This window comes from Heliconius melpomene, chromosome 9, assembly GCF_056956725.1.
Source record: "Heliconius melpomene rosina isolate 202511_hmr_F chromosome 9, ASM5695672v1, whole genome shotgun sequence".
Lineage (NCBI taxonomy): Eukaryota > Metazoa > Arthropoda > Insecta > Lepidoptera > Nymphalidae > Heliconius > Heliconius melpomene.
In genome coordinates, this window is record NC_140397.1 from 149,233 (window position 1) to 278,134 (window position 128,902).

The 128,902-nt window shown below is 35.8% G+C and overlaps 9 protein-coding genes across 12 annotated transcripts; 6 read left to right on the forward strand and 3 right to left on the reverse strand.

The window, feature by feature from the left end:
• The first annotated feature begins 6,634 nt into the window (after positions 1-6,634).
• Positions 6,635-28,391, forward strand: LOC146536069 (uncharacterized). Of its 3 annotated transcripts, none has more exons than XM_085190017.1 (8): positions 6,635-6,719; positions 23,058-23,251; positions 24,724-24,828; positions 25,457-25,675; positions 25,873-26,063; positions 26,440-26,512; positions 26,759-26,884; positions 27,297-28,391. In XM_085190017.1, exons 2-8 carry the CDS (start codon positions 23,117-23,119, stop codon positions 27,531-27,533), a joined length of 1,086 nt encoding a protein of 361 aa, XP_085046143.1. In that variant the 5' UTR covers positions 6,635-6,719; positions 23,058-23,116; the 3' UTR covers positions 27,534-28,391. The 3 variants fall into 3 exon arrangements, with proteins under 3 accessions (XP_085046143.1, XP_085046145.1, XP_085046144.1); XM_085190018.1 differs by lacking the exon at positions 6,635-6,719 and adding an exon at positions 6,811-6,960; XM_085190019.1 differs by lacking the exon at positions 26,759-26,884.
• A 772-nt stretch (positions 28,392-29,163) lies between these two features.
• Positions 29,164-36,173, forward strand: Arp10 (Actin-related protein 10). The gene is made up of 6 exons (XM_085190015.1): positions 29,164-29,695; positions 29,907-30,059; positions 30,595-30,703; positions 31,042-31,150; positions 34,665-34,808; positions 35,523-36,173. The coding sequence occupies exons 1-6, from the start codon at positions 29,619-29,621 to the stop codon at positions 36,074-36,076; spliced, it is 1,146 nt and encodes a 381-aa protein (XP_085046141.1). The 5' UTR covers positions 29,164-29,618; the 3' UTR covers positions 36,077-36,173.
• A 6,394-nt stretch (positions 36,174-42,567) lies between these two features.
• LOC146536071 (small glutamine-rich tetratricopeptide repeat-containing protein beta-like) lies at positions 42,568-44,082 on the forward strand. Its single transcript, XM_085190021.1, has one exon. It carries the CDS (start codon positions 42,693-42,695, stop codon positions 43,608-43,610), a length of 918 nt encoding a protein of 305 aa, XP_085046147.1. The 5' UTR covers positions 42,568-42,692; the 3' UTR covers positions 43,611-44,082.
• Positions 44,083-44,196: 114 nt separating this feature from the next.
• On the reverse strand, positions 44,197-65,258 carry Past1 (putative achaete scute target 1). 2 transcript variants are annotated; one of them, XM_085190011.1, is made up of 4 exons: positions 63,880-65,251; positions 58,986-59,051; positions 47,428-47,598; positions 44,197-45,925 (listed from the first exon to the last, which is right to left on the reverse strand). In XM_085190011.1, the coding sequence occupies exons 1-4, from the start codon at positions 65,102-65,104 to the stop codon at positions 45,723-45,725; spliced, it is 1,665 nt and encodes a 554-aa protein (XP_085046137.1). In that variant the 5' UTR covers positions 65,105-65,251; the 3' UTR covers positions 44,197-45,722. The 2 variants fall into 2 exon arrangements, with proteins under 2 accessions (XP_085046137.1, XP_085046138.1); XM_085190012.1 differs by lacking the exon at positions 58,986-59,051 and having other exon boundaries at positions 63,880-65,258.
• Positions 65,259-65,663: 405 nt separating this feature from the next.
• On the forward strand, positions 65,664-66,449 carry Dph3 (Diphthamide biosynthesis 3). Its single transcript, XM_085190024.1, has 3 exons — positions 65,664-65,917; positions 65,991-66,065; positions 66,239-66,449. Exons 1-3 carry the CDS (start codon positions 65,810-65,812, stop codon positions 66,305-66,307), a joined length of 252 nt encoding a protein of 83 aa, XP_085046150.1. The 5' UTR covers positions 65,664-65,809; the 3' UTR covers positions 66,308-66,449.
• Positions 66,445-72,402, reverse strand: Arfip (ADP ribosylation factor interacting protein arfaptin). The gene is made up of 4 exons (XM_085190020.1): positions 72,222-72,402; positions 71,941-72,071; positions 71,183-71,347; positions 66,445-69,655 (listed from the first exon to the last, which is right to left on the reverse strand). The coding sequence occupies exons 1-4, from the start codon at positions 72,230-72,232 to the stop codon at positions 68,961-68,963; spliced, it is 1,002 nt and encodes a 333-aa protein (XP_085046146.1). The 5' UTR covers positions 72,233-72,402; the 3' UTR covers positions 66,445-68,960.
• Positions 72,403-72,846: 444 nt separating this feature from the next.
• On the reverse strand, positions 72,847-98,154 carry LOC146536075 (prostaglandin E2 receptor EP3 subtype). The gene is made up of 7 exons (XM_085190014.1): positions 97,916-98,154; positions 90,765-91,162; positions 89,662-89,838; positions 82,032-82,215; positions 80,901-81,169; positions 75,785-75,973; positions 72,847-74,692 (listed from the first exon to the last, which is right to left on the reverse strand). The coding sequence occupies exons 2-7, from the start codon at positions 91,050-91,052 to the stop codon at positions 74,531-74,533; spliced, it is 1,269 nt and encodes a 422-aa protein (XP_085046140.1). The 5' UTR covers positions 91,053-91,162; positions 97,916-98,154; the 3' UTR covers positions 72,847-74,530.
• A 9,779-nt stretch (positions 98,155-107,933) lies between these two features.
• Positions 107,934-113,621, forward strand: sll (adenosine 3'-phospho 5'-phosphosulfate transporter 1). Its single transcript, XM_085190013.1, has 9 exons — positions 107,934-108,113; positions 108,504-108,614; positions 108,991-109,094; positions 109,844-110,034; positions 110,382-110,606; positions 110,930-111,113; positions 111,623-111,804; positions 112,293-112,418; positions 112,965-113,621. The coding sequence occupies exons 1-9, from the start codon at positions 108,088-108,090 to the stop codon at positions 113,100-113,102; spliced, it is 1,287 nt and encodes a 428-aa protein (XP_085046139.1). The 5' UTR covers positions 107,934-108,087; the 3' UTR covers positions 113,103-113,621.
• A 3,998-nt stretch (positions 113,622-117,619) lies between these two features.
• Positions 117,620-119,288, forward strand: LOC146536077 (uncharacterized). Its single transcript, XM_085190023.1, has 4 exons — positions 117,620-117,878; positions 118,033-118,059; positions 118,318-118,563; positions 118,962-119,288. Exons 1-4 carry the CDS (start codon positions 117,825-117,827, stop codon positions 119,103-119,105), a joined length of 471 nt encoding a protein of 156 aa, XP_085046149.1. The 5' UTR covers positions 117,620-117,824; the 3' UTR covers positions 119,106-119,288.
• Positions 119,289-128,902: the final 9,614 nt, after the last annotated feature.

A 128,902-nucleotide genomic window follows, 5' to 3' on the forward strand; every position in this document is an offset into this window, starting at 1 on the left:
CTCCTCCTCCTCTCTACTTGTAAACGCGATAGGTTATAGATTCAATTTCCACCAGAGGAAATCAAATAATTTCCCTCGCTCTAGTAATAAGGCAAAGCGTGCCATTGTGTTCTACCACTTAACCTGCAATGCCTCCAGAAATCGACGGAAATGGGGAGCAGAGTGTCTCAAAACTAGGATCTCTCTTCCTACCCTCCTATATAGAGAATACAGCGGGAAATTTTAAAAAATATTGTGACGTGCTATTTTTAAAATGTTTACAATGTTTGTAAGTGGCTTAAGTAAAAGTAGAACATCTTTGTATGTAACACAAGATACGAAGTTGTAATTGTAAGTAACCGACTTTGTTGGAACCTTAACAATACAGAACGGTCCTCGTCTTCTCCTGCTTCCTCCGGCCTCCTCTATGGCGACTGACGGTTATCACCAAATTAACACTAACTTTATCTTTTTATATGCACCGTGTCCTAGTTCAATATGTATATCTATATCTACTAATATGATAACAATTTAAACTATTAACTGTTTAGGTATTGTGTCATGTGTCATGTGTCATGCGTCATACACCGTCATATGTATGTGAGCACGTGGGCGATGCAGCAAGGAATCTTGTTGTCTCTATAGTTCAGTACACAATATTGAACCTCTTACGTTTGTATGTAAAAAGGGTCAATTCTGTTTAATAAATAATGGGTTCTTTTAAAGAAACGTACTTGACAAATGTTCATATCAATCAATTGTCATTTGTAATCTCTCTTTCTTCTTAATGTTTAATTTTTTTTAATATAGTCTTGTCGACTATAGACTAATTGAATGTAGACTAGTTACTTACAATACGAGCTCACACTCGTGTGTTACTAATATGAGCTTACCAAGTGGTGTTTGTTAGGTAAGCATGTATAAACTTGCGATGAGAAATAAACTTACATTCACTGGAGATTGATTTATTATGACGTGAAATTTATAGTAAATCTTTTAGCGTATGTTACGTTAGTTTGTTAACAGATGAGGCGAAATGATGTTGCAATGTGGCCTTTACTGGTATTAATGCTAATTAACATTTTAATTTTTTATTAATTATTTGGTATTAAACCGTGACAGCCCGTTAGTTGCTCCTGGTCTGATGTAACACCTGTAAGCGCGACTACTGCACAAAATTACAACAGACATAATAACAAAAATACATACCATTAGAGTTAACCGCGTCGCTGGCGGATGACGAAAAGCTGAGACATCGATATAGAGATAGAGTTATATAAAGTTTACGCAACGGCGAATATAAATGTAATGTTAATTATTGACCTCGTAAAGTTACTCCATTACGCCGCTAGGGGCGCTCGGGTCGCGCTAGTGCTGTCCCTCCCCTATACCTCACAATTACTTCCTCCACAAAATTATATATTTTGACCTGTAGAGGTTAAACTAAATGATTGTCTAGAAATGATCATTGTTAAACGGTGATCATTATAAAGTAAATGGAATTAAATAAAAACTAAAGCACTTTTTTAAGGAGGTTTGCCTTATCCAATGAACAGGTGTGCGTCAGATTCAGTATCATAAAATTTCTTGTTGTTGGGTCATCAGCACCGTAGCTCGAGCACTTCCTACACGTTGCGTTGACGCGACTACTAGCGCTTTACTCTGACATTTGCCATTTGGTATTTGTAAAGTTATTTTAAAGTTTACAAATATCAAAGAGATTTGATAATCCAGGAGTTATCACATGCGTGCATCCCTCGCTACACTGCTCATAACATATAGCGTAGTGCCGACACAGTGGGCGACTCGCTTTACTCCTAAAGTCAAATAGGAGTACCTTCATGTATTAATAATAATTTATTGTTGCAATTAATTTACATTACCGTTCAATTACACAATTATGAAAGGCTTTTCAAGGATATTTTTGTTAACTTTAGTAAGGAATTCAATTTTTTAACCTCTTACCTTTTGCTCGACATTGACGCCTGCCGTTTCGTGCGGACGCGCTAAGTGCATGTGAGACAATACTTCACACATTCTGCCATATCTCGGTAAATGTATAATGATAATTACTTAAGAGTAAAGTAAATACCCTACGTACTCTTTAAATGTAATCATTTAAAGAGTATTTAAGCATCATAACATTCAATGTATACTCGTACCTGTGTATGAGGACATGAATGTGAATGACCACATAGTTTATTGATGCAATTAAATGCTTGGATGAAGTACAGGAATCTATCAGCCGGGCGCGTTCATACTGTAACATTGCAATATTAGCTTATGTAAAGTAGCAAGTTTACATTCACCGGCCGCGGGAAAACCAAGTGGATCCGATCAAGTACTCTCACACATCCCCTCGTTTCTCATAGTTGGTCTTAAAGTGGGTTAACGCACACAACTTAGGTGCATGTTCAGTGTTTTTAATAATATCACAAAGAAACAAAATAGATGCATCAATGTTGGCATACATATTTTGATTGCGTGACTTAACAAGTTTAATTTTTTCTGTGCTGTACGGTCTCGTAGACTTGCATATTAGATGTTAATTTCAGTTTAACGCGATCTCGAGATAAATGATGTGCACAGACGAACAGGTAGACGGACGAACCCTAAAAAGCAACAATTAGATAAAAATGTAATTTCACTCTCACAGTTAGTAGAGTTAGCTGGAAATCTAAAATCGTTTAGATGTAAGAGAAGTAGGGCGAGACCTTCGATAACACGATATCAAAGATACTGGAGGAAGCATGACGACCCCCCGGAGGACATGTACAAAAAGGTTGATGACATGTCCACTACATGTGGATGCGAAAGACGTATGCAGAGACCGTAGTGTTTGGCGCTCTGTCCTCCCTGACTACCCCTCCCCGGCTCGGGGTACATGTACACTCCACTCCCAATTTATTCTGGTGCTATTGTGTATTGTGTCCGTCACCCAACGCCGCGTTTGTTTTTACGGGTGTATGGAAGGATTACATCTTCAAATGTATACCTATAAGTGGGATTCGACAACCAATCATAATTTCCTTCCAATGGCACGTCGCTGACGCCCCACATAAACCACTTTCTATATACATATATGTGTATTGCTTGTTACTTATGTGTCTTAAATACTATAATTAAACGTTAAATATTATATAATTGTTATATTACAGTACAAAAATCGACCGCATTCATGAAACTGCATTACCGTGCAGGAGCTCAGACGTCGGCGCTTGAACAAGCTTCGTACTTGCACAGCCGCGCGCACAGCCGGCGCGCGCTTTACTGAGAGGTTACTCTTAGCTTGTTACATGCCGTTTAAAGCACATTATATACCAAACTTACGATGATATGTAAGTAGTAATGAGTTTTTTATCCTGATATATTTAGGACTGTATTTAAAAGCCGTTAAATCTAAGGTTTGAACATATTTCCTTTATATCGTGTGCAATTTTAGTCTATAGCCTATATTATGTAAACGTTTATTCCTATACAATACAATCCAGGAGACCAGTCGTGGTGTTCGAACCCCACTTCGCTTTGGTGTCGAGGTAAAGCGCTGTGTTGAGACCCGCCACTCAACACGCCAAATTCGTCGGAGAGCAGGGAGCGGAGTGTCTTAATACATTCGATTCTTGAATATTTCTTAACGTTATGTAAAATTAATGGTAATTATGATACTTCTGTGAAATTCCATACTTAAGCAATGTAAGTTACGCACACGGGGCGGGCGCGTGCTCGTACATGCCAATTATGAAAATATATATAGTATATTAAATAGGTAGGTATATAATACGTAAAGTAAGTCTGTACTGTATTAATAAGCAATCACTTGTTCTTTAATGTTGTTGTGAGTGTCATTCATAATTTAAACTTATTAATCATAAAGAGGTCACATTTTTATCCAATTACATATAATTGTTGTTGAAAGTTATATCCGATTCCCTCTTTAAATTGTTTTTTTTTTAAGTTTCACATTGTATCTCGCATATAGCTAGTTAGGTAGAGGGACCCTAGTGTTAGACATGTGGCGTGGCGTGTGGAGCGGTGGAACTCAATGATGATGCCAGAGCGAAGATGTATATTCACAAATTCGCCATGTGTTCCCGGCTTAGAATAAGATCACCCTGGTACTGGTGTCGTGAGAGGCGACTGCAGCACGAGTGGGAGAGGCAGCATACATTGCCAGAAAAAATCCTTCCCTCGGTGTAGATCGAACCCACAACCTTACCTTCCTCACAGTCACACGCACGTGCCCCGCAGACACGGTCACCTTACTGTCTGACGACATTTACTTTTGGAAGAGAAATTTAAATGTTTGTTACATAACTATTATTATATAAATATTCTATGTTAATACCGCATTAATATAGCATTCACAAAACAATATTGGGAAATATGATAATCATATAAGTGGTTCTTTACTAAAACTAAAATGATAATACCAAATACAGGTATTTTATTTTCATGTGATGTTGCAAAGCGAAGAGTATCGACTGATCTATGAGGAGCTCCTATATACCGACGGTGGCGGGCGGTGCTGCAACCTCATCTTAATTACGCTGCTATATATACGAGTAGTAGCGAGACTATGACAAATTTGAATACTACTTTTTACAAGTGAAACGGAGCCAAGGCTCGTGGAGAAACTCGTAAACAATCATAATATTGATTGCAATTAGCGCCGCCTCGACCTCGCACCTCACGCGACCCCTGCCCCACCGACCCCACGACGACTCTGCCGCTGCCACGACCCCACCACGACCCCGATGTGACCACCCCTTTCCTGCTCATTTTAACAATTCCTTTCTAATAGCACTTTCCCAAATATAAAAAAAACTAAAGATACGTAAAAACAAAAAAATGATCTTATAAGGATACAAAGGAGCGAGTCGTGGTGCAGGAGTACAAAGTGTGACTTAACAGGTTATGGGTTCGATCCCACTGAGGAAGTGAAATATTTTATATTTTTATTCGACCACTCAATGCAATGCATTCTGAATTCAGCGGAAAAATGGGAACGGAGGGGAAATATACAAAAGTTTACAATCTATTTATATATTCGTGTAAATTATATGTTGCGAAGTTGATAATAATTGAAGCTATACTACTACTATACTGCCACTTCACCCCCACTGTATGGACTCATGCTTATACTAGTGGTTATAGACTCAAGTCCCAGAGCCAGCTTGCGTACGTCACTAATGTTGATAATAAACTATTTTCTGTTCACTATACATTTTCATGTAGTTATTTTAATAAAACATCTCTTATATCATGTCACTAGCACGATACGACTGCGCGCCAGCAGCAACGCCTGATGAACCTTCGGACCTGGAAGTAAACTACACACAGGTACAGATCTGTGAGGCCACATTGATGTTCCGAACTACGGGTGATATATACAGTCAGTCACAAAGTACCTAATCAATAATGAAACGAAAATGTGTGCAGAGTACAGACTAAATTATGATAACATAATATTAGGATGAAATAAAGAGAATCTAAATTAAAAAATGACAGTGTTTCCGACGCAGAGTTTTGCCTGTTTCCTGTAATTTCCTCATTTATAACATACTTTCCTTTCCATTCACAATACGTTTAAAGTTACCAACACGCACGGACACACTCTCTCGGCGCGTGTTGAGTAATGCGTGGACATACTTATATGACACGTGTTATAGATTCACAATTAATCACAAACCGCGTTGCGCAACGTGCAGGCAGGCAGGATGGCAGGATGGCAGGAACGCAGGCGCGGGCCGCAGGATGCTTCGTAGATGAGATAAAACTCTAGTGAAATCTCGGTCGTTCTGTAATTACCTACTTTGTTCTAACTAGAATATTACCTATAATTCACAAGATAAGACAATAATATGTACTTACAAAGATCATTAGGATGTGATAAGATTTAAAACTGGGCCACCCAGCTGGGCAAGTCATATTATGAAAATTTATAATTATTATAACTTTGTATGTAGATAAAATGTGTAATCTGAAATAATATATTAAAAATATGTAAAAAATATTATCGTATAATTTAAATAAACGTTTAAATATATACTACCGAATGAGAATGTAGAAAAATTTAATAGTTTTAGTACATATGTCAAGTTGCGACATGTTAATGTCAATACTACTGCCCCTCGAAAGTAACAACAGTTAATAAGACTTTCGTTAAGCGAACAAACTAGGTAGACCTGCTCAAACTACCCTTCAAGTGTATCTTTTCCAATAAAATAAAGAATCATTGAAATCGGTTGGCGTGATATTTAGTTATTCATGCATTTATCGCGCGCGTACTAATTGCCAATTTAAGATTTATTAATTTTGTCATAGATAACATTGTCAGAAATAGACCAAATTGAAATGGGGCCACACGGGAAGCATCAGCTTTTAAATAAGAAAAAGAATCGTCAAAATTGATTCACTCAGACTATAGTTCTGAGGTAGATCTTAACAGATTGTTTTTTTTTACAAATACAGTCGAATTGATAACGTCCGTTTCTTACAGAAGTCAGTTAAAAAGAGTGTTTAAAGCTAATATTTATATTGAGATACACGATCAGGCACATCTCGTTGTGTATTTTCAGGCTGTGGAGGGTGGAGGGCGGCGGTGAGGGTAGAGGGCGGCGGAGGGCGGTGGAGGGGCGGCGAGGCGCCAGGCGGTGAGGCGGCGGCGCCCGCGCACGGCACTGCCACTCCGCGCCTCGCGCCCGCTCCGACAGCACGCGCCGCCCGCCCCGCGCCGCCCGGTACGTACCGCCCGCGCTGCTTGCGTAACCGCCGCCGCTCTCGCCGACCGCCGTTGCTCCACATTATAACGTTTCAACACCAATTTCGATAGTTCAATTAGCCGGCGTCCAGCGGCGAGAGCCTCGGCGGAACTTGCGCCAGTGGCCACCACCTTTGTGTTTTGCTTGTGATTAACCCAACTCGGGAGCCGGGGAAGTGTTTCCGAGGAAACGACACTGAAGGTCACCGCAACCCTTTCACGTGAGCATGGTTGCCTTACAGGTCACATATCTCGTTTTTAATTGCAACGGTAAAACGCGTTGATTGCACTGATCTCATTTTTTCAACTATGTGTACTATCTTTTTTGTATAAGTAATTTTTTTGTGTCCTAATCTAAATAAATTTAAGCCATGTCTATTTAGATGTAGCTTAAATATATTACATATATTGACATCCAAGGTTGACTCCGAGTGACCTATCAGTGTCGAAGGTGATCCTCCTTATACTATTAATTTTTGACTTAAACTTATTTTGTTTTTTTGTCATTTGTAAAAATCGATGTAAATATTAGTTGTACGTTTTACTTTATTTAGTATTTGGTAACGATCGATGATTGTTTTCGCGGTCGACTTGCAAGTAGGTGCAATTGTATCCAAATCAATTTGCCTCTTGAGCTGCAACCACTCCGCAGCAAATTTATGATCTGAGACGGTGGTCAAGGACGATATGAAATTAGTTGTGGACGAAATATTTAATTGTTTTATTACTTAATAATCGTCCGTTTGTCCGTCCGTCGCCGGCTTCACTGGCTAACCTTGAGATGTGTCGCACGCGACATCTCTAAAGCAAAACAAAACAATACGAATCTAGTCCCATTCATTTCCTCCAACGTGCGGAACTTGTAATATGTATGCATGAAAGTATACTTTATTTCGGCAAACATGTTTAAAAATTCGAATAAAACATATAATTTTTTTGACTAATAACCTTAATTGTATATATTTAACTTCGTGTCAATAGCAGCAAGTAATGCCGCCACTATTTGTTTTTATTTCTCTCAATGTTCATTTATTTCTAAAAATATATAATATTTGGATCTAAAATTGCTTATTAAACATTTAAGAAATACATTGAAGACAAAAGTAAAAAACGATGTTAGTAATAACGATTAAACCAGTAGGCATTTACTACTTATGTGATATAAAAGGACAAGTTGTACGGAGATGGGCTGTGGCGGACAATAGCGATACAATTGCGACATCACTCACAAAGCGAGCAACCGTCGCTCGTTAGACATGTCACGTCAAGAGGAAAAACGTGTCACGAGACATGTGTGCGGCTACAGGTGTCGCCGTGAGCGCAGTGAGTGAGGTCTCCTCGTAGCGTTATGTAAACATACGCGGCGCTTGCGACAGCTCCCATAGTAGCCTTGTTACGTGCTCGTAGCATTATCATGATAAACAAATAAACGTCAAAATGTATGTATCTGTGTATTTCACTGATAAAATACTGAAAATTACGAGCCCATTTTTGAAACATTGTACGAGTATAGACGTTTTTTACGTAAAGATTAGCCAGAGCGTCACTGTGTACTTACGTTGTGTGTACTGGAGACGTGGTTAAAAACACGTTAGTGCTTAAATATCCGCGATTTATACTGCATTAGAGTATTCTTTTCGTTTCGTTTCAGCGGAAGTACTCGTAGCTCCGGTTGTTTATTTTGTTTTGCGTGACATAATCGTCCGAACGACGTGTAAACTGATTGTTACTTTAAATAACTTAAATGTAGAGCGAGAGGTGTAACCTCTAATAATTACAAACTTTTTAAAATGATTTGCTAAAAAACTTATGTAATAAATAATAAACGAATCTTTTAAGCTTGCTCTGGGACAATTGTTGATTGCTTAAAGTAGTTTCAACGGGAACTCAACCAGTCTTTTTCATTCAATATCATATTATGCCCTCTCGCTTCTTGCGATCGTTAGTCGCTACTCGCAATATAAACTATCATTCTATTTACTATTACTTGTATTGTAGTATTCATCTCAATCATATAAAATAATTGGCAATTTTAGTAGAGATTGTATTTATGTAAGACACGCGCTGCACATTACACTGTACGAGCTGCACAGCTGCGTAAGTAGGAGTGGTTTGAGCAATAGCAAATTGTTGTGTTATAGCGACATTAATAAATTATTATATAAAACTTACTTAATTACTATTTACAAGAATAGCGTCGTATTGTAACGGTCGTTTGCTGCTGAGCGAGCCGAGAGTGACTCTGTCAGCGAGGACGCGCTCTTGACCCGGTCTCAGACCTTCGACGCGACCCTCATTCCGCAGACAACCTAAAAAATTGTATTATATATAAATAATTCTATTTTAGTTTTCACTCATTTTTTAATAATTGACCGGAATGAAAGCAAAGCTTGTCCATTCTAATTGTTCGATTCTGGTAAAGTAGCCCGAACTGTAGTGACGACGACGACGACGACGCTGCAGGTGCTCGCTGTTACGTCCTTTTATTAATTAAGTGTCTATTAGCGTCACGTCGCTCATTTAAGAAAATTGTAGGTACTACATGTTGGCATTATAATAAAAACAGCGATTTTTTAAATATATTTTATAATTGTACTGAAATTATATGAATGACAAAGATGACAAATGTTTAAGTTCTCTCTCAATTAAATTCCTACAAATTGCAGGCAATTAAGTAAACTGGCTAGTTTATGACGTCACAGCAGAACGTTACAACAAATGTTTGTTTAATATGTAATAATTCAAAGTGCCGCATTAAAGTTGGCACAGAGTGTCGACACAGGCGGCAGCGAGCGCGCCGGCTCTTTGACCTGTCGCCTTATGGAACACTCGGTGACCTTTCACAGGTCTGTTATATAATGTTCCATAATAGTTCACTTTAAGCGTACAATCTCGTTTCATATGCCGCATCATGTATAATGTAGGCTAATATATGAGAACGTAAACGTCGAGTGTGTCATTGTTCATTAGAAGTGGTCTCGTTAATCTTGAACTTGTAAACAATGGAGGAGGAAGTGCAGCCTCAGCTCGCACGTGTGACGTGTGACGTGTGACGTGTGACGTGTGACGTGTGACCGGCCGCGAATAAAGGTAATTATGGAAAAACCGTATCATAGGACGCATTATGTCATTGTTTGCATACATATTAGCGGCAACACGTCGCCTTCACGCGACCGCCGCGCCGCTCGCAGCGATGTATAAAACATAATGTAATACTGACTACATAAAAGTCTAATAGTTCGAATGTTAACAATGCAACCCTCAGTAATATATAAAAATATGTCATTAAATATTTAATATCAAATTGTAAACCCTCTAATAAATCATGTTAAGCCGGTACTACTGTGTGCTATAATTTGGCCAACGTTTCCACATAGTTCCATGATCGGTGTAATACACAATTCACAAATGAAGCCGTCAGAAGTGCCCTCAGTGCCTCAGGTGTTACAATATATGAGCTAGTATGAAGTGACTCGCGCTCGCAGGTCGCAGATCCCAGCTGAGATCAGCTGCTTGTGACGTAACTGCATAAAACCAACACTCGTTGTGTTGTGAGCTTTGTATATTAGTGCTATATCTGCCGATATCTATAGAAATATATTAAAGTAGAAAATGTTGCTTATTTTGCGATAAATATCTTAGATAATTTGAATACTACTGTACTGCGTTGTGACGTAAGCTAGTCAAGTTTGTAGTTTAACAGATCATTTATGTGAAGTCAACGGATATCACAGACCTAGAAAAATATGGTTAAGGTTATATGTTTAAACTTTAAAAGTACAATTTAAATAGATTAAAAATAAAAAACTTTACGTACGTTCAATATTGCTTGGAATTGTAGTAATTGTATTAAATATATATATTTTATTTTAATTACTTCTCTTTGGAACTAGTTATTAAATGTTAACATAAAGGAGTAGTAAACCGCGCCAGTACCAAATAGATGTAGTACGAGTACGTTTCGTTACGTGACGCTTGCATCACGAGCACTTTCGCGCGCTCGCCGCCGACACACCGACACGCCGACACACCGACACGCCGACACGCCGACATACAAACCTGCTAATTAATCGCATGATAATGCATATTACTTATTATAAATAACGTCCGTTGCACACGGTTAACGACACTTCTGTCTTGTGAACGGAAACAAGTGTAACACTTAATCTGGTACATTACAACTCTAAGGAGTACTTCAATACAAGTACTTTACAAAAGTGCATATAAAATAGGTTGAAAATTGTAATGGAAAGATTTTCATTAGATTACGCAAGAGTTAGGTGCGCTTACGTCACAGCCAACACTGAATATAATGAGTTATAAGTATGCACTGCGAGGTGTCCTTAAATTGTTTAACTTCCGCATTCTTTAAATCGTTTTTCTTTATCTCTGTAGGGTTTATTTTTACAGTAATTATAAATTACTACATAGAACTTCAAGTACATATATGTATATAATATGTTTTCCTATCTGTACACCTCAAGGACACGTGTCAACGATTACATAGAGTGCACAGTGAGGGTCTGTACAAGCTTCACACGATTAGAGAAGGAGAGAGAAGACTAGATATCTCCTATCCTTTGTACTCCATCCAGCCAACGCAACGCCAAATCTTTTCCAATATATTTTCTTACATAACATAATTTTACGACCGCTTTTATCGTTCGTTTCATAAACTTGTAATATATAGTACTCTCGAGGTCGCTCGTTATTATTCTTAGAATTCCGCAATAGGCAACGACTCTACCATATCAAACTGAGCATTACACATATGTAATAAGTAATTTCTATGCATGTAGTATTTTTTAATGAATTTTCATTCCATTAAATAATTATATAAGATTCTTTCATTCCCATTTTTTTTCTTTATTGTTTTATTCATTTCTGAATATTTCTGGTAGGCCCTGGTGGAGGAGCTGACAAGATGATTCCATACCCCACCTCCCCATTGTCAGCTTACGTTGTCAACTAACGCGTTAGTTACGGGGGAATCCAGTAATCTCTTTGACGGCTTCAGTCCATGGACGAGGTAATCGGCCTCTAGGTCTTCCATTCGGTCGTTTATGAGATTGCCTTCACCGTTTTAGCACAACATGAATCAATGAAAAACAGTTAAATTAATAATAATTTAAAATTTTGTTCATTTTATCAAAAAAACGTGTTACTTACATTTTTTTACATAATTATTTTACGTAATTTTATTATATTTTCTGAAATCTAGTCATATTTATGAACAATGCAGTTAATAGCGCTAAAAACAATTTATTTGCAAGTAAACAATGAATTGCTTTCTATATTAATCGACTTAACCTCGAACCTATTTCAATAAGAATAAAAATATCTGTTGCACAACTAAACCCCTCCCTCGCGCTCCCTCCTCCGTCGCCGCTGTCGCCTTCTTGTAGATCTACGCTCTCCTAGAAGTTGCTAAAGAAGCTGTCAATATCTTCTGAATATATAATATTAAGCATAAATTACTCAAATCCTTTTTATAACTGGCTGAAAGTATTTTTAGCAAGTCTTGACATACTTGGCAACTGAACTCGTTTCTCGCTCGTTTCGGACGCCTTAGTGAGAGTGAGAATATATTATAATATTGTACTCAATAAGCACTAAGGTTATCAAATTAAATAAGTAACTGGCTTTTTATATGCACTGACCTTGACGCAGCGCGCGCGAAATCAGCGCGCTCTTAAATTGACAATAATATCGTGTTATAAAGTAATATCGATAATAAGCGTGAAAACATGATTTAAAAAAGTTCAAGGCAGTGAGTGGAGCGACTATCCTGTGGTCTTTCTTTAGACTTTGACCACAAGTTGCTCCATATCTCTATATGTATAATAAAATACTGATACAAAATAATGTTGTTTTATCTTTTAATTATTATTTTTATCTATAAAGTAGAAAAATGAGAATTACTGATAAAAATAACTAATGAATCAGCTACACGCTGTATCCCGCACACAGCAAGCAGGGTAAGCAGAGGGAACCTACTATTAAGACACTCCGTTCCCCACTTTCTGCCGAATTCTAGAGGCATTGCATGTTGCTTAAAAATAACTAATCGTCTTATCTATTGGTCAATCGACAGTTTAAAATAGTCAATAACACTGAATGCGCCGAAATCTTGTTTATTTATTCAAATGAAATGTAAAGTAAAGCAGTAGTTCACCAATCCACAACAATAATGACATACTGTGACATAACGACGAGCCCGATGTGGGGCGAGTAGCGGTCTCGTACGTCGCGCGGCCACTGACGCGGCCTCATGTGCAAACTGTTGTTGTCATAATGCGGTGCTCGGTGAGTGTGCGGAAGGCGGCCTGCACTCTCGGCGAGAGGGAAAGGGGTGTTGGATAACACGCGGCTTCCCGCACGCCCGCACGCCCGCACGTCGTGACCATTACGGTCAACTTTGTATTGAGAACACTCTTGATTTCATTATTTAACATCTATTTGTTTTTGTTATACATATTTTTGTATCACGTTTTTTTTACAATCTTACAAAAGCCATTACTTTTTAATAACATAATATCTTAATAACTTCATATTTTTGTAGATAACGTGATTAAAGATTAAAATGAAGAAGCCAATTATATGATCAATTACACGTCATTTATGAAGCTCCTCACGTGATGGCGTACTATTTATTGTGACACTGACACGATTTTTTATGTTATATAAAACAATTACAGTTAACTAATACTCTCTTCATATATTTAACCTATATGTTGTAATCGAAATTGTAACTGATTAAATAAAGCAAAATATATTATTATATATACACTCAATAACAAATTGTAATACATAATAATATATGAATAAATAACGACATTATAATACCGTTTTCATTTCATTATATTAAATAATCAAAAATGTTGAAATTACGAAAGTAAAAGGTCAGTGTACCGGATTGAGGAAAACAACTTTTTTCAACGTAGTTGTGGCTCAGTTCCACCGTTGCGTCAGGAGGCGAGCGCTCGTGGCATGTGACATACGCGGGCTCACTGGGTCACGGCCACGTCGCGGGAAACTCTAAACTATTACACGGATACTTTACAGTGTATATTGGCAACCTCTTATTATATTACTTATAAATATATTCTATTAACAATAATAGATCCCACTCTGTTTCCCATACTCAGTTCCCCACTCTCCGTTGAGTTTTGGAGGCATTGCGTGTTGAGTGTCGGAACTCAATGCCGCGCTTTTGACACCAAAGCGAAGAAATAAAAATATAAATTTAAATAAATATTTCGAGTAAATAAATAATTTTAACAAATATCATTCTAGAGTAGGCGCTGGATCGAAGTCATGTGTTACGTTTGTATAATGTACATAATCATATATATATATATATATATATATATATATATATATATATATATATATACTACATATATATACTAAGTGTAGTATGTATGTATGTATTTAATAAGTACAGAAGGAAACGTTGTATATTTTATAATGAAGGCGCGGTCCGGCGTAGAGCGGCAATCTATTTTTACTTTTCATATAATAGACATCAACGAGCGTTGCGCGTTGATGTCTAAGGTATAGAAATTAGTATGAATATTAAAATAATACATTTGTTTAGTATCTGGTATAAGTCGTTCAGATATATTGACTAAAATTTATTATTAATGTGAATTATTACTTCATATATTTTTAAATAACAATCATTTAGAACAATGGCATTTGAAAATATTTTTATCTTAATACAACCATAATTGAAGTGTAGAATTCTTATTACCAATATAATTTGCATAATAGAGAGATTAATAGAGAGATATTGTACATAAATGTGTTTTAACTATTCAATACGAGTTGTGCAAACGTTGTATAAAATAGACAAGTGTCTAAAACACAAATGTACTCTCTCACAGTTCAGTCGTTATATAAATTTAGATGTTCATAAAGTATGAACTTGTAAATATATGAATATTTACATGTAATCTTTAACTGTTTTACACATAATAATTTATAATGTATTTTTATAAATTTAGATTGTGACATTAAGGCCATTGTGGCGCAGTGGGTCAGCACGTTTGACTGTACATCTGATGGTAGTGTGTTCACGCGCACGCCGGGAGACACCACTGTATGCTTAGTCACAACTATTGTCTTAATGTTATTTATCTGGAAATCATAACATATCTACAATATTTTTGCAGTTTTAAGATAAAAATTATAAAACTATTACTTTTTTATACTCGTATTTGTTAAGCTTGATGCATTCACTAATAATAATAGATAAAAATATAATCGTTATAGAAGTACTTTAACATTATGTTATAAAAGAGCGCAAGACAGCTATAGTTCTAGAAGTTACTGAACATGACTCAATAATAGTAAAAAATAGCAAATTTATTATTAATATTATACTGTCCAATGCTTTTACCGTAATTCATTTAAATTTTATCCCGGTGATATAGCTTGAAAAACAGAAACAGAAGAAGAAGAAAACAGAAGATTTTATCAATTTTCGATCAATTAATCTATATATATAAAATCGAAAGGTCACTCACTCATCACGAAATCTCAGAAACTACATGTGCATGTGGAGTTTCAAATTTTGCATAGGAGTTACTTATAGAACGTAGGTGTTCGCTAAGACGGGAATTTGCAATATTCGACTAATAAAGGGTTGTTTTTGGGGTCGAAAGTTTGTATGAAACTTCGTTACTACAAATGCTAGGAATCCCAAATTTTGGATAGACGTCACTAGGACGTAGTCATGGAGACAGAAATTAATAATAACATACTTCACGCGGATGAAACCGCGAGCGGGCCGCTAGTATTCTATATAATTAAAGAAAGTAACTTCATTCATTATAACCGGTATTAGATTAAAGAGGGTGTGTTTTCAAGTACTTAAGCAAGAGTCGGCTACGGCGGGCGCGCTTATTGAAAACGGCTCCTTCACTTCACTCGCCTAAGTGAGGTTGCACTATATTTAAGAAAATTTGAATTTAAATATAGCGTTATGTTGGTTGAGCGAGTGCTCGAGTGCTGTCGTAAGCACGATGTCTACTTGAATATATATTAATGAGGACAGTGCGTTTTGAACTTTGTCACCCATTACGACTATCATTACCCTATAGAGCTTGAAAAAGTTTCGATTTATTTCCTCAGTGAGTGTGTATAATTCCCAAGGGCGAGAGAAGACAAGCGTCGGTGTCATGTGGCACGACGCGAGCGCTTCCTGCTGTCACACGTAACACGGCGGACGCTCACTACTAATATGTGAAGTGCAAACTGGGCCACAGGCCACAGGCCACAGACACATTCACGTTTTACACTCAGTAATTATATTTATAATTATTTATATGCAACTTAAAAATATCTAAATTCCATGTAAGTAGTCTTACAATATTTCTGTGACGTAATAAACGTTCTTAAGAACAAAAAATATGTTTCATATATAATTGTATACAGATTAATTGTCAAGTAAATCCTAAAGAAAGCACAGGCTAATAAACGAGACGAACGAGCGAGCAACGTTAAGTAACAACTGAACCATAAGAAAGAGACTCACAAGTAATACGAATAAAATAGTACAAATAAAATAAATTTTTGAAACAAAATTTAAGTATACCTAAATAAAGTGAATAGATAAAATAATTCCATCGAAGGCGGAGCTGTTTGTTACAAGTTTTTTAACTTATTATAAAACTTGTTCACAAAAATAGATTGTTTTTTTTTGCACATTTGCTGGTAACTAAACTAAAGGTTTCGCTTATTTTCGTTTTGTATATTAAAGTAATTGAAAAGCGACGCGGCCTTGGTGCAGGCTCCATAGCGCTCGTTCGGTACGTTCATATCACAGTAACTAGTTCAGGTAATTATTAATCAGTAGTAAGTCACCTCTCTAAGTGACCTTTCGCTACTAACGGTATGATTGCGTTCAAATAAACGTTGTTAAAACATCAATCATGAAATTTAAATATTACTTAATATTTATATATCACGATTTGTATACAATTGAAGATAAAAATATGCTTAAGCATTGGATTATACGTAATCTACAAGTAAATCGTAACATTTAATAAACATGGTCGTGGACGACCCGACGAGGCCAGCCCGCGTGCGACTGACACCGGTGTTATGTGACATTCCAATCGTTTAACATATTCATCATTGACAAATTTGAAATAACTTTAAATACAATTAGCTACGAGTACGTACTCGCGGGGGACAGCTGGCTCGCCGCGCAACTACACAAGTATCTTTTGTGATATCGTACAAATTAAATTTCTCAACCATTTCAATGTCTTAATCACTTCTATTATTTCGTCTACGAAACGACTACGACGAATTGTAACGAAACTGCTTGCAAATACCGCTCTGCTCGAATTGTACTGAATAATATTTCAAAGTTTGCAATTTGTGTTTCATATTCTACTTACTGACGTTAGCAAACATGCGCCGCCGTCAGTATAAACATAAATAAAGTAATACATGAAGCACTAAACCCTCGGCAATTACAGCATCTTGATGATTATTATAGGTTTATAGTAAACATTATTTCTATGGATTTGCAATATTATATTCAAAAGATACTCAATTAAACCTGTCGAGGCCGACTCGACGCAGGCCGCAGCCGGCGGAGTGCGGCTGTACACGCCACCGGTGTGGGTTCGTACGTTCCCTCTGCCTACCCTGTGCTGTGCTGTGCTGTGCTGTGTGCGGGTCGCTAGTAGGTTAACTAATATGCTCCGTGTCGACAGCGCGCCAGCTTTACGAGCCATCAGCGCGAGTCGCGACACCTGCCATCTGACCTCACGTTACTGGCGTGTTTCTTAACGCCGTCGATCATTTATATATTACACACTCAAACGGTCCATAGTGATACTTCACTTTTATACCGTATAATTTATATTCACAAATATTATTTTATATACTTTTTGAATGTGCTATACTTTTTAAAATAACTTAAATAAAATAAAATTGAAATGAAATATTGTTAAAAACATTACTTTTAAGTACAAAATTGGGAAATTGTGAAACCCGTCGCGTTGCATCGGCGCAGCGCGCGCGGCGGTCAGTGCTCGTCGTTATTAGATTATACAATACAAATGGTACAAATGTTGGCGTAATGTAGCAAAGAACAACAGCGACATCAAATAAGATACGGGTTAATTGATTACAAGATCTGATCCGCCTTCGCGAGCCAGATACCTCGAGCTCGCAGACCGCGACTGACACCAGGGCTGGCACCAGGCGCAAGCAGGGGCCGGGACCACGCGGATGTACACGAAGTAATGACGACCATTTTATATGACAAGTTAAGATCAACCACTGCCAGGAAGTGCGCCGTCGCGCGTCGCTCTAATTGGACTGCGACAGTCACCTTATTGTGTCGTCGCTCGAACAAATGCCAGGAAGTGCACGGCGTCCCAAATACTCGTATCTACATATTAAATTAATATAAATGATGTACTGTCTGTAACTGTAGTACCTGTACCACTACAGGCAGTAGTGTACGACCCGCCTACACTACCAGCAATGTACTGATTGCTTTTTTATTTCCCACAATAATTATTACTGACGGTTTTTTCTTTATTGACTATATGGCATTAGTTGAATGATAAAGATCTTTATTATACATTTATCCTAATATTTCCGACTAGCGGCCCGCCCACGGCTTCGCCTGCGTGAACTACATGATAATTCATTTATTGAATTGAATTGAATTCTTGATATATGGCGTTTCGAGCGTGCCAGTTGAGCACAATTCATTTCGCCAATGTCACGCTGTACGGAAAACACACGAAGGAAATTGACCGGTAATAAAATAAATAAATATACACAATTATAGAATACATATAAAATAATTCACTAAATAAACAGAATTGACTGACAGTCAAATGTCAACACATTTGACAGACATCAACATGTCAATGAATAGTTTAATTTAATCGTATAGTTACAGCCTTAAATGGTAAGTTATTGCTTTGTGTACGGGTTTATAACATTGTTTGTAAAATAACTGTAATTATATTACAAAACATACCCAAATCGAATCGAATAATCCAATATCGAAATCGAATCGAAAATACTGAGAACCTCCTCCTTGTTTTGAAAGCCGGTTAAAAATACAGATTTATCACAAACAAATACAGATTTGTTATAAGTATAGATATGGATTGCTACATGTTTGCAGGCAAACACATGCCTTGAGTTCATTCAAATGCCGATATTTTTTTTAATGAACAGATTTTGATGAAACAAACTTAAGATGTTAAGTTGAGTTAAAACAAAGCAATTCGTGAAAGGTTTAAGTAAATCAGTTCAGTACTTTCGGAGATTAGCGTGATCAGACAGACAGATAGACAAAAAATTCAAAAATAATAATTTTGTTTCTATTATTCTTTTTAAGTGTCCCTCTATCCATTTCAGTTAAAAATACTAAATATACAGACAAAATATTTGTATAGTTTTATTATATATAGAGAGATAATAATCAAATTCGTAAAAGTTATTAGAGTTATTCCCTTATAGCATCAGTTTGCTGTTCGGCTGCCAAGACCACTGATCTAGAGAGTGCGTGGAGATATGACGCTGACATTAATATCAAATATTTAAGTCTACGGTCTTAAAGATGACAGAAAAAAATCAAAATTCTTAGTCAATAGTAATAACATACATACAACCCAGAAAACGGAACCGGAACCTTTGGAGGGCGAGTCTGAGTAATAGAATAAATACATAATTATAATGTCATAAACCAGTTTTCGGATATGAAATAGAACAATAGCAGCGCTTCCGCGGCGGATTCACGGCGCGTGCGCGGCGCCCTTGGCGCCCCTGGCCCCCCTGGCCCCCCTGGCCCCCGGATCTGAGCAATGTCACTCGGAAGACACTCGTCCAGGCACATGCACACCGACATATAAACATTTTCTATATATTGCTCGTAAAATTTTTACGGTCGCGTTTTAATACGTAAAATCAATGGCAGAGTTAAGTATTCAGCATGTTTCCTCAGTATTTAATATCCTTATCGTTTTTTTACGTTCTCAAATGTTTATTTATGAACATCACTTTATTTTACACTCAATTAAAATTTTATTATTATGAACAAATATCCGCTCTTTTATATTTACTTCATTCACACAATTTCTTATGATAACATTATTTGCAAGTAGGTACTTTACAACAAAATAAAAACGTCAAAGAAATTGAATTCTATTAAAATTTTAAAATTTTAATAGAATTCAATTTCTTTGACGCTGCATACTAAGCTTATAAGCTCATAACACTCAGGCTCGTAGCGCCGTGCACGTGTTTGATTCTAGAATAAAAAGTTCGTTTAATAATCAACCGCATTTACTCTATATTGCGAGACTTTCCATAAATGTGTAAATGTTAATATAATAATGTTTGATACAATATTACTTTATTTAAAGGGTTTCGGCGTCTTGAGCGAGGTCGGTGTCGACATTATACACCAGCTTACATTTACGTGGCCCCGGATTTGTTGAAACTAATAACTATACTTAACCGTATGATACAATCAAGGAAAGGTGTTTTAATTAGTTAACAACATCACTAGCAAATGTAACTAGCGACGTCTGGGCGGCGTCGGCGGCGTCGTGCGCCGTCCACGGGATGTCCTGTTGTCATTTTATTATAAAAATAGTTGACTATGAAATTACTTTATTGATAAGTGGAATTTAAATAATTCATATATTTTAGTGGTTCATAAATTGTATTCACTTACATTGTTATATATCTATTAACAAAGCGGCGCCAGGCGCGAGGCGCGAGGCGGACGCTTGCAGCTCTGCTTAACTATCGGCATATTTACAAATATTTACGTAACGTTAACGCAACTGAGTGGAGCAGTAGTTTAGTGCGCTGTGTATATTACTTAGCGGCCGTTAAATTAATAATGACGCGGCACTGAACGCGGCACTCGCACTCAACTAAAAGTAAAGTTGCTATTTAAAGAGCAGAAAGCGATTCCACATGTTGAAATAATACCAAGAATGAGCATTCACGTTTGAGACGAGAGTAAAGTAATGTACACAAACTGTAAAGGGAAAATGTATCTTGTGAGCAAAATCCTTGTTGTCATCCGCTGTTGATGTGGAACCTGTCGCACGACTGACGCCTGCTCGTAGGGACCTCAACGTGACATGACGTGCCGTACCGTGACATGCATGCTGTGGGCATGAGGGCACGAGGCGTGCATGCTGCTCTCTCGTGCTCAGTAAAACGTCTATTGTATGATTTCAAAAGTACTTTTAATTAATAATGTTATATAAATTGTTTATAAGTTAATAGAGATGTCGGAGCAACATTTATTATAATAATGGACGCGCAACATAAAATAAATTCTACTTTAATCATCTATATACTAAAATATATGAACAAATATATATATATATATATATATATATATATATATATATATATTAGTATATGCTCTACATGCGAAGAGTGTACTTTACACATTTCGTGACAGTTTTTATTGAACTTGCAAGTTTGAAATATGTCCAAATACCAAACATGTACTGAAGTATACTTGTACAAGACCCCTCCCCCCCAAATGAGAGGACCCGACGTGTAATTTTGTTTTTGATCAGTTTGGGGAATTTGTAGTCAAATCGACGTGAATCGTGATCCATCGCGAGGACTAGTTCTATTATTTCAGACTAATATGTACAATAAGGATATAGAACACCTGTAATATTTTAATGGACAACGAAAAATAAAGAAACACCTTTAAGTTTACGGAAGCAGTCGGCTCACAGCGCTTTACTTAACGCTCAAGGCAAGGTTGCGATATTCAAATAATATCACTTCACTCAATATTGGTCCTAAATCGACTTCATTGTAAGTCATTTAATGAACCATTGAAAAGTTATCAAACAACTAGTAGAAACTCGTACGCGCCGGAATACCGGAGTGCCAGAGTGCCGGTGGAGTCACCAATAACCATGTTCATGTGTGTGCTGTGTGCAGGATACAGTGTGACCGCTGGCCCCGAACTGCACCATCGCGACACGCATCAATTAGCATATTAAAAGCTTATGCAGTAACTACATTATTCCGCAAGGTGTTACTCCATGTTTAGGTTTCCATGTTTACCTTTATAGGTATACATTCGACAACATTTGGTAATAATTAATAAATGCTAAATGCTCTTGAAACATCACATGTATTGGGTTGCACTAAACCAAAATAATAAACAACTAAAACACATTATTTTTTTTTAAATTATGATTGAAGCACTGACCAGCTGGTAACCTGTTACATTTATTTGGTTTTTGTATGTAATGCTTAAAGGACAAGGACGTCATTAATTACAACTTCGCAATGTTGTCCAATTTTTATTTGAAAGCTCAAGATCATCTCGAGTTAACATTTGCCCCGCGGCACCGGCTACATTCTCTACAACTTCGTAATATTTCGTTACGTTGTTGTAAATCTCCTTAATGTTATATTCCACTTATTGACCTCAGTATTTCATAATTAAATATTTAAACGGTTATGACTGTGAAACAGTAAATTAATAAAAGCAACGCGAAGGCGGCGAAGGTTGTCCGCTTTACTTTCATATTTAACGAGTTCAAAGTCATATCACCAATAATCATATATATGTAGACTACATTTTATTTTGGGGAATTTACAAATAATAATATATTTTTATTATAACATTAACTCAACAAGTAAAAGCATTTTATTACACAAATGTTTGTGACTAACATTATTAATTGTAAACGTATCTACAACGATGTGAACTGAAACATTGTGTTTGAAAGTCCGGAAATTGAAAGCTTTGCGGCAAATACATTTGGATCATCATCATCACCATCATCGACAGCCATCGATTGTCCACTGTTGGACATAGGCCTTCCCCAATTCTCGCCACCACACTCGATCTTCAGCTCTTCGGACCCATCCGCTTCCCGCCAATTTCTTTTGGTCGTCGGTCCATCTCGCGTGGGGTCGTCCCACCGGACGTTTCTTACGGGGTCTCCAGTCTAAGACACGTCTGCCCCAGCGACCTTCGGCTCTACGACAAATATGCCCCGCCCATTGCCACTTCAGCTTACCAATTCTTTGAGCTATGTCGGTAACTCTGGTTCGCCTCCGAATTTCCTCATTTCGGATACTATCCTTTAGAGATACACCGAGCATAGCCCGCTTGTGGACGAGGCCTTTCGTTAGGGTCCATGTCTCCGCCCCGTAAGCCATGTCCAGAAGAATGCACTGCTTGCCAAGATTTCAGGCATTGGCATTGCATAGTGGCGAATCGAAGATACATTTGGATCGCAAAGAATAATTATTTTATTTTGTTTTGCAGATAATCACAACTTTAAGAAGAAGAACAAAGTTTGACCGCAAGCCCCATACCAAATCAAAATGAGAAGTGCAGTGTACCTACTGGCCGTCCTGGCGCTGACGAGAGCGGCGCCCGCGCCCGCCGCGCAGCCCGACCCCGCCGACGACAACAGGCCAGAGATCATTGAGATCATCGCCCCCGCCGCCAGCGCACAGGTACTGTACCTACTGCATCTGCTCCTAAAACGTGTTTGTTTTATTGTAGTAATTAGTTATTCCATTAATACTTAATAAAATAACAAGGTAGAATCTAAGGTCTACCAGCATCAGTGGCGTAGCTAGGGTATTTGCTGCCCGGTGCGGCTTAGGGGACTTGATGCTCCTTTCCTGATGATGAGTTCTAAAAAAAAAAACAAAGTGACTGTCGACTTTGATGCCCCTTTCCTTTTGATGCCCGGTGCGGCTTAGAGGACTTGATGCCCTTTAAAATGGTCTAAAGTCTAAAAAAACAAAGAAAAACAAACTAATCGTCGACTTTGATGCCCCTTTTCCTTTTGATGCCCGGTGCGACCGCCCCGCTCGCACCCCCCTAGCTACGCCACTGACCAGCATTGAACAGCTGCCGAAGCTGAGCTCGGGCATATTTTGTGGAACATAACGAGGCTAAAGCGGTGTCGATTTTCTTGGTTCGCTGTCACGAAATAATTTCATTTGTATGAATTTTCACTTCGTTTTAAAACTTTGCATCTTATTATAATGAAATATGATGGAAAATATATAAGAGAGAAACTCCCTGTCTGGTTGTGGTTTCCGGTCACTGATTTGTACATCATCAAACGAAGCATGGTGGGTAATCAAATATTTCATATTAGTTCATATCCTATGTAATTTTGGCAGCATTTATAAGATACCTAAGACTCATGACGAAATTTCTATTTCATTAATTCAATTTGATAGATTATAAGTATTATTCATTCACTGAAAAATATTAAAGAAATATTCGTAACGACGTGAACATATTCCCATTTCTGCAATCATCTATCATATTCGTAGGTCAAAGTATACACTTTTATAACAAACTTCCAAACGACGTGGTAAATTTATCACTGAACAAATTTAAAAAAGTGGTAAAGCACAGGCTCTGCCAAAAAGCTTATTACTCTGTTAAAGATTATGTTCGCGATAAAGATGTTTGGAAATGAGTTGCTCTATTTCTAAGTTAAAATTGTTAATTATAATTTGTAACAAATGTTGGCATTTAAAAAGAGTGGCCATGAGTTTCTTTGCCTGTATCTTCTCATGAGCTCAACCATTTGAACGGGCTTTTTTCAAGTCAAAATTGCACATTTTTTTTTGTTATTTTTAATTTGCATTTTTTTTTCTACTTTATGACATGTCCAAGTAAATGTTAAGCATTTTTATGGAATAAAGATATTTTGACTTTGACTTTTGACTTTATTGTAGGTAAAGAGTGAAGCGTGCGTGCCTCGCCTCGCGAGTGGGACGCGCGGGTCGCCACGGGCCAACGCGTCGCATAAATTATTGTTTTCCATGTCCCAGTAACGCAACACCTTCCTATATAAAAATAACATTTACAACGTAAATGGATGCTAGCCGTGGGAAGATGACGGCTTATTGTTCTTCGCGGTGACGTTGTCTTAGGGACTTATAATAATTGTAATCTACAGGAGACCCTCTCGACGCTGAACCTCGGCGCGCCCGGCTCCGAGCTCAGCGAGCGCAACAAGCGGACCATCGGCATCCTGCGACAGCTGTTCCCGACCCTCACGCAGGTAATACAGACTACGGTACTAAAGTATTAACAAATATTTATATACTTAAATATAATCTTAATTCTTCCTTCCTCCTGGCATTAATCCCGGCTAATTCCAGGGTCTGCCTTCCTACTGAACCCACTCCACTTTGCACGGTCTTTTTATACTTAAATATAATGTCTAATATAACATATTTTTACTCATTTATTTTAACACTTTAATAAAATAAAATTAATTAACTAAAACACAAAACGAAGAACAAACATAAATTAACTTAAACAAAAAAAACATATTTCTATTCGTACCACATACGAAAGTTAAAATATAATTCATAAAGTATGGAGGAACCTGAGTATTTCTGGTGCGCAAGTGGCACCAGTCGTATCCGCTGTATATTGAATGTTAGCCTACGAGTACTTTCTCTCATGTGCTATGCTTTGTAACTAACTCTATTTTATTTATATTTTCTTATATGTACATATATTTATTAAAACTTTTAGGAAATATTTTAAAAAGATTAAACACTAACCCAATAAAAGTAAAAACACGTCATATCCTCAAAAGCTACTCGCTTGCACTAGATGCTTCGCACAGTCTAATAATGTAGTAGGCGATAAAGGTTTGCTAAGGGCGGTGTATGTTCTAGATAATCGAACAGAAGGTACAGGAGATCACAAGCATGGTGTTCAAAATATTCGGGCCTGTGGTGCTTCGCGCCTTCCTAGGCAACAACAATAGCGGCCGCAGCAACTCCGGCAGTGGCACCGTGGAGCTGGACGACGACGACGACGACGACGATGAGGACGCGCCCTCGACCACGACGGCGGCGCCCGCGAGGCGGAAGCGGGCGCTGCACTTCCTGCCGGTATGAGCGACGCATATAGCGCACTATCAGCCTGCCTCGGAACGGCAGTGCGGGCGCGCGCAGACCGCACGCCTTCATCGTCATCATCACGTCACGTCACTCCATCGTAACCGCAACCCCCATCTGCAACCCCCATCTCATAGTCATTACACGAATGTACGTAGGTACACATTCTCAGTCGCATGTTATGTTTGCAGAACGCCATCGCGGATGAGAACCAGCTACTATCGGGAGCTGAGTCTCAACAGGCTGAGGTACGAGTCGCGTTCGGTGACAACCAGGCGGCTGCCAGCGACGACCAGCAGACTGCGGCGCAAACTAACGCTGCGTCCATCGACGAGATCACACTGGACGACGCTGATGACAGCGAAGAAAACAGAAATAAGAGGTTTATGTTTTAATAACTAGTAGTCTTTATTAGGAACATTAAGCACCTAATGGAAGTTGATTAATATAAAATGATGTAATTCTGTTAATTATATTTTATAAAATAAGTGTGCTCATAGTTTTATACTTATATTTTAATGTATCGGTTATTACTTTTTTACTGATATTGTAATTACGACAATGTTCGAATGCAGTTCACCAGTTCTTGTGCACTTTTATATTCACATGAAATTCTTTTTATTGAATCACAATCCACGTAATGCCTATTGTTCATTTATAGGTCTCTGATTATACACATTACGAGTATACAGACTTATATTTTAGTTAACAGAAAGATTTTAAAAAATATATTCTAATAAATAAATACCTGATCACAGGTTCCTTAACTTCGGAGGATCAGCTTCAGCATCAGGGGGCGGCTCTGGCAACTTCTTATTTGACATCGTGCGAGTATGTATACAATAAACCTACAATTCACTATATTGTTTAACTTTATGACCTCATCTCTTCATATACCTATTATCTACTATATATACATCGTATTCATCTCAATAAACATACGTCTGATCGGTCTTCACTACACGTATCCGTCACCACCACCACTGCCACCACCACCACCGACTTTGCCGTTCAGCGCGAGTAACGACGTATGAGAGATGTAAGAATGCTTGCGAGTGTGAAGGATTGGTGTTGCAGCGTCCCGCAGAGGCGGTCGCGCGGGCAGCTGGCGGCGCCTTCCGTCTGTTCGCCGGCACCGACTCCCTGAACCTGGGGCTGACCGCCTCCCACTCCGCCACCCTGGACCCCAGCGGCGTGCCACAAGTACACCACTTACTCTGCACACTGTAGACTTAGACACTTACACTTAGATGTTGGTAGACGGAGTCGCCGAGACGTCGCCGGACGTTGTGTAGCTTACGTAGTCCGTCGTAGAGTATTCTAGTCATACGCATATTGTCATCCTCATATTCGTTCTGTTCATGTATTTTTATATTTGTTTATTATTGCTTCAATTTCTAACTTCACTCAATATATTTTATGTAGAATTGCACTATTTTTAATAACTTGATTTGATCCCAATAACAAGTACTTATTTAGAAAAAAATATTAACATTTATATTACTGTATAAAGGCATATTTTAAATAGCAAAGTAAAATGTAGTAATGTATGATAAATTTTGACCAATGTAGCCACTAATAAAATATATTAAATAACTTATCTCCGCGATTGCAGCTTGTAGCGGGATCCTCGTCCGGAGGCTCGAGCGACGGCGGCGCGGCCGAGGGCGAGGACAACGGTGCCGCGAAGGGCGACAACCTGACGGAGGGCGTGCCCGGCCCCATCACGCGCCTCTTCATCATCGCCAACCGCGGCATCGCCAACCTCATCCAGGACCTGATCCTGCGCATCGCGCAGACCTCCGAGAGGATAGTCAACTTCAAAGCACGACTGATCACCTCTATCATTTAATGCGTTCGCGCTTAGAATAATAACGAGAGGCTTCGGTCCTCGCGCCCTCGTATCCCGACTCGGACATTCAAAAACTAAAAAGGCGCCCTATTTTAAGCAAAATTTGATCCGAGTCGAGATTCGAGCACAGTGCTACCGCGGCGAGCACTTCCGCTACTTGAGTGAGGTGCCTTCGGTCGTTACGACAGTATCGATTGAAAGATAAATATATTTCTGTTATCACCTCCACGTGGTACTTGCAGAGTTACCATAATATATCTAGCGCTGTCAATATTTCACATTTGGTGTTGTGTTCAAAATGTATATTCGTATTTAAGTCATGAATGTTTCACAATTATTTATTTAAGAAGTCTCTCTTCTAATAAACGAATATATTCATTATCATTTTGTTCGCTACTTTTCATTGACGCACACACAACTCTGTCATCTCGGAGCCACACTCACCGCAGAACCTGCAATAGCTGTATTTTACTTTTAGAATGTGGTAGAGGGTAGTTTAATTTAGAAGCTTTATTGAATCACTGCTCGCCCCTGGCGACCGCTGCGGAACCAACTGTATTTATTTATGAGGGCGGGCGGTCCTGAGGGCGGGATTGGTTCGCCGTCCCTGCGCTTGCATGTGACTGTTGCGGGTCTGCAGAGAGCAGAGAGCAGAGAGCAGAGAGCCCCGCTGTGGGCCAGGCACTTAAGTGGAGAGTGCGCCGCGTCTCGTAGTACTACTAGTAGTGTAGGCCCTTGAGGCGGCAGTGCCGCCTTGCTCAAGCTTTTTATATGTGACAATAATTTCGGTTCGTTTATACGTTTGTAAATATGTATTATAGCGGAATTTATGTAAAATAAATGATTAGTAAATAGTTATATTTGTTTTTCATATTATTGTTTTCTTAACTCCTGTATATAATGGCTAACTTTGACCCCGCTAATGGTAGAACGGTTTCATGGAAAAATTACAACAACGGGTAGGTATAGCATTAAAAATGCTTGATGTACATTTAATATACTGTTATTTATATTTTCTATTAAAAAGACAAAACAATGAATCATTAAATGTCCTTTTTTGACTTATAGTATAAAATTGTAAAAACCTACTGTATCAGCTACAGTATATAAGAAATTTTAGAAACAGAATTTACAATACAGAAACCTCTATTTTAATAAAATATTTTTTATTTAGCTAACACATCGTTATTGTCAATTTACATTAGTTTACAATTATTTAGAATATAAAACAATCAAGAATAATTATTAAAGAAGGAATCAACAAGCTTCGCTACACAGCCCACACAGCAGTGTCGCTTGGAAGACTTGGTAGACACTCGGGGGAGACGTAGGCGTGAGTTCTGTCTGATTAAAACACCAATTTCCTCGTTATTCTTCACAGATATACGTTTTATTTCACTTAGAGGATGATCTAATTTAGAAGCGCGCGCAATTTGATAAGTCCGCAGGGTAAATTTCATTTCCAAACACAAGACATGTATTCCTGACGTCTAAACAAAATATTTCTGAGTACAATTATATTCCAAAACCAATAAATTAAGGTGAATTATTTTTACATTTTTGAAAGATAACAGATTACATTACTATCATACTGTCATTAATTTGTCAGCGTTAAAAAGTTTTTATATTAGTTTACAATAACAACGGAACTATATGGTACAGTACGGCCAAAGTACAGCTTAAAATTTTTTAATTGAACACGTGTTTCATCATTTTTTAGAATTCATCCCCTAAGGGAGCAAACAAGGGGTTGAAAGTTTGTATAGTGTAAATCTTTATATCTAACTATATATATCTAACTTTTTCTTCATAAATTTAAAGACTGCAAGGTCGGTACACCGGTAATGTTACGTAGAATGGATAGCTGTTGTTCTGAGTTCTGACGTCTGTCAAAACTTATTCGACGATTGACAATGACATTAATGACAAATAGGACTTAATCATACGGCGAATAGCAAACTTTATATTTATAATTTATATCATATATATGAAACTTAAGTCGGATAATATAAATTATTCTAATACGCACCCATTTGTAGTTTATAAAAGAAATGTAATATAAGTTTATTAATAATAAGCAACAAAATGGCATTATACGAAGGTATTGCTTTAATTCAAGAAAAACAGGCGGTAGTTTTGGATCTTGGCACTGATTACACCAAGTAAGTTTATATCAATCTAAAATGTCACAAATGTGTAATGCAGAATGAATATTTATATTTAGATGATTCACCCATTTTTGCATTAAGATATACAATGAAAAAAAATGCATTTATCACAGCTGTAAATGCTTACAGCTGCATAATGTATCTATTATTGTTATTTTAAAAAATATATGGTTTATTTAACGTTAAATTTTATAAACATTTACAGATTTGGTTTCACGGGTGAAGCTGCACCCCGTTGTATTATCCCTTCCCAATACTGGTGCACCACTGAGAAAAGATTTAAAAGAGTTTATGATTATAAAACTGAAGAGGAGCTCTATGAAAACCTTGTTCATATGTTGCATTTACTATACTTCAGGTTGGTGTTTTAAATAATGTGTACAGAAATATAGATATAAAGGGAGTCTACCTCCCTTCTCTCTCTCTTGGATCTTAGTGAGATATTAATCAATTCATTTACTTATTTACTATTATGATTTGAATGCTTTAGTTCTTTTATATCAATCAATTTGCAACATTATTTAACTAACAGCTATCCCACAGATAGCCGGGTAGACAGAGGGATCCCTGGAACCTAGTATTAAGACACTATGTTCCACACCTGCTGTATGCTGAGCTCTGGAGGCATTCCATGTTGAGCCCTGTAATTCAACACACACTCAATAGTATGAACCAAAAAAAAGCAACTCTAAGAGCATGAGGGGAAAAATTATACAAATATAGTTCAAACTAATTAAAGAAAAAAGGCTGCTACTTTGAAATGGCCTCAAGCCATATTGTGTGATATAAAACATATTTTGTACATCATGATTGCTCCTATATACATCTTACTTTTGGTATATCTCATTTGGTCTTGTGGCAATTCCCCCTTAAGAAAAATATTTTTATTATAGACATGTTCTTGTAAATCCAAAGGAAAGGAAAGTAGTAGTTGTGGAGTCTCTTCTCACACCAACATTGTTCCGAGAAACACTAGCTAAGGTGCTCTTCTTACATTATGAGGTGAGGATGATGATTCAAAAACATTTTATTAATTCAGCAGGGTAGACCATTTCCCACATTTTTACCAATCTTAAAGACATTAAGTTTTGAGTGGAAGATCTCAGTGCCGCATCTTGTCTTACTAAATTAAGAAAATAAAAACAATTTGGTTTAGTTTCTATTCTATATGTAGCATAACACTTCATACTCAATAATGACAATATAACATCATTTTTTATTCCACGTAAAGTGGGGAACAGAAGTGTATTAATGGGAATGAAGTATCTTAACATAAAGTTCCCAGGTTCTCTCTGCTTACCCTTGTTATTTGCGGGATATGGCATACTTGTTTTTTGTAGGTGTCAGGAGTGATGTGGGCAGACAGTCCCCGTATGTGCGCGCTGACACTGGGTGCGCCGATAGTTCTCGTGGTCTCCATAGGAGCACTCGAGACTGAAGTTGTTGCTGGTAAGTGCCCAGTCTTTTTATTAAGAGAAATAATTAGCCTTTACATAAATAACTATAATCGATCAGATTAAATTAACTACACCACTGAATAAAGTTTTAATTAATTAAGTATACATCTATTAGAGTTTAACTTAATAGCAGAAAAGAATAGAAATGACAAATTTTAACTAATTAAAACGCCAAGTTCTTTTACAAACAGAACTGGCGAGCAGCACCGTGTGTTATTTTACACGAACCATTAGAAGCCACTTTTTACCTATTCGTAACTCAAAAACTATTCCACCTAAACCTGTCATATTTGGCTCAAATATTTAGACCCCCCACTTGTATACGTGCATTAAATTTCATAAACCCAGCTCAAACAGTTATTTAGATAATGACGTTCAAAAATCGTTAATTTTTAAGGGGGTGACTGACCTATAGACCTTAATGTTAACTAAGTTCTAGATGACCTAGAATGGTGAAATTTAGCATCCGGTTAAGTAATTGGGTGTATGTAAAGGGAAAAATCCGAAACTAGTATTTTTTTAAAATTTTCATATAATTTTTCAATAAATAGATTCAATTAGGAACATTTACTTATAGTGCCTGGCATAATATAAGAGCAATGCATTATTTATATATGTTGCTTTTATTTATGTCACACGTTAGTAAATATTTTATTTGTTTTGTAGACTAACTTCACTATTATTTACGTAAGCCATCTAAAACAACACAACAATTTATCCTTTATTTCGCCCCTTTAGGGTTATAATTTTTTAAAATTCCTTCTTAGTGGATGTCCAGATTACGAAAGTAAACATCTGTCCAAATTTCACGTTTCTACGCACAGCGGTTACGGCTGTGCGTGCGTCTTACCTCAGTCAGTGAGGACAAGTCCTTTTATATATATATATATATATATATATATATATAGATAATAAATGGATTAACATCCTTCATTATTATTTATTATAATTTATACATATGTTTTAGTACTTATTATACTAAGAGTATTTGCATAGTCGATTAACGTATTTGATATTAAATTATTATTACAATATTTAAGTACTAAGTCCTATATAAGATCCTATGAGGATTTTGTTTTATTGCTTTCGAGGTACAGAACCCTAAAACAGAAAAAAAAACACTAATATATAAAAATAAAAAAAATAATTATATTGATAGAAATATATATAAAATTTAATAATAATATACTATCTGTAAGGTCAGTCGTGGCACAGGGGCACAAAGTGTGTCTGTAAAACCGACTGGTTGTGAGTTCGATCCCACTCGAGGAATTGAAATAATTATTTAAAATTATATTTCCACCAAGGCAAAGCGCGGCATTGAGTTCCGCCACTCAACACGCAATGCCTCCAGAATTCGATGGAAAGTGGAGTTACTGAGTGTCTTAGCACTAGGTTCTCTCTGTCTACTCTGCTGTGTGCGGGATACAGAGTGAAGCTGATTTGATTTTTAATTTGATATATTGTCAGCCTACCAGCTATCTTAACAGAAGTAATTATAAAGTAATTATTAACAGTAAAAATTTAAGTAATTGTTAATAAAAAAATAAGAGAATAAAATTGAAAATTACTTAAACAAAATAATAAAAAATAAATAAATCCGCTTTACGATGTATCCCACACATAGCAGAGTAGACAGAGGGAACTTAGTGTTAAGACACTTAGTAACTCCACTTTCCATTGAATTCTGGAGGCATTGCGTATTGAGTTATTCCAACAACAAAAAAATAATAATAAATATAACAGATTTCTAAACGCAGCATACATTAATTACTTTCTAATCTGACAACTGTCATTTAATCAACAAAATAAAAACTATAGTCGAGATTCATAGATAAATATAATCTATTTTCATATATAATTAAATATCGTCTTAAGAGTAATAAAACATAATATTATTGACCATAATAAAAAGTAAATACCTAATTATATTAGATATATTTTATTGTACGAAGGCGCTTATATTTTAATGGTTTTTTTGGCCTGGGTTTCATGATTTTACTGGTTATAGGAACACTTGTGAAAACGGCAGAGAACGAAGTCGACCTTGGGATCATATCAATTCAGATTGGTACCATCAGCACTTAATAAACTTATTGTTTATATTTTTTCCAAGACATGTTGAACAATGAGTCGTTCAATAGAATTGCTTGTGGTTAAAACAAGAACTTACACCGAATTGTTCCAATGCCTCCCGACGGGAGCTGTCTCTTCCATGCTTTTGCATATTCTTCGTTTGAGCGTATTGATATACAACAAACTAATAAATTGCGCGAGACTATAGTAGAGTACGTATGTCGTAACTGGAATGATTTAAGTATCTACACTAGCGCTTGAAACGGGAATCCTTACTCTTCTAAAGAAGAAATGCTTTGCTTAACTACGTACGGAGCTACTTCCGAAATAAAGGCTGCAGTAGATTTGTACAATATTAAGATAGAAGTGTATTATCACAATGGTGTCCTACTTGGTTTATTCGGCGAAGAGAAATGTCCTATGAAGCGCTTACTCTAAACTATGTTTTAAAAAGAGCAACTCTTGAGTTTCTTGCCGTAATAGATTCCTATAGGAAAAGTACTTGTAAGGGCCAAATTGAATAAAGAATATACTACTTATAATTTCTGTACAAAAAGTAATGATATCCCATCAAAAACATAAATGTAAAATGAAAGCCAAGTTCTGTAATAAAACGTATGCTTTCAGCGATAAAAGAAGTGAGATGTAAATGTATGCCAAGTTCAATGGTCAGTCCTGAAATTTATTTTTAACAATATAAAATATTTTATAACAACTGAAAATGCCCATTCTTCTTACAACTTGGAGACTTTATTTATGTGTAATATCTGACTTGGCTAGTTTTCATATGAATTTACAATAGAATCTGAATAGAATACAATTTGAATACATTCATTTATATCGATGTAAATTAATTTGAAAACTAGCCAAGTCAGATATTAGATATACTAGAGATACTAGTATATAGTATACTTATTTGGATCCTATATAAGTATATGTAGAGAAAAATTGTAAGTAAGTAGAACTTGTTGCAAATTTATGGATTTTGTGGAAAATTACAATAATTAAGGATAACACATAATTGGTGACTTCAGGGACAGAGTACCCTCTTCCCTACCCAACTGGTGTCGCTGTAAAAGCCAATAGGGCTAACAGCATTATCCACATGTTCAACTCGTCGTTGCGATAGTAAAAAAAATAATTGGTGATTGTTAGGTATCCACTGATTTTGTTTTTTATAATGAATAAGTGGCTTTATAACAAGGATGCTACAGATGTGACATCTTCACTATGATGATATTTTTAAAGATTTTATTATTGATAGATATGTTTTACAATTTTTTAACAATATCATCTGTTTTCGATGTTACCACCACCGATATATTTAATCAATTATTTTTTAATGGAAAACACCATCAATTCAATGAAAAACCTATCTGAAAAAATGAAACTTAGACTCCGCCAATACTCGCCACTATGATCGGTTACAGTGGTGCACGGCGCGCCGGTGCTGCAAGCCATGCAGGCGGTGCCGCTGGGCGCTCGTGCCGTGCTGGCCGAGCTGGCGCGCCTGCTGGACGCCCACCACGGCGAGGAGCTGCACCTGCCGCACCACGTGCTCGAGGATATTGCAGGTGATGACTCTTATCTCCAGATTGCTAAACTTTGTAAATTTTGGATTAATTTAAAAAATATATCTAAGCTAATAAAAGCTAATGTTACATATGTGGTAAAGCCTCTTACCTCTCACCTAGGAATTGTTGATCGCCCTCCCGGTTGAGGGCTCCCCCTCTCTTCAGATAACCCAATGACATTCCAGTGTAACTATTAATATGTTTCTCCGACTCTGCTAATTTCACGTCAGTCCTCAGTGTACGCTTGTTATAAGTTGCCAGGTCGAGTCATTTGTGGTAGCCGGATCGTACCCGGTGATTCTTGGCACCCCTTGCCTCGCTGTTACCATAGCCGCTACCGTAGCTAAGAATAGCAGGGCTGCCGGGGACTGGGGGCCGTTTTTGTGTGCCTTTTTCTATGGAGGAAATTTGCTATAATCGACACGATTGTTAGGCGGGTTGGCCATCGCAGTAGGCCTGGGTTTTTAGATGCTGCTGCCCATTTCCTTTAGGCTGAATTACGACACCAACGAAACGAGATGGGAAGGTGCTATTTTAAGCCGACACCACACAGAATGCTAAAGGAGACAGTGGATACTTAGTGGTAGAACATTCCATTTCTCAAGCACTGCCCGTACTTAATTTTTGGGAAAAAAATATTATTTCCCCTAGTGAGGATTGAGGCCACCAACTGTTGCGTTTGATTGTAAATGGCGTTGTATTATTCTATTACAGTTCGGGCCTGCTTCGTCCCAAGCCGCGAGCGCGCGCTGCAGCTTGCGTCGGGCGCACGCGTGGAGGCGGCGCGCGGCACCACCTACGCGCGGCCCGACCGCACGCTGACTGTGGGCGGAGCCGCACGCGAGCTGTCCGCGGAGCCCCTGTTCGCGCGCGACCTCGAGCTGGCGTCGCTGCCCGACGCCGTGCTGCAGTGCCTGCTCAGCTGCCCGCTGGACGCGCGCCGCGCGCTCGCGGCCAATGTGCTGGTGGCGGGTGGCGGCGCCGCGCTACCGGGCCTCAAGGCCCGCCTGGCGCATGAGTTGCGCCACCTGGTCGCGACGCCGCCCTACGCGGAGCGCCTGGGCGCGCTGCAGTTCCGCTTCCACGGCGCGCCGGCGCACGAGGGCAGCGTGGCGTGGGCGGGCGGCGCGCTGTGCGGCGCAGCGGACGGCGGCGCGCGCTCTCTGGCGCGGGACGTATTCGCGCGCGCGCGGCGCCTGCGCGACTGGCCGTGCCTGCTGCACCGCACGCCACCCGCGCACCCCCACTGGGCGCTGGCCGCCGAGTGACCGCACTTCTAGTTATACATCTCTTCTATATACTATTTCGCTTATCCCAAGCGCGTCACTAATCTCTTCGCTGATATCGCGTTATGTGAAAAATACACTTTTGTATATTGTGCATATTGTGTTCTTTTTATAAAACCCAAATGTAAGAAGATAATTAAAGCGTTTTTAATTAAATAATTAGATAAACTATTAAAAAATGACAATTTTACATAAAAAATAGATCAATCGAGTAGATCACGCTTTATCCCTAGTAAGGTAGTCAGAAAAAAAAGAGGGTGTTACACGGGGTCGTGGGCAGCGGTGATCACTTGCCATCAGGTGACCCGTACGCTCATTTGCCTTGTCTTATTCCATTAAAAACAAATCTCCGATACTGTGTTTTCGATGGTAAACCGAGGTATCTTATATCTTAGTTAAATTCGAAAGTAACAACAACACGTAATAACATTCTTAGAGAACGTACCAAAAATCTTCATAAAATTTTGTAAACAATCAAAAGCAGAAAATATTATATGACTAGTCCATATTTACGGAACTTACTGTACATGTTATAATTTACACTTGAGTGTTTCTCAGATATTTTATTTGTACTGAATTTTCACTAATAGGGACATGTAAAGTATACCTTTTATTTCCACGTGTTATATGTTATATAAAATATAGAACCAGGCTTAAAATTTGTCAACTAAATAAAAAGCTTAACTCATTTATTTAAAAATTATATAATAAAAAATCCAAAAAAAAGGGAACAAATTAATATTATTTATTTTTATATTACTTTTTTATTAAATTACCTTGCCTGTAGCACGAAAAACTTAATATACTTAAAATACCCTGGGATCCGGCCGTTGAATCCTGCATAAACGAGTTTTCTTAATTAAACCTATATTAATGAATAATACATGATTAGTAGAACAGATTACACCTGGGTTGCCTGGAAGAATCCTGCCGCAATCACCTTTAATTTCATTTTTTCGTAACTCGTTTTTGGAGATAATTGCACCAATACGTTTTTTATATGAATCGCACATCATTTGAAAGATAATCGCATAAGGAATTGGAAAATTAAGGGTTGCCAGCTCTCAGTCTGCCGCAAGTCTAGGGTTGCCTGGTTTAAAGATGTCACTAAATGTTAATAATTTGCACTCATGTGTTTTTTTAATGAATTATATATCAAATTAAAGCTTATTTTTTTCTGAACACTATAAAACAGGGTTGCCTGGAAAATTCCTGCCGCAAACTGGGGTTGCCAGCGTTTGAAATATTTTATTCCGGTTCCGTTTGACTATGAGAATAGACGATGAAATGCGCGGTCTGCCCCATGTTTTAAAGTAAAATATTATATAATAGAAGGTCAATCTTAAAATCAATGTTTATTCTAATTGTTCACCTGTTAAATGATGATTTTAATCATATTAAGTACACGTAGAAAACTATTTAAAGATGAAATCATCCTTATTTTTCAAGTAAAATAATGAATGTATAATATTGAGTCTTTGCAAAATCTATTTTCTAAATACTAATATTTATTTAAATTACCATTTTGAAACAACTAAAATATCTAATTAAATAAATGTTTACAAATATCGATCTACTATAAGCTATTAATATACATACATATACATCATGTTTCCTTAATATAATGAAGGGTGACCATTATTGCGGATATTTTTTAAATTAATTATATTGAAAAATATATTTCAATGAACTCTCTGTCTCTCTCTCTCTCTCTCTCTCTTCATCCTCTACTTGTTTGATTTGACAACGCTTGCCGCAACTTTTTTTTTCTCACGCAACTTTTAATAATTTGCATAGGAAAAAAAAAAATATATAATAGAATTATAATAAACAAAACTAAGTTAGCAAAGATTAATTCCAAGAAAAACTATTCAACTAATAATAACTATTAAAAAATTATAAATAAAAAATTTCACTAGCAAGAACTTGTCCGTTTATGCTGATAGTTTTTAAGGCATTTAGGTCTGAAAGAATTGTTCTTATAATTATAATAAAGCACAATCACTCCTAACGTCCCTAACTTAGTGTAATCAAAACTGAGGCAACTATCCCACTGCCACAATTGTCTAGATTTTATTCTGTATTAGAAGTTATTTACATAGATAAAAATATATAATATTAAACATTAAAGTATACTTACGTTTTGCATTAGAAAATAATTAAAAAATACTTCTTTATATTTTTGTTTTAAAACAATGAACTTTTTGTAACACTGTAAATGATAACCGTGCATTGTGTCACTATTAAAAAAAATGTCACTGTATTTAAAATTCATTTTTTGGCGAAACAATAGCATAATTTTACACTTACTTTTACATTTACTTACAATGTGATAGAATTTAACGAGAGATTCCTCGTTAAATTCTATCACATTTTCACTCCGGCCGCACAAAAAACACATCTTCATTTTTGTCAAGTAAAAACGTCTTTACTCTAAAACGAAAGGTAAGTAACTAAGTAATATGCTCAAAAACAACTCATTTGGCCATCTGCCCTTTTATTGCATTTAGAAACAATACATCTTCGAAAATAATTTTATTGCATGTGGTTTGCTTTGTTTCGCGCTGCAAAATGTTTATCTATAGTAAAAAATAGCGAACTAACTAATTGATATTTGCCGACTCCTGGTCATAAATCGTAAATAGCGTTTATTAGTTATTAGTTATTTAGTATTACTGCCGAATTTTCTTGGAATTAATCTTTGCTAACTTAGTTTTGTTTATTATAATTCTATTATATATATATTTTTTTTTCCTATGCAAATTATTAAAAGTTGCGTGAGAAAAAAAAAGTTGCGGCAAGCGTTGTCAAATCAAACAAGTAGAGGATGAAGAGAGAGAGAGAGAGAGAGAGAGACAGAGAGTTCATTGAAATATATTTTTCAATATAATTAATTTAAAAAATATCCGCAATAATGGTCACCCTTCATTATATTAAGGAAACATGATGTATATGTATGTATATTAATAGCTTATAGTAGATCGATATTTGTAAACATTTATTTAATTAGATATTTTAGTTGTTTCAAAATGGTAATTTAAATAAATATTAGTATTTAGAAAATAGATTTTGCAAAGACTCAATATTATACATTCATTATTTTACTTGAAAAATAAGGATGATTTCATCTTTAAATAGTTTTCTACGTGTACTTAATATGATTAAAATCATCATTTAACAGGTGAACAATTAGAATAAACATTGATTTTAAGATTGACCTTCTATTATATAATATTTTACTTTAAAACATGGGGCAGACCGCGCATTTCATCGTCTATTCTCATAGTCAAACGGAACCGGAATAAAATATTTCAAACGCTGGCAACCCCAGTTTGCGGCAGGAATTTTCCAGGCAACCCTGTTTTATAGTGTTCAGAAAAAAATAAGCTTTAATTTGATATATAATTCATTAAAAAAACACATGAGTGCAAATTATTAACATTTAGTGACATCTTTAAACCAGGCAACCCTAGACTTGCGGCAGACTGAGAGCTGGCAACCCTTAATTTTCCAATTCCTTATGCGATTATCTTTCAAATGATGTGCGATTCATATAAAAAACGTATTGGTGCAATTATCTCCAAAAACGAGTTACGAAAAAATGAAATTAAAGGTGATTGCGGCAGGATTCTTCCAGGCAACCCAGGTGTAATCTGTTCTACTAATCATGTATTATTCATTAATATAGGTTTAATTAAGAAAACTCGTTTATGCAGGATTCAACGGCCGGATCCCAGTCTAAAAATACCCCCACACTATTCTCACATACCTACATGATATCTTAAGTTATTTGGTTAGATTTTTGTCAAGGAGAGATAAATGAACATCTCTTGTTTTGTTTCTTAATTTACATGTGACACGTGTACATGTGAGATCACGTGTGTTGGTTGGACAAACAATATAACACTCGTGTGCAATGTGTATGAGTGTAGACGTCAACCTCAAATTCAAAATAGTGATCAAATAGATCTTTAATTTATTCAAATAGTAAGCACAATTCTGCTAAGAGCCGGCAAGAAACTCAACAGTTGCTCTTTTCTGTAGTGTATATATGTATCTTAACTTCACGCTTTATCCCTAGCGGGGTAGTCAGAGCGAACGGAACGCCAAACGCTACGGTAAATAGATATAATTTATTTATCACACTAGCGGCCTGCCAGCGGCTTCGCCCGCTTGAACTACCTGTTTATTCATTTAATAAACAGAAATTACTGACAGTCATATGTGTTGATGTTAATGACTTATTTAATGTGTGTTAAATGTTATTGATTTGGATTTTATAAATGTAATGATTGCATATTACAAGAAAACCCAAATCGAATCGAATAATCCAATATCGAAATTGATTTCAAAATAATTAAATGAAACAAATATCGAATCGAAAATATTTAATTAAGAACCTCCTCCTTATTTTAAGTCGGTCAAAAATACAGATTTATCACAAACAGATACAGATTTATTATAAGTATAAGTATAGATTGCTTTATATTTACAGGCAAATGCCTTGAGTTCATTCAAATGTCGATAACTCTTTACTTAATGAACCGATTTTGATGAAACAAACATTAGATGTTAAGTTGAGTTAAAACTAAGCATTTGGTTAAAGTTTGAAGTAAATCGGTTCAGCATTTTCGAAGATTAGCGTGATCATACATACAGACAGACAAGAAAAAAAATTTTTGCTTTCTATTATTCTTTTTAAGTGTTCCTCTATCCATTTCAGTCAAAAATATTAAATGTACAGATAAAATATTTTTACTGTTTTATTATATACATAGAGATTATCTGGCAGCTATCCTACATGACAGACAATAGACATTGATATATCATACCATACATCTTTGTCCTGTAAATATTCTTGAACAGTGTAATAAGTTTTGCTTGTATTTTTTCCCAATTTAGAATACATTGCGGAATTTTATTATACCGGTGGAAGAGTCAGCGAACCATTTAAGAAAACAGGATATAGGGTAAAATATTTCAAACCCGTAGCTAAAGAAATTAATCAAGATGCCTCAACAGTTTGGACGATTTTTTTTCATTTCAGGAATTTTATTCATACCTGTATTTTGTGTGACGCAATAACGCATATATACCAATAACGTAAACACTTTTTACTACAAAAAACCTACTAAAAAACTTTTTCATTTTTGGGGAAAAAAATATTTAATTGTATTAGGCTTTTATAGAGTTGTTAAAACTGTGGTTTCATTTAATGTGGTGCTAACACTTCCAGCCTGTACACACACTCAGACTCATAAAAGATTTATTAACTTTTTCGAAACGAAAACTTGGTGTAACTAGCTTATCTTTATTTCTCGTTCCCATCGTACCTCTGTCACTATTTTTACTGATATTGTAAATGTCGGACAAACAATATTACAGTATCTACTAGCGTTGCCAAACTATCGATTGTTTCGCAATCGATAGTTTTAATCTAAAAAAGCCTATGCGATCAATAGTATCGATATTTTCGATAGTATCGATACTATCGATTGTATGCTAATTCGCGATAATATTGAATATGATTCTTAAGCATAGCTACAAGATGAAATGAAAAGAACAAGAAACATTTTTGTTACATTTCTTTTGTTTTTTCATATTTTGGTGAAGAGAAAGATACTATTGTAACTTAGCATGCGATCGATAGTTCACAATAATCGATAGTTCGATACTATCGTTTCCTAGAACTTCAATAGTATCGATAGTCCTACTATCGGACAACTATCGATAGCCTATCGATAGTCGACTATCGATCGGCAACACTAGTATCTACAATAACAATGGATATATAAATATTTCATTTCCTCGAGTGGGGATCGAACCCACAACCAGTCGGTTTTATAGTCACAAATTGTGCCCGACACACAGTCACACAAACAAAAACATTAAACAAATTCAATGATTTAAACAAGTTCAGAAGACGGGGGCTGACGGGCTGTAATACAGATATAATAATATATCCTATACAAATATTTTCGGTTCTAGCAACTCATTGTACTTGTTGTGTCCGTTCTCACCTTACGCGTCTCTATTCACCCCAAATATTAAAATTTTGCTTGTTCACAAATTTTCATTGATATTCGTAAACTTAAAACATAATTGTATTACCAAATGCCTAATACTTATTCATAAATAAGTATTAAGCATTTGTTCACAGGATAATAACATTTTATCACTGAATACATAATATAAAAAACACAACAACATCCTCCTCTTCCATATGGGCGTAGCTTCACATCATGTGTAAATGAAGCGATGAAATGAAAATAAAAATTTAAATATTTCATTTTCTTGAGTGGGATTGAATCAATAAAAAGTCACGTATATAGTGACACACTTGTACCCTTGCACCACGACTGGCCTCAATGTTATAAAATATTCCCGTTTTTGTTTATTCACCCCCGCGGATTCCATTCAGCCCAGTTAATTAAAGGTCATTCATTTAAGAAATAATATTTTGATACTCTGTTAACAATGACAATAAATTTAACTCTGTAAACTTAAATGACTTGTCAAGTTGTCAAATTATCAGGCCGAGTTAAGAAAATATTAAGGCGAATATTATTTTATAATTTTTAGTTGCTAGATTCTTAAAATGGCTGAAATAAAAATAGTAGCAGCAAGTATAGTAAATTTTTTAAAACAACAACTGGAAACCGACACTCTCAGCGTCGACTCCCGGGAAAGTGTCGAGGTTGGCGTACAGTGCATTGAGACCGCTTTCGAGCTGACTCCGGACCAGCTCGCCAAAGGAGTGGACCTTGTACAGCTGGTGAAGCAGCAGCGCGGCGGCGTGTCGCCGGCCGACCGCGCCGAGGCGGAGAAGCTGAAGAATGAGGGAAACGACTTCATGAAGGCGAACTGTCACCGCGAGGCGCTGGAAAAGTACACGCGCGCTATCCAGTTGGACCCGTACAACGCCGTGTACTTCTGCAATCGCGCGGCGGCACACTTCCGCCTGGAGGAGCACGAGGCGGCCGTGGCGGACTGCATGGCGGCGCTGACGCTGCAGCCCGACTACGGCAAGGCGCACGGCCGCCTCGGCATCGCGCTCACGGCGCTGGAGCGTCACGCCGAGGCGCGTGCCGCCTTCGCGCGCGCCGCGCAGTTGGAACCCGACAACGACTCCTACCGCCAGAACCTGCGCCTCGCCGAGGAGCGCGTGGCGGCGCGTGGCGAGCGGCCCGGCCGTCAGCTTGACCTGGGCGGCCTGCTGCAGAACCCCGCGCTGCTCAACATGGCCACCGAGATGCTATCCGACCCCAATATGCAGAACCTGATATCTGGCCTGATGACCACGGCGGCGCCCAACCCCGCGGCAGCCAACGGCGCCGGGGGCATGAACGTGCTGCTTGAGGCAGGGCAGGCCCTTGCGCAGCACATGCAAAGCGCCAACCCTGATCTGGTAGAACAGTTGCGGAGACAAATGCGTCCTCCGGGTGGGCCGGCAGGACCAGGCACGCCGGGCGCACCAGGAGCTCCTGGCGGTAACCCACCACCCTCATCACAGTAAATTGGCAAAAACACTAAACTCATACTGCAAAGGGCAGCAGAGTCCGCAAACTTATATTTATATTATGAAAGATTATCTTTTGAAATTGTATATTGTGCTGTGTAAAATATATTGTTGCTGCGAGTGGGACTCACAAACCTTTGTTTCTTCTTGAGTTCACTTATTTTGCCACAAAATTTGTAGTCTTGTATGGTGTGTTTATTTTACAGAAAATTTCATTTCAAAGGGAATTAAGTTAAGATAAATTTTGTTGAAACAATACATTTGTAATATGTTTATCACTAGTTAGGTAAAATATATGTAGAGGCGACGGGGCACTCCGCCGCGGTGAGGGCTGCTGCGGAGCAGAATGCAATGTTATATTTAGGCGATATACATCATTGTTGCGCTGGTGTTGCTCAGAGTATGTCTCTGGTTACCTGAATATACTACTTAGGATTAACGATTGGTAAATAAATTACTTGGAAAATAATATTTGACCTTATTTAAACAGTACCATGCTTGCATTCATGTAAACAAAATCAACATGGAGTAGTAAATAATGGATGTGGTGTAAATGGTGTAGTACAAATGAAACACAAAGTGCTTGTTTCTTAACTATTTATTACACGTGTGTGTATAATTTACGATAAATACATTTACATATTATTTAATGTTTATGTACACACATACACACAGTAGCAAATGTAAAAATATTGTATACACCTGTGCAGTGCAGGTTCAATACATTTCCAAAAAAATAACATCAAAAACTTTATATTTACATACACATCTCATCCTTCTCGCGGAGTCTTGCGAAGCCTCACCCGCAGTTCAACAGCGAAGGCACTGAACAATGAAATCTAAAGTAAATGCTGCCTCGAAACTAACATGAAGGTCCAAGTAAGTACACAGAGCAGTCAACTCTATTCAGTTTGTTATTATTTGAATTTATTGTAAACTATCTACAATACAACATTTTGTTATTCATCAAAGTGACTAATAGGAACAACTTATGATAACATGTCAATTAAGAGAAGCATGCGGTAGGCGTGAATAACATAAGTTTATATAAGAATTATAATTCATGTACTTAACAATATAAAGAGGAAATGATGTGACATCTCACATAAGTAACGTAGAAATAACTGAAGCACCGTACACGATCGCGTCCAATAAATTAATCGTAAAGCTAGATTTTAGAAATGTAATAACAATAAAAGATTTAAATTAAATGTCTCGAACATTATAATAAATGAATGTTACCGATATCGAAATACTTCAATATATTAAATATTGCCCCAATATTATGCGCTCTCTCCAGACACGCTGTCAGTCGGTCTGTCCCTCGACCGGCGACCGCATCTCCCGACCGCCGCCGTCTCAGCACTTGCTTAGTTAAGCTCAATATTATATAAAATTGCTTTTATCATATCATATATGGTATATATACCTCTATAATACATAGGGGCGGAGGTCGGGAGTCCTTATTCGTGTTTGTTTGTTCGTCACCCGACGTCTCCGCCACACAGACCACGTAAAGGTAAAGGGTAAAGGGAAACCTGTATTTAAGGCATACGAAAAGAAAAACCAGCACACAACTACAAAAACAATGGTAAATAGCTCTCCAAACTAATAAGTAGGTAATATAATTGCTTAAAAAATAAAAGTATAAGGTTAGATAGAAAAGGTGTCCATTGCAGCGGCGACGGCCGGCGTCGTGTCCAACCAACTTGATATGTGCCGCTATCGTCAGTTAATTAAGAAATATTTACAATATTGTCTTTAATAATCCGCAACTACAGGGCAGTGGCAGGACTGCAATGAGGCTCATACATAAATTATGTCACACGAAGTTCATGATGTTTGACCCCGTCCCTGAAACTGTCGCGACTAGCTACATTTGTGAAAACTCTCACTCTCAACAGCAGTTCGTATATAACATTTTGAAATATGAAATTAGGGATGTTTCCCAACCCCTTGTCATAATTCGTCGACCGCCCCCTTCTCCCCTCAACGTTACATCATTTACGTATGAGCCCTACATGTAGTAACCATAGCGACATATCAAGCTGGTCAGTGCTAACATGTGGTTTGCGCGTGTTCATCCTGCAGTATTCAAACGGTGCGGGTTTAGTTCCTCTTGGAGGGAGGCACGAGGTGCGGCGGGAGGTCCGCGGGGAGGTCGTGTCCGTCGATCTTCACTCGTATGAGGTGCATCGCGAGCGCGAACTCCTCCTCGTCGAGGAAGCCGTCCTTGTCGATGTCCGACAGCTTCCAGATCTTGCCGAGCACGGAGTTCGGCAGCTTCGACTTCACCATCTCCGTTTTGGCCGCTGTGGGACAGACGTTTACTAAACTTTAGTCTACAGTGTAGACTCTTACATTATAACTTTATCTTTCAAAATTTGTTTCAATTTCACATCAAATATTCACTATTCATGGCTTCAAAACAAATTATGAACAAAGAAAGGATTTCATTAAAAATCTCTTATCTCTATTCTCTTATGTCTAGCAAATAAAAACAGTTACACTGCTCATTGCATCCAATATAGGACTATATAAGGGTTATAATTAACATTTTAAATATCTTGCGAAAGTATATAAAATGATTTGTTACAAATACCTAACTATATATATCTTTTATATTTATAAAATAAATAAAAGCAACAAACTTAAACTAAACAATAATATCAACAAGTGTGTTATATTGTGTAAACTTATTTTACTCGCCATCAGCTCTGCTGACTACACTGATACAAATATACTGCTGTAAAGGTGACATTAAGTTATACTTAATAAACAAATAGCTTAGATTATAAAATTAAGTAAATATGTCCGGTAGGAACGCAAATTATAAAGATATAAGCGGCGTGCATATCTAAAGCCTGTGAACACTTCGACGAGGAGAATAGAATAAATTGGATGATATATTTGATTTATGATATAGTGCTAGTTGATACAGTTGATTGCATCATTTACTGAATAGAATTGTTTTTCCGTAATAGAAGATATCTGAGTATAAGAGAAAACTAAAATTGAGAACTGTTTGGACCCCCTTCTTAAATATTTTAATCGTTAAAGGAAGATGCCCAATACTTTAAAATATAAACAAGGTTGTGACTTTGACACAATTGAAACACTGATTTAATTTGAACAGTTTCTTCTTCGCCGCCAAAAGTCAGCTCTTTTGCTTTCTCCACCCAAGTGTGCGGGGTCTTCGCGACATTAAACTCTAAATAAAAATTTCCAGTAAAAATATATACCAAGCAGATAAACATGCATTCCGTTGCTATAGTTATCGTTATCAAGTTCATTACTAATAAAAATATGAATTTTATGGAAAATAGCATTTTTTGTGTAATTCCCCTTTTTTCGTTTGTCTTTTCTGTAGCGGTAACGTGAGGATTTACTACTGGGTAGAAATCGTCAAAGTTCCCGCTGTCATGTCTGTTTCTTAAATAAGTTTTTGATCTACTGTCAAGACAAGCTGCAGTGTCGTCAGGAGCCTCCTCCGAAGTGTCATTAAAGCTGTGTATCGAGACAGCGGGGGATAGACTGCTGTCGCCACCGCTCAGTGACGACTCGTTTAGTAAAAATCGGGAAATACTACCATAATTTTGGGTCGCTATCATTAAAATATCCGCGATCTTATCGAAACTATTCTCCTCGTCTTTGTGTTCGTTGTTTTTAAGCAGCATGCAGAGGTCAGTGAGTTGGGAGCAGTTCTGTGTGGCGGCGAGCAGCGCCTGCACGGCGGAATCGACCGTGAGGGCGTGTCTCAGGTGTGGGTGTGTGGTCAGCGCCCTCGCGAGGGCGACCACGCGCGCGTCCTTACCGGCTCCAGTGACCTTGCCGTCGATAGGGTTCAATGACTGGAAGACTTGGTCGTAGTGAGGCTTCTCCTTGCTGCAGATCCACTCGGGGTCCCCGTGACCGGCATCGACGCCCTCGCCCCGCCCGTAGCCGAACGGCGACACTTGGTCTTCTACGCCCTCGAACGCTCCGCCTGGAATATTCAAAGAATTCATTTCAACAAACAGTAAACAAAATGACTAAATAAATTACACATATTTACACTGTTTTGATTTTTGAAATAGTAAACAATTCTATAAAGATGTTGTGAAAACATGGATTTTACAAACACATTTTTCTTTACTATAAAATAAAAGTTTAGCGATAGATACCCAATTCTTCAAACATTGCACATCAAAATACAGCGTTGTTTTTATTCTCAGCAATGACGACAAACGAGAAGCAGAAGTCGTAGTCATCAAGAGTCTCTCTCGACTGAACCAAACAATTAGCACTGATTAGGGGCCTTCGACAATGACAACACTTGACTTGGCGGTACTTGGCTAGCGGGCAGTTCAACAATTGGTAAAGCCAATACTCGTCATTTAAATTATATTATTATTTACAAGAAAGATTTAAATTTAAGAAACAATTATCCATAAATTGTGTTAAAAACTCTTGAACTCTTTTTGACAACGCACGTAGGATAGGTAAATGTAAACGAAGAAACGTACGTATGACCTTTAGGAATTAATAACTTGAGGTCATTGTTAGGTCGCGAAACATTAACCAGACTTGTTTTTTACGTTCAGATTTAAAAAAAAAACACTTTTGCGTTGAAGATAATGGCAAAATAAACAGCAAAAAGTATGGTTATTATTCTATCGATACCAACGGCCATTTTTTTTATGTCTATTCGTAAACATTTGTCCGCTCTCTCACCTGGTGGTAAGTGACGATGTAGACGATGGTGGAGCATGATTCACTCTTGCTTTGGAAAGGGCCAAGTTTTTGCCTAAAAAGGGCCTCTTTTTAGCTGTTCGCATTAAGAAAGTGAACAGTCTGCGAAATGAATCCTATTTATGTTATATAAGTATAACATATACTCTGTTTCCGTATATTTATTATTAGGTTCTTGAATTACAAAATTTAACAAAAAAACGAGAATTATTTTGTATAAAACGGAAACCGAACCATACGTATAATTCACATAATTAATATTGATAGTAAATGTCATTGGAACCAGGTTACACACGACCTCTAACTGGGCACCAACTTTTAACTGATAGCGGTTATCAGGGATCAGAGGGAGGTTACCGCAACTCAGCTTATGTATTATTTGTATTTACATAATACAGATCGCTTATAATACGCTAAATGGGACCTGATGTGGCTCTTCAATGAAGCTTGACTTCTGTCACAGTATACCAGGATAAGTGGCAATATGAAACCATACAGTACTGGACTTTCACAGATAATTTGGGACCCCCCACGATTCGAACGGTAGAGCCGTTGTATGCCCTAATGTGAGCCGTTGTATGTGTGTAACTAATTCAAACAAAAAATACACTATAAAATAATATAGCTTAAAAGCTTGTTTCATATCGAAAAGCAATTTTTTATTTTTGTCCTTGACAAAAATAAAAAAATACTTCTTAAAATTCACCCACAAATTTAGGTCAGTGAGTTTTCTTCAGGCAAAAACAGAAGGTCGTTACGGTGTTGACTTACAAGAATGAGCAGTTTTTATGTGGTGTTCTAATACTGAGTACTCTTGTACGATACCGCTAACACGTTATAGTCCACTACACTAGTTTAATGAGCCAATGTGGCCTAATTAAAAAGGGGTGTGATTGTAAACGCGGCGGTTGTGGTTTAGATTACCACTCGGGAAATGAATATTTTCCGTCCCTCCCCCCCGGTAACAAGAAAAAGCAGCGGGGTTTCACCGCTCTATACGTAATATCTAGAAAATAAAGCAGTGCGTGGAGAACGGAGTGTCTTAACACAAGGTTATGGCTCTAGGATACAGGTTGAAGCTATAAAAAAATGGACACAGATGGATAATCAACGATGCCGCTGCAATAAATGACTGGTTTACTCAACTGCACCACTACTGATCGCGGTACTTGCACTATTTGAAGGAATTACTAAATGATGTTGCAGCATGATTGTGACATGTCTGACACACGCCAGCTGTGGACTTTAGTCTCATTTCTAGTTTTAGTTAGAATAAGTTGTGTTACATTTACGTCTGCAATGAAACGTTACGAGTATCACAGATAATGTAACACATATTAGATAAGTTGTGATGGAGTCGATTTAATCTTTCAATAGATTAACATCACACTCGCGTACTTATGAAGTACCTAAAGGAAAATTCTTCCTTTAGGTACTTCAAATACCTAATTCCTAATAGCGTTTCTTTATGAATAGAATGCAGATTATTTTTATCCTACAAATATATGATCAAAAATAATAAAAAGCTGTCAACATGCAGCATAGGCACGTCACCTACAACTCCTTCGCAGCGGTGTTCGGGCGATCAGGTGGAAAATTACGCAAATAAAAGTCGCTAATGAATAAGCGTTCTACATTACATACAGATTGTTGTAATATGTACTTCTGACGAGTGTCGCCTGGTTGGTAGATACGTCACGTCTCGAGAGATATTACGATGGTTCTTAGAAACACAAATACGTACATTGCACGCAGTCACGTAACCGTAATGAAGAGTGAGTAATCTAGATCGCAGTGGCGCAGTGAAAGTGCAGGAAGAGAGCGTCGCTGCGAGCGCCTGCGCCCGCGCCGCCGCGCCGCGGTGCAGCGTGCGCCGGGAGGTGGATGATTACTTTCATTTAATACAACATTTCTTACGTGTGTAGCACGTTTAGAAAAACAAAATAATTAAACAAATATCATCTTACATAGAATTGTAAATCATTCTTAACGAATCCTCACAAAGTACTATTAACAATCATCACAAACAGTGTATGGGCAGTATATAAGCTATTCTTTTTCTTTTATAATGTTTTTTCAAATGCTTAACGTTTTAATAGGTAGTGCTTCTAGCAAAGAATGGGTCTACGACGAGACTACGTGTAAATATCTTAAGTTCCTACGGTAGTCAAGTGTGAATAGACATGGAAGTGCAAATAAGTCTCATTAGATAACGGCTACATTATGACAATATTAATCATTGCTGACGTGGAGGGGGTGTGGAGGGTCTCACACTACATGTTGTGAATACGAATGAGTGTCTACACACTAAAGGCAGCTGTAGTGTAGATTAGTTTCAATTAACATAAATGAACATAGAATGTACCTACTCACAATAAATACGGAAAATGGTAAATTTGTATAATATAATTACCGCTAAAACAGTTGTTGGTCTTATGCATATTCACTCCAAATGACAGAAGTGTTCAACACGTGGCACGTTACATACTCGTACGTACAGTCAGACACTAGTGTCCTGCGTATCGTCGTCGGGAAACTCAAAGGTAATTGGAGGAGTGCAATTTTGTTGGCAGAATTGGGAATGAAGCCAAGATCCGAGCAGGATACGGGTACCTCGCGCTAAGGAGGAAGCGCGTCCGTCGCCCACGCGCCCTCGCCCCGCGCCCCGCGCCCTCCCCTCGACACGCAAGGGCAAGGTTGCGAGGACAATGTAACAACTAAACTATTTACGTGTCTCCTCATATACGGAAAATATGATGAACTATTTATTATAACAATATGGACACGCGACATGTAAACTATTCACAAACTATACACAATGGACACGCAACAGCGCGGACGACCAGCTCGGTTAGATTGTGGGGATTGATACACCATGAGCGTTTTCATTATTCACCAACAAAAGTTGGTGTCATCACGTGAGTGTGAGTGGTGTGAGTGCCGAAACAATGCTGAGAAAAAATGAAATACAACTCATAGAATTATAATAAGTGAAGGATGATGACATAAATTAAATTTAAATTTCTTTATACTTGTTGCAATTCGACAACTAAAACTTTCGACGAGTCCAAAAGAGAAAATATTAGAATCGATAAATATTTAAAAACTTCCAAAATGTTGCAAAAGCAAGTACGTGATTGAAATAGGAACGATAAGTACAGCACAATAGGCATAGAAACTGTGGGTCTGTTAACTGTCTGCTATCACCGGCTTGTGAGGCGAGGCACGCCGCGGGCCGCGACCAGCCAGCAGCGAGCAGCGAGCAGCCGGCGTCGTAAGGAAGCCTATTGGAAAGTCGGTACGTGCGAGGGCAGCTCCCGACACACACACATAGTCATAGTTTAATTAAATACCAATTAAGTTTAGAGCGTGGTGGCGGACAAGCGCCGACCCTATGCAGTGGATTATATTATGTAATATATACATATTCTTTATAGCTAATACTATTACATTTTTTTTGTTATAGATTAAAAATGATCGTAGTATTGATAGCTTATCCTACTAATAGTATAAATGTGAAAGTTTGTGAGAATGGATGTTAGTTCCACTTTTACCCAAAATGTAATGAACAGAATTAGATGAAACTTTACAATAATGTAGGTAGCTTAATATACCAGAATAGAACATAGGTATATGTAAAGCTTTATTTAGCAACAAGTTTAAGCGGTCGCTAGTATTATAAAATTAAAAATGTAAATGAAGCCAAACGCAATACTCTCACGCTTCTCTGTCGAGAACAACGGCACGCAAGTGTTTTCGTCATCAATCGCCGCTCGTAATGCAAGTCGCACGATGCAATACGAATTCTTCGCACGGAGGACCGCAGCCCTACATACTGGTGCGCCCGCACCGGGACTATCTGAAGGGATTGTGCACTTGCGCCGCGACTGGCCTCTAGTTAGTAATTCATCATACCATATTATGAGGTTTTCGAATCAGTATGACATCTTAATAAATACCTACAAAACAGCAATAGCTACTTAGCTATTATACAACATACAGGTCAACAGTTTATATGAGTACGTACAGCGCATACCCACGTATGCGGCCGTCTGGTTCCTGTATTTATCTCATCTCAGACATACACTCGGGAAGTTAAGTTCAACTCACTCATCTTGACTTTTTAAAGCGTTTATAAAAATAAGTAAAAGAAATATAAATAATTTAATTAAATTTAACCACGTGTAATAAAAAGTGAGTTTAGAATATAATTGAGGTTTGTTTGTATAAAACGATGCGTCGCCCGCATTCAACACGTCCGAGGGCGAGGTCTTTGCTCTACCAGCGGTTATTATACTGTAATGCAGGTTGGCCCTACAACTTGGGAGTGCCTGTACCTGTAAATCTTTTACATCACGATATATTTCAATATTTGTGTTTAAAATTTCAAACTAAAATATTAAGGACATTAGAGGTCTCTTACGCCTTAATGTACGTTATTAGTCATAGTTGTCATATGCAAAAGTATGTACGCAATATTAATTCCATAATTACAACCTTCAATGCAGTGGGAGGATAACTGAGCGAGCAGTTAGCTAAGGTAATAGCCGAAGAGTTCAATGTAAACATTATATTTATTAATAATAAGTAACGACTAAGCAACACGACAGCGTGGACTTGAGACGAGCGTTACGAGTACGTATCAGTATGCAGCGCGGCGCTAATGTCTTCGAACAACAATCAACATTGCTGTTGAAACCGTATCACACGACTCTGACTCACCGCGCACTCGTCCACTCACTACTGGAACACAATTAACATTCACCGTGCGATCCTGTATTTTTATATCAGTATCGGTCCATATAAAAATGCGAGCCGTTCGAAATCCTTATTTGATTCACACTAATTCAAGTCAATCTAAACAAAATGTGCTTATATTTGAGCTCATGTGACGCTTATGACAAAACGAGTAAAACTAAATATAACATTAAGCCGAATATTCACAATATTTGCATATAATTCGCCACCGTCAGCCGTCGTTGTGCGACATTCAGCTCGCGCGCGCCCCGTATCGCACTTCCGACCACCCGGCACCACGCTCCGTGACCACATCACTGACGGGAAACTGTTAACGTATCTTAACGTACGAGGTGTGTTCAAAAAGTAAGGTGACTTTGTATTTTTAAGAAAAAATATTTATTTATTTATCAATATTTATGTTGTCCCCTTCAAAGTAATCCCCCTCAGATACAATACACTTATGCCAACGGTTTTTCCAATCGTCAAAGCACTTCTCATAAGCACTTTTCGGTATAGCCTTGAGCTCTTCCAGCGATGCAGTCTTTATCTCTTCAATCGTTGCAAATCTCCGTCCTTTCATAGGTTTCGATATCATAACCATATACCCATGATTCGTCACCAGTTTTGTGACGAATCCCTTTTGACCAATGACCCTTTTGAGTAAATCTGGGTCGTCGTTGACGTCATTCAACAGTTCTTGAGCGATGCTCATGCGACGGTTCTTTTGGTCAAAATTTAGCAATTTCGGAACAAACTTCGCTGACACACGTCTCATGCTCAAAACGTTAGAAAAAATTTCATGGCACGAGCCAAGCGATATACCAACATCCTCAGCAACTTCTCTGATAGTGATTCGACGATTTTCCAGAACAATTTTCTTCACTGCTTGAACGTTTTCATCAGTTGTTGACGTGCTTGGGCGTCCAGAGCGAGGCTCGTCATTGGCATCTTCCCGGCCATCTTGGAAGAGTTTGTACCACTTGTAAACATTTTTTTTACTCAGAACAGTTTCACCGTATGCCACTGTCAACATTTTAAGTGTTTCGGAGCACTTTATTTTATTTTTTACACAAAATTTGATGCAAATCCTTTGATCCATATTTTTCGATAGCAAGAAATCGCCGAGCACGCAAAACACTTATAACCTTTACGCCTCTCCCAACCAAACAAAAAATGCTATACACTTGAAACTTGGTACAGATGTTCGGGAAGAGTGTTCCAACATAACAAAATAAAAAAATCGATAATCGAAAGTACGTTGCCCGCCAAATTTGAAAAGTCACCTTACTTTTTGAACACACCTCGGATAACATATTCGTTACCTGAATATTCCTGAATGTAGTTTAAGATTGCATGTTTACTTTTTGGTAAATCATATCTACTAATATTATAAATGTTAATGTAAGTATGTTTGTTACGCTTTCACGCCAAAAGTACTCAACCGATTATCATGAAACTTTGTATACATATTCTTAGAGGTATTAGAAAGGACACCTTTGAGTTTGTAGTTAATAATAAAATACAAATTAATTATCATTATACAATCTTACAGTACTGTTACCTGTATGTACGTAATTATAAGCCAGTCCTAGTAATAAATCGTATGTAAAGCGCTCCAAATCCAACCAGACCAGCTCTAAATAGCTAACTGTAACAGGCGGAAATGAATAAACAGTTATGAATGAAATAAATAGGCAATCCGGTCACTGTCAATACCAACTTGTCCGAAGGTAACTCCAGCATCAGATCGCCGTATCGGTCGCCACAAAAGGATCGGTGGACACAATGCGACTCATTGAGAGCAAGTGGGTCGCGGACAGGGAGCCGCGACTGCCGCGCCGTGACGTCACACGGCACTATGGGAACAATGCCCTGCGTAAACAATCGCCGCTATGTGGATGACGCTATGTAACTATTAGAGGATCTATATATCTTGTCAACGTAAATTGTTTAAAAATTTCGATTATAAATGTAATAACGAATTAAATAAAGATATCGAGTTATTTATAAAGATAAAAATAATTTCTGTTCATTTTAAATGAAATAATCACACACATACATCAATGTATGATGTAATAAGATGAATATGTGTTCATGGCAATAGGCGAGCCAGTTAGACTGAAGTGCAGTGCTACATTAACATGTAAATACAATACGAGACCTTCACTCGGGGACGTATGCGATCAAGATAAGTTAAAGTTATAGATTAATAGATTGAAATTTGAGATCAGTTGGTACGATTAAAACAAAGCGAAATTAAATGACTGTAACAAACACTATGCAGAAAATAATAGTTCAACCGAAAGAATGCCGTGCTGTCCTAGTCCTAGATCGATATTTACGTCATATTATTACTTTCATTTCGTGTAAATAGAATATGTTATAGTACCTGAAGTATATATTCAAATGTTTCAGCCCTACGAGTGTACTTACAAAGGGAGCTTTTGTTTTTGTAGAAGTCATTGTTCACATCCATCAAGCGCGCCAACTCTACAGTTTGCGACACTACCGCTACCGGCCTAATTCACGTTAGTTACGTAAGTTAGTTACGCGAGCTGGTTAATTCCTAATACCTCTTCCGGTGATTAGACGTGTCGGGCGCAAACTAAAACTGTAATATACGATAGGCGCGGCGGGACAAATGTACGTAGACGAGGTGAAACTTCCTCTTCAATTCACTTTAGTATGCAACGAAAATTGTCGCTAAATTAACCAGGATGTGACTGTGTATAACTAGCGACCCGTCTGCGGCTTCACACGCTTACACTATACAATTTTTTATTGAAAAACTAAATTATGTTTTTTTAAATTTTTTTAGCTTCATTTAAAAAAACTGAGTGTAAAAACACTCCGTTACCATTATCTAAAGATCTAAAAGGACCCGCAAGTTAAGAATGGAGCATCTTCAGATAAGGTCTTAACGATATCTTCTCTCTCATTGCCCTGCTAGAGGCGAATGACAAATTATAAGTAGTCTTGTGTTATGTGCCGCATACTAATGAATTTAATTATAATATTGAAATAGTATATTTAATCTAAATTTTTAATCTATAGAAAGTAAACAGTGAATGAGTTTACATAATGGTAAAAGTTTCAATTGTTTCCTTATCAGGTTGTCAGTAACCCATGTATGTATGTGTGTATGTGTGTGTGTGTGTATTAACAATTACACGTACAGACGTACAGTGTACATGCAATAAAATATATACACTTAAAGGAGCATCGTATCGTAACTTTCACTGGCGCTGTGCAGTATGCCGTATGCGGTATGCAAGTCTGTAATAAAACTACTTTGATAACAAAAACAATCAATTTTCAGTAGGTAACAGGTATTACAACTATCGAACATTGTTCTATTACTTAATAATATTTTTAAATACAAAATGTTTATTTCTAGTCAATAAACATGCCTATGTGTAAAATACTCAACTCTAAATAGGATTTCTTAAACATAAACTATGAAAACTCGTGCCAGTAATAGCAAATAACATTTTAGCTAAAACTTCTGTAATACTTATATTTCTCATAAATATATACTTTTGACTTATAAAAATCTCAATATCTCAATATACAATAATCTAGATTCTAGACTGTCGGAGAGGGCTCTCGCCTTCGCCGTTATTTATTGAGGTCGACTATGAGCTGTATCTACTAGCACCCGGCGTAACAATATTTAGGTAACGACGCCCAAATATGTAATGGGACGTGTCACTTTCAATCAATTATTGATTAAATACGAAACGTCCGTCAATGGTGCAATGGTGCAACCTACTCTACGACTGGCTACGACGGCCTCTTCTATTAAATAAATAAAATATATTTTTTCATGCTTTGTCCTCTATTTAAGACAACGTCGTCCACTTTCCGTCCGAATTCGCGACACTGCGAGGTTGACCCTCTGTCTACGTACAGCAATCATGCGTAAAATTAATAAAAACATTTATTTAATAGTTTTATTATGTTTAGGACTCTGGCTAAGTCCACTTGTACTAAACGACACGACATACCTACCTATACAACGGCGGCGCCATATAAGTAAGTACTCTTGAGGATGTTCAAATGTGACTTACTGGTACTAGCTATAGCAAGTCAAAAACAACATATAAAATCAGGTTCACGCTGTATTCCGCACACAGCAGGGTAGGCAGAGGGAACCTATTCTGGAGGCCTCGACACCAGAGCGAAGAAATGGAAATATAAACGTAAATAAATATTTCACTTCCTCGAGTGGGGGATCGAACCCGCAACCGTCGCGTTAGTCACGTAGTTGGTATATTACTTTGATGGTCGAGAATGTAAGCAAACGATTGCCCCTAATTACGCTTCCGTATTAGCGTAGTGGTCGCAACGACCGAGCGACGACGACATGAGACCTACATACTATATACGTATACTCGGCACATTATATACATTAGTATCTTTTACATTTAAATATTAAATAAATATTTACTCATTTCCGTTTTCCTGCTCGGTTGAACACTCGACTGTTTTACTTTCTAGGTTCGAATCTAAATCACAGACAAGTCAAGACAACAAATTTTAAAAATAAAATGTATTATGATGTATGAGTTAAGATATCGGTTGTCACACGTCACTGTTACAAACATAATGTATTATTTGTGTAGTAATGAAAATTCGAGCTTAAGATTGCTTAATCGATAAAACCCAGTGTAAGACCGATTACTAAGAACCGCATTGATTGCGTAACACCCTACGCGAGTTACAGATGCGCCCGAGTAGCGAGTACTGCGCCGCAGGTACAGGTTCAAGTACCGGTTTGGGGAAAACACACATGCGGAAAATGACACGTCACGTCAGTGCGTTGTTTAATTACATCGTCGTCGTTGTTTAATTACGAACATTTTGTAATTGCGAACATACTTACTAAGTGAAACTTTTGCAGTTTAACTTTTTAACTTAACGAAAAATATATAACTTTTAAATTTAAATAAAAATAGATTGTTTTTAATAATACAGGTATTGCAATTTGAAATTTAACGCCACAGTTGCACACCACAAGCACAATATTCCTAATTTTTCTAAATGTCTGTATGTATGTGACGTCATATATAACAATATATGACGTCACATACATACAAATAAGCGAGTATATACATAAGTATAGTTTCTTGTGGAAAATCCCCATAGAATGTTATTATTAATAGTAATACAATAGTTACTTATATAATAAGTACCTATTTACGGTGTGGTGCTAAAAGTCATAGACGTGAAGGCTAGGTAACACTCTAGTTAAGTTAAATAACAACAGAGTTAATTAAGATTAACACGAGACAAATAAGTTACTACACAATCTGATCTACTATGTGATTATATTAATCATAATTTAGGTAAAGACTATTTTGTAAAAAATATGTTAAGACAACATATTAATAAAAACGACTAAAGCTGCTAAATTAAAAAAAAAACATAAACAAATTAATTAAATACATTTTGCCCCACACATGGTCAATGAAAACACTAATAAATATTTATTTAGAGAAGATAGTACTGACAGCGTTTACGGGAGTCGTAAACAATGCGCACATGGGCTCAATCACGTGAGGAAATTAAATGGAAATCCCATACCATATGATTTTACAGTTAGATTATATATATTGATAGTTTTACCGAAAGAAGGCAAATATTTCAAACATAATTATATACAAATGCTCACTACTTTAATATTTGTACTAGATTCGTACCACAGATTGTTCATAAGATATTACTTTAATGAGGGGCTTCTGTTTATTTTATTGATAGACAGTTGCTTATGTATGCAAAAATTTATACTAAAATTAGAAATTTCGAAGGCAGGACAAACAAAGCGTGAAAAGCAGCATCACAACCACATACACATACGACAGAAGTCCTAGGCCCCGGTACCCCGCACAGCCACCTTACCTGCCAGGAACCCGCGCTTCGCGTGCAGGCGGCCGACCACCGCCGCCACCGCGTCGCCGTGACCGCCTTGAGGAAAGACCAGCTTTACTATGCATGCATTACACGCTATAGCCCTATGGGTACGTGCTACTCTGTTATTGACTCCAAGCGAATGTTATGTTAGGGTGAGTTGAGTGATATGGGGGCACTTTTAGATAAACAAATCAACACACAAACTCATTTCATGCAAAAAAATACAAGACTTTCAAAGCTACCACTATTTTACTTATTTAAATGGTGATGTTTTACGTTGTAGTTTAAATATGTCTATCATCGTAAAGTCTATAGTTTTTCGTGTAAAATTATTATAAAATTGAATTTGAATGATATTACATTTCACTTATTTACAGTACTATAAGCATATTAATTTAATATCAATTTATGGACAAACTATTGAACAAACATTCCTTATTTTTATCAATTGTAAAGTGAAAGATAACGCCGAGTGCGCCGCGCGTCGCTGCGGGCACGCCCTGCGCCCATGACATCATTGACATTGGCGAATTTATACAAAACATACTTACATATTGAGAGTTATTGAAAATTAGTTTAATTCGCACACAAACAAATTGGGATGCGACAATATTCCGAACGACACCACTCTGGCACAGTGGTCGAGTGGGGATTCGAAGCGATAATCACCAACAAGAATGCCTGAACAATTAAATTCTTTCATAAAAAAATCCTTCGGAATAAATTACAATTAACACTTTGTGCTTGAAATCCAATGAGGAAAAGAAAATTCTTCGTAAAAAAAATTGTGAGTCACAATTGAAATCGTAGCTGAGTCAGAATTATTCGAGTAATTCGTTTCTTGAAGTGTCATTTACTTTACACAGGTATGCAGGTACGCGTGTTGTCAGCAACGTTACTCAAATATAAACATGTATTTCACAATATTCAGTAAAAAATTGTGCCTCTAGTTATATAATTTAGAAGCACGCGCGTATTTACATATTATTCTGAAACTATTCTATATCTGAAACTAGTTTTGTGACAGACGGAAAATGCCGCCAACGCGTCCCGACACATCCCAACAGGGATGACGCCGGCGCCGGCGCCCGCCCCCGCCCCCCGCCGCCCGACACCAATATAGGTTATATTAGTTACAACTAATTTATATGCAACTACCGTTACGATACAAAATTGTGACGAAAAACAATTACTAAATATAGCCGGTATTTTGATTTTAAAGTGTTTTTTTAATCAGAGAATACACACTACATACATAACTATTAGGTGACGTCAGTGCTCCATTTAAACATTATTCGCACCGATATTTTCATAAATAAATGTATTATTAGAAAGATATGAACACATTAGTAAGACGTAACGAGATAAAACGACACGAATGACGTATAAAGGTCACGGCAATGACCTTACGCAGGTCAGGAACGAAGATGTAGTCTGTAGGAGCGCGACGGCCTTAGTGGTGCCCTACCGCCACGTATTTATACATGCACAATAAATACACTTTTTTGGTTCTAAGAAAAAATCCTTTGGAGCAGCTACAGACAATATAGATTCAAATTCAATCACGTATACTGACGATACGAGAATGACTTAATGCTTAATCACAACCATCTTCGATATTTGTTCATTCTTACAATACTTTATTCTATAAAGTACAATTATTTCCATTTCTAAATTACTCAGTTAAAAGTGAAATCGTAATTAGTAAAGCAGTAAGAACAATGCCAATTAAGAGGTCGTCGCGCTCGAAGCAGGTCAGGTCAACTCTTAATGTCTGGTAAAAATTCATTTATATTTATATGGCAACATTAACACGAGAAAAAGTAAAAAATATTTTAAATTTGTGGCGACGAAACTGGATGTAAAACTTGAATGTAATACCTATTATTTATAATAGATATTATATAATAGAAAAAAAACGCATTGTTATAATTTTTTCTATTAAGTAATAATTTATTTTTTAATTCTTTACCGTAGGTAAAACAGGTATTTAAGGGAAGCATCAAGTTTCATAGTGGTAGCATTGCGACATAACCACACGACATGCTGTCACACGAACGAGCTCACCTATGATTGTTAGTGCACTCTATGAAGCGGCAGACAGTAATAGACACAATGGCTAAAATAACCAAGTGGTTACCAACTAATATGAGTTTTACTATATTTTAGTGACGGTCGCCTCAACTCGCCGTTACAATCTTTGAATAAACAATAGGTGCGAGTACTAAAGTTTATTGACTTTCTATTTAAACGGTATGGAGAAAAAGTTTTCTTTACGCATATAACGGCAACAATCACAATACTGTAATATAATTATATCAAAAATGTAAGCGAGATTTTTTTAATGAGTCTAGAAAATCTTATTGGAATTTAGGAGTAGACTAGAGGATCATTTAAAATGATATTTGTTAAGGAGAATTAACTTTTTTCCAACTAGTATCTTAGAGGTGCTTTTGTACAATTAAAGTGTAAAGATATACTATTCAATTGTGCAAAAAAAAAATTAACCATTTAAGTACAACATTGGTCATAAAGCAGTAAAGTATATCATACCATTTTCATCATGACTTATCAGTTTATTTGAAGATGTTTTATCATAATTAAACCGTCAACTTCAAATATGCACAAAACTAACAATGACCTAAGCAGGCTTAAATATGCAAACATAAGTGACAAAATGTCTGTAACTGAATTGTTGAAAAAATGGCAGAATCTGTTATGTTATAAATATAATAAAATATCGAACATTTATAAAGATATTAGGATAAATAACTAGAATTACATAAAAGAAAAACAGGCTCAGCAGAGGATACCTAATGTTTAGACATTCCTTTGTACCACCTAATCTAATCTAATATATATAAAAGGACTTGTCCTCACTGACTGAGGTAAGACGCACGCACAGCCGTAACCGCTGTGCGTAGAAACGTTAAATTTGGACAAAAGTTTACTTTCGTAATCCGGACATCCACTAAGAAGGGATTTTGTAAAATTTTAACCCTAAAGGGGTGAAATAGGGGTTCAAAGTTTGTATGGAAAATCGGCACCGATTTTTATAAAATTTGAAATTTATATTTTTAAAAGTATTTAATTGAACACGTGTTTCATCGTTTTCTAGAATTCTCCCCCTTGCACCCTGCAAATAAGGGATTGAAAGTTTGTATAGGTTTTTTTTAAATCTTCACCAATTTTTATAAAATTTGAAATTCAGACTCTCAAACATATATAATTAAACATATGATTCATGGTTTTCTAGAATTCACCCCCTAAGGGTGCAAATAAGGGGTTGTAAGTTTGTATGGGAAAATTCTTAAATCGCCACCGATTTTTATAAAATTTGAAATTTAGACTCTTAAAAATATTTCATTGAACACATGTTTCATGGATTATTAGAATTCACCCTTAAATACGCAAGCGAAGCTGCGCCCGTCCGCTAGTTTTAATATAAGCCAATTTATGAGATATGAAAAAAATTTAAAACAGAATATTACTTTATATAAGTGAGGCCAGTTATTGTGCTGGGGCACAATGTGTGACTATAAATAATAAAAATTCTTTATTTGTTCAACAGATTTTACACAGGAATAATTGTTATAGGGATCTCCTTTTAAGCAAGTAATGCCTGTATTAGGAGACTCCACTCTTCTAATACAATATCTATGATCTGTTTCAATATTATAAACAAAAAAAACTTTACAACTAATATAACTGTGACTGGAAACGATATAGGTTGTGGGTTTGATTTGGAAGAAATAAAATATATAATATTATCATTTTTTCACTCTGGTATCGAAGCAAATCTCGGCGTTGAGTTCGGCCACTCGACATACAATGTCTCTAGAACTCGGCGGAAATGAGGAACAGAGTGTATTAACACTAGGTTCTCTATGCAGACCCTGCTGCTGTGCAGGATAATGATGTTAAAAAAAGTAATTTTTAACATCATTATCCTGCACAGCAGCAGGGTCTACATTTCTTTTAATTCTTGGTTTTTATAATCAAAAAATTGTTATACCAAATGAAAAATCATTATTATTAAAAATATATTATTAAAAAATCATCAAAAATAGGTATTAAGTAAGTATTGTAGTAACAATGACTGTATCCATTGTTTATCTTATGATAACAGCTTATTCAGGTCAATATCTAGTGATAAGGAATACTTTCAGACCAATGGCGGCAGTTGCTGGGGCACTTTACAAGTACTGCCTTGTAATGTACTAATTGTAATAGCAATATACATAGAATGTGAGTTGATGTCAGAGTTGCTTGCCTTTTGAGGAAGTTATTGTAAATTTTTAGTAATTTAAAATTTGCTGGTTTTTTTGACATAGATTATATTAATGTACCTTCTGAGTAAATAATTTGCAATTTGGAAAAGTGGATGTTTGGAAAATTGTTCTTTAGGATAATTAAGAATTATTACTTAACAAATTTAAGACAAATGGGAATTATGCTTGAAAGTGAAGTGTAGAAAAGACATACTACACAGGAATACATGATAACAATCCAACCATCATTTGGTTGAAAACATTTTAAATTATCATCTATGGCTCTCTTTAGACATTATCAATTGAGATTTTGATTGACTAACATCTTCTATGAAGTATGTCATGGAGTGTGAGGAGCAAGTTCAGACACTCAGGTTGGGTCATAGTAGTTTGGACATGCAGTTGATTGATGTCTGCGTAATGTTCTAGTCTACATATCACATTTTCTATAAAATTTATGTACATTTTTTTTATTATTATTTATTATCCATAACATATACATTTTATAATATCTTCAAAGATATTCAGCTTTAAACAATGCTACTTGAAGTAATGAAATATGAACATTGAACAATTGCTTTACAGGTGAAACAGTTATAAATTGTACTCACCCTTGATAAGAGGCTCCATTACAACATTGATATCTTCTTGCGGGATCATGTCCATTAGTCGAGCAATATCAGTAGCCAGCATATGGTCTACCACTTCAAGCAATTTGGGCTTCAGTGGATGGAACTTGGTGAAGTCATGATTAGCCAGAGTTTCTTGCATTTTTTTGATATCAGGGAAGTCTCCAGGTGAAATTTGCTGCTCTCTTTGGATTCTATCATACACTTGACCTAAATTTTTTATGAGGTCCTTCTTTTTACCATCTTTTCCAAACATTGAGGGCATTTCTTTCCTTAATTCACTAACTATGTATGCATGAACTTTAGCAAGTCGCGCTCTTTTGATTAAATCATTTAATTTACGTAAGGCAGCATTTCTAGGGAGTGATTGCATATCTCTAAATAAATCTTGCTCTTCATCTTCAAATAGCCGTCTGTTAACGTCATAACGAAGAGGCTGGTCCCAAAATGAACCTATGTACACACGAGCTACCTCTGGTGTCTGCAGAACCTTGCCCAGTGACCACATAAGAGCGCCGTAAACACGCATCAGTTGCTGATGGTCGATCATGTCCGCCTTGTTTAACACAATACGAATTTTATCATCGTGACCTCTCAGCGCTTCAATACTTCGTCTGAATTCATCTGAAATATCTAATTTGTGGGCGTCAAACAGCAAGATGATTCGGTCGACACGCTCTGCGAACCATTCTAGAACGCCGGTAAAATCATATCCTCTGTCCACGCGTTGCTTTTCGCCCGATAATATACCGGGTGTATCTACTATGGAAATCCCACGAAGCACCGGAGAGTTCACCGTGGAGCATTGGAATCTGTTAAGGAAGGCGTTTCCGAATTTGCTCAAAGGGCGGAACTGTTTCTTTGGGTCTACGACAAGTGCATTTCCAGGGATCATACCTTCCTTTTCGTCGAACATGACCGCGATGAACCTGTCCGTGGTGGGCTCAGGTCCAATACGAATTCCAGGAAAATCTCTTTCTAGCAAATATTTGATAAACGTAGTTTTACCCGTTGAGTACTGACCGACCAGCAGTATCATAGGTTTAGCATCAAAGTCGGGGTCTTCCAGCTGTGGGGAGTGGAAATCGTGAAACTGATAGTGCAACTCGAGTGGCAACAGTTTCGTCTTATAAATTCTTTTGAGACCCTCCACGACATTCTCGATACTTTCTGTTTTTTCACCTTCTTTCTTGAGCCAGCTAAACATGATTGCAGCTGTAACTTTCTAGTATAAAGTGTAAATTATTGTCACTAATGCACTCACTGCACTACTTCATTAAAAAAATTATAACAAATTCAGCAAGACCACCGCGATCATCCTCTTTCATAAAAATGAAATGAATGACGTGTTTGACATAACTGACTCAATGTTGTCAGACGTGAACGTTACACATAGAACGTGATTGTGCAAATGTTGCTACATTAATAAATGACTTTGCTTTAGCTTATTAATCTAATAACTCTTTTAATAATTCGTTTATACGGCAAGAACCAGAACATAAACTATTATTGAGTTGCTTAGTTAATTTAAAAGGAATTCTAAGATTTTACAACGAATTATACGCTTAAAAATGATACCATACTACGATATAAGAATAAAAAACGGTCGAAGAGCCATGGCTTTAAGGTTAGGTGTAAATAGCTATGCAGATTGGATTTAATATTTTTTCTTCCTTTAGATTATATATTTTCTTTCCGAGGGAATCATTTGCAAAAGTTCAAAAAGATATTCTAATTAAATATTATATATGTTGTCATTGTCACCAATCTGTCAATGTCACTTGTTCAATGGTCATATTTCAAGTTCATTGTAAATGTAAATTGTAATTAAATTTTAATTTGTAAACACGCGAGTAGTGTGGTCGGATCTATTGAATGAAATAATAAACAATTATTTTTGTATTTTAAAGAAATGACGGTATTCCACGATGAAATCGAGATAGAAGACTTTGAATATGACGAGGACGATGACATGTATTACTATCCATGCCCCTGCGGCGACAGATTTCAAATTAGTAAGGTTAGAAATTTGAAATTTATTTTTTCTAAATAGATATGTAAATACACTTAAACATTTTTGATATTTCTTTAAGGAAGAACTTATGGCTGGAGAGGAAGTCGCAACATGTCCTAGCTGCTCACTTGTAGTCAAAGTTATATATGATTTGGTAAGCTGATATTATATTAAAATATATATATATATATATATATATATATTATATTGTCTCTACATTCTAAATATATGACAATAATTATTATTAATATATTTATTGTTACTATCCTAGAAATCTTTAAATTAATACATTTTATTTCATTAAATTAGATTTTTGTTGTTATTCAGGACAAATTTAAAGCAGAAGCTGAAGAAATACAAAGTGATTCTAAAGAGAAGGAAGCTGTGAAGGCTTAAGAATAAGTGGCAAGATCTTGAGGATCTTTATTTGGAAGATATATTTCTATAAGGAATATGAACATAAATCATTTGAAATGGAGATTGTGATGGAATGCTGTGATGTAATGTGATACTGTCAATAAATACCAATTATATCTGATAGATACTTTATTTTACACTTTATAAATATAATTTACAACACACATTCATTAGACTTACAATATAAGTACTAGATTACACAAATTACAATTATCGTTTGCCAGTGTGCTAAGTACAGTTAGTTATCTATTATAAAGAAATTAACCATAATTAAGTAAATAAAGCATAAATAAAATGCAGTTTGACTAGCTATTCGGAAACGCTTCTAAGCCTTATACTCTAGGATATTTAAGCTATTCAATATAATATATTGTCATCAATTCAAACTCATGTGTCTGTCTAAACTTATTCCACCTTCAAAGATTGTTTTAGACTTCATATAGCAGAGTAAGCAGAAGGAAACTACTAATAAGACACTCCATTCTCTGCTTTCTGCCTAAATTCAGTAAAATCAAAATCAACTCCTGAGTGAGAATTGAATCTACAACCATTGTTTCCACTCACAGGCCATGCCGCTGTACATCAATTGAAATTTAAAAAAATAAGTATATGTAGTAAATGACTGAGAAAGTTTAACAATATAATTGTTGTAATTTACAATTTTTAGTATTTAGGACATTTTTTAAAGTGACATATCCAAATTTATTATAATTTATCCATAAGTGCTATAATGTTTACAGTATCATGACATACATGACATAATATGGTGTACAATATTCAAGTTTAATAAATATATTATAATATATGATAGTTGTGTGGACTCTAAAAAATAATTATATTCACTATCACTCATAATAGGCATAGTATTTGTTTATAATTTAATCTATATACATTTCTGTTCAACACAAAATAGGCATACATTATTATTTGTAATTCTAAATGTGTCTATGGCAAACAATTAATGTATAGAGATAGTAGAATCCTTAGCTTGAATTTGTTATCATCAATATTAATGGTGGAAAGCTTGAACAATGATAGAAACATGAAGCTTCACATAAAAAATAAATTCTACATAAAGTATTAATTAAAATTATATAAATTTTGTAAAGTAGCTTATTGGAATAATAATACTTTTTGGCCCAATAACATATATCGTCAAATATGTTTTTAGGTGCAACAAAAACACATGCTAAATATAATCCAAGATATTTCCATATATTTTTGATTTGATGTGATGTTTATCAAATCAAATCAATTCTCATAAATTCATATTAAAACAAAAAGCCATAAAAATATACCATATGTCATTTAAGTCTAATTTATTAGACTGTTTCATGATATAAATTTCTTCTAAAATAAATTAAATCAAATAATAATTGATAACACATATCACATTGCAGTAGAGGAAATGGGAATCATGTCAAATGATAACTATTATGTTATAATACAACCTAATGTTTAACAATAATATTATTTTTAGATATATATTTGCCTATATTTGTAAACATAACAGTAAATAAACAATAATTATGATTCTTACAGCATTCATAAAGTTACTCAAACATTTAAGATTGCTTTATTTTTTTATGTACTGTAATTGTAGAAAGTACTTTTATACATAGTTGTGTATTTTAAAATTTTACTGATAAATGAAAGGTGCATAAATTTTTTTTATAAAATATCCAATATAAATATATTAAGCAGACAAAACTTTTCATATTAAGTTTTAAGATTTATAAAATAAAAGAATAAAATAGTAGTAAAATGGAATACTGACGATTTCATTATACAGAATTTGTATTGCATTTGTAATTTATTTTTTCACTTTAGTGCCACACATGCATGGGTGGTCTAAAAGTAAACTTTTATATAAATATTTAATTTGTCTAGTGGAATGTCCTATTGCCTAAAATGTCCTTACATATTACGATATAGTAGCTTTATATATTTCTTAAGTTTAAGTGTCATTTTAGTTTTCAAATAATCAATCTAAATACATATTTTTTTGGTATAAGTTACTTTTGAATAATTCTTTTAGAGTATTAAAATAAATGAAAACAAATTAAATAAACATTAAGCTAATAGAGGAAGTTTAAGTAAACTGATATAAATATAACATCTACATACATGTTACAAGAGTTTTTGTGTTATATCTGACTTAATTACAAGAAAATAGAGCAAGTATAAATAGGAATGAATTACTTATAGCTTTCCTTTATAGGATCTAAATAAGTCAAATATTTGTTATTCTCATACTTAAACTCTATTCTATTGTTGTTTAGTGTCTGTCTCGTTCTGCGTTATATAGCGTGTTCAGTAAGTAGGGACGTATTTAAATTTAGCGCCATTTTGTCCTCTGACGGTTGGTAGCCATTATTTTGTCATGTTTGTTTTTCGAAAAACTTAAGCATTGTCATTTGGACCTGTTTCTGTAGCAACCAAGTCTTACGTCTTGTATTTTTATTCTGGCAATTTGTGATTTTTTTCATGAAAGCAATTCTCATAGCAGCGCAGCTTTGGGCGGCATATGAGTGATAAAATTTTTCGTAAAAATTCAATAAATTGTGAAAGTTCTATAGCACTTTAATGTTTGTCCCTATTTCCTGAACACGTGTACTCACGTACCTGTCCCCTACGTGCGCGGCGGGCTGGCGGCAGGGGGCCCGACGGGCGCCCCGGCGGGAGCGGGCGGAGCGGTTGCCAGGGTGGGGGCGGGGGCGTGGGCGACGTGAGGGACGGGCACGCTGAAATGTTTCACGGCCGCCTCTAACGCCACGTTATTCCCACTAAAATATGCGGATATAGCATTATGGAATAACAGCAACTGTTTATTCATGACTTTCACTCGGTTCTCGTGTAGCAAACGGAGTTTAACCGCAGAATCGTCACGTAAGCGCTCGTATCTCTCACGGTGCCGTGCAATAGCTGCCAGTAGTAGCTCTGGAGGGTTTCCTCCAGCCGGTGGACCAGCTTCGAGTTCTCCGCGGTAGGCGTCATACTCCACCCGAGCAGCCTCATACTGGCGTACTGTCAGCAACGTATCCTCCATGCTCTTATTTGTGAGAGTATTGAGGGCGTTATTAAAGAAGTGTAACGCAGCCAGAAGCGTTTCACCATTACGAGTTAGGGACCGTTGGGTATCAGCATTATAAAGGAACTGTTGTTGTAGTTCTGGGGACTTCTGAGCTAGGTCTGCAAAGGCTTCTCCTAGGGCTCGTTGTGTAGCTGCAGCGGCTGCCAACTGGGCTGTGAGGGCACCGCTTAGACGGAGGACTCCGAGGTACTTGCGTTGTGTTTCACGCAACATCTCGATCTGGGCCTCCAACTCTGTACATAACAATTTTTTTTAGTATCACGCTATATCTCGCCAGGCCAGTCATGGTGCAGGTGCACAAAATATGACTATAAACGGGTGTGGGTTCGATTCCCACTCGAGGGAATGAAATATTTAATGTATTCATTTCTTCACTCTGGTGCTAAGCGCGGCGTTGAGTACCACTATTCAACACGCAATGCCTCCAGAATTCGGGGGACACTGTGGAACGGAGTCTTGTAACTCTAGGTTCCCTTTGCCTACCTTGCTGTGTGCAGGATACAGCATATAGAGATATAAACCTTAAAAGTTTATATTTCAATACACTGCCCAATTTTCATGATATTGAAAATTTAATCGTGGAATTCAATGCCACTTTGTCTTACACACTATTGTGTTTGTTATTAGTTATTATTTAGTTTAAATGTGGGGACCACTGTCTCCGTCACTGTCTGACTGTACAGACGATGGTTGCGCCTTTGATTTCCACACATTCATTATCATTAAGAAAATTCTTCGCTCTAATAACAAGGCACAGCGCGAAGTTGAGTTCAACAATGGCCCGAATATTAGACGGAAATTGGGTCATGGAATGTCTAAATCAGTAGTTCCTTCTGACCTTGCTATATGCAGGATACTTTATATTATATATGCTGATGTATGTATAAAATTTAGCATCAAACTAAAATAATTCAAAATATTTTTCATAATCGAGACCTTTGTGGTCCAGTGGTATCGTTTTAATGTAAACGCAATGGTTGTGAGGCTAATACGGGAAAATGATAATATATTTCAAATCATGATGATGGAGAAGAGAATGCTTCAATATTATGTTCTTTTTGTCTATTCTGCGTGTATGTATTTGTGCCAAATTTTATAAAATTGATATTATAACAACAGAAACTACATGTCTATTGTTTTTAGACAATTGCTCTCTAACCAAAGTGAAGCAAATGAATTCTAATCAAATTTAATTGTTTCAATGACATACACAGAGTATACTGACAAATTGACGAAATAAATTTGAAATCACTTTTCTATATATATAAGTATGGACAACTGGGCATATACAAGAATTTATATGCTGCATATAGCAAGGCAGGCAGAAGGTACCTATTGTTAAGATACTCTGTTTCCCAATTTCTACCAAAGTTTTGAAGCATTTGTGTTGAGAGAAAAAATGAAAATATAAATAAACAATTCATTCCCCCGAGTGGGAATCAAACTCACAAGCATCAAATACATTTTTTTTATCATTACTTCTTTAGGAAACTGTTATTTAAAAATGTACTCTTCAGTTTAGTTTGTGCATTAGAAAAACTGGCCTTTCAATTTAGTAATAACTTCACCTCTAAACATAATAATCCTAATGCTATTTATGTTGATATACCATCGATGAGTTGTGGCCGTGTAGTTAGTTTTTCTGAATTTTGCTCATGGCCCACTGGGAATGAAATAATTTTAAGCTCAATCCTCGTAAAGAGACGCTACAAGTCATAAAGATAATTTTATTTAATAAATGATGCATAAAACAGCTTTACCAGTATCAACAGTCCGTGAGCTCTTGCCCAGTTTCTCATACAGTATTTGCTTGGTGCATTTATAAGTGGAGACACTCCAGTTTTTGATGGACTCCAGCTTGGTGGAGCCAGCACGCAGCAGAGTGCTGTTGCCAGCGGCACCGTTCTGTGAAACATCTGGTGGAGCTGGGAATTTTTACATATTATATATTATATGTTTGGTCAAATTATTTTATTTTTATTTTTGTTATTGTTTACTTAAAATATTATAAGCTTAAGTATCTTATTAATTGTGTACTTCAATAGATTAAAATATTGTAAATATAATATTTAAAAACATGCAAGAAAAAAGTTTTTAAATAAAGACAATGTTTTGGCCATACCTCATAATTAATTATTTTAAAACAATGTTATTTTTTAATAAATTAATTTATAGTAACAAATGTTACGCTGATATCATTCATAAAAAACATTTTCTCTTTATTGAATGCTTTATTTACTAAATAGTAAACCATATTAAAAATATTTAATATTTTAATCATTTGGCACCCTCTGGTACCCAGAAGCACAGAAATTATGAGTTTCTACCATGTATAAAAATATCCTTTATTTGTACATTATTTTTAACGCAAAAATATGTACTAAAAAGGTACAAATTAAAAAGAAACATTCGATTTCCAAAAATGTATAATACTAAATACACACGATTAAGTAATTCAGTAATAGTTTTATTTAAAATGTGTAATAAATACATCAAACAATAAATCCTATTATTTTACCGTAAGCTGGTGGAAAAGGCATAGATCGTGATGTTGGAAACTTTGCTTCGGTACCCGATGTTATAGAGTCGCTGGACTCGCGCAGCGGCGGTGTGTCTTTTAACATTTCGTGAATACTTCTCTCAGATTGCCTAGGAAACGTTAAAATATGTTCTTATATCTATTCAAATTTATTTGCAAAGGTATTTATTTATATCTTGTTAAATTTCATGAAGCCGAACAATTTAAAAACAATCTTTTTGATCTCGTAAGACACAAACAATGAATAAAACGTTACTCACCATTTAGACATCTTGTTTGAATAATAAATTTAAATACTAATAAAGTATATCAATCAATAATAATTACTTATTACAATAAATACTAAAGAATTATAACATTATTATTTCTATTTTTTTGTAAAGAAAATACTCATTCAAACAATTACAATTACGATAATGAACCCCATAGAGTATAGACCATATATATTGAATTGTTAAAAATGGTTTTGACATCTAGAAATTGACACTGACAGTAAGTTTCTAAAAAATTTAACCTTATTTAGGCATACAACGAAATACATTCAGCCTATTGGAAATTTTGCCAACATTAATTCGAATGTATATATTTTTTGTGAATAATATTTAAGTAGCTTAAAAAAAATTTTATACTCCTCTCCTCCCTCCTTTTAAATCATGTAAAATATTACTTAAGCTCTATCATCAAGTAACATGCATGAAATAAGAATTATTACCCTCATTTTTCATATAAAGCAATGCATATTAGGTATAAAAAGATTCTATTCAATGCAATGCAATTCTATTCTATTCTAAGCAATGTATATAAAGATTATATTCTTATATTTCGATTCTTATTTTACCTAAATATGATGAAACTAATGGAGTATTAAAATAAAACGATATTTATGGCATCAAAATACTTTTTATTAAAAATAACATGTTTGTTTTTTATATAAAATACAGTTGATTTTAAATCTATTAACTTATTTATAAATTATAATCAAGAAAATATTTAATATTGGTTTATATTAAAATAAAGATATGTCTTATTATTACTTATATAGTAATAATTATCAAATAACAAATTATCATATACAGGAATGGATATGATAATTTGTTGAGATTTACGAATGTACATATGTAACACCAATTACAAAATATTTTATATAAATTTACTATTAGTTATAGATTATAGTAAATAAGGTATTTGTTTGATAATTATGTATTTGTTATTCATTGTGTTACAGTTACAAAAACATTTACATTTTTTACTTAACGAAGAGATAAACATTTATAGAATATTTTAATATTAAAAATATGGATTAAGTACAAAATCTTCCAAATTACTTTTAATATGACACTTAACTTAACAATTCGAGAGTGTAGGACTAGTTTCTCAAAATAAAATTGACGAAAGCTGGTAACATTTTGAAATTATTTTTTTTAAATAATGTAGAGAGTAGAGACCTTCCTCCTGACTCGTAAACTGAACTTACAACGTGACAAACACACACAATACGTGTAATAACAATATTGTTATAGATTTTTTGAGGATGCTCTCTTTATGTCATTATGATCATCTATTTGTATGTGTTTCTAAGTTCAGTTTTACATTAGACTGTCTATAACGGAAGTCTGTAAATCAAATTTAATTAAAATTTAATCAAATTTAATTAAAAATTTTTAGAAAAAAACGATCCAAAAAATATTATTTCACGAAATTATATAAATAAAACTGCATAACTACTTAAAATTTGAAATGAATATCTTTTACATTTGATACCATTTTAATACTGCTCTCGTATAATAGATAAGTTGCGCTAAATCTGAATAATTACCAAGTTATCTATCTTAGCTCACTGTCGTTTAACACGTAAGAGGCACTTGTAGGGTTTAAACGGTGAGTGTGATTTTTTTAATATTCTTTATGTTCATTTTACCTAATCTTAAAATTATAAATCTTAAGACTAGATATTTTCACATTCATTAACATTAATAATTATTATCGTATTATATCGTATATAAACAATAGTTTATATAATAAGAAATATCTTATTATTAGATATAACACTTAAAGCTTTAATTTGTTACATTTATAAAATTAACATTTAAATTGATGTCTGCTACTTTTTTGATTTAGGTATGTTCTATATCTATACGGGTCTTATTTAGAAAATAAAATGTTTAAGAGAAAATAAAATTGTAGTTGACATTTGATTTTGCTGACAATATTCTTATTCCTAACTTTACTACACTAACAACTAGATATATTGCATTAAATCTAAACAATATTTATCAATATTATGTACAATGCTTTGGTTTTGTTGAATGATCAAATGTCGCATGTATAAGGTATGCTTGTGGAGTCCGATTTTAGCGAAAGAAAAGAGAAAAATAGTCTGATCTCATTTGCTTCACAAAAATAATATTGTGAATTTTCTATAATATTAGCTGACAGCTGTCATTATTCAAATAAAAGTCGTTTATTTGCTTAATATAACATTTCATCACGGTGGATTAAAAGCGCAGTTTGAATGGAACTTGAGTATTAGCACTATCACGGAGAGCTGCGTCACTCAGTTATCAACACTTCAGTAGTGATTACGTGAAGGCGCGAGGGGTGTGATGGTGGCGGGGGGCGAGTGGGCGGGGGGGCGCAGGGGGCGTAACTCTGCACCGGAGCTCTCGCTGATGATGACGGTCTCCTGCGGACAGCACGAGGTCTTCATCGACTCAGTCGATGTTTTGTGGTTCTGTTGGAAAAGGTATACAAGTATTGTATTAAGGATTCTTTAACTTATAAAAAAAAGAAACGAGAAAGAGTGCCAACGTGTGGCTACAGTGTGTCACTACCGTGAAAAAACGTGTGTGTTCGATTCCCACTCCGAGGCAAAAATTATTATTTATTAATATTTTCATTTCTTCACTCAGGTACAAAAGCAATGTCACAGTGCCTCGAAAATTCAGCGGAAAGTGGGTGGCGGCGTGTGTTAACATTAGGTTCCCTCTGCCGGAGGGTAGGCAGTATGTGTATATGCGGGATACAAAGTTTCAGTCAAGTCTCAAAGCTGAAAAAAAAATATTAGATAGGTACAATTTAATAAAAGTTATATTTTTTCATTACCAGCATTAGTCATTATAAGCTGTGAAACAATTCTTTGTATCGTTGCAAATAACCTGTAAACCATTCAATTAATCTTGGATGTATACCAGCACCAGCGTACCTGTACCTGGCTACTCATATTATGAGAGTACTAGCATGGTACCTACTACATACTAACTAATTTGTCGAACACATCGCTAGCTATAATAAAAATTCCTGACCGCTGTTATTTATTGTTTTACATTTAAATTGCAAATGTCCGATTAGTGCGTCGCCAAATATCCGCGCACAATGCGCCATTGTTGCTTATTTATAGCGCTCCGGGCTCCGGCTAACTCATTATGACTTCCAGGGCTCCGGCCGTCATACGCTCGTCTAGTCTTTACACGCTTAAGCATTATTCATCATTATTATCTATACTTACATAGGCTAAATATATATTTCGTCCCAAAATTACAATAAGTAATTATATGAGTATGAGTTGAAATGCAAGGCGGCGGCGCGAGCCTCCGAGCCGTATATAGGTATGCGTAGGCTCTAATTATATTTTATTGTTTATTAATTCTTCAATTTACACTAGTTGATTAAACAGCAAGTAATAGAAAAACTACAATTTGCCAAGAGAACGATTAGAATATAAACGAAGAAAAAAATACTTATATGAGAACCACAGACAACTTAAGTTGAGTCAACTACTAGTTACAATATAGCACAATAAACACGTAATAACGTAAGTAATTACCCGCTTGAAACAATGGGCGATGGAGTGGCACAGGGCGTTCGGGGACAGCTGCCGGCGCTGCCGCATCAGCACGTACAGAATGGGGTCCAGCACGTAGTTGAGCAGCATCAGCACGTCCGACAGCTTGGCGAGCGTGCCGAGCCGCGCCCACTGCGCCTCGCCCAGCGTCAGGTACAACGCTGATGTCACCTGGAGAGTTATTTAATGCTAAGTATTATTATATTATAATTGAATATGAGAATAAAATGCGGTTGAGAGGTGTAATGGGCTGGGATGCTACACTTAAATAACATTGAGAAAACGAAAACTTGCGTATTAAATACTTAATTAGAAATAACCATACATAAGAGTTCGACTCGCCCTTAACTGGTTTATTTTATGCAGACGTTTCTTCGTTAGAGCAAGCACCACCATAGATTATGTATTAAGTCGAAAAGTGGCGGTAACTTAGCGGAACGGAATATTAATATTTTATTATTAGTTTTTATTACTAATTCTTGTCTACACTGCATCATGGAAAATACATTACAAATACAATCAATAAGAAAATAAATGAAACGGCTAATTTCCAACAGTCAATACATACCGAGACCGACTGCTTACTGTTTGCGAATGCAATTAGGGAACACACAGGGTCCAGGGTTCCCAGGGTCCCGCCCGCCGCCACCCTATCGCCTCATTAGCCGGCATTGAGTTATAAATGTTTATTTATATTCAACACACAAACGTATCGAAGCACAATCGTGTCTACTGATTAGATAACAAACATCAAGCAATTGTTATTGTTAAAAGCTGTCTGTGGGGCGCCCTGCACCCTGCAGGAGAGGTCACAGCAATGTTAGAGAAATACATTAACTTACTTAATGACCATAAATTGGGAAAACAACATCGCATAATTTACTACTTTTTACTTATACGGGTATGGAATTACTTTTTAGTTTCCTACTGTTAAGTCACTCCGTTCTCATTTCGAGACATTGTGTGTTGAGTGTTACACAACGGAAATATTATATATTATGTGTATATGTATACATATTATATTATGTGTTCACAAAGTTAAAGTAAGTTTAATTAAAAAAATATTCCTGTATATATCCGCCCTACCCTTTAACCAAATAACAAATTACCTAGTTCTAATAAGGCCATTGCAATACAGTATTATTGCCTCGTCGCAAATAGGTTCCCCGAGGCTAGCTAAGTCTAGACAACACTCGGCTATAGTTTGGTTAAGACGTATAGACGTGTCGACGTGCCGGACTTGATGGACGTGACACGTTGTTACCTACAAATTGGTTGTCACTTATCTGATGGAGGTTAATTAGGTTCCCTGCACGCCACCGAGCCACGCCGCCCGCACACAAGTAATTGATCTATTCCATGGAATTAGCCTCCGAAAAGAACTTTGATAATAATTATTATTTATATTACTATATTTGAATTTTATTAATATTAATTATGTTTATTATTTTTGTACAGGTTTAATTTTATTTTTCTCTTGTTACTTTCAGAAACAAAGTTTTCTGTATGGGATGGCGGTATTCAGCGGCACATTTTTTAAATTAAACTTTTTAATTTAATTATTGTTAGGTAAATTGCCTATATTATTATTTATGATAAACTGTCTAATCCTGATGAACAGTATTCTGCAAAGTGTCCGAAACGTCGTTCTCGTTATTCCTGGGTTAACGATTAAATGTTTCAAAAGATAATTAGAACTCACAAACATTATATTACGCACAGTCAAAAAATGTATAATTGCCGCAATGGCATCTATTATATATTTTTAAGTATATATTCATAATTTGCGAAATATATAGTTAATTAATTAATAATTCTATCTCCTGTACCTACTACTACTAAAGACACCTGTACACCTGTACTAGGTACGTTTACTCTTCAGTTAGTCTATAGGTACACTAGCGGACGCGCGCAGCTTCGCATGCTTATTTGCACCCTTAGTGGTGAATTCTAATAAACCACGAAACATGTGTTCAATGAAATATTTTAAGAGTCTAAATTTCAAATCTTATAAAAATCAGTGGCGATTTAAAGATTTTTCTCAAAAAAATTTCAACCCCTTATTTACACCCTTAAGAGGTAAATTCTAAAAAACCCACGTGAAACACGTGTTTAATTAAATATCTTTAAGAGTCTGAATATTCAATTTTATAAAAATCGGTGCCTATTTAATTTTTTTTTCATACAAACTTTGAACCCCTATTTCACCCCTTTAGGGTTAAATTTTTTCTAAATCCCTTCTTAGTGGATGTCCAGATTACGAAAGTAAGCATCTGTCCAAATTTCACGTTTCTACGCACAGCGGTTATTGCTGTGCGTGCGTCTTACCTCAGTCAGTGAGGACAAGTCCTTTTATATATATAGATTACAATATATCGCAGTTCGAAACAATCTATTACAAACTGTAACAACTCACAGATCAAACACCTTAACATATGAGATTGTCGATGTGGGAAATTGCCTCGTCCGACGTAACTGACGTGACTGACGTGACTGACACGTGCCACTCGCTTATCCATCGACACATATTTGATATTTGATATTGCTATTCGCCCTTTTGTTATAATATACAATACTATATCGTTATTTTATACTCGTATTAAATATTACTCGAGTTCCGTCACTCAGCGTCAACACGCACGGCGTCTAATTCGGAAAGCGGATTGGGCTGCCGTGCGGGAACAAGCGTGAAACCATTATCTTATGAACTCTACGGAACGTGTCGGTTTCCAGGTTGCCACTACCGTTCAGGTACGTCCCAGGTTTGTCATGAAAGTCAATTAATTGATAAGTATAATAATAATCAGTTATGTCGAGTTAATACGTCTAACTCTAAGTTAATACATTGTTGATGAGGGATGCTGTCGCCGGTGTCAAATCAATAATGATTGAGCTAATCGCCGCCCTCCGTCCGCCCTCCTCGGAGAGAGGGAAGGGAGCCAGTACCATTCTTTAATGGTAACCATGCGTTGTTTCGATAAAGTATTATTCCTCTGTAGGAGTTTCCATTATCTTTTATATTATGGTTAGTGACTTATAGTTGTGTCTGATTTGCACGTCGCTGGTTGTTTAACATGTTGACAGTTTGATTTAGCGGAGAAATAAATTAAAAACTACTTATCATTCCAACTTCTCATATCTTTATGCTTTTTGATCTATGTAGTTAGCAAACTTAATTGATCAAAATTACAATAAATTGATATAAAATAGTATTGCATCGTGCACCTTAGACACTTTGCAGAGTAAACAAGATCCGTCCGCAACATACAAGTATTACCAGAATTAGCATTTCATGTCACGATCATCGTATAGATGATACCGGTTGATTGTCTTTTTGAAACGTAGCGGGAGTTGAACAGTTCAAGCTCTCTGACTACAGCCATACTCGTACGTTCAGAGCTTGAGCGGTTTCCTAGATGAGCGTGGAAGCCGTCTCCAATAGGCCGCTTGTGACGGTAGAACAATTCGCGAATAAACATCGACATCTATAATATATAATGCGAACACCATTTATCGAAACAATGAAATATTTCCGCGACTCCTGTCCTGGCTTGCATACCAATGAGAGCCATCACGACTATTGTTTTGGTTCATTAAGCATCACGCGTATGGATACATTTTATGATCGCTTGAAGCCAATTTACGTAGCAGGTAGTCGTGGAATGACAGTCCAATAAATAATTTTCGCTTAAAATTAAAACTTAAATAAAAAATAATATTCAATATATGTTGATGTTTGTTGATATGCTCATTTAGTGTATTTAGTACACGCCTAGGTGCCGGTGCCGTACCAGAATTAATGTGTGCTGATCGCGATGATTGTGGGTTGGAACAAATATTTAATTTTATTCAATACCTTGTTAGATAAAATTCTATAAAGCAGGTTTATGACGATAAGCCTAAGATTGTTTTAGGTTCACATAGCAGGGTAGGCAGAGGGAACCTGGCAAGTAATCTAGTGCTAAGATACTCTGTTCCCATTAAAACATTTCCGTTCCCCATTTTCACCGAATTCTGTAGGCACTGTGTGTTGATATCAGCCGCCGCGATCATAACGTCGCGCTTTGCCTCATTACCAGAGCGAAGAAATGAAACAAATAAATATTTCTCTTCTTCTCTCGAGTGGGAATTGAACCCTCACCGTGTCGCGTTTGTCGCGGTGTTGGGGCTCTACCTGTGTATTGTGTGGGCGCTCTGAGTGGAATACTGATGCTGACTTAAGACGCGCGATCAACTTATATTAAAGGTCGTCCAAAAATATAACACTTCCCAGCGGTACAGCAGGCGTACGTAAAACAAATTTTTTGATGCTCGCTGATGAGTATGTTTCTTTGAACGAGCTAATCTTAGGTTGAAATTGAAAAAAATATTTTATGTAAGATAGTCCATTTATCAAGATAGGCTATAGCTTATTTTACACAGTCATGACACGTTCTAACTGCGGCAGTTAGAACGTGTCATGACTCACGACTCATGTCACATGTGTCATACACAACTCTTAGTTATTTCAATTTGACGCGAGGTAAAAGCTAATACATAAAAAACTCTTAACCCTTCTTCTTCTTCAGCTATCCCCCTATTACGAGCGATTCCTTTTTAATACCATCTCAAGGTTGTCAATACTAAATTGTGAAGTTAGTTTTACATCCGACCGAGTGACCGCCGCGGAATACTAATGCCGTGCTGGGACTACTGGGCCACAGTGTACGAGCATAGATTTGCGTTTGAATGATATTACACTGATTGCTTACTTATAATGCTTACTTATATTGTACGAATATATCTACGTACTTTTTGTAGGTTATATGAATTTCGACGGTTTCCAAGAGAGTGAGATTCAAATCCAGCTACGTTAAAATTTTCGTAGGTTTTCTTAATAAATATTTCTGCTAGGTGTGAAATGTCACTTTAATAATGTTCAAAATAATAAAAAAAAATAAAAGTTCTAAAACTGAAGTTCGATACCATACTACTTCTAATTCATAAAAGGTATGAATCTATTAGTTTTTATTCGATTTCTCATAAAAACTGTTGCAGACCATTTTACTCAATGATCTTAACTATTTCGATAACATTAAATATTAATAATGGAGCTCACCATCTGCGGCAACCAGCATATCATGAACAGCACCGACAGCGTGGCCATCAGCCTGCTGAAGGCGACCTCCTCGGCAGTGGCGGCGTTGTGGTGCGCGTGCGCCGTGTTGTTGCGCTGCCGGCAGCTGCTCTTGGACACGCGGCGCACCACGGGGGCCCCCGCCGCGAGGCCCCCGGCACCGCCGGCTCCGAACCGCGGCGCTGTGATAGCGTATAACGCCCTGATCACTGCCAGGTTGCAGTATACCAGTACCATACAGAGGAGCGTGCCTAGGAACAATAAGTTACTGTTAGATTTCCATATTAGCTTAATGTCAAAAATCTATGATTTTTGTGTATTTGTTCCTACCTACATCTTACATCTGGGCGGGATCTAATAATTACTTAAATGCTTCTACATGGGGTAAAAATAGTCGGAAACAATCTCCTGTTCTCCTCCTCCTTCAAAAATCCTCTATCACCTGCATCAGTTTGTACATTATATGTATCGACCAAGGCCATCTACGAAGTTACTCATTCTACTCCATACATGAGATAACTATAACCATGTACGAGTCTAACAATAGGCATCACAAAGTGCCGGCGTCAGTGTTGTGGTGTCCTTACATTGTAGGGTCCCCGCACGAACACTGTACTGTACTTGTGTAAATATCGTCGAGGAAGAAAACAAACGGGCGGATGTAGTTACTTGTGGAATATTAATAACAATACAAGAAACTGGCGAAGTCAGAGCTACGGACGTGCGCCGCGCCGGAAGTCTTTAGTATTTACTTGGAGCTGGATTACTCATAGACCATAGACAACCACTTGTTACAGACGCCACCACTGACTCCGGTGTAAGCGACCATTTTAGGACATTTCGTTCGTCTTTCTTTATTCTGTTACCTATATTTATTTTAGCTAAATTACTTGAATACAACTGTAGATTATTAATGATAAACATGAAAATATTGTTGCAAGTTAATATTTTTAAATTATTATTATATGTTTAATTTTAAGCTGCATAGTCCTCGAAGCTTAATATCAATAAAAAAAAATGAGCTTAATTTAACGTAAGCGTTCGAACGAATAATGCACAAAGTCTAGTAGATATTATGTCTTAATTTTTTTACAATAGTAGCAACCAACTTACCAAAAATAACGTAAAACACAGCATACGCAAAGTCCAATCCGGAAGTGGCATTCCGGTAGCGGATGCAGCACTGCGTGTGCTTGTCGTAGTAGAGGCCGACGCCGAGCACCGGCGCGCAGGTCAGCGCCGCCGCCCAGAACCAAGAGACGAGGAGAGCCATGCGGATCACGTAGTATGTTACTTGCTGTAACAAGTACATTACATTTAGTATTGATAGATACAGGAACTGACCCTACTATTACTTAAGTGATGACCATCATTAGTTATAGAGAAACATAAATCTTCATTTATGTAGTCGTGGACGAGAAGTGAACTTGTAGAGTACTACAACTCACTTTTTATTCGCTTTTTCTATGATAGAGCTACAGAACCCGTAAAACGCCTGTATATTCTTATTTATGAATAAACAGTATTATAATTAATATTAATTTATATATATGCGTATAGGTATATTTGTTTGTTTACAGCTTTGTTTCTTTCATTATTGTTTCAGGCGTCACATGAACTTCATACGACAAAGTAAAGTTTTCTCGTTTATTCGCAGCAGTTTGTATGTTTGGTGGGTTGTACTCGCACGCTATGAATGGGAACTTTTAGTTACTTATTAATGGCTTATAGCACAGTTTGTTTATTGAACAATATAACGAAATTCGTCGTACGTTAGTGAAATATTATGTTACTTAGTTGGAGTGGTTTTATATTGAAGAATAATGTGTTAAAATTTACGGCCTATACTGTAAATGAGATTAGGAAGAGAAAACCTAGTATTGAGACAGCTTGTTCCTTATTTTGCTCGAAATGGAGATCGAACTCACTCATTGTCGGTGAGTTCACGGGGAACGGTCTTTGGCTACTCTGCCCGATGTAGATTTCTCCGTCAAGTTAAAAGAAAAAACTAAATAATATGACGCGACGAATTCTAAGTAGGACACAGGTGATACAGGATATCGAGGTCTATCTGCCAGCCTTGCAAAGGACGCTGCATCCCGCACATCCTGGAGGCGTCACACATGGAGTGATGCCGGGAGCGCGGGGGTCCGGGGGCGCGGGGGACAAGTGCGCGATGGTAAACGCAATTGTAAGTTCTATTGCCACTCGAAGAAATTAAATATTTCATATTTTCATTTTGTCACTTTGAATTCGGCGGAAAGTGGGGAATCGAAGTGTACTAACACACTAACAGTGTCACAATACTAGGTTTCCAGGTTCGCTCTGTCTAACCTGTTATGCGCACGTGATATGATTGTAAATACTCATACAAGATCCGTTGTTACGAACATGTACTCGTATTAGGTCAGTGAATATCGCTCAAAGACGGCAAACAATTTGTAAGATATTGGTAAAGCTCCGCTACGATACATTCCGCTTTTAGGCGCCTTGTATTTCATCGTTTATAGCTTCCGTTAGGTTTTCAATTCTGAAATATAATTTTTTCTAACCTTATTTTAATTCTTTTAGTTCCTTAATACTTTTATTATTTTTAATATTTTACTCTTTTATGTTATTGAAATGTTACGACATTTACGCCATTTTTATAGTAAAAAAAAAACTACTCTCAAGTTGGTAGAGGAACGTTTCAGCCTTCGGAAGAGCTGGCAAAGAGGATTGTTGCGGGCAAGGTGCCTGCCTCCCATCGTGGACCCCCAATCAATATTATTTGTAATTATATAGTATACTGTACTTATAGGTTTATTAGAAAAACTATATAACTCGTATCTTTTGATTGTGTTAACTTAGATTTATTAGCTTTATTTAACGTTTTTTTTAAATAAGTTTTAAATGTTAATTATCTTAAAATAACTTTACAAATAAGTAAAATAAACACGCTATACAAACAAAAGTAGCAATTAAAGCAGTTATCTCTGACCTCGACCACCAAACAGCCAAAGTAAACCTCCCTCTTAGCACACACTCGTCGCCGCCTGTACCTACTCGTACCGCCGCCGCCGTACTTAACGTGCAATTTAAGATAATCTACAGATTGTAGATATAGTGATAGATGAATAGAAACAGTTTCTTGGGACGTGGGAAGTAGGTCTCATGATGATTGTTACTAGTGCTCTATATATCTTAGGTATCTTATATATATGTACAATGTACATACATACACATATATATATATATATATATATATATATATATATATATATATGTACTAATTAGAGTAAGATTCAGGTACAAGAGGGTCATATGAAGTACAACGTTGATCTTTTAATAAAAAACGTTTCTAAATCTGTGGAAACTATAGAACTCACTATCTTAGTCGCTAATAGCTCGGTTGAGATCTTTACTAAGTATAGTACACTCCCCCAAAACCGACACTTCCAATAGATCCAAAAATGTCGCTCTGGCACTACTTATATAAACACCTGTCGCTAGAGCCCCCCCACACCCACCACTCACCTGTGGTGGGTGTGGTTTGCTCAGGTTGTAACTGATCTCATACGAATAATGAAACGTGAGATTCAATCAACAGGTACTCGTATGTAGGTACGAGATGATGTAAACAATAATTAACATTTTGTAAAACACAAAATCAACAATATGTTACTATGGCTATATTTTATATTCAATTTAATAAATAATCGAGGTTCGTGGTGCAGAACTGCTACTTACAATACTTGTAACACTTAACACGTAACCAGGTTCCCTCTCTACCCTGCTATGTATACAGTGTGAAGCTAAAAAAATAATAATAAAGGCGATGATAAAAATAGTAAAGCATAATGCTTGTATAAGATGAAATATATTTTGAAGTCGTATAACAACGCCTCGTGCATATCGCACTTAGGAACAAGAAGCTAACAATATATCCCGGCGTTGGGGCGGCCGTGACCACGCCGCGCCGCGGACCACTTGAAGTTGAACGTAGACTAATTATATGAGCTGAATGGTAAGTGCATTTAAAAGCTCTACAGTCATACTTGTTGCTTCAAAATAAAGATGCATTTCTATTAAAAAATAATACATCACTAGTAGTAACTCACTCTATATTCTCTGTTATTCCGTTAACTGCGTATAAATATAGTAACAGGAAAACTAGCACTGGATATCAGATCTGGAACACCTCAGTGGTACCGAGTGGCGGTAGTTAAACGATTCGCATATTTTTATGATTTTGTTTTGAGTCAGTGAAAGTGACGCAGAGCACACTCTACGTCACCTTGTTTTGCTCTATTGCGATTTGACGTATCTAAAGTGTATAGTACATCCTACAGGTCTGTGTATAAGATGATATTTATCATTTTACTGAAAAAATAAAAAGCATTATTGACAATTACCAAACTTGACTAATTTGACGATTCAAGAGTATTGGCACTTGTAAAAAGCCTCGTTGCATATGCACCCTCCGACGTTTACAACAATTACACATTATAGTACGAGTAACTTGAAAATTACAAATAATTACACATCTTCACATTTTGAATCTCACATCACAAAAATTTGAGCTATTGAGTTAAATTTTCATTCCACAAAATAAAATATTTTCATTCCCCCGCTCTGCCGATAAGCACAGCGTTCCACCACTCAACACACGTTAAAAATTTGTGGAAGCGAGGGGCATATAGTGTGTTAACACTAGGTTTCCTCTTCTCAAAAGTTTCGAATGTTGCCTGTCTACATTGTGTCAGACAGGCAAATCTCACGTGATGAAACAATGATGTGTCAGAAATGTTTAATATTTGTATTTCATAGTTGTAATTATTTAGCTAGAGTATTATTTTCAATATTATATTTGGTCGCTTTATACTTTAATTTATATATAAAGTAAAATGGAAGACCTCCCGCGCACGGTTAGTGACGAATTTCAATGTCAATGGCGTTCAGTTTTTGCTGCAGTAAATCTTTTTTTTATAAGAAACTATTAATAGCGTAACATATTTTTTTAATATTTCTATTTTAGCGCTGATGATTTACTATTTAAAGAGGAATTAGTTCTTAACTGGAACTCATCGAGGCGCTGTAACTTAGGTTCTAGGTTCGATACCCACTCGGGAAAATTATTTATTTCCTTCCCGCTCTGGCAAAACAAAGTACATATAGAGTAACACAAGTAGACAGAGTACGTATAGAACAGGAAAGTGATTGAAAGAAAAACTTAAAATTTGACTTATATATACTTATTGATTTTGGTAGTAAATACAAATATTTTCATGTATTTTAGTGTATAAGTCCTTGTGGCGTAGCAGGGAAAACCCAGACCAAAGCCAGACTGACGGCGATAGAGATATTATACTGCTTATAATGATAACAAGACGTCCTCAGAGTGAGGTTTACAGTAAGAGCTGCATCATCAGTGTAGTGCATCAGTCACGATAGCGGCACACAGTACGTCATTGTTAATATTATCTTAATTTGCCAATTTCCCCAGCAAATGATTAACCTACTAACAGATAACATTCGTCTATACTAGCTATATCCATATTCTATATCTATTATTGTTATTTATTTATTTAAACTTTATTTTAACACTATCAAAAAAGTGTAACCCTCCGTACATGTCTACTTTCAGCGAGCACATAGCGTCACAGTTAAGCGCGTCTGTCTCCACTGGTGGGCTCTTCACTGGGTACCTCCTCTGGTGTTACGGCGGTGGTCGCTGGCCATCAGGTGACCCGTGTGCCTTGTCTTCTCCATTAAAAACATGAGTGTCATGTGTCATACACAATTCTCAGTTATTTCCATTTGTAAAGCCACGAGTGGAAACAAGTACATAACAAAATGAGTCTTAAATCAAAGTCAAGGCAATTGTCTTAAATCGGAAAACCAATAGATTGTCCTCAGTTTATCCACTCAACACATCGCTAGTAAAGTTTACAAATTTATGAATAAATTGTAATATTATACAGAAGATTTAGTTCGGAAAAAAGGAACACCTGTTGGAGTCAGTTAGTAGTTTTGAGCGACCTATATATTAGAACGGAAAGTGGGCGCGACCTTGATAATGTCAACTTTTCAAAATAAAACGAAATAATTCGTATGAATCATAATAGCTCTGTCTCATAGTTAAACGCTTTTAAATTTTCATGTCATTTGTATAATAATATTATAAAAGTACATTAATAATTTACACGTTTTCACAAATAAATATATATCTATATGGTAGCTCCCTAAAAACACCTTAAATGTGTTCACTAATATTAAAAAAATCTCTTTTTCTTATATACTTTTGTATCTTAATCAATATAATTGACAGAACACTCCCTGGTGGAAGTCTGAGCACTGAGAACAATGCACTGTTCTGTCTCTACTGGCTGGTGCTGCCGGCGGCGGTGGACACCGCCCGCTTGTTCTATATCTCTATAAGAGGCTTATCTGTCATCTCTAGCCTCATTGTTATCACCACACTTGGTGTTGATACAAAAACGTAAACCTACAAATGTGTTTAACGTATTTTTTGTTTTTAAAGCTATCACTATACAGGGTGGAATTGTCAGCGCCACTTTAAATGAAACCACAGTTTTAACTACTCTATAAAAAAAAATAATTCTCAAAAATGTAAAAGTTTTTTTTTCAAACAAAATAAATAATCAAATTATCGTTTTAAAATAAAACGCCATTTGTAAAGTATAACATAGGCACGCACACACTTACCTGCCAAAGCGGCAACGTCGCATACGTATGTGTGCGTGACACGAAATACAGGTATGGATAAAAATCGTGAAATGAAAAAAAAAATCCTACGTCCAAGCCGTTGAGGTACCTTGATTATTTTTTTTAATTCTTGGTTTGAAATATTTTACCCTATATGCAGTTTCAGTAAAAGAAGCGCTACCTCTTCCACCCTGTATATGTATAATTTTTTGAGTTAACAATCCCACAGCGATGACGTTACTTATATACGAGTATGTAGCGCAGGTATATGTATAATGTATAGCAGCTGTTCACAACTTTCTACCAAAACCCTCAGTATGAAGTAATAGTAAAGTAAATTTTAACTCGCGTAGAGCGGAGTAGGCAAATTAACACAGTGATGAGATGACGAGGCCGCGTGTCGGTATGTGGGCATCGAACCCGCAACCGTCGCGTTTACAGTCACACGCCTGTGCCACTGGGCTACAAAGGCCTCATTTATATTATACACTTTTATTTTTTTTAGGAGTTGGATTTCATATCATTTGTCAGGACGACGGCGAAGCCTTACAATAGTCTCACGCTTGACAGAAAACCGGCTCTACTCAATACAAGCATATTGTATTTTGTATATTATTTATATACTTATATTATTTTTTAATTTCATAAGTAGAGTTAAAGGTAAGTATAGATAAGCTAGCAATTAGTCGTCTCTAAGTAAATCTAAATGTTTTCCGGAGTGTTTGAACTCGCTACCAGTGAATTCTGTCAGATACGTTAACTGCATAATTCCGTTATAGATATACGAAACAAACATTTGTTTCATTTAGCTTCCGGCCATATCCAGCTAGTAGTATGTAAGTACGTGGAGCTGTTAGTACGAGATCGTAAAGAATTGAGGATAGTTCAGTGGTAAAGAGCTCAAACGTATTCATTTATTAGTGTTTACTTTTCCATACACCTACCGAAATGGAATAGTCATATCATATTTTGTTATTATATTCTCTTTTATTATGTACAAAGGCTAATACATGTATATAACGTATTAGCTCTTTTTATATTACCGTATATAAATTTGTTAATTAAATCCATTTGTTTTAAATAATATACTTTTAATATTTTTTTCCCTTGCAACTATATTAATAAAAAACAAGTTAAAAATAAAACAACTTTCACTAAATGTGTGAAATGTGAATCAATAATCTTAGAGAACATCAGCTTTAACTAATTACAGTTATTATTTAAGGTTTCCGATTTTAAAGTGTTTTTCAGACACAACGGTACAATATGCATTTGATACGACAGAAGAAGAGAAGGTAGAATTCCGTAGTAAATATCCATTTTCGTGGTGGTAGTGTGTTTGACTCCCACCTGTGTTAATATTTATAAACAAAATCATTTTAATTTCTTTGGTTAATTTCTACACATGATAAAATCTGGTATTTTTGTTTACTTTATTTACTTAAATTTAATTATTCATAAAAAAGCTTCTCTCACCTCAACTTTTCAGCGCTATAGAAGGGAAGAATTATTTTGGTTGAAATCACTTCTCCCAAAAGCTATGGTTGACTCGAAAAAATATTTTTTTTGAGGAAACTTAGAGACCATTATATGCCTCTTAGTTATTTCAAATGGAGATACCACGTTAGGAGGGCCCGCGTAGAGCTAGTGTTACATTATATATGTACGAGTATGTATATGGTTTGATTGTGGAAAGGAAAATACATTAAGTAATTATTCATGTTATCGGACATTTCTGTTATATAAGGTAATTGATTAAATTAAAAATATTTGTCCTCACTAAAGACACTATGACATTATACGATGTGTGATTCACGTTTTCAACTTTTTCAGAGTTGCATTTTTCGACTTTAGGAAAGAAAAATACTTATTTAGAATTTGGAATAACGTGTCAAATATATTTAAACTATAATACTATAATTTAAAAAAAAACTTTTTGCATTGGATAAACTACACTATCTACTTGTGGAGTATAAACTATAGACTTAGGTCAAGCCGCATGTAAAAGCTAGTAACATATAAGCACACAACTCACCTTCTGATACAGAAACGGTCTAGTCAGCGCCAGGTACCTCTCCAGGGCCATGGTGACCGCGATGCACACGCTGCCCACGCCGAACACGCGCAGCACCACGCGCGCCGCGCAGTACCACTGCGAGCGCGCCGCCCACGACCACTGCTCCGCCACCACCATCGCGCACATCATGCCCACCTGCGGGGGACCAGTTCACCAGTACGATAGTGAGTACTACTAGTAGGGTCGACAGAGGGAACCTGGGAACCTAGTATTAAAGCACTCAATTCCTATTTAGACTCTTGTTTCCCAGTTTCCACCGAATTCTGGAAGTATAGTGTGTTAAGTGATGGAGCTCAATGCCGCACTTTGCATGAAACGAAATAAAAATGTTGAATATTTAATTTCCTCGAACAAACTGCGTGGTTTCTGTCACATGCTTGTGGCCGGCGCCACGACTGGACTCTTTGTTAAATTAAGTTTAAAATCTTAAACAAATCTTTTTTTCTACCTTTATTAATTAATTTCTACCTTCTTAAGTTTCTACCTTAATTTCTACCTTTGTATGTGAATTTTGTTTATCCTTTGTATAGTTTAAATTACACATTATGCATTTGACAAAATTAACCAAATTGCTTCACAAAATTATAAGTTGTCGTTTTATTAACTTAAAAATTCAATCTATTCATTGAGTATAAACAAAAATAAGAAAGATGAGTGTAATTTCGCACACATGGCTTCGCACTTACCTAGTGGGTATATCAATTACAGTTTATTAAAGTATTTTATTTTACTAGAACTAAACAAAGTATCACATTTCACTACTTCAATATAGTGTGCAGTCGTTAGTATTTAGTGCGTGAACTCGGAAAATAATTAAAAAATTAAATGAAATATTTATTATACTATTTATCTTACCTATATATATATATATATATATATATATATATATGATTCACACGGAAAAACGTATTTTAGATTAACATCCTTGTAATTATGAAAGCTTTGTTAAATTATATTATATTACTTAACAATTATTGGTTACATCATTACATTCATATTGACTATATATTTCCTTATAAATCAATAATTTAAACAAATGAAGCCGGCACAGGCACACTCACCAAAGCGACTAGATCGTTAGCAGCCAGAGACGTAAGAAGCAGCAGATGTTTGCGGTTCCTCACCCGCCGCTCCCCTCGTCGCAGCGCTATGATCGCCACGGCATTACCCACGATGCCAATGGCGTACACCACCTTTACTACCAAACCGAACATCTTGCTCGGCCTCACGTAGTTGCATCCCGGGCTCGTCTCATTGTGGAAATGATCAGAAAAAGTTCCATTGATCGTGAAATTGGTGTAAGAAGTAGTCTCCAACGACTCAGTGGTTAAGTCCAACATGTTGTACATATTTGTGTGCTTAGTCGTCGGTAGTGGAGTCAGCGCCGCGTCGTGGAATGCCTTCGAAGCGTGATTTTCGCGAGCATCGCTCAGTACATACTGGTTTAGCGTGGATCGAGCTGTAACAATGTTATATACAATTAAAAATCTATACTCACCGGGTGTACGTGTCCGGCGTACGAGAGACCTCGTTATAATTTATTGTGGATAATTTAATGTGGTTATTTATGCACCTCTGATAATAAAAATTGATTATTCATTAGTTTATTGTCTTTATTGTGCTTTTTTAAATGACTTGAGGTCTACCGCATACTTGGTAAGAAAGAAATCGACAAAAGTGTTCGCCAAGTTATTCAAATTTAAGAAAAACACATTGAACCAGGGGTGTTTAATTACGTGGTATTTTGCAGTTGCAGGGTAGGCAGAGGGAACCTGAGAACCTAGTGTTAAGACACTCCGTTCTCATTAAGGCACACGTCGCCCACCCTTCACAGGACAGGACTTGAGTGTCGCCCGCTCGTGATTCATTAACACGTAATGAAATATCAAACAACCACAAGTGTGCCACTCGTCACAACTGTAATGCCATAATTACTTATTTTTAAATATACCTTTACAATGTAGGTATATAATTCAAAACTTTTGTAATTTCTATATATTTGTATTAAATTTTAATATGTGTTGCTTTGGAATATATGATAAATATTACTTTTTGGATATATTTTTAACTTTTCACTTCTATTGTAGTGCAAGTAAATGTTCTAGAAATAAAAAAAAAGGATATGAGGTGCAACAAAATGAGTTGAAATTAAATGCAAAAATAATTATAATTATTTAAAATAATGTTATTGTTGATTTCAATATGATCAGGTCTCTCAAATAACTACTAACTATTAACTAGATGTTATGAAAGCACAAAACAAACGAGACGCATCCCCAAACGGTTGTATCTAGGGAGATACAATATATTATATAATAAATATATAATAAATATATTTTCTATTTTGTGGAGTGATAACCGCTATCAGAGCTATTTCAAATGAGAAATAAAATATATTTTTTTATTGTTATCAACAAACTATTTACAAATAAGTGGGTATTGGCGCCATATAAAAAGCTTTTCATTACTCTTACAAAATTTTACACCCGTAGAGATAAATTATGGTTTAATTAGTAAGTAGTAAGTAGGTAGGTAGTAGGTAAAATAGTTAATATAGATATGTTTTTTTAAATATATTTCAAAAATATAAAAAATAATATAATTGTTTCATGCCTTACCTGTGACAGAAAGTTTAAAGATTTTTTTTGTAAATGAGAACAATACCAAAGATGTTATTACTATAATACAGTTATTTTATGAAATATTCCAAGCGCCGGGCATTACCCACGGCGCACACACGGCTTAAAGCTTTATAAGCTTATACAAACGCACCGATACTTGTCTACAAGTCGATCTAATATTGTAAAAATATGCGAACGTATTTTATTATCGAGTGCAAATAAATCGTTTCATCGATAACGCTCTCAGAGTCTCAACGTTTGTGTTATAACAGCAGTAAACTATGTGTTGTTGTTTCTTTTGACGTTTATTTAATCTGCGCAATCACTTTCTCTCTTCTATTTTATCTATATTTAAATTATATTATATTACTTAATTATTTATCTTTATTTTAATTGCATTAGACATTTTGACTGACTTCAATTTTTTTATTTAAGTAATAAACTGTGTATTTAACTAATAACTAGTGAAACTAATAAAGTTTAACTTCCTTGTAATTTGGATTTTATTATTTTGGAAAATATCTGCCTTTAGGATAAAATAGAATATTTATAAAATATCGAATGGAAAATAAAACACTATATCACAAGCGATATGCAGACTGCAGTATTCTTAGCAGGCTCAGCCGAGTGCAGCTAATTGATGATTACAGTGTGTAATTGCAGTTGGGCTTATGATGGAAGATGTGTAGGGTGCATTTACCCAGTGAACCACGAGACGGGGGCCGGGGGTCGGGGGCCGGGGGTCCGGGGCCGGGGGTCGTATTACTTTCAGTGAATACTCTTAAGAACGGGTTATTGTACTATTATATCGATTATATATCACTTTTAAGGCGTTTTAGACAGGTAGACCGGAGAAATAATTAATTGTAGACTTATCCCAATACGTTTTAGCTTAAATCTAACGCCCGCTCTCCGCGCTCCGTGCCCCCCCGCGCCTCACTGCACCATATAAGCAAATATAAAACAAAACAAACACAAACAGGATAAGAGTCAGTAGGTACTGTCGTCATCATCAGTTGCCCAATGTGGTGCCCTAGTGAATGGTGTCGCGGCCTCTGCAACCTATCGTTACATGAAAATGTATGACATTTGAAATTTAAAACATTCTACCAGCTATTATCAATTTAAATGCTCCGCTTTTGTTCTGTTGCTGTAGTTTTATATACTTTTGTAATCATCGGAGACTGACCTTGTGTGGAAAAAATGGTGAATTATCGTTAGGGTCGTGGATACAATTCTTATTTGTTATAAAATAAATATTAATCTATATATATAGCATTTGCTATAAAATTATAACAACCAATTTGACAATACTCGTATATTTCGTATCCGTTCGTTTCCCACTTTCCATCGTGTTTTGGAGGCACTGCGTGTTGAATGGCGAAACTCAACACCGCGCTTTGCCTCGATGCCAGAGCGAGGAAATGAAAATATAAAATATTTCATTTCCTCGAGTAAGAATCGAACCCACAATTAATTCCGCGCCATAACTATGAGATAATTTAAATTTTAATGAGAGAGAAGTGTTGGTGAGGAAAGTATAAACCACTAAATATGATAGGTATCTAATAAAACCACAAGCGGCAAAAGCACGCACTTAAAGCTTAGGCCTGCTTCATTATACACATGTATTTATCACATATTATTGCAATACTGTATTACCAACATTTACATCAGTTCAGTTTAGAGACATTTATTCTCAATAAGACCTAAGCCATTTACTTGAGAACGATACTTTAACACAATAGTTAAATTGTCGTTGTCAATTGTTACATTTACAAATACAAACTTATAATAATTTAAGATTAAGTTGCTATGACAAAAATAGTAAATTTTGTACTTACTTAACACATTGTTAATAATTATCGCGAACATATTTAGCCAATTGAAATTTAAATGTGTTAAATGAGTTACCATTTTTTATACCCTCTTGCGGCTTCGCCCGCTTTTACTACTGGATTATTCATATAATGTAAGCAAAGCACTTAAGATAATGTGAAAATTAATTAAACCCTAATGCAACCCGCATTTTCGTAGTTTCAATAAGGATTTTCCAATTGTTTTACACAGCAAGCCTATTTTTTTGTAGGTACCGTAATTTTAAATCTGTGCTACTAATCTTTTCAAGTACTTATTAAAATATATTTAAATAACTATTTTTAGATGAATAAATGACTATTTTTAAACGGAAGAAATTATAAACAAAAGCCTACCTACTAATAACTATTACAAAAAATATGAAACCAAATATATCGCGCTGAAATAATACATGTAACTCCAATTATCCAATACGTACAAACGCATCTAAATCTTCGTTGCTATAGAGGCAGGCGGGTTTTTTTTTCGAGCTTGTGGTTAATGCTGAAGAGGGTATTCTGTCCCTGATGAAAAGCAAGCACTACGTGGCTGCCTGTGAGGAAAATTAAATAGAGTGCATCGACCGGGAATCGAACCCGGGCCGCCCGTGTGGCAGGCGAGCATTCTACCACTGAACCACCGACGCGTGTAAGGCAGGCGGGCGCGGCGGACGCATGGCGAGTGGCGAGCCGTTTCGCAGCAAGGATTTTTTGATATTGTAATAACTTCTAAAGTACTTATTAAAATGAAAAACAGTAAAAGACAGTTTTGATCTACATTAAATGGCCAGCGTAACTAATATACTTAATTATATGCTGAGAGTAAGAGATAAGTGAAACTTGAGTATCATACAGCTGATGTGTCAACGGCGGGATGTGTCAACAATTAAATGCGTTTTTCTGTAAAACTATTCGCAATTTCGAAATAGTGTAAGAAGCAATTTTTATCTTCGTTTAACGTAGAAAATTAATAAAGTATTTTAAAGGATAAGGATTAATACGGACTTTTTTGTAGATCTTATTAAGAGGAACAATACTCCAGTACATTTTTTTCATGTAGTACTTACCATTAAAGCGGCGCGGCGCATGCGCGAAAGTGTCTCAACGGGTAGGACTTTATACACATTTATCGTATTTATGTTAATTTACATAAAAATGTACAAATAATAAACCATATATAAACCTTCTATGAAAAATACTCGACCTAATGGTGAAAACCGCATCAAAATCCGTTGGGTGGTTTAGAAGAAGAAGAGTTAGAAACAACAGACAGACACGAAAAGCGATTTTGTTTTATAAGATATAGGATTGCGCTCCTTCGAAAGTTATCATTTTTTTACCGTAATTGGTTCTTGTTCTGGGCAGCACCAATAAACTAGCTCGGCATTCACGAACTGAGCGTCCACTAACATCTTGTATTTTAGTAAAGGATATATTACTATGTACGGTTTTATTAAGTATTTTTCGTATATAGATACAGATGTTGTAGACGCGAATTGTCATTATTTTTGTGTTTTCATAAATTTTTGTTGTTGATGCTAATCGTGGATAATTAAATATCAGTTTAATGCATTTGTCTTGAGCTCTTTGTAATGTTTGATAATTTAGTTTTGGCGGCACTACCCCAAACCTCAACCAGATACAGCAAATGGGGCTTGACTAGCGTATTATAAATGACGTAGCGCATTTTACACGGTATACACCTTACAATGTTACGTAGTGATCCCAGCAGCGCCGAGAGTTTGTTTAATATGTGATTTAAGTGTGCGTTCCAAGACAATGTGCTATCCATAATTATTCCGAGGTATTTTTCACTGGTTTTTTGCTTAATTGGGAGATTATTAATAACGAGTGGTTTGTGTAAGGAAATAGGCTTATTTTTAGCTTTAAAAATTATGTAACATGTTTTGGAGATATTTATAGTTAGAAGATTATATTGGAACCATGTATGTATATAGCCTGTTTAAGTATTCTTGAGCTTGTGCAATGATAGTGGCCATAGATGATCCAAAATAAAATAGACAGGTGTCATCGGCATATAGAGTGAGATGCCCATTTAGCCCAATTTCGGTAATATTATTTATATAGATTAAAAAGAGCAGTGGGCCCAAAATTGAGCCTTGTGGAACTCCGTAATTTACATGAACAATACTACTTTGATATTTGTTATTGCCCATTTTCACCACCTGAAATCTATTATCTAAAAAAGACTTAAACATATTTAAGGCAATTCCTGTAATTTTTAAAGTTTCTAATTTTTTTATAAGAAGGGTATGACTAACTGTATCGAAAGCTTTTTTTCGATCAATAAATATCCCCAAGACATATTTTTTATTGTCAATATTGGATCTAATTTTAGTAACTAAATCGATCATTGCAGATAGTGTATTGCTTTTTGGTCTGAATCCGTATTGCCTTTCCGAAATTAAGTTCATGGAATTCAAATAAGTTTCTAACCGATTGTATATTATTTTTTCTAATAATTTTGATAGGACAGGCAAAACGGAAATTGGCCGGTAGTTGCCTGGGTCCGTTGTAGACCCAGATTTATGAATTGGAGTTACCTTCGCGACTTTTAGCGTATCAGGAAACTTTCCCTGGGATAAAAGTTTATTAAAACACTCAGTTAATTTAGGTGCTATTATATGTTTTATGCACTTCAAACATTTTGTATTTACTCCGTCTATACCTGTGCTGCAATTCGAATCTAGATTATTAATTAATTTTAAGATTTCCATGGAAGTGCATGGTTTAAAAACAGAAAACTCATAAGTTAATTGAGGGACTATCATCATCATTGTGCTAGTATTATTTTTTACTTTTACGATTTTTTAAGATTGTGAAATGCTATAGCTCGGTTTCTGCCGCCAGCGGAACAAGCCCATTAATGACTAGGTCGAACTCGTAGGAGATTATTCGCGCGGAAAGAGTTGAAATGAACTTGCTCGGTTCTAGGCAGCAGAGCAAAGTAATTACAATTTGTATACAAAATTTCAAAATTATATATAAATCTCTTTCTTGGTAGAAACGTAAATTAATTTTATTTAAATGGCGTCCGTTCTGCTGTATCCCGCGCACAGCAGGTACGTAGGTAGGCAGAGGGAACTTAGTGACACACCTATGGACACACTCCGTTTTCCACTTTCCGCATTTTTGAGGCATTGCGTGTTGAGTGGCGGAACTCAACGCTAGACTTTTGCCTTGTGTCAGAGCGAAGAAATCAAAATATTAATAAATAGTAATTAATTTATGAATTTTAGAATTTTATGTTTCTTAAATATTTACTACTTATTATTTGTAAACATACTTTTACGATACTCTTTAAATAATATTAAGATAGACAATAAATAAAGCAAACAAATAACCACCATAAACACTATTGTGACGCTAGCGTGCGACCGTAAACGGGAAGGTTGTAGGTTCGATTGCCACTACAGAGAATGAAATATACGAGGCAAAAGAATATGACGAAATAGAAGGGCGAGGCTAGCTAGGCCCAGGTTCCCAAGTTCCCTCTGCTTGCTCTGCTATGTAGTCCTTACAGCGTGATGCAAAAAAACGGTTGTCTTAATTGGAAGTAACACACAGTACAAAAATATTGTTGAAATAATTTCTAATAAATACGATCGATAGTTGAAGATTGTTTTAATATAAAATTTAATGTATGAAAAAATATAAAGTATAATTATATTAAAATATTTAATCACTACGAAATAATATATTAAAAATAGTTACCGAAAATATATTCAGCCTATATTTCGCAGATGCCTACTAAAGAACACAACACTGAGCTCACAAAAAAGTTAATAAATTATAGTAAAAAAATGAAGTTCTCATATAAAAAAACGTATGAAACGTAAATAAGTTCGATGCTGTCGTCGTCTCTACGTCAGAAGCGCGCGCGCTCTCTACGTATTGCAGGCCGACTGACGGTGGCTGCTGGCTAGGAGGCACTGGCTCTATTGGCTGGAGGGCTCCCGTACTGACTTACTTTGTAAGTACCGGCAAGCCCTCAGAACGCCGACATTAATAGTTATATCTAAGTACTATTACTACGACAGCTTACTATACTATAAATATTATTAGTTTATCTACAAATGTTGTATGTAAAGAGGCTCCTCCTCCTCCTCTTCCTCCTGTTAAACAAGTCGGTCAGTATAAACTAGAGTTTTTTTTAGTATAAGCTTTTAAATTAAATTTAAAAAAATTAAAAGTTGTCTCTCTTTTAGTATAAGTTATTAAAAAGTTTGATTGAGAATTGTAATTTTAGGACACATTATAAGTAACTCTATATTCTAAGACAATGAAGAAATGAATGATGCTGAATGGAACTAATACTGCACTAGTCTTGCTTGTCTTTGAGTACATTTAAGGTATTTAATGGTTTTACGTAAGTAAAATATTTGAGTTCTCTTATTTTTGGAAGATTTTTTATGGAAAAGACAAGGCAAACGAGCGTTCGGGTCACCTGATGGTCAGTGATCACTGCCGCCTCCGTGCCTCTCCACAGGAGCTACAGGTGCGTTGCCGACCTTTGAGGTGGGGATAGACGCGCTTTTTGAAGGTACCCGAAGGTACCCATGACTTCACTGATATATTATATCCTTATTGTGGCAATCACTATCCTGATGTAATGACGGAGCATCGTGTGTAATAATGCAAATCTTTAATAATATTACAAATATAATGAATTGCCTTTCATTGAACTACCAACAACAAAGGCAAGATTATCAGTAATTTCAGAGAAACGTAAATAAATATATTGGTAAGCTATGTATATATAATCCTTTAAGAACATGTTATATTGCTCTATATCAAACAGACATTACCTTTATTTATAACATTGGAAACATTATTTATCAGCTTCACGCGGATCTGGAGGCATTCCGTGTTGAGTAGCGAAACTGAACGCCGCGCTGCGCCTTGACATCAGAGCGAAGAAATGAAAATATTGAATATTTTGAACCCATAACTGCAACAATCGCGTCACAAGCTTGTGCACCTGCACCTGCAACTGCACCTGCACCTGCACCTGCACCGCGTCTCTCCTCAATAAGTAAAGAGACATGCTTACACGCGGGAGGTAACTAGGTTAAGGTTCAATAATAACTAATTTCTAATTAAATAGTTACACCATTAGTTAAAGGTTACAGTGATAGTGACGCAGCCTTCCCGGACTCCCCCGGGCATTGAAGGCGACAAATTGTTGTCTTTATCGTGAGCTAAGATGATTATTGTTTCGGTTTCTATCCGGGAGAAAACACTTTCTTTATATTTTTTACATCTTCAAAATATTTCTATATAGTAGAAGTACATTCTTCTATTTTGCTATTATCCAGCAAAATACAGAAGCTGTCTAAATGAACGGAACAAAATACTCTACAACAAATTAGCTATAATTACGATATTAACACTGCATTATCATATTTTTTTTACAATCTTAACCTACAAATAAATAATATTATAGATATCTAAATGGCTCCAATACCAACTAAACTAAAACGCTCCAACCTAAAGTACCAAGTACACAAACTATGCAGATAATGGTCCATAGACAAACGCACAAACTGTCTCTATGAAGGACGACATGGATGTAAGTCCTCCGCGGAGGTGGAGTGGAGTGGAGTACTCTACTTGCGCAATTGAGGATTATAAAGCGTTCACTGAACCGCCGCGCCGTCCCTCGCAACGACCAACTCTACACTCTGAACTAGTCGTGATGTAAACTTAGTTGACTTGTAATTACAATTGCAAATCTTATTGATAAATGATAACATTAAGCTTTTATTGATCAAGCTTGTTTACGTACGGTGCGGCAGAAATTATCCTTCATATGTTATTAGAGAATAACATACAATATAAGAGATCGATCAATCATTCACGATGATACTAACTTTGCAGAGTCGATGTAGAGACTGCGATTCCATTCAAAAAGATGATTTGTGTATAAAAATGTAGTTCTTGGTCTGGTAACGCTACTTAAGAGACAGAGTCAATGTTTCTTCTTTATTTGGGTGACTTTGAAATAATACATTTTGTAAAAGATATTTTAAGATCTGTTTTTTTACACTTTTGCTTTGTATCTCTCAAATAGCAAATTAGGCAGAGTGTAGCTAAGACAACTAACAATAGTTAAGACACTCCGTTCCCATTACAACATATCTGTTCCCCACTTTCTGGAATCTCCGCCCAATTCTGGATTATTTGCGAGTTAAGTGCCTAAACTCAACTCCGCACTTTAACTAGCGACACCTATAAATGAAAATATGGCAGTCACACGCACATGCCCCTCCGCCGCGACCGGCCTCCTCCTTGAAATAACTTATAGGAATAATTTATCAAATAATACTCCCAAACAACTATCAACAAATGAAATTATAATATCTATTCTAAATATATCGCGTCACGTTTCCGGAAAGTGAAGGACTTTCGCCCAGCATCCTTGTACCGCCGCCCGGGCCCGTCTGCTATCAGCCTAATGCAATTAGAGCGGTCCCGATACCGACATCCTAGTTGTAACGGGATTTGATAGTACTTACTTACTTACTTACTTACTTAGGTAAACAACCCTGCAGCGACACAACTGATAGGTATTATTTTATTTATTTACTTGTTCATTTAGTTCAAGATCCTGGTATGGCGGGGGTTTTTATGAAGCGTCGTAAAGCTATTTCATGTTTTTCGCTTAAGCTTACGTACCCGGCTTTTTAGAATATGCTTTGTTCGCATAACAGGTTTGGCAGAGAAAACCTTACCAAGACTTACTTCTCCGCTCTCCGTCTATATTAGTGTTTACAGACGCTGTCTGCAACTTCATGATGACCTAAAGAAATATAGAAACGTTCAAATCAAAATACTTTCCGTTTGTGTTTATTGTATAGGAGTATATTTTTTTTGCTTTATAATGGAACACGTAATAACACCATTGTTATTCACGCGGTATGGCGCTGTACGGTGTAGGTGGACACACACATACCTACATACGAATTGGCGTTAACGCGTCGACATGCGAATAAGTTGCGGATTTTATTACTAGTCATACTAATACTATAAATATGAATGTAAAGTCGTTTGTTACGTCTTTACGCCTAAACTGCTGAACAGATTATCATGAAACTTTGTTATATAAGAAAGTACATAGGATATTTTATTAAAAAATATACACACCTATTTAAAAAGATACATGTTACATATTACCTTTGGCTACTATATAAAAATAAGTTTAAGCGAATGGCTTTTGAGTCTCTAGTAGGTACATTTATATAAAATATAATAACAAGAACGCTTTCGTGATTTAACGGGTGAAGCCGCGAGCGGATCGCTAGTCTATTATAAATTAAACTTTTAAATTGGAGCTTTATTAATTTATATATTAATTGTTTATAAAGAAATATTATTCTGAACTCAACACAACGCCTCGTTTACCGGAACAGGAAAACAAAATAATGTAAATATAATAATTGCCCCGAGCAGGGATCGAACTCATACCCATGGCATTTACAATCAGACCTGTTCCCCCCCCCCCCATACTACTGCAGCGTGGTCATAGGCATGCATTCTTTTAGTATTATTACTAGATATCATTAAATAGTTGTCGTTGTAACGTCGACTTACGAGTTAATCTTATGAAATGTGAACTATACGTTTCCCGATATTATTATTATAGATTTTCTTTAACATCTCAAATCAACTTTCTAAATAGTCATTTAATACTTGAAATCGATGTTGAAGCTAAGATGGCATACCTACAAGAGATAAAAAAAAATAATGCCTATGAATTGTTAAGATATACAACTTACGAGTCTAGAGTTCTAGGCTATTACTAGTGACTAGTAAAAGACTTATTTTCGATAAATGTTGGCACGAGTTATACTTCTATATTATATTTTTTATGAAATACAATACAGGAGTACAAGTAGAGTAAGTAATTTTAACAATTATTTAGTTTTTTTTAGTTTGACGCTTTATTCTGCTCATAGCAGTGTATACCGAGGGAACCTTTGAACCTAGAGTTAAGACACTCCGTTCCCATTAAGATTCGTTCCCCATTTTCTCAAATTTAGAAGCATTACGTGTCGTATGGTGGAATTCAACGCTGCGCTTTGTCTCGTTACCAGAGATCACCAGAGTGGGAATCGTTGGGAATTGTTTTAGTACTACTACTCACTTTTTGCAAATTGTATTTTAGATAGATATTTTTCATGTCCCCGTTCTTGCTTAGCAGCTACTAGCACAAGCAGACTACATAACGCGAATATACGAGTATATATGTTATAATTGGCTCTGAATACAAATCCCCAGATGGTCTAAAGCCCTAGATGCCATACACGGCGTGGCATGACACCATTGGCACGCGCATTTCAGTGGGCACCTTTTCAGCCGCAACCATTATACTGAGAACAATAGCCCGCCTTATACGTCCCTTCCGTAATGACGGACGACGGCGCCTTACGAGGTGCGAGGTGCGAGGTGCGAGAACCCTGGTCGCTCTAGTCGCTACACTCACGCTCTCGGAATTAAATTAAAATGGTCTATTGTGGTGGCGGTGATGTATGGAGATATAGAGCCATTTATTGATTATTATTATGTGTGAGATGTGGGAAGTGCTTCATGATGGTACAGAAGTGCTACAAAGATATATAATCTCTTACTCTATCTTAAAGTTAGTAATTGGTATAAAACCTAATATATGTTAAAATATAGTGTATATGTGTTTCGCACACATCCTGTATAACATAAGGCTTAACCTCAATTACGGTATTTTGTTAGGTTGTTTGTTGTATTGTATCCACTGAATCATATTTAGCTTGAAGCTTCTGTTCGTTTTACGAGTTACCATTCATTTTTAAGGTTCCCTATCTCTCGAAAAGTAAAAACGGGACCCTTATAGGATCTCTTTGTTGACCGTCTGTTAGTCTGTCAACACCATTGTCAGATTCGCGTGGAGATAGAAAACTTTATTTTTCTTAGAGAAATGCCATGAAATTTATATATTTTTTTCTTCATGATGTGATTGTTGACAAGAGAATGAAAATATTAAAAAGATTTATTTTATGAAAATATTTTTCTTAATAATTAGTTGAACACGAAGACATGTAAATGTGTTATAGAACACATTTCATGTCGAGTGGCGGAACCGAACGCCGCGTTATATCCACCAGAGCGGGGGAATGAAAATAAATATAATCGTTTTGCCGAGTCAGCATCGTAACCTACACACGTCCCGTTTACAGTCATCTGATCGTCTACAACAGAGTATAAAAAACCATGTGTGTCTTTGATATATGTAGTACCTGTTGTAATATAAATATATTTTTAATTATTATTTTCTTGTACATTTTCCTAATTATAATTGTTAATAGGTAGAGTAGAGTGACCGAGGTGAAGTAGAATTAGCAATATTCATTGATAAATGTATAATTTCATTGTTTATAGCAAGTCGGCGGGTGCTCTGTTGATACCAGTAGGTGCTACGCAACACACTCCGTGTCCGTCAGATATCAATGAACCACTCGACTTGAATACCAAATAACGAACGAGGTGTAGACCTGGGGTTGTAGCCACAATCTGTGGGTAAAGACTATTCAACGTACGAGTACAATGTAGCAGCAAGCAGTTCTATAAGAATTGCGACGTAGTTTGATAAGAGTGTGAGTGCTAAACCAATCAAGCTGTCTATTAGGTAGACGAGTATATACCTAGTAAGTGAGTGTGTTATATGCATTTCCCACATGGGTAGAGACATGAAGTACGTAATCTATAATGTGAACAATAAATACAGTGAGTATAAGTCGTTGCTTTAGGTATGCTAATTTTATGAAGTGAGCGAACAAAAGCGCTTACATTTGCGACTGGCGCCCCTGCGACGCGCCGTACATACAGCGCACCCCCAGGGTGCAGGGTGAAAGTGGCCTAACTCAAGCGTTATACATGTAAAAGAGAAAAAGATATCAAGAAGAGAGTTTTTACGGTTCTAGTTGTTAACAAAAGTAGAAGTTACTAAAATTTTTATGTCACTTTTATATAAATCTCGATTTACTGTGTTTTTGTTTTGTATGAAAGCTATATTCTTCAGAAGTGCTATAGGCCATTATTTACAGGGTATTGTTGTGTCAGGTCTTAGTTAGCCTTAAATAACGAAATAACAATAATAAGGAACGCAAACGCATATCAGTACGTTGTATGACAAAAAAAAACAATTTTATTAGTTCTAAAAAAACGTCCACGAAGCCATATATCTATCTTTTATAAATAAATGACAATAAGGCATTTTGTGACAAACAATAATTTATAATTGTAAGGTGAAATTACATTTTTTTCAAATGTTAAAACTTCCGAGTGATAGTTATTTCATCATCAAGAAAATTAAATGAAGATAATCTTCCGCTTTAAGGCAGGTAAAAGGTTGGTATGAGAGATTTGTAATTTGCAAAGTAAAACTAAAATGCTTATGCTACTGTATCACAAGTGTTAAGTATTTTTAAAAGCTTAAAATTTCGTTAATTTCCTCAAATCAACCTGACAATCTCGATATAGCATTTGTTAGGTTGTCGCTTAGCTCTATTGTACCTGTATAGGCTATGATGTGCCAATATGCAATAACCAAGGCCAAGGTCAAGCCACTTGCCTTATATTAGAGGCAGTCACGAATGCGTATAATTAATGTTGAATACCAAATTGAACAATTCACTTTATGTCTTTTATTTCTATTTGTATTAGCACTTTTATGAAGGTACTAATTTTGATAATTTGTAGTTTATTTTAATTTGGGCTGTCAAGAATAATAGAAGTTAGAATTGGGGACATCTGGGGACATTGAAGATTGGCGATGTTATTATGATAAGTAAACTTCAGTTCTCAGAGATCATTACCATACAAGTGCCCCATACTGTATACGAGGTACGAGCGCAGTATAGAATTCATCCTAATTGCGATTAACATATACGTATTTATGGTTGCCAGTGGAGTATAGTTCTTGGTTAAGGCCTTTATTATATACAGAATGTAAATAATTGATTTTAAAAATGTTCCGCTGGGTTTTAGGTGAAGTCGTGGTGCAGCTACCTATAATTGGCTGTCGTAGTGGCGCAGGAGCACAGGGGTTTGACTGTAACACGATTGTGGGTTCGGTCCTCACTCGAGGGAATGAATTATTATTTCTTAATATTTTCATTTCTTCGCTCTGGTACCAAGGCAAAAACATGGCGTTGAGTTCCACCACTCAATACTCAATGCCTCGAAAAATTCGGCAGAAAGTGGGGAACGGAGCGTCTTAACACTAGGTTCCCTCTGCGCACCCTGCTGTGTGCGGGATACAGCGTGAAGCTCATTTGATTTGATTTCTAAACAAATAGATATACTAACTAAAATTTAAAAAAAACTTTTCTAGTAGGCTCTTTTAATTATCTATGATAACTGATGACATAATTTTTAGCAATATGTCATAAAAATTCACTACAGAATTCACCCGTTGCATAGATTTTTCAAAATCCAACACAAAATACAAAATCAATGTTTTAAATAATTAAATATAACTTACTTAAGTTCGGTATCGCCCCGAACTATTATCTACTATACCGGACCATGAAGGCCATCCTGCATGCCGTCTTTGTAATTCTTTTGCTGCTCTTCTTCAGACCGAGATGTATGCAGGCAGCTGTGTGTTATGTATGAACAGTTCCATATCTATTTGTTTAGATATATTTTTACGTTCAAAGGATATGGTATATGCCCACATTATTTTGAGATATATTGATACTTTTGTACGGGTATTGTGTTCGGTTTTAACTATGCTACAGTAATTCGAGTCCTTATTACTCCATAAAGGTGAAAGACAAAAACTAATCAAACTAATCTTCTCTGGTTTTGCTTTATCTGTCATGCGTGTCCGCTATACTCGTAAGGTCCTTTCAGGAGCTGATGTCATGATCTCTGTGTTTTTGCTACTTAATTTCTACCTCTTAAGCTAAACGCTATTTACGAGATCCTACATCCTACCAAGATATTGCAAAACAATCTCGACATATTTTATAAGACAAAAATCTTATATCTCGCGCTCAATACATAGTAGAATTTATAATTGAGATTAAAGTTCAAGCTAATTTTTAATCTTATATTTTTCCAGAAAAGAATAAGTATAGATCATTTAAAAGACGACACTGTCAAGCCCATGTCTGTGCCGTTCCTGTCCTGCGACTCTCGCACCTTCTATAGTCCGCCCAAGTACAAGAAAGATCCGGAAATTCACGTTGACAACGAGCAAATTGGACAACAACCTTTATTATAATTTTTTTAAAACTTAAAATTATGTTTTTGTATATACGATAAATAATTATTTTAAATAAAAAATTGCCTTGTTATTATATAAATATCTAAGTTTTAGTTGTAACGTAAAAGAAATATATGATAAACCAATTTTCCAGTTTTTTTTTGCTTGTTGTGACTGTAATATAATTTACTATAATTGGTTAGTTACAATATATATTTCATAATAAAAGATTTTTTTTATTTTAAAATATGGTATTAGTTTGTTAATATAAATAATACATTTAAAAACAACAAAAAAATATCTCTGTGGGGTCTAGGGGGCTCCGCTTCGTCACAAAACACGCCGTCTCAAGTAATACGCCTCTCTGCATCCAGTTCTTGATTTAACAGTCAGGCGATATCCTCTTTAGAATCACTATCGACACAACGATAGCCACATTGGCATGACATCCCACAGTTATAATGACCACTAGGCAGCGTGCCACTCGGTTTACTAATACTATAATATCAGGTCTATTGGCAACAATATACCAGTCAGTAACTCAGTATTAATAGACCGATCGCAGGAATAGTTCATTTACTATTACTGTTAGATATCTGTATCTGATTCGGTACTATCGGTAATAAAGAGTACTCACATCTCATTAACATAAGCAACCTCACACGCCACTAGGAGATATAAATAAGAATATTAATAAAAAAATACAAATTATTCAAATATATTATATTTTACAATCAAAATAAATTTATAAAAACAACAATTAGCGTCGTACAGGTGAGTTAAACTCCCTTCTCCTAACAGGCACCATCAGGTATTTGATATTTTTCTTGTAATAGGGACAAGCAGGTTCGTCACAACCCACTATTTCGGCTTCATTGATTCCGTGGCCTTTCTGCAACAGTTCGTCGCCGAGCATAAGTCTCCGTGCGCAGGCGAGCAAGCAAGGCCCGCAGACGGCCACAGCGCACATTGCAGCTATAAATTCTAGCACGAACATTAATGTATCGTCCCACATTGTGTTAACATATTTTTAATATTGTAAGTTGTAATTTTAATGCAGAATTTTGTTAATTGACCTGTTATTAAAAACTGAAACCTATTTAATTTCAGTAAACATACATAAAATAATATTATCAAAATGCAAGTTTGACGTCACTTATGATTATTAAAAATATAAAGACGTTTTAATGAATATTTAAAGGCTGTTTTTCTAATAAGTTTAATATCAGGACGGTTACCGTAGTTCGTTTTTAATACCTATATATTTTTATATTATAATATTGTTTTAAAAATATTAATGGTACGGTACGGTACGTAAGACTATTTGAAAGACCTTAAATAAAAGATCAAGAACTAATGTGTGTAATTAAATTATACTATACTACACATCATTACATTTTATAAGTACGATAATTGCTAACTCAATCAAAAACTGCATAACTGGCAACACTGTAGTTTTGATATGAACATAATTTTGACAATTGTGTATTGACATTGACATCTAAACATGTGACGCCGAAATTATGTTTCGGTAAATAAGACATGAATTTAATAATTAAGGATAATATATATTTGTGTACTTCTACATATCAAACAGTATTATAGTTAGATCTATTACATAGTTTACATTTTATATAAAATGATGCGTTCGAAAGGGATTGTTGTGTAAGTTTTAAGTGAAATTATTAAAATGTAGTTAAAGTGCTTGTTCGTCACTTTTTATTGCACTCTACTAGCCACGGAAATATATCACGACAGAATATTTTTTTATTGGAATATATTTTATATGTATTAAAAATCTCATTACATTTTTATTATTTTATTGTCAATGTTTTAATATAATCTTTTTAAATTATTACAGTATTCAAGAAATATTTCTTACATTTCATGCCCGACCGTTATATTAATGTTTTATATAAGTAAATATCCATGAAATAGAAAATATTATTTTTTAAACAATAAAAAAAAATTGTTTTAATAGTATTGGGTCTATTATGAGAATATATATTTTTTCATTTCAGTTAGTTACCAATGTCTATTTTTTATTAATTTCAGGTTAGTGTTGATTTTGTGTATTTTAGCAACATGGCTTCTTGGACATTTGTATAAGGAGCTACTGTCTGTGTATGAACAGGCAGGTTCTCTCACAGACTCTGAATACTCATGGTAATACTTACCTTATTATTTTATTATTATTCCCCTTTCTAAATTCTTTTTTCATATTACATTTACTAACTAAAATCTTATTTTAGTAAAGTCAAAGTAGTTTGTTCTGTTTTATTGCAAGCAGTAGTCAATATAGAAGGTAATGCAATTAGTTATAAGAAAAAATGAGAAATATGAAAGCTATTATGAAAAAAAAATGTAATTACTATGGGTTTAGTTTAAAGAATAAATAACAAATACAATTAATATTTCTATAAGATTATTTAAGTAAAGTAAACTAAAAAACAAGTTTATTTCCTTAATATGTTGTCATTGAAATATCTTGACAAAAACATAATGATTTTATTTTATTGATGTGTTGATATGTTTGTTACAGGATATTTAGATTATTACTAAACTTGATTGGGTACTCTACAGTGCTACTGCCTTGCTATGTTTTATATAAATATTTGGAGAAAATAAATTATTTTGACAAAATAAGTAAGTAATTTTTTTTAAGATTTCTACTCAGAGAAAATAATTATGTCCATTAACCTTAGTGATGATGATTGCATCAGTCACACCATACCTCTGCCCTGCTATGTGTATACTAGATACAGTGCAGTGTTAAAAAAAAATGTTTTTATAGTTTGATTAATGCTCTCATGTTTAATCACTCAGCACGAAATATCTGAAATTCAGGCAGAGAGCAGGGAATTGTGCTTCCTGTCTCTCATCAGTTAGCTTGTTTTATCTATCACTTCAGTATCAGTTTTACTATCACTGAAGTTTCTTTTTTCAGCTTCACATTGTATTCTGCACATGGCAGGTATGCCAAGGGAACCTGGGATCCTCTGTTCACATTAAGACACTCTATTTCCATTAAGACACTTCTGTTCCCTACTATCTGCCAATTTCTGGAGGCTTTGTCTCATTACCAGAGCAAGGATTAAAAGATTAAACATTTCATTTCCTAGAGTGGAACCTACAATCATTTACCATTAAAAAAGTCAACCTAAATAAAGCCCCTGTTTGCTGAAATTTTAAAAGAACTTCCACATTTGACTATTGTCCCACTTACTGCAACATATAATGCACCTCTACCACAACAATTCATACTTGACCAGTGAAAAGAAAACTGAAACCATCCCTATACCAAAACCAGGAAAGCACCCGTGTAGCTGTAAGCACATTAGATTCGATTTCCACTTGAGGAAATTAAATATTTAATATATATTTTTTTATTTCAGCAAATAACACATGGCTCTCTCGTATGTTGTTTACTTGTTTCTCTGAACAAGAGCGTATCACTGACAATGTTAAACCTGCTAAAGTAGAGGAGAGTCCCAAGAGGGAAACCCTAGAATTTATTTTCTGCCTTACTGGTCTTATGGGAGCTTATTTAGTATGGGGATTATTACAAGAGAAAATTATGACACAGGTGAACCATTATATTTACTGTTATGATAAGAGTCTGTTTAGGAGTGGTGCAGCATCTGATTGTAAACATCTTAGTTTTTATTTTTAATTTCACAGTCTCCCACACATTGTAGGGTAGGCTAATGGAACCTGGAAACCTAATGATTAAGACACTCTATTCTCATAAGAACACTTCGTTCCCCACATTTGTCTCGTTACCAGAGGGAGGAAAAAAAAATTAAATGGATCTCCTGAGCAGAAATTAAACCCTAGATCTTCACGTTTACATTTATATAATAGTTGTGTAGTAATCTATATGTGAGATACAGCATGATCCTGAACAAAATTAATTTTCTGTTTTTTCCACAGAACTATGTAATGCCAGATGGTTCTTTAGTAAAATTCAGCAACTCCCAGTTTTTAGTGTTCATTAACCGTCTCTTGGGCTTCTGTATAGCGCTGGCTCGACTATTGTCAACGAAACAGCAAGTGATAGCGGCGCCGTTGTACAAATTTTCTTATTGCTCTCTGACTAATATCATCAGTGCCTGGTGTCAGTATGAAGCGCTGAAGTATGTTAGTTTTCCTACTCAGGTATGTATTTGACTTATTTTTTTCTTTAAATTTGCGGTTTTGGGTGTGTACAATGTATATAAATATTGTATGAAAACAAAGTATATTTTATTGATGTTAGTAACATCAAAAACGTACATTTTTAATTTATATCTTATTAAATATTAAAATGGGTCCTTAAATGTAATATTTTATTTTTTCCTTTTATTGACAGTTAAAAATAAGGACAAGGTGTTATTTTATTAAGTAATAGTATTAATTGATAAAAATGTATGGGGGCTGAGAGGTTATGTTAAGATTTTCATGCATATTGATATATTTTGTCTTATAAATGTAATTTGCAGGTCCTATCAAAATCGTGCAAGGTGATTCCGGTGATGCTGATGGGCAAGCTAGTATCGCGCGCCGCGTACGAGCGCTACGAGTATGTAACCGCGGCGCTCATCTCCGCGGGCATGGTGCTGTTCATGCTGGGCAGCGCGCCGCAGCACCACGCACCCAGCGCCTTTACGCTCACTGGGACTTCGGGTGAGATACATTCTCTTTTTTCGTGTTGGTTATCCACTTGTTCTTTTATTTTCTTTTTACTCAGCTTTAGCTTCACGCTGTATCCCGCAGACAGCAGGGTAGGCAGAGGGAACATAGTGTTATGACACTCCATTCCCCAATTTCTGCCGAATTCTGGAGGCATTGCGTGTTGAGGGGCAGAACTCAACGCGTTCTTTTTACTCAATTACTCTAATTGTTGTAAATATACATATAATATAAATATACATATAAATTATAATTAAGTATGATTTGGCTGCCAATACATTTAACTAAACATTTTTATTAAATAAATGAACTGAAAACAGTCCGTATCGTCATGGCGCACGGCAGTATCAGCCTGTCAACGAGACTGATAAACTATTTAAATTTCTTCATTTCTACTTTCAACTTAACAACACAAAACCTCTATATTGAATTCCTTCACACAACGTTCAATATCTTAAAAATTGGGAAACACCTGTGAAGTGGAATATATGAATCTTTTCCAGGTGCATGCTTACTAACTCTATACCTCTGTTGCGACGGGTTTACGGCCTCGTGGCAGGGCGCCCTATTCAAGAGGTACCCTCTGAAGCCGCTACAGATGTTGTGCGCCGTCAACCTGTGTTCTTGCGTGCTGACGGCGGCCGCGCTGGTGTATCGCCCGCCGCATTCTCTGCCTTTATTGAGAGTGAGTAGCTATATCTTAATCTTTTATTTTAGGCTTAAATTCCTACTTTCGACGAGGTGTGGCCGTAGATGGTTGCGTAGATTTGAATTCAGGAATTTAACGCCATGTTTTGTCTTTTTGCCAATGTTACATAATTAACTCAAATAGGGATCAAACCCATATGTTTCATTTAATACTGTGGTTGTTAACTTGAAGTCCTTTTGGGGGCAATATTTATTTATATTAATTATACATATGCTAAGAAAAGTGTAAAATTGTGTTTTAAGCCAGAATAAATATAGCGTCCAAGTTGTACCATGTCCTGTAATTAATATAATTTATCTGTCAATTAATGTATTGACTTGTCCTCTTTATCTGCTTACATCTTACCAATATGAATATGAATTAAGTGCGAAAACGATAGACTTGAAGTGAAAAATATTTTTATAAACAATAATGTATCTATTAAATACAAAAAGTATAAGAAAATCCCCTCTTCCGTCTCCCAGCACCCCATGTTCCTGCTGGACGCGTCGCTGCTGTCCGCGTCGTCGGCGCTGGGGCAGCTGCTCATCTACCGCACCATCGCTCGCTTCGGGCCCGTCGTGTTCACCTTCATCATGACTCTGAGACAGGTATTTTAAAAGAATATTTGTATTCATTAGGATGTCAATGATACATACTTAGAAATTATTTATTTTTAAATGAATAATATTATTTCTAATGATGTGTCGTCATACAGTTTTGGGAACAAAATATAATATATAATTAACGCAACATTTCGTCTGTTATTTTTCTGATATACATAATTATAATGCAATGTTCAATTTATTTAGGAGACCAAGTGACGTCATAAAAATATATTCAATATGATAAAAATCCCTTGTAATTTACCTAATTAAAAATTATAATGTATTTTATGTCATTTATTTATTATGCAATCCCGGTTTTGAGGTCCGTCAACTAACATTCAATGCCTCAAAAAAATCGGCTGAAAGTGGGGAACGGAGTGTCTAAACACTAGGTTCCCTCTGTGTACCTGCTGTATGCGGGAATATAACGTGAAGAAGATTTAATTTTTATTTATTTATTATGTGTCCAAATATATCAATAATAAAATATTACTTACTTGTAACTAAAATAAACAGTTTGTAATATAATATTTGGGTGTGTGCGTGCAGGCGGTGTCGATCCTGATCTCGTGCGCGGTGTACGGGCACGCCGTGTCGGGCGCGGGCGCGCTCGGCGTGCTGCTCGTGTTCGCGGCCGCCTTCCTGCGCGTGTACTGCCGCCGCCGCAAGGCGCCCGCCGCCCGCTAACACCGCACCACATACCAGGGTCGCATGAGTGCCATCAACTTTGTCATCTATTGACTCTATCTATCTATATAAAGTATTGTTTGTCATGAACTCCCTTCGCTTTACTTCCATAGTGTTGGCTAGTAAGGTACCAGGGTCGCATAACCGGTCAGAAGTGTTTGTGTCTTACCACCAGCGGAAGGAAAACGGGATAAGGTATTGGTCGATGTACGATAGGAATAGGTACTCGATGCTCATAAACGTATAGAAGTTTTTTTCACAGTAAACTCTTTCTATTGAAATTATTATGTTCAACTTGGTACCAAACTTTACATTTGATTTTAAAAATATCAATATGAAATTAACATATTAAGTCGATTTAATTGTACAGTAGGGTCTCGGAATCGTGGCTGCTCTGAAGTTTCATCCCGAGTGTACAATGTGGAAAAGTTCAGAAACCCTAACTTAAAGGCAGCCAAGACACGTCGATCGTATTGTATAAATTTGATACAGCTCTGTAGATAAAATCTGCGTGCTTAGCTGTGAGAAAACACAAAGCAAATTACTTAAATCTATACAATTCTCTCTCTCATTCAAAAGATCAGTTAGGAATCAATAAATGTGCAAGAAAAATAGATGTTACAGTGCAATAAACTATATCTAATAATATATAACTGAGAAGTTGCTGGACTCTGTAGACGCCATGGAACGGATAAAAGAATTATGTAATGATTATAGTATTAGTTTTTATAAAGCAAAAGAGATTTTTGTGGTGGTGTGTGGTGGGGGCCCACCATATCATTTAACCGACTACAAAAGAGATGATAAATGTTCAAACAGGTGAACATATTTTCTTTAATCACGGATTCTTATCCGAGAGTGTTCTTACACTCTCGATTCATTCGATTGACTCCGCTTTGCGGCGATGGAATTTTTTAATATGTTTTCTAGGTAAGTTATAATGTTGCCATATATTTACAAAAAAGCTCGAAATATATGGTTTTTCATAAAAAATAGAACATAATCAAATCAAATAGATACATATAAAAATAAACAATCACATATTACCATAATACCACACATAAGTAAATATAAATACACTTACGAGTTATATTTTGTCTCTCTAAACAGCATTTATGAAGAAACTATTACTCAGTACAATTATTCTCTACTTATTATTGTAAATTCCATATCCTTATAAACAATTGTATTTTATATGCTAATAGCCCTGGTCTTGCAAGGAAAGTGCGGCGTTGAGTTCCGCGCATAAATTCCAAAAATATTAGGGAAAAAATGGAGTGTCATACTCGACCCTCTTTGCCTAATAACATTGCGGTTTCTTAATAATTATGTATATTTTAGAATGTTAAATTGAAACTAAAGAAAACAAAATATATTGTTTGTTTAATTTATTTTTAGATGTTGATGATGTTTACAGATTTCACTTATATTATTTTATTGTGAAATTATTATTAATGAATTATCATTGGATCATACACATACTAATGTTAATTGTATTGTACCAGTCACCTTTTCTCGAATATATTAAATATTCTTATTTTTTGTAGGATTGTGTATTAATTAAGATTATCAATTTATCTAGTGATGTGTTTCACAACGAGAAGAGGGAAATCGATTAGCAGATTAGCAATCGATTAAAGCAGTTTACGTGAATACTTATTTGAGATATTGTTCTATACAATTATAGAATATTTATTATTAATAGTATTTATAATAATTTAGGAGATTTTTACTCGAATTGGCTACACGGTTGTAGTTGTCTGTTTATTTGTTTGTATATACATGATGTATAAAAATGTACATATAATGTGGGAAAAATAAAAATATCAATGAAATATTAAAGTTTTTCATTATTATTATTTATGCCTAAAATGTGTAAAGAATAAAAGTATTCAAGTTTAAAATAAATAGATATTGAAATTATGTTCATCTTAAAACTGATTGTAATCGTGCCGGTTGTGGGTTCGTTTCCCACTCAGGGGGATACATTTTCTCGCTCTAGTAACAAGGCAAAGTGCGGCGTTTCATCATTCGCAGCGATTTTTAGGAAAGGTGGCGGAACGAGCTAAACAGCAATATGCGGGGTAAAAATATAATTCCTATGATATATGGAGGAAAAACGAGCGGTAAGAGTGGTAAGAGAAGATGGAATTATGATTGGATTTTATCAATAAGAACTAATTGAGATCCCATCATCAAGCGCTCGAAAGTAAAAGGGCTGAACGGCGAACTACCAACAAAAAGCATAGATTATCTATTTTCTATTCGGTAATGTCAAAGAATATGCATTAGAAAAATTTCTTTGTCACATTAATATTAATGTCATTTGAAGTAAAATTATAAATTTTTGTTTCCTAATGACCATGTTTTGGCTCGAACATCCTTTCAACGTTAACAGTTACTACCAGTTCAAGCAGTTGAAGAACACCGAATGATACATTCTACAAGGTATCTATATTAGGGCAGAATATTATGCTTTTCATTATTAATAGCTTAACGTCTGCTATCAACTTATTCAAAATACAATTATTTTAAGAAGGCCAATCGTGGCGCAGAGGCACAAAGTGTGAGTGTAAACGCGACAAGTTGTGGGTTCGATTCCAACTGGAGTAAATAAAATATTTAATATTTCCATTTTCTTCGCTCTGGTGTCGAGGAATGGCGATGCAACGCCTCCAGAATTCGGCGAAAAATGGGGAACGGACTGACTTAACATTAAGTTCTCGATTTGTTATTTTATTTTATATACCTATATAAATTAAAACAAAAAAAGATAACTTTATTTACTACATCCAACCCATACCAGTCCCTAGCCATAGCATGCTGTTACAACTGGTGCTGACGTCGCTGGTGGCGCTAGCCGCGGCGCCCTGCGTGCTGCAGCGAGCGTGCCCCGCGCGCCCGCGCCGCCCGCCCTCCGCCGTGTGCATGCACAGGGTAAACCGGGGGTAACAGACATTTATTATTGTTATAGTATACTTTAAATTATTCGGAAAAAGATTCAACGTAATTGCAATAACAATACTTCACACGAGTTTGGTTTTATAGTCTTTCGCCAATATTTACCCTCTTTTACACGACTTTGTCGAGTTGGGTATGTTGAGTCCTTCGTGGTGTTGTGGGACAGTGTGTAAATATGTTATCACGTGTGTGTGATGTGCTTACAATGCGAGGATGTGTGAATTTGTGTTCTCATTTGTTATTGGGTATTTCAGCGCACTTATTTCCATAATTTTGCTGAAGTAATTAAATCTACATTTAAAGTAAGAGAAAGAGAAGAAAAAATCATCAGCATTCTTTTATTTACAGGATTATTTCAATTTTGTACCTATGAGGTAGAAAACATTCTATTGGTCCGCCTAAATTCTGCTGTCATCCATTTCAGCAGCATTGAGTTTCACCACCTAAAATAATCGGAAAGTAACAAAAAAATTCTAAATGTATGTCAGTCTCCCAGTCCCGTGCGTGATGATAAAGATATGATGATATTAGATGATGATAGATGATATTATAAAAAACGTTTTCCATATTTAGTTAATTATAAGGAATTTGATATACCTATTGTAATTTAAATTTTACACATAAATAAAAGGTTGATCTAAATATCTCTATTCTATAGTTTATAATTTGAAATATATTATAAACTATAGAATATAAATATTTAGATCAATCTTCTTTCATAAAAAAGTTCGGCTTTATTTAGGGCAAGAGGGGAATATTATTAGTTTTAACGTAAGGTCTCCGTGTTCTTTCTCTCCAAAACATTGTTGTAGGGTAAGTTCTGAGATACCATTTCCTAGGTAGGTACCTGTGCTGTGTGCTATAGTGACTGTGTGTGCTGTGTAGACACACACATATCTCTAAAACAAAAGCGCGCATATTTGCGAAGTGAAGGTGTGATGTTGTGATGCCGCGTCCGCACGCTGTTTACCAAACAACCGCGACGACACTCACTGTCTGTAACGCATACGAGTTCACGCGACCCTACTAAAGTTAATGTTTCATTTTAGTATGATTTAAAAAATATATTACGTTACAGTTACCTTAGTATACCTTATAATATATGATTGGAACTTGTCGCGGCACTGGTGCTTACATGGAGTACATAAATAGATTAACAATAATAACTATTTATCGTGCACCGAAAAAAAGACAAAGAAATTCAATAAAAATATATAGGCAAATGTACAAAAGTCGGCCTTATTGCTTAATAGCATTCTCTACCAGGCAACCTTAAAGCAGAGGAAATATCACCTTAAGATAGGGATAGGGAGGAAATTAAGGATATAAAGTAATTTAAGGGTATAAAATAAATAAGAACGAATGACGATTATCATACTATAAAGATTAATGCTTATTTATTTAAATCTAAATTGTATATTACCTTCATTCTAATGTAGTCGTAGATGGATGGTTGTTATTTAAACGTAATATTTTGATTTTCAGATTTTTTTTTGGATATTAGATCATTTTATTATTAACTGAAATAAACACCCACATACCACTTTATAATTTTTTTGTCAACTCGAATCAATCTAAGGTAATCAATAGGTACACACCAAACCAATAGTACCGCACCACAAACATGCGCGTACGCATAAAGCCGACGCCGCGTCGTACCTCGCGCGAGTTCTACTGCAAGCGCTGCTGCGGCTGTCGCTGGCTGCTGTGCTGCTGCTCCTGCCGGTGTACTTGTCGCAAGGACTGCTGACCGTGGTGACGATGGCCGTGATGATGGTGATGTCCGCGGTGGTGAGCGCGATGGTTGTTCACCAGGTAGGTCATTAAAATATGGATGTCTACTTATCCTGAAAATATTATTATTTTAATTTCAAAATACAGTGTTTGTTTTATCGTTTATTTGTAGTTAATTATGTGTGTTAGGTACGCTTACTTACAATAAACTATTTATTAAATCATTTATTTTTAGGTGTTTGCAGATTGCAAAAATTGCGTGGTGAGTTTCGAAAAACATATGTAATTTTAAACTTTACTTTACTTACCTTAAATTAAAGAAAAATCCTAAAAGTTGTTGTAACTTTACAATTAATCAGTTAATTTGAATCTAAGTACCTACTGCTTTTTAAAATATCCACTACCTCAAACTTTTTATTATACCTCATTACAGTAAAGAATTTATCCTATTATGATATTAGTAAAAAAAACTTTAACTATATAGGTAATAACACAATATATTTATTTTAAACAAATCAAGAATCTCGGTAAAGACGAGAAGGCAATGTTCCGAGCGCATTCTGAGGCCTGCCTCCCGCAGTCTCAAGTAGACCCCAAGCTTCTGGACAACCTCCTCCAAGGCGAGCTGGTAGAGGACGCGGCGTTGAAGAGACACGTCTACTGCGTGCTGTTGAAATGCAAGGTCATCAGTAAGGACGGGAAGCTGCAAAAAACCGCGGTGCTCGGCAAGATGGCTCATCGTGCTGATAGCAAGAATATTACTAAGGTAATATTATACGCAGAGACTTTTCTTAGCGTCCCGCACAAAGCTGGGCAGGTAGAGGGAACCCCCATCTCTATTCTCTATTTTCCGTCGAATTCTGGACGCATTGAGTGGCGGAACTTAACGCCTCGCTTTGCCTCGACACTAGAGTCCTCAATCTAGCGACATGTTTATTAATTTTTGTTAATTTCAGCACAATTATAAATATCATATATGTTTGGGGAATTTTTCGCCATATTGAATCTAACCTGACTACTAATACATTTACTTTATATATAGATATAAATATTTCTAGGAGTGAGATATGCAGCTTTAATACAATCCATTTTCTACCCGCAACAGCCTGCTAAAGCTATTTGGATTTATTGGATAAAAAAATAATATTTTTTTCTTCGTAATAGGTTTTAGAGAGATGCGCGGACCAACCCGGAGACACTCCTGAGGAACTCGCATGGAACTTGTTCCGTTGCGGCTACAACAAGAAGGCGGTGCTCTTCGACTACATGCCGGCTCAGGTCAACGACGGCGCCGATAATGACGCCTGAATCATCATCATATACCTACTATTATATTTAACTGTTATATAAACTAATATTTAAGAATTATAACTATAAAATATACATTCGTGTTTAATGACTTGTTAGTTACCAAACTATGCGTGCACATGTTTTATAATTTTTATAAATTACTGTCGACTATTTTGTAATAAAAGTTATGTTATTTCCGTAAATAAATAATTGTGTTTTATTTTATTGTCTCATAACGTAGAGTATGACTTCTGATGTCATAACTAATTAAACCTTCATTAATAATTCCCATACTAGATAATGACTACAGAACGCAGTGAATGATAACGTCATCGTACTTTTGAATGATGTACACACTGCACACACTGTTACATGCCAACTAACAACGATCTGTGTTTAATTTAGGTACATTAACTATTAAGTCATTGAGTTACTAATTCGATATATTATATCTAAATAGATAATTTTATTCGTGCAATATTTATAACACTTTATTATTAACAAACATTACACTATCTTATCATTTTCATAATTTTACAATTAATTTCACAGATAACGTAAGCTTTTAAAAATGTTAAAAGTTAATAGGCTTTGTGCAAGTTCTCACCACGTATTCAAAGAAAGCCTTTAATTTTTATTGCTATCGAAAAATCAATATATCGCACAAAAGATTGATTGCATTATTAGTAAGTGTAAATTACGTTCGAAGCACCGTGATCTCATTGCAGGCTGTGGGCTGTAGGCGGTGACCCACAAGCGTACAGCCTGCGCTCGGACTCACGCGCTTTGGCAGTAAGCATCAATACCTTTGCCCAAACGCGCCGTTGTAAAAACATTTCAGTGAAATTTCGGCGGGAAAATTTTTGACAAACTCTAATTTCATTTTTAACAATTAAACTTTTTTTATGTTATTTTAATTATAATAAGAAATTAATAAGTGATATTAATATATTATGAATGACTAGCATTATTATAATTTTATTTTATTGTGTATAAAGTTTTGTTTGTAAGCAAAACAACAGTGGAGTGTCTAATGTGTGGATTTCAAGGAGCGCTAAGGATTGTTTTTATACGTAAGTTGAATGACGTATTCGATTAATAATAAGGAAATGTTTAATATTTATGTATAAGTAGGTATATTCTTTATTTATCAATTTAGAAAACTTAATATAAATAATAATTAAAATTTCCCTTAATAATATATGCAACAATTGCTTACTAATAGGCACAGGATTAACGTTTTTAAATAGAATTTTGCTTTACAAAAATACAACATCGTTGAAATTTAATTCGCAATGCATTCCATACCTAACCTTTGCAACTAAATTACAAAGTATGACCATAACACTATGCTAATAACACAAAAGCCCTACAATTTATTCAAACTCTATATCATAACTTCGAACAGAACCTTGAGGCAACAATTATTAGTTTATTATAAGTTTCCTACATTAATTCTGTATTTGCATAAATATTATGCATCTGGTACCACTGGCTGGTAAATGGTACTTACTATTTACTAGAAAATTAACAAGCGACGCTAATGCAAGTAGGTGGATAATGGATATGTTAATTCCCAATCGTAAATTCTTTACCTATTGATATAAAGCTTAGTTATCTAGGGAATTTGAATAACTTTTGATCATAACTTATTTATACCAGAGCGAAGAAATGAAAATATTATGAACCTACCACTTGTTACATTTACAGTTGAACGCGTACCTCTGTACTACTAAACAGCCTTAAGTATTCCCGTTTATTCTTATAATATTATTTATACACTGCATTTTCAATATAAATAATTAATATAAAATATCTTCCAATAATGGGACAAGAGTCCAGGCCACGAGTGAGGAACCTCCTCACGATGCGCGCTGTCTCAAGTAATTGAAAGCATTTTGTATCGGTTTTTGTGCAGCAATGACGTGACTGAATTAAAAGAAAAATTCTATACTGACAGATAAGACTAACAAATAAAGTATGAATATAAATAATTTATTTCAAAAAAAATCACCCACCTATTCGATGAAAGCGTATAACTTCTTATTTTGAATAAATACGAGTACATTTGAATTTAAAACTTTGAATGCGTGTCTTGAAATATTTAAAAAGTGCAAATACTTCACTGCTGCAGTGAATGAGCGGTATTACCTACGTTTTATAAATCAGATTCACCATGGAGAAATTTAAGATTCTTTAAAGTTTACACGTATCACATCGCAATTAATTATATTTCAAAACAACATTCAATTACTGCATGTCTAAGCTATTAGGTATATGCCTTTTTAGTTTATAAAATATAAGCATATCGATATTCTTAGTGAAAATCGACAAGTAGTTGATTTATTAAAAGTCCAAAATAATAGAAGAGTCACTTCCGTTACTGAGTCACTCAACAACGTACAGACGAAACTACTGGACTTAGTAAGTAAGTAGGGAGCACTAAAAGGGGTTTTGCAAAAAATAATGTATACGTCTTCTAACAGCTTTGCGAGCGATGTGAGACTGTTCTATTGTACTGTTAAATGTGAGTTTTATTGTATTATAAAGTAACATTACACTGTTGGCCCATCCATCAGGAGCGCGGGCGCGGGCGCGGGCGCGGGCGCGGGCGGCACGGAGGCACAGAGGCAAGTATTATGGATCTTTGAACAACCATGTTTCCTTAGTTTTTAGTACTTAACCGTGCTAGGGCTGTGGTGGGCTTCATTCACTAACTTGGCGTTTTGGATGATAACATGTTTGTTGCAATAGACCCAAACAAACACGTCGAATCAATCCAAGTCTATTTATGTTAAAGGGAGATGATCTGACTGTAAGGGCGATTGTTGTGAGTTTGATCCCAATTCGAATAAATTAAATTGTATAAATGAGAAATAGAAAAATATTCGCCCTATATACCCTGTAAAATGAGGTGCACGTGTACGTTTATACGTAAGTTATATAAAGTCATAATTAACAATATATAAAGTAAACCAGCCGCGACAGCCCTGCCCGTATCTAATCAATCTGTCATCCGAATCAGTCCATCTTTTGTGCGGAACATTTTTGCGGAAGGCTCGTTGTCGTTTGACTCATTACGCCGGGACGTGGTGGTGCCGGCGCACGTGGGCAGTGGGCAGTGGGTCTGGGAGACACGACGCACTGTATCATTAATTAAATAGTTCAACTAGATTTATCTTTAATATTGAGGCCAGTCCTGGCGCAGGGGCACACGTGTGGAACTGTAAACGCAACTGAATGTGGGTTCGATCCCCACTTGAGGAAATGAAATAGCTATTTAAATTTATATTTTCATTTCTTCGCATTGGTCTCGAGGCATAGCGCAGCGTTGGGTTCCGCCACTCAATACGCATATTTGGCGGAAAATGGGGATCGGAGTATCTCAACACGTCCTGCTGTGTGCGGGATACAGCAGCAGCAGGGTAGGCAGAGGGAACCTAGTATCAAGACATTCCGTTTCCCACTTTCCGCCGATTTTTTTAAGACATTGCGTGTTGAGTGGTAGAACTCAATGCCGGGCTTTTGCCTTGGTACTAGAGCGAAGAAATTAAAATAATAATTCATTCCCTCGAGTGAGGATCGAACTCACAACCGTCGCGTTACAGTCACGCCCTTTTGCCCCTGCGCCACCACAGTCTTAAAAGCTTTTTTATTACCCTTAAAAAAAACTTTACGCCTTTTCCCACTTAGCAGAATTATTGTGATTAGAGTATTATTCTGCTAATTAGGAAACGACGTACAATGCTAACACACACATCAATTTCCGCACAATTTTGTGCAACAGGAAATTGAAATATATTAAATATAAAAATTTTCCATTGAGAATCAAACCTACAACCGTTGCGTTGCCTTAACATTAAAAATCTCTTCCACTATTACATAGTATAATAAAGCAAATTGAATAAATAAAATATTTATCTATAAAAGCAAACCGATAAACGTACCGACCGAGCGAGAGACATTTCTATATGCTAAATATTCGCAAAACACCATCTTATTATTGGTTATAAGGAAACGAGGCGAGGACGCCACTTATATACCGATACTAAACTCGTATTATATTTATTGAAGCTACTTTTGGTGCGATCGACGATTCTTGCGACTGATTTGGTTATATTATTGACAAACGCAGAGATATGACAAACTGTACGGGCACGACCGGCCGACCGACCACACTGCTCTACTCGATATGGAATTAACTTAAATTTTATTGTCACTTTACTTTATAATACATATTTATTTTGTTATGTATATATACGTTTAATTTTAAAATTATGGTATTTTTATACGTAGATAATAAATAATTAATTCGAATATTTTGATTTTTTCGCCATACCACAGTATGATAACGAGACGTAGCGCTTGCAGCGTTGTGTACCGCCGATGTAATGTAGCGTTGTGTTCCGCTACATTACAACGATGGTACAGCGAGAAGTTGAAAAAAAGTATACAAGCGTATCTACGTGCTTGCGACTTCAAGTCACTCCAGGGAATATTTATATATCTATGTAATATACCTAACCTAGATATATCCTGATGTAGAAGTAAATAGTAGATAATTGTCCAAACTCAACAAAATATTTCCTAGTCACTATTCTCTTATATACATAAAATACGTCAATCATCAAAATGATCAGTTTATCTTCCCTAGTAGAGTGCTCAGACGAAGCCAGGTGTGCTCGCTAGAGTAAATCCACAAAGTCCCACGCGCACTACCGCGCTAACCTCATTGTATCGCAAGTTGTCGTGTTATTGTTTATAGCACATTATGCCCAAAAGCTTAGCCCTTATTTGTTTATTCGCCAACTTGACTCATTTTCCTTTGGATCATTTTTAAATTATTTCAATTGTCACTTTTCAATAATATTATAATAATGTTTGACGTAAGTTTTGTCATTTTTATGACGCAAATATTTTTTCCTTGTATAGAGCAGTAATGGTCTGATATTTGTACTTTAAAAATTACCCAAAAAATCCATTGTCTGTTCAACTAACACTGAATGTTCATTTTGTTTTATCATTAAAGAGAAATACAAACATACACGTAGCTTGACGCTGCATCCCTAGCGGGGTCTCTACATACATACTTTTTCGCCTCGGCCACTGTCATCAACATCTTCATACATGCCCTCCGGGGGGTTCTCATGCCTTTTATGTGACCATCCTCCAGTGTCTTTGACACTGTTTCCTGCTTCTCAGGGGAATGATTATATGTATAAAAATATTTTAATTTTCTCGTTAGTTAGTTAGTTTTCTTCTTCTAGTCTAATGCTCGGCGTTAATTTCCGCTAGATGAGAGTGTAGTAAAAAATATGAAAATAAAAAAATATCCATATCCTTAAATAACGGCATTTACAAGTACTGAGAAGCCATCTTCTATAGATTATTTATCAAATTGAAAGTGCCACCAACACAGCCTCTAACGCCACCCATTAGGGCAAAAACATGCAATGCAAATATTAATATAAATTAATTACACGAACTATTGCCTAACGACACTTTCCTTGTAAGGGCAGATATTATACCACGTGGGTGCGCCTGCGCAAGTTAGCTTTACTTTAACCAAATATACGTTTATCGATGATAAATTTAACCATACTGGCGGGTTAATATTAAAATTATTATATTGGTACGATTGGTAGCAAGTTACATAACAATATTTATTGTATACTCTAACTAAACTGATACGAAGAACTTATCGATGCTTATAAAGCTGAAGAGTATGTTTGGTTGAAAGTGCTTATCTCAGGAACGACTGGTCCGAAATGGAATATTACTTCAATTTTAGAAGTTGCATTTTTTGAGGAAATCTAGGTTACATCTCGTTCTTCGTTCTAATATAACCCAGTGCCCTTGCGAGCTGAGCTGATGAACTGTCTCGCGTCGGCACTTGAAATGTATGATTTGTTATACTTATACAACTTTTAGTTATTTCAATTTGACCACGCAGATGACGCCGCAGGTAGACACTAGCTATACACAAATCCGATGTAATATTTTTCCAAATATATATCATTTTTGAGATTTGCACCTACTTAACGGCGGTAAACGGTAAATGAACAAATTTTAGTTAAGTACTGTAATTGTTCCGTGTTCAGATAACAATAATTAACTTTCTTTCTTAACTTTAATTACTTTGTTGGCTACGGGTATTATGGCGATGTTAATAAGACAAGACTTCACATTCAATTCTTTTATTGTATCTTTAATTTGGTTATTTATACGCTATAAAACAATAGTGCAACATAATTTCACAATTGCATTTGTAGCGAATAAATTGAGGGCGCTGATATAGCGTGTTTATAAAGAATATAATAAGACTAGTGCAATACCCCTACAACTTTAATAAGCTTCACGCTGTATCCCGCACACAGCTGGGTGGGCAGAGGTTACTAGACACTCCGTTTCTACCGAATTCTAGAAGCATTGCGTGTTGAGTGGCGGAGCTCAACGCTGCGCTTTTATTTACACCGGAGCGAGCAAATAGAAATATAAATTTAAATAAATATTTAATTTCCTCGGAAATCCCACACCCAGTCAGGTTTACAGTCACACTTTGAGCCCCTGCGCGTTAAAAATAATTAAGCTCATTTATTTGTCAAAGTGAACTTGGTGTCGAAAGTGAGTAATGGTGGAGCTCACAGTGTTCCAAGCGGGTAGTGAGTATTGAGTCGTTACACTCAATCGAATGTCTTCATTGTATCCATGTAGGGCGAGCGGGGAGCGGGGAGCGGGGAGCGCCCACGAGCACATGCGCCCGCGCATCTACGGACGCTGCATAGGGCTGGCTAAAGTAGTATTATCCAGTAGTGATTAGTGACAACGGTTTTACATGTTAATATGTTTTAAATATATATATAGAAGCTAATTTATTATTTATCCATTTGTGTTTAAAATATTTCAGTACAGCGTTTTCCAGTTATGTGAATTATAACTGAAGTAATTATTCAGTTAAAATTAAGTCAAACTGACGGTAAAACTCTATTATTGCAAAAATATTTGAACACGTGCTCTTAAAGAGACTAAGTAATTTAAGTAATCATATAATATTTAACGACACTCTCTCTTCTCTCTGTCGTCAAGCCACTGTTCCACATTTTCCACGTCATTTTCTAAATATTACGTGTTACGTGTTATCTATATGACAGCCCTGCAAGACGCGACACCCACAACACAGCAGTGGTATGTAAATGTACCACAAGTACCAAGTCACCGACTGGTGGTGGCGGTGGTGGTGGTGGCGGTGAGTGCCGACGTGCACAAATTGCCGCACTTTTTTGTTCTAATCATTTCATTACCTCATTATGCTAATACGAGTGTCGCAGCACATCGACCTGCACGTAGGATGGCGGCAAAAAACATACACTTTGTATGTAATTGTATAGAAATATATATAATTGTATACGTTATAGTGCATTTTTATTTGATTCTTGACACATTATAAATATCTATAATTTACTATTTATATTATAAGTACCTACTCTACCATATGTATAAGTTATATAGTGTATTACTAACCATTCGTGTGCATACTATGTTTGTTCAGTTAGAGAGTCAAAGTCAAGTCAAAGTTGATTTAAATTCCATACCTATCTTAGCGAAATATATATTCCTGTAAAATAATATCCTGATGTAATAAATATCCTGTGTTAATTCCGTAGTTTTTGTGTAAAAGTTCAACCAACATTTATTCACTCTCGGAAATTATGACATTTACTAGCGGACCCGGACGCGGCTACGCCTGCTTCAACTATAAGAATATTTATTAAATATATTCATGAAATTATTTTCAATTTTTAATAGAATTAGTAAGAAAATATAAGCTTAAATAATCAAAAAAAATAATATATAGAGACTTATTATTAGAAAAAATTATATGAGTTATTGAAATTAACCAACAAAAGGATGGAAAGGAAAAAGTAACTAAAGGATAGGTATTCTTAATATTAGAAAAAGTACTTACCTAAAGTTTTCCGTGCGTACATACATATCGACTCTATGAAATAACTAAACATTTCTCTTTATTAAATAAGATAATTTTAGCGGGCAATATCAAATAAAATAAAAAGAAAACCAAAGTGCAGTTTAAATTAATTATAAACAGCAAATAATTACATAAAAATTAACAATAGTTCGAAAATGTATGAAAATTTAAAAAACCATCAACTTCATCTGCCCGTTCGCGTCGATCACACTATGCCGTTCAAACAAACAAACAAACAAACTCTTCCGCTTTATTATATTAGTATAGATTATGAATAGGCGGTTACGATTTGTACTCTATTACACAATGTAGGTGCTACTATACAACATACACAGCTCGGCCGTATTCGTATATGTTACATATGCATATTGACTTACGTCTGCCGCAATAGAAATTTAATTTATATAAACATACATTCATTTATCATTTAAGATTTTTAAATTATATGCAATAATAAAATTTATAACAAATATAATATAAAAAGAATGCGTACATGTATGTGTCAAGCTGAAAATTAAATCAAATACTCCCTTCTACTCTACTGTCCCTTTGGAGATGTGAAAAAATCAAACTAACCTAACCCAACCAAATCGAAAGACAATCGTTTCTGCCACAAATTTTCGAAACCCGCGAGGGAATCTAAACCTACAGGGTACTTTCTCGTGGACTCAGAATCTTGAAATTTACTACGTAGGAACGTCTTATAGCACAGATAAACGAAAAATTACGAAAAGTGAGAAAAATATACCTATAATGAGTATTTCATAGAACAAATAATTACAAACTTATAATTGGAGTTCATTACATATAATGTGAACGTATACGTCCGCAAAGTTAAGTTTGCCAACTTAATGTTGACAAATTTAAGTTTGAGGATGTATGTCTGTTGCGGACGGATATTGTACTGTCCGTTGAATCTAGAAATTGGTACGGAACCCTCGGCATGCGAGTCCGACTCGCGTTTATCGCGGTTATTGTTTTTATCTTTTAAAGTACGGCACTCTGAAAATAATGTTTTTCTAAGATATTTGCGGGGGAGTGGCGAGCTGGACACGACACGCCTATCTGTCTACTTATGCGTACGCGCAGTGCTCGCGGTGAAAGGCAATACGTTTTATAGGAGATTAATAAGCGTTTTATTGGCCAGGAATTTACCAAAGTTTTGAGTGAAACACCAGTCTTTAACATTATAGACGGTAAACATAAGATATTTTGATAGATGTAGATATTATTTTTAGAGGCAGCCCCCAGAACGGTGTAAAACTGAGCTCCGACACGACATAATTAAGTTAAATCGAACATCTTCGTAAGCTATAATCGTAAGCCGAACTTTACAGAAATCAACATACAGAAAAAACTGATTTACTGAATGTGAGAAATATTGACTTATGGATACTTTTATATGTATACTTATTTAACGGCTCTTTCTACTCCACGTTGCTCGTGTGGCGTGTAGAATGTAGATATAATACGAACAGGTACGTGGGTTTGATATTAATAAAGCGAGCGCCTCGAGCTCCATGTGACACCATTACCAACCTGTGCAACGGCTAGTTTACAAACTGACACTGAGATCTCAGTCTATTATATTATAATTACCTGCTTGTGTTTATGTGACATACACACACATGTGTGTGTATTTATATATACCATACCAATAATTTCAATTATTACAAACTATTCCTTCTTTATAAATCTAATCCTACAAAAACGATAAAATCTTAAAAAATAATTATAATTATGTAAAAAAGCTCTGACAGATTAACGTCACCGTACAGTAAGCTGGTTAATTAATAGAATGCTATCTGCATTCTTACGTCATTGTTAA

Coding starts and splice junctions, on each gene's coding strand:
- LOC146536071 (XM_085190021.1), top strand. CDS start 42,693: ATGGCTGAAATAAAAATAGTAGCAGCAAGTATAGTAAATTTTTTAAAA.
- sll (XM_085190013.1), top strand. CDS start 108,088: ATGATGCGTTCGAAAGGGATTGTTGT. Junction 110,035..110,381: donor AAGAGAAAATTATGACACAG/GTGAACCATTAT, acceptor TTTTTTCCACAG/AACTATGTAATGCCAGATGG. Junction 111,805..112,292: donor ATTCTCTGCCTTTATTGAGA/GTGAGTAGCTAT, acceptor TCCGTCTCCCAG/CACCCCATGTTCCTGCTGGA.
- LOC146536075 (XM_085190014.1), bottom strand. CDS start 91,052: ATGTACAACATGTTGGACTTAACCACTGAGTCGTTGGAGACTACTTCT. Junction 89,839..90,764: donor CTAACGATCTAGTCGCTTTG/GTGAGTGTGCCT, acceptor GGTCCCCCGCAG/GTGGGCATGATGTGCGCGAT. Junction 75,974..80,900: donor TATGCTGGTTGCCGCAGATG/GTGAGCTCCATT, acceptor ATAACTCTCCAG/GTGACATCAGCGTTGTACCT.
- LOC146536069 (XM_085190017.1), top strand. CDS start 23,117: ATGAGAAGTGCAGTGTACCTACTGGCCGTCCTGGCGCTGACGAGAGCG. Junction 26,513..26,758: donor TCTTATTTGACATCGTGCGA/GTATGTATACAA, acceptor TTGGTGTTGCAG/CGTCCCGCAGAGGCGGTCGC. Junction 26,885..27,296: donor ACCCCAGCGGCGTGCCACAA/GTACACCACTTA, acceptor CCGCGATTGCAG/CTTGTAGCGGGATCCTCGTC.
- Arfip (XM_085190020.1), bottom strand. Junction 71,348..71,940: donor GCCTTTTCCACCAGCTTACG/GTAAAATAATAG, acceptor AAAAATTCCCAG/CTCCACCAGATGTTTCACAG. Junction 69,656..71,182: donor CTCACGGACTGTTGATACTG/GTAAAGCTGTTT, acceptor TGTTATGTACAG/AGTTGGAGGCCCAGATCGAG.
- Arp10 (XM_085190015.1), top strand. CDS start 29,619: ATGGCATTATACGAAGGTATTGCTTTAATTCAAGAAAAACAGGCGGTA. Junction 30,060..30,594: donor TTGCATTTACTATACTTCAG/GTTGGTGTTTTA, acceptor TTTTTATTATAG/ACATGTTCTTGTAAATCCAA. Junction 30,704..31,041: donor TGCTCTTCTTACATTATGAG/GTGAGGATGATG, acceptor TGTTTTTTGTAG/GTGTCAGGAGTGATGTGGGC.
- Past1 (XM_085190011.1), bottom strand. CDS start 65,104: ATGTTTAGCTGGCTCAAGAAAGAAGGTGAAAAAACAGAAAGTATCGAG. Junction 59,052..63,879: donor AATGGAGCCTCTTATCAAGG/GTGAGTACAATT, acceptor TCTTTCCTCAAG/GCGGTCACGGCGACGCGGTG. Junction 47,599..58,985: donor GAAGCGCGGGTTCCTGGCAG/GTAAGGTGGCTG, acceptor TGAATATTCCAG/GCGGAGCGTTCGAGGGCGTA.
- LOC146536077 (XM_085190023.1), top strand. CDS start 117,825: ATGGCCGTGATGATGGTGATGTCCGCGGTGGTGAGCGCGATGGTTGTT. Junction 118,060..118,317: donor CAGATTGCAAAAATTGCGTG/GTGAGTTTCGAA, acceptor AAACAAATCAAG/AATCTCGGTAAAGACGAGAA. Junction 118,564..118,961: donor ATAGCAAGAATATTACTAAG/GTAATATTATAC, acceptor TCTTCGTAATAG/GTTTTAGAGAGATGCGCGGA.
- Dph3 (XM_085190024.1), top strand. CDS start 65,810: ATGACGGTATTCCACGATGAAATCGAGATAGAAGACTTTGAATATGAC. Junction 65,918..65,990: donor ACAGATTTCAAATTAGTAAG/GTTAGAAATTTG, acceptor TATTTCTTTAAG/GAAGAACTTATGGCTGGAGA. Junction 66,066..66,238: donor TCAAAGTTATATATGATTTG/GTAAGCTGATAT, acceptor GTTGTTATTCAG/GACAAATTTAAAGCAGAAGC.